At 39.3% G+C, this 144,179-nt stretch overlaps 5 protein-coding genes and 1 long non-coding RNA gene across 18 annotated transcripts in view; 3 read left to right on the plus strand and 3 right to left on the minus strand.

The window, feature by feature from the left end:
* Positions 1-6,177: 6,177 nt before the first annotated feature.
* On the minus strand, positions 6,178-27,663 carry LOC309513022 (cytosolic sulfotransferase 3-like). 2 transcript variants are annotated; one of them, XM_082188809.1, is made up of 8 exons: positions 27,525-27,663; positions 13,900-14,038; positions 13,587-13,715; positions 12,885-12,991; positions 7,246-7,372; positions 6,998-7,095; positions 6,744-6,918; positions 6,178-6,654 (listed from the first exon to the last, which is right to left on the minus strand). In XM_082188809.1, exons 1-8 carry the CDS (start codon positions 27,546-27,548, stop codon positions 6,542-6,544), a joined length of 912 nt encoding a protein of 303 aa, XP_082044935.1. In that variant the 5' UTR covers positions 27,549-27,663; the 3' UTR covers positions 6,178-6,541. The 2 variants fall into 2 exon arrangements, with proteins under 2 accessions (XP_082044935.1, XP_082044936.1); XM_082188810.1 differs by lacking the exon at positions 27,525-27,663 and adding an exon at positions 14,545-14,694.
* Positions 18,445-20,845, plus strand: LOC309513069. The gene is made up of 2 exons (XR_014211267.1): positions 18,445-18,823; positions 18,866-20,845. It is a non-coding gene; the product is annotated as an uncharacterized lncRNA (long non-coding RNA).
* Positions 23,960-27,664, minus strand: LOC309513021 (cytosolic sulfotransferase 3-like). The gene is made up of 8 exons (XM_082188808.1): positions 27,525-27,664; positions 26,931-27,069; positions 26,628-26,756; positions 25,485-25,591; positions 24,799-24,925; positions 24,551-24,648; positions 24,296-24,470; positions 23,960-24,206 (listed from the first exon to the last, which is right to left on the minus strand). Exons 1-8 carry the CDS (start codon positions 27,546-27,548, stop codon positions 24,094-24,096), a joined length of 912 nt encoding a protein of 303 aa, XP_082044934.1. The 5' UTR covers positions 27,549-27,664; the 3' UTR covers positions 23,960-24,093.
* Positions 27,665-33,976: 6,312 nt separating this feature from the next.
* gabrd (gamma-aminobutyric acid type A receptor subunit delta) lies at positions 33,977-53,635 on the minus strand. Its single transcript, XM_082188764.1, has 9 exons — positions 53,408-53,635; positions 50,853-50,968; positions 48,040-48,107; positions 46,307-46,527; positions 44,546-44,628; positions 38,708-38,845; positions 38,389-38,544; positions 36,951-37,159; positions 33,977-35,215 (listed from the first exon to the last, which is right to left on the minus strand). Exons 1-9 carry the CDS (start codon positions 53,473-53,475, stop codon positions 34,904-34,906), a joined length of 1,371 nt encoding a protein of 456 aa, XP_082044890.1. The 5' UTR covers positions 53,476-53,635; the 3' UTR covers positions 33,977-34,903.
* Positions 53,636-56,551: 2,916 nt separating this feature from the next.
* Positions 56,552-116,621, plus strand: cfap74 (cilia and flagella associated protein 74). Of its 12 annotated transcripts, none has more exons than XM_082188668.1 (39): positions 56,552-56,612; positions 57,632-57,740; positions 58,220-58,298; positions 60,370-60,507; positions 63,191-63,289; positions 63,361-63,465; positions 66,584-66,757; positions 68,612-68,722; positions 68,857-68,959; positions 70,381-70,538; positions 70,624-70,801; positions 72,375-72,575; positions 73,242-73,400; positions 73,903-74,021; positions 75,907-75,973; positions 77,338-77,427; positions 77,509-77,667; positions 78,480-78,582; positions 83,692-83,789; positions 84,254-84,376; positions 84,485-84,606; positions 85,877-86,005; positions 93,100-93,187; positions 96,941-97,114; positions 97,798-97,931; positions 99,057-99,276; positions 100,050-100,166; positions 100,254-100,360; positions 100,447-100,566; positions 101,358-101,461; positions 101,535-101,590; positions 102,230-102,349; positions 105,006-105,158; positions 106,332-106,422; positions 109,166-109,320; positions 111,109-111,238; positions 111,663-111,778; positions 114,527-114,661; positions 116,372-116,621. In XM_082188668.1, the coding sequence occupies exons 2-39, from the start codon at positions 57,668-57,670 to the stop codon at positions 116,477-116,479; spliced, it is 4,716 nt and encodes a 1,571-aa protein (XP_082044794.1). In that variant the 5' UTR covers positions 56,552-56,612; positions 57,632-57,667; the 3' UTR covers positions 116,480-116,621. The 12 variants fall into 12 exon arrangements, 7 of the variants coding, with proteins under 7 accessions (XP_082044794.1, XP_082044795.1, XP_082044796.1 ...); XM_082188671.1 differs by having other exon boundaries at positions 56,568-56,612; positions 57,649-57,740; XM_082188673.1 differs by having other exon boundaries at positions 56,573-56,616; positions 57,649-57,740.
* Positions 116,622-128,316: 11,695 nt separating this feature from the next.
* gnb1a (guanine nucleotide binding protein (G protein), beta polypeptide 1a) overlaps positions 128,317-144,179 on the plus strand; it is a 52,339-nt gene continuing 36,476 nt past the window's right edge. Inside the window, exon 1 of the mRNA XM_082188800.1 lies at positions 128,317-128,665. The gene's annotated coding sequence lies outside the window, so the exon portion shown is untranslated. The remainder of the gene's footprint in view (positions 128,666-144,179) is intronic.

The raw sequence follows: 144,179 nt of genomic DNA on the forward strand, positions 1-144,179 counted from the left end.
CGAACAAGGCATCAACAATAATAGACGTTGCGTTACTATGGATGCTCATGGGTTTGCGAAAATAAATCGGCATCCAAACACGGCGAATCCAACACGTTCGTGCAGCTCGCCATAACTTACATAGACGGATATTATAATCGAGCTGCTATTAGCTCGACTAGCTGCTATTTAAAAATGGTGGTCACAAGTTTCTCTTCAGTCTTGTTGGCCACGGTAACCCCGCCCCCAGCCTCTGACGCAAGCGGTTCTTTCTTGGCTCCGTTCTAGACCCTGCAATGATTTGGTGCTACTTAAGAACCACTTTTACTGGTTCGGAGCTGGTGCTTTGGCGGTGGAAAAACAAAGAACCGATTTGAAACTAGGCTCTGGCTCCGAACCAGCACCAGCTCTGCCTTGGTGGAAAAAGGGTAATAATGAAACCGAGGGTGAGAACAAAGGGAATTTTCTATCTATTATGGAGTTACTTGCTAAGCATGATAACACAGTCAAGAAGAAAATGACTAGTCAAAGAAATGCAACATACCTTGGCCATAGAACACAAAATGAAAGGATTGATTGCCTGGCTGAAATGGTGCGAACCTCAATAATTAGCGAAGTTACTCAAAGTGAGGCCTTCAGCATTATGGTTGATGAGACCAAAGACATCAGTAAGAAGGAACAGATGTCCTTTGTAATAAGATATTATTATAATGGCTCTATATTAGAAAGTTTTCTGTCATTTGAAGCTGCGGAACACCTGGACGCTGCAGCACTTTCTCAGAAAATCATACAGATAATGCAGAAGTATGGCCTTGACTACAGAAACAATTTAGTAGGGCAATCATATGATGGGGCCTCTGTCATGAGCGGAAAAAAACACAGGTGTGCAGGCACGTATTAAATTAGAGGCCCCGTTAGCTTTCTATATACACTGTAATGCACACTGCTTAAATTTGGTATTGGTTGACAGTGTGAAATGCCTTCCTGAAGCCAGCTGCTTCTTTTCTTTATTACAGAAACTGTATGTTTTTATGTCAGGGTCCTATGTACACCAAAGGTGGATAGAGGTGCGGAAAGACATGTATCAGGGGGTGACAAGAGAATTACAAAGGTTGATAGAGACACGGTGGGCGTGTAGGCATAATGCATGCAAAACAGTAAAGGATAGACTGCCAGCCATCATACATCTACTCAAACAAATCTCTGAAGAAAGCAATGCTGACAGAGCTGTTGAAGCAAGAGGTCTTTTAGCACAAATAGATCTCAAGTTCATTTGTCTCCTTATTACACTCACCAACATTTTTGGTGAGATCAAGCATCTGTCTGACATTTTACAGTCCTCACAGCTGAATTTGGGCTTAGCTGTTACCCTCGTTGATTCGCTTGTTGACACATTAAATGGATATCGAGAGAGGGCTCTGTCTTCAATGAAATTTGGGACAACACAATGACTCTCGCCGAGCAATGCAGTGTCAATGTTGTATCTTCAGGACGTCAGGTCACACCAAGCTCTAGGCTTGAAGGGTATTACATTTCCACACCAATAGCTCAGAGACAGGTCAGCACAGATAAGGAATCATTTAGGACAGGCTCCTTCATTCCAGTTGTTGATGTACTTCTCTCTGAGATTAAGAGAAGGTTTTCTAAAGAGAATTGTGTCATAATGGAAGGGATACAGGCATTGAATCCTGGAAGTCCCACGTTTTGTGAGAAAAATGTATTGTTTCCATTTGCCTCACAATACAACTGTAGCACTGAGGATCTAGAATATGAAATTCCCCAACTTAAACGAGTTCTTGAAAGGAAGCAAACCAGCGGTGAGGAAGTGCCATCCAATTTAGTAGACCTCACAGTCTTCCTTGAGCCATATAGGGAGATTTTCCATGAGATATTTAAACTTTGCAAAATTGCTCTTGCATTACCTGTGAGCACTGCAGCATGTGAGCGCAGTTTTTCTGTGCTAAAGTTGATCAAGACTGTCTTGAGAAATTCAATGAGTGAGGAACGATTGAGCAATTTGGGGGTGTTAAGTATAGAGTCAAGAAGGGCAAGGGCCATACATCTTGAGGATTTTCTAGATGTGTTTGCAAAAAGACACGGCAATAGGAAAATAAAGCTGTATTGATAAGATTGTGGCCTAATAAAACAGGGATATGAATTGGTTGTGAGTAGGCTCTGTTAAAATGTACATTGTCTATACAGTATATTAATGCATTTTGTTCATTTTTTCTTGTATTAATTTTAGACATGGCATATGCTATATTTGTGTATAATAAAGGGGAGTTGTAAACTAAATATTGTCATTTTATTTGGTCTGCACATATTTGCTGATGTAGAATTATTTTTAAGGACAAGAACTATACTATGTAAAAAATAATGAATTGCCAATTAAAGCTACAGTCTGTAAGTTTGACCTCTTTGTCTCCATCTCTGTCTGAACCCTGAAATTGCGGTTATTTGCAGAGTTATCTTCTTTACGTGGTTTGTGCATCGGCACGGCTCCTCAGCACAGAAGAATCTAGTGTTTTGAGGTGTACGTGTGGGTTGTCAATCAACACACCAGTTGTCAATGATGATTGTCGTTTTGAACTTGCTGGATTACAAACTGCCATCAAAATGGTATAATTACATTCCAGCTGCTGTAAGAAGAGGCTACAAATGATCCGCCATCTTCACATGCAACAAATTGGCTTTAAAGTCATATTGTTACATTAACCAGAAACAAACGTAAACAAGTATAACACACATTAGAGTTCTCAACGGGTCGGGTCGGCCCGACAAACCCGACGGGACCCGCGGGTTCGGGCCGGGTTCGGGTCGAAAATATAAACAAATGACTCGGGTCGGGTTGGACGTCGGGCTTAATCTTTTCCGCTCAGTGAAAAAAAACCAAAAAAACATTTATTAATCATCGCACCGTAAAGAAAGGCTGGCTACTGCGTGTAACGTGCATCATGGAGAGGGGCGGAGGCAGACCTGACGCCGCTGCGTGCACGCCTTTAGCCTGGCCTGGAGAAGAAGATGGAGTTGGTGAAAAGTAAATAAAAGTAAGCATACGATTATGTTTGTAGGCTAGGCCTATTTTGTTTAAAAATTCTTCAAAAATTGTGTGGTGTGAAAAGTAGCCCGCCCGCTGGCTGGGTACATGTTTGAGTTCTTTTTATTTATTATTGTGTGAAGATTTTTATTTAAGGCATATTTATATAGCCTATTAATATATTTAAAGTTTATTGTTTCAGTTGTTTGTATTGTTAAAGGGCGTGAACATTAAAGGTTGATTTGAATTCCCGTCTGCTGGTCATGATAATACGTGTATGAGAAAAGAAAAAAAATGCGTTGATCCGTTTATAACGGATATAACGCAGCGTCGGGCCGCGGGCCGGGTTCGGTCAGATAATTCATGTTGATGTGTCGGGTTACATCGGGTCCGGGCTTTAAAAGCCAGGGGCCGGGTCGGGTCGGGTTGTAATTTTCAGGCCCGTTGAGAACTCTAACACACATTACACTGATTTTTTTTTATTTTTTTTTATTTTGGTGCCACCCCAAGAATTTGCTGTGACCTCCTCTGGCCACCCCTATTAAAATGTTCTGGGGGCGCCACTGCCACCACCACCGGGATGGTCCCTTCCCCTCCATCCTCCCCACCTCTACCAAGATGGTCCCTTCCCCTCCACCCTCCCCATCACCACCATGATGGTCCCTTCCCCTCCATCCTCCCCACCTCCTTCCCCCCCATCCTCCCCCACCTCCACCAGGATGGTCCCTTCCCCTCCATCCTCCCCACCACCACCAGGGCCGGGTTTCCCGATAACGATGTATCTTAGCTCTTAAGAGCGCTTTCTACGTGCAAGGTTACGAACGCTCGCAGCAATTCCACGAGCGTTTCCCAAAAATGCACTTAACATGAACGCGCGAGAATGCGCTCTACGTGCTACTTAAGAGTCGCTGTCCATTCGTGAAGTGCTGAAACATAACCTTATATGGAACGTTTAACCTAATAATTGTCATCTGTTGTGGATTAGCAATCAAGACAAGTCTATATAAAGCACCTACAGGCGGAGGCACTGACAAAATAGCTAAAAAATAAAATAAAAAATAAAGATTCCTTTCAAAAAGATGAAATTAATGTCCTTTTAGAGGAGATAGAGTGAAACAAAGATGTAATTTTTAACAGATTAAAAGGATTTCTTTTATTTATTTTTTGTTCATTCTTTTAATTTTGATTAAAATTATTAGATTAAATTATTTCTATTTTTTGTTTTGTTTTCTGACCTTTTTAATTATTTAATTTATACATTAATTTAACCAACAACAAAAAAAGAGTAATAAAGTGTACAATAAAGTACAATCAAACCTTATATTATAATCACATTGCATTTGAATAAAGTTAAAGGTGTAATCTGTCGGTTGTCCTGCAGGTGTCCTCATAAATCTGTCTTCTTACGATGCACTTGGGGATGTACGATTACTCCAGAGCACTCGTAGATCTACGAAGATTTTCAAGTGCTACTTAAGCTACGATGCTTTTGGGAAACAGACCGTAATATTAAGATCAGTCGTACGATCGTTTTTACGATCAACTTAGGCTTACGATGCTTTTGGGAAACGCAGCCCAGGATGGTCCCTTCCCCTCCATCCTCCCCACCTCTACCAAGATGGTCCCTTCCCCTCCATCCTCCCCACCACCACTAGGATGGTCCCTTCCCCTCCATCCTCCCCACCTCTACCAAGATGGTCCCTTCCCCTCCATCCTCCCCACCTCTACCAAGATGGTCCCTTCCCCTCCATCCTCCCCACCTCTACCAATATGGTCCCTTCCCCTCCATCCTCCCCACCTCCACCAGGATGGTCCCTTCCCCTCCATCCTCCCCACCTCCACCAAGATGGTCCCTTCCCCTCCATCCTCCCCACCTCTACCAAGATGGTCCCTTCCCCTCCATCCTCCCCACCTCCACCAGGATGGTCCCTTCCCCTCCATCCTCCCCACCTCCACCAAGATGGTCCCTTCCCCTCCATCCTCCCCACCACCACCAAGATGGTCCCTTCCCCTCCATCCTCCCCACCACCACCAGGATGGTCCCTTCCCCTCCATCCTCCCCACCACCACCAGGATGGTCCCTTCCCCTCCATCCTCCCCACCTCTACCAAGATGGTCCCTTCCCCTCCATCCTCCCTTCCCCTCCATCCTCCCCACCTCTACCAAGATGGTCCCTTCCCCTCCATCCTCCCCACCTCTACCAAGATGGTCCCTTCCCCTCCATCCTCCCCACCTCCACCAGGATGGTCCCTTCCCCTCCATCCTCCCCACCTCTACCAAGATGGTCCCTTCCCCTCCATCCTCCCCACCTCCACCAGGATGGTCCCTTCCCCTCCATCCTCCCCACCTCCACCAAGATGGTCCCTTCCCCTCCATCCTCCCCACCACCACCAAGATGGTCCCTTCCCCTCCATCCTCCCCACCACCACCAGGATGGTCCCTTCCCCTCCATCCTCCCCACCTCTACCAAGATGGTCCCTTCCCCTCCATCCTCCCCACCTCCACCAGGAAGGTCCCCCAGTTGCTCTCCACCGACTGCGCTGATCAAAAGCACGATGGGAAACGACTTGCTGACGACACAGCTTAATGCTCATTGGTTTAAACAACCGTGATGTATTCTCTTTTAAAATGTTTGATTTTAAAACTCTGATATCATGTTTTATGTGTATACGTTATGTGTGAATATTCCCAAACTATCTGACAGTGCGATCTCTATGGGTTATGCAATGTAATTTTTATTTAAAAATAAACATGAAAAACACATATGTCTGTATTAAAGAAAAAATTATTGATAATGCATATGGTTAATATTTTGTCTTTACCATTGTTAGATCACATGATTTAAGAATTGCAACCTTGTGCGGGAACGGCAGGGGTAGAAACACAAAACTCACTCTTGCACTCACACACAATCTCTCTCTCACACGCACACACACACACACACACACACACACACACACACACACACACACACACACACACACACACACACACACACACACACACACACTTGAATATGTGGTTTACGGGGACTCTCCATAGGCGTAATGGTTTTTCTAATGTACAAACTGTATAATCTATCCCCCTACACTAACCATCAAATATGAGACTAATTTAAATTCTGTTGTAAAGCAGCTCTAAAAAGACATTATTCAGCTCAATTCAGTTCAGTCTTTATTCAGTTAAGCTCAATAACTGTAAAGTTCATTAGTTATGAAACATGTATGTGCACTATTGCTTATATTTTTAGTGGATTCAAATTAAGTAAGATCCCATTACTCATAAATATTTTTAATTTGATTTATTCAAAAAATGTTAGTGATTTAAACTCAATGGGTCTACTGAGTTTTATATGTCATCATAGTACCAAATAGATACTAAATAACTTTTAACTATACATTTACTCAATTCATAAGGTAGATTTAATTGATTTCACAGCTTTAAATCCTAACTTACGTTTTTACAATCTTAACATCTTTAATATCCTCTATGTGAAAACAGAAGAGCAGATCTAGAACTCAAATATTAAATCTCTGTGCGGAATCTGACTGTGGTTTTCTTCATCTTCTGTTTGTAGATCTCGTCAAACTGTTCATTTTGTGCCATTGTGAAGTGACATTTCCAGTCTCCGACTTTACCTTTTGGAACACAAATAACAAGAAGAGAAAAGCAAGTCAAAGGACAGAACTTAGAAGGAGATAATTAGAGGATTCAGTGGTTTATTAACCTTTCCGCATGAAGTGTGAGATCTTGAAGTCCATGAAAGGAACTGTGACATGGTTGGTCATGTTGTTCTGTTTCATGGCATCAAACTGAACACTTTTTGTTATTTTCTCCCTTTCTTCATCTGAGCTGGACAAACCCAAGAAGGAGCTCAAACGTTCCACCTCACGTCCAGTGTCCTGGAAAAGACCAAGAAAATACACACTTTAGACACATTTCTACACTTGATAAAATTGTCACTTTGTGAATTTAACTTACTTCAACCAAATCCTCATAGAACAAGTACAGTAGGTTAGAATATGTCTGTTTTTTCTCCCACCATCCGCTGACATGATCATACCAAGGACCAAACACATCTGGCGGGAAATTACTGATGTTAAAACAAAACCTCCAAGACAAAGTTCTTGATTGATAATGTAGGGGTTGTAATTAAGAAATTAAATATATTTACATTCTCAATTTGAAATCATGACATTAAAATTATAAATTGCACCCAATCTACTTACTTTTCCCTTTCATGAATTTCTGTATAAAGCTGTTCCAGTCTCCGGGTTCAGGCTGTACCATGTTCATTCGATCAAAATGAAAATAGGAAACGGCATTGTCTTTTGCATTACGTGCTACATACACAACCTGGAGTAAGTAAAAAAAAAAAATATATATTGTGACAATACAGGACATATATGTTGTATTATGCAATACTAATTAGAAAGTAACAATTTCATTACATTCATTTCAGAACTACTTTACTTTGATTAAAGCTGCAGTGAGTAATTTCTTTTCCACCAGTGGGACCAAACGTAATTCCTTGCATAATGACTATTTCCAAACAGGTTTCACAAACACCTGCCATTTGTCAATTTGTCTATAGAGTAGATAGTATTGAAAGTGGCCCACTGGTTAAGGATTTGTTGACAATCATCAAAACAGAGCAATATTTGATAGCCATACAGAGCAGCATTTACACTTCCCTTACGAAAAAGTATACTTCAAGTTAAGAAGTATACTAATATAATGTTCAGGTATATTTTTAAGTATACTTTATGTAGTAAGTATACTAATGTCAATTTACTAGTAGTAATTTCAATACTGCTTGGGACTAAACTGGCCATCTTTTAGTATATAAAAAGTATACGTTTAAGTATACTTTAAGTGTAACAGTAGTAAACTTTAAGTGCACAACTATTTCACAATTACGTTTCTCAATTGTACTGCATCTGTACTACATGAGAACTTAAAAATATACTAGTATACTAGTTTACTATTTTAATATTAGTTGTACTTTTTTTTATAAAAGTACACTTTGAAGGATGCTCTCAGTAAACAATTCGTTTAGTAGTTTTATACTGCATGTATACTTGTAAGTTTTCTTTAAGTGAATATAACATCATACTTATTGTTTACTATATATATATTATTTTTGCACTTTAAGTATACTACTGTTCGTATTTAGGTATTCATTTTTTATACTTGAAATATATCCTTAACTGCACTTTAACTAATTTTAAAAACATTTTATTCTATCTTCATGCATCCTTTTTTTACAAAGTAAAAACAAAAACAAAAAAAACAACACTTTAGACAAAAAGCTGAGATTATTGCATTTTTGTCAAAGACTTCCTCCGGAAGGGATTCAGAACGATGATCAAACACTTGTGGTCCAGGAGCGCCATCTTTTTTGGACTCCCTTATCTCCCAGGCCGGCCTCTTCGGCGACGCAGTGGAGAGCTTCGCCAAACCGAGCAGCAAACGCAAGCCCAAGCGACCCTAAGAGGGGCGACCCAAAGATGGATGAGATAGCTCTTTGGGAGATGGTGACCGCACCACTCCCTCCCCTGGAGGAGGACTGGGTGAGAAATGCTATGTTAATTTTTCTTTCTGTTCCGCGACTGGACCCACAGCCAGTGGTACCCAAAATTTAAACAAAAGAGCAATTTCCTATGTATTTGGGTCCCAAAGAGAGTGGTTGACGGTGTGCGACGCTATGCCTTGCCACCCTCGACCCCTCTGTTATTGCCAGTGGGCAGCAGCGTATGTCTCGAGGCCGCAGTGAAGAAGCCATCTCCCACACCCTCTGCCCAACCGTGGAACCAGGTAAGTGTTGCACCCATAGACTGTAAAAAATATGGACGACGTCCCTTCGCTCTCTTCCATTGGTGAGAAGTGAAGCCGCCAGTGTCCCGATATGGCGCTGACATCTTGGGGCTTGAGTCTGGGCAGTAGCGATCTGGGGAACCAGACCTGCTCAGTAGTGAGCAGGAAGTAAAACCGCGAAATCAAGGCCCCGCCCCCTCACTCTCGCAGAATCAATTGCAAGCACACGCTCCTGCACTTTTTTAACAACCCATTATGGCGGTGTGAAATAATTAATTATAGAAATGTAGATATTCAATTTAAAGCTCCAATCTCCTCAGTCCTCCGAAGATCCCGAAAAAAAGTCTGTTGGTGCTTCAGTGACTACTTCGCTCAGAGAACCTGTCAATCACAGCTGTCAATCATGACGTCACACCACCGTTTTTATAGCATCAAATAACTAACTAAAAACAAACTTATTTTAAAAACAAACACTTGAATTTACATCCGCGTGATAAAAACTACAGTAAATGACAGAAACCACCTTCGGAAAAAAGATATTTGAAGTGTAATTCAATTGTTTAGTTGGTCTCAAGTCCCGCTGAATAACACAGGGAGGCGGGGCTTATGACCTATACTAGGACCAGTCACCAGGGGGCGATCGATACGTTTTGGCTTCACTTTTCAGGGCTTGTGCGGCACGCTTGGTTGCACCACACACTCAGACCCCACTTCAGGCCGCTATGCTGTCCAAGTCGAGTCCCTGCATTCCACCTCGCTACCCCACTGCGGGTACGTCTGTGGTTCCCTTTGCTCCCGCTTGCACGGTGTCTGGGGGCCAGGCTAGTGTTATCACTTAGTGCTAGCACATCTCGCTGCTCATCCGCACCATCAGACTCGGCTATGTGGTATATGCATGTGCACGCCATCAGCGTTTTCACAGGTTTGCGTTTTTGAAGTTTGTGCAGAGATCTTTTTTTTTCAGGTTTGCACCTTGGAACCTATTTCAAGATATATTTGCGTTCTCGAGCCATCAGGCACTGTTGTTGTGCGAATGAGCGGGCCGGAGCGCAATAAGGGTTTTCTGTTAGAACGGTGTCGTGCAAGCGGCCCCTAAGTTAATAACTAATGATCTTTGCAATGGAAGTGAATCAATCAAAACTAGCTTTAGCTGGACAAGAGCTGCTGTAAAGCCAAAACAATCTCTGTTCCATTAATTTCCTATTATCACTGTAAAGCTGCTTTGAAACAATCTATATTGTTAAAAGCGCTATATAAATGAAGGTGACTTGACTATGCAATTCAGTTCGCCCAGCATCCCCCTAAGTTCAGGGGCATCTAGTTCAACTCCGTGCTGGCAGGCAATGCTCCTGTCTTACGGGTGGAGATCAAAGTCCTACTGGCGAAGGACACGATTGAGCCGGTCCCTCCAGCCGATATGAAGACAGGATTTTTCAGCCCTTACTTCATTGTACCCAAGAAAGGAGGTGGGTCATGGCCAATCTTGGACCTTAGAGTTTTGAATTGGGCCCTTCACAAGCTTCCATTCAAAGCGCATCTTAAGTAGCGCTGTAATGCAGCTCGGATTGCTTTATATGAGGCCGCAGTTGTCTCCATAGATGCCTCTTCCACCGGCTGGGTGGCCACATACAATGGGCATGCAGTTGCGGGGATCTGGACAGGCCCCCAACTGCATTGGCACATTAACTGCCTCGAGTTGTTAGCAGTATGCCTTGCGCTGGGCCGCCTCAAATCGCTGCTACTAGGCAAGCACATACTGGTCTGTACAGACAACACTGTGACCGTTGCGTACATCAACTGTCAGAGTGGTCTACGCTCATGTCGCATGTGGCAACTTGCCCGCCATCTCCTTCTATGGAGTCAGAAGCATCTGAGGTCGCTTTGTGCCATTCACATCTCAGGCCCGCTGAATCGTGAAGCCGACGAGCTCTCATGTCAGCCTGTGCTTCCGGGAGAGTGGCGACTCCATCCCCAGGCTGTCCAGCTGATATGGAGATGCTTCGGGACTGCATTGGTAGAAGAGTTTGCCACCCCGGACATGTCACATTGCCAGTTGTTTTATTCCCTGACCGAGGGGACACTCTGCACAGATACACTGGCACACAGCTGGCCCCGGGACATACGCAAGTATGCGTTTCCCCCAGTGAGCCTTCTTGCACGACACTGTGCAAAGTAAGGGAGGATGAGAAGCAGGTTTCGCTAATTGCCCGATATTGGCCCAACCGGACCTAGTTCCCAGAACTCATGCTCCTCACGACAGCCCCTCCCTGGCGCATTCCTCTGAGGAAGGACCTGCTTTCCCAGAGACGGGGCACCCTATGGTATCCATGCCCAGACCTCTGGAAACTCCACGTCTGTTCTCTAGAAGGGACATGGAGGACTTAGGTGAGGCGACTTTGAAGTGGAATCTGTTCGTCAAATGGTGTTCTTCTCACAGGGAAGACCTCGGGAGATGCCCGATGAGAGTTGTGCTTTCCTTTCTGCAAGATGGTTTGGAGCGAAGGCTGTCTCCCTCAACCCTAAAAGTGAATTTTGCTGCTAATGCCGCATATCACAATGCAGTTGATGGTAAATCTCTCGGTAAGCATGACCTGGTCATCAGGTTCCTCAGGGGTGAGAGAAGGTTAAATCCTCCTCGTTCTCACCCCATACCCTCTTGGGATCTCGCACAGGTGTTAACAGCAATTCAGAGTGCCCCATTTGAACTGCTACAGTCATCAGAGTTGAAAATCCTATCCATGAAGACAGCACTCCTGACTTTTGGCCCGGCTAACTCTCTCGTGATCCTGAGACCCCAGCCCGGATATGTGCTCAAGGTTCCCACCATCCCCTTCAGGGACCAAGTGGTGAACCTGCATGCACAGCTTTGCTCTGTCCCATCCGCGCTTTGCGCTTGTACGTGGACCGAATGCAGAGCTTTAGGACCTCAGACCCACTCTTCGTCTGTTTCAAAGGCCAGCTGAAAGGAAAGGCTGTCTCTAAGCAGAGGATGGCACACTGGATAGTGGATGCCATCGCCTTACCAAACACAAGGCGTCCCACTCGGGTTGAGAGCTCACTCAACCAGGGCTGTTGCCTCTTCCTGGGTGTTGGCACATCCGGTATCCTCCAGTGTACTCGCTTCCCATAGCCAGTAAAAATCGGAGACCCAGCTCAGTGTCGGCTTGCTGCGCGATTCCCCTCCTATGGACTGGTTACGTACGCTTATTTGCTCAAGTGAGTCACCGGTTTAGCAAACCCTTTTGAGCGCCCAACGCCAGGCCTAACACTCGTATGCACTTTCCCAGTGTTATTCAATAGTCTCACTGATTGGCAGTGATCGACACTCTCTGCGTAAGCCCTCTTCCATCTTCAGCCCGTAGTGTTGCCGGGGGATTATTAGGCTTATGCAGGGCACTGGAAGGGGCAGCAATGGTGGCATAACGTAAAGTCTCCGTTCCCTCTTTCAGGGAACGAGGGTTACACACGTAACCAAGACATTTTCTTTATAAATCAAAATTTTCAAACAATTTAAGTTTAAAAGACAGTATGTAAAACTATGTGAAAAAAGTATAGATTAAACACAACTACAAGATTATACTTTTAAGTATATCTCGATCAAAAGATAGGTAGAAGTAGGCCAAATATACTTAGACCTTTCTGTCAGTATAAATCAAGTATAGTTTAGTGCAATTTTAAGTATATTTCTAAGAAATACATAAATTGTATTTCTGAGAAGTATATATATATAAAAGTAGACAAAATACACTTTCTTATTTTTAGTTTAAAAGAAGTATTCTAATAGCACACTTGAATAAACTTTTTCGTAAGGGTTTTCAGAGAACTCAGGATTCAAATTAGTTGCTTGGAAATATAAGGGATTATTAGAAACCTCAAGATGTAAGCAAGCCTCTCATTGGTCACATGAATTGAAAAGGCAGTTTCAAAAGCTCATCTTTTAAATATAAATTATAAAACTATGAAGACAATATCCAAAGAGAATGTCAGATTTTGGCAGATATGATTACATTTATCATCTATTCTAGCAGTCAAAAGACCCGGAGTACTTTACCCTTGAGTTCTGCTCCCAGAAGGACTTGGGTACAAACTGAACAGGTAAGTGAGTTTTGATGAGACGAGGAGAGGTGGGAAGATCATCAGCCATTTCTGTCCCTGTAACTGATAATTAATTGTTGTTTAAAGTTTCATTATCATTGTGGTTATGCCAAAACCCATTTGAGGCTTTGGAACAGTTTTTAATTTACATTCCAACAATGTAGGAATAGATGAATAGGTGATATGTTTAAATAATTTGGGCTACACTTTATTTCCGATGGTCCACTTTAGACATGCACTACAACTTTGCAATGCACACTACCTCTCATTAGAGTACTAGTAGACTGTAGTATAAAAATAAAATGTTAGCAGATATTTAAGGACAATTCTGGCGCAAAATGAACCTAGGGGTTAATAACACATGGGTACCGGGTCGACCGTTCTCTGGGATGTGTTTTCATGCTAATCGAATGTACCCAATTTTAGCTCGAACCACTGATTAGCTTATTACGCTAGTATATAGGGCATAGAGTAAGTAAAAAGAAATAGCTAGTTAATACTACTAACAAGGCTCAAAATAGCCCCACACTATAACACTGTAACATAATGAGGGTTCATGATTTTACATTTATTTTTTCATCAAATAATCAAATAATTTCATAAATGTTTAAAATGTAGCAATAAAATGATTGACGTTACTGAATTGTAAGTCTCTGACCTGTTGAATACTCTGGAAAGCATGCTTCCAGGCATGGGATTCTGGAATAAATAGGCTTGGAAGTCTGACGCTCTTGATCATCATTACCAAAATACAGAAGGTCCAGTATATAAGAAACCCATGTGGTACCTGGCAATACAATGGAAAAGGAGTTTTAAAATAAGTGTTTTAAAGGTCAGTTTGGAAAGACAATACATGATCATGTCTATAGTGTTATCTAATGGTTAAGGTTAAGTTAACAGTAAGAAATTAAGGATCAAGTCAGCATGCTAGCCAAATTAAATTAAAGAAAAACTTCAAGCGTTACTCTCACCTGCTTTGGGATAAGTGGCGATGAGAATGTCATCAGGTCTTGCTTGAAAGTTTTGCAACTTTTCCCAGTTGTCAGTGAAAAAATTAGTCATAGAAATACCCTCAAAATCAAACATCTCTGGCCGACTCTGCATTTTCGGCTGCAGAATAGAAAAAGTTTTAGTTTAATGCTAAAGTTTTACTGCACTGACTGAGCAATAATTAGAGATTAATCACTGGTAGTATAAAAACAATTTAAAATCCTGTTCACAGCAAGATTTCAGATACATATGTACTACCAGTAGAGCATGTTTTTATTATTTCATCTACTGTATTCACTTTTAGGAATATTTTTTATTTTATTTAATGCAATACATATAATTTTGAATATTGGTAAGGGTATTCCACTGATAAGCCATGATAATTGGATAAATTAGCAAATTCTTGTGTGTCTACAGTGGTCTACTCTGTTACAGTGCCCCTGCTGTTGTGTATCGAGCCCTCATAATTATTCTTTTTAAAACTACAATATGCTAACGTATATGAATTCTAATTTATAACTTGCCAATTCTTGTTCCAAAATGTTCACATCTTTAACTGGTATTAAACAGACAATTTCATTTTTATACTATCATAAAATACTTCAAAGAGAATTATTCATACTCACTTCCACTTGTCTTCCACTCTCCTAGAATGTTTCTGACAGCTTTCTTCTGTTCCTCAAAATGCTCTTGAGGGTATCCCCACCCTTTTCTCTGTGCTTTGCACTCAGCCTTAAAAAAAAAAACATGTTACACATGTTCAAATTACCCTCCCCAAAGGAAAGAAACGTCCCTGAGAGAAAAAAAAAAAAAAAACTAGTAATGTTACATGTGTCTTCTTTAGCATTCCAGAAGAGATCTCAACATTACCTCAAACCCTGTTTGGTCATTTTGTTTAGTATTTTTTAACTAACTGTGGTTTGTCAGTGTGTCACTTTGTCTTTACTGAGGGAACATCTTGTACTGTATGCTGTGGTAACACTGTGTTTCTCTGACAGGGATGTCTAATCCTGCTGCTGGTGGGTCAATGTCCTGCAGAGTTTAGCTCCAACCTGCCAAAACACACTTGCCTGGAGGTTTCTAGCAAAGCCGCTTGAAGGTTAACCTGCAAGGTTAGCGAAAAAGCAAAAAAAAAAAAAAAAAAAAAAAAAAAGCATAATGCTCTGGTACACAGGTAAGGGAATCAGAAGCCTTTTTTTATTCATTTATTTATTTTATTTTATTGGAAATCAATTGAGGAGTGGCTTCAGTACGCTGAATACACGTCTCGGTTACACCTGTAGGCTTGGTTCCCTGAGAAGGGAATGAGATGCTGCATCTGAGGATGGCACTATGGCAGGGGTGTCATGGGCCACAGGGCCACTGTACTGTAAAGTTTAGCTCCAACTTGCCTCATCACACTTGCCTTGGATGTTTCTAGTATACCTAGTTAGACCTTGATTGGCTGGTTCAGGTGTGTATAATTGGGGATGCAACTGAACTCTGCAGGACAGTGGCCCTCCAGGAGCAGGGTTGAACAACCCTGCACTATGGGAATGCTGCTGTGTGATTGCGTGTGAAGCACGTGTTCAACAAACTCCCATAAATGTTATGGGTGCAACATCACCCCATGACACATGACGGCATACAGCGGAAGCTATAAAGGAGACCCGGAACACAACTGATTAGCTGAAGTTGCTCACAGACATGCCGAAGGTTAGGCGATGCAGCCTCTCGTTCCTTTCTCAGGGAACCAGGGTTACAGTTGTTACCGACATTATTCCCTTTTAAGGGGATTCCTTTTCTAAATCCTAATGTGAATCCCTCGGAGCACAGTTTAAGACATAAACACTTGAGACCCTGGTGTAGAGTCTAAATCCAGGCTATAGAATCAGATGAATGTGTGCGGAGAGGACCAGCCCGCCGCAGCACACACCTCTTGGAGAAAAACTCCTGACAGTCAAACCTTAGATGCTGCCATACTTCTAGAGTGGATCTTTACAACCAGAGGCTAAGAAAGGTCAGACACCTCTTATGCCACAGAGATAGTCTCAACATTTGCTTATTCTTTGCTTGGAAGCCGAGGAACACCACTTGGGTAAACCAAAGCATACCAGCAATTGCTCAGGCTTCTGCCACTGAGAACACCGGTGGATGTGACACTCAAGAGCCCTCACTGGGCAAAACGAGTTTAGTGTCTAGTGTCAACAGGAGAGAAGGATAAAAGTCCTGCAAGATTTCTGATTGTGCAATGTTAGTTGGAACTTTCAGCACATAGCCCGTCTAGGGTAAATAATTGCTTTAACCCCACCAGGAGCAAACTCTAGGCAGGAGGAGGCAAATGAAAGGGCCTGCAGATATCCCACCCCCTTGAGGAAAATAATAGCTAGCAAGAAAGCCATCTTGAGAGTGAGAAACTTCTCCGTAAACAGACTCAATGGGCTTGAAGGGTGCCAGGGACCATCTCTCCAGAACCACGGCCAAATCCCAGGCTGGAACTTTCGCATGTATAGCAGGCCTCGACCTCAAAGTGCAAGGAAACAAAGGAAAGGAAATAAGAGAGCCGTCCAGGAAAGACAACAGGTCTGAGAACCATACTCGGGCAGGCCAGAACAGGGCTACTTAGAGTAGACGAACCCTGTCCAGGTGAACTCTCTCTAGAACTGGAGCAGAGCGATGGGGGGATATGTATATAGACATAGCCTCGGCCACATCTGCAGCATGGCATTCAATCCCAGTGGAGCTGGATGCGTGAGGGAAAAGCAAAGTGGACATTGCGTCATCTTCTCTGATGCGAACAAGTCCACTTCCGCCTTGTTGAACTTCTTCCATATTAACTCCACAGTCTCTAGCCTCTCAGTGCTGCAACGAACCCAAGTACACACTTAAGCAATGAGCTTACTGGAAACCGCTGCACCCAAAAACACACGGGGATAGCAGACTGATTTCCTGAAGGCACTGCAGAGAAGCAGACTTTGGACTGGTGTGGACCACTTCCCCCCAGAGGGGTCTGCCATTATAGGCCTGAGCCTTCTGGCAGCTGGACCTCTTACCTGAAGCCTTCCTAGAGAGAATGATGGTCCTCAGATCCTTCTCCTCCTGATAAGGGTTAAGGGTTTGGGCGAGAGTGCTGTCTCAACCCCCAGTCTCTCGGAGGGGAAACTCGGTAAGGCAATACTCTCCTTTTGTTGGCACCCTGGCAGCAGCTCCTGGCTCTGGAAAGGGACGAACCTATGGAATGCCACTGCTTGCTTTTTGGCCACCTGGATCCTCTCAACGACAGTGTTCAAAAGGAAGGACTTGACTTTTTAGTTCTTTAATTCTAGATATGTTCAGCCAAACGTGTCTCTCCGTGGCCTCCAGTGCTGTCATGGATGGCAAAGGATGTCTCCTTGGTATAGTCCTAAAATGTCCTAAAATGGTTCAGGTCATACTTAGGAGGGAGAGGTTATTATGTAAGTATAGGAGACCACCAAAGACATTGTTCTGCAGGGCTTGATGGGCAATGTCCGGGGCCTTAAGGGACAAAACATCCTCAGGGGTGAGATTGCTCGCAAGCGTAGAGTTAGAGACCACAGGACTCAAGACACTAGAAACTATTTATATTTATAACTTTATGAATCTTATTATTCTTTTCTTTATGAATTCTAGTTTCAGTTTATGCCTTGTCACATGATTTTCCCTGTACATGTTATTAATTTCTTTGAGGTTATTTTCCTTCAGACTTGCATGATGTGCCATGGTATTAGAGTACGTCTGTTTTCACCTCTGCAGACATGAGATGATGCAAGATCTGCTATATTACAAGAACATTGTGAGCTAATCAGATCTGCTAGGTACATCTTGTCTTGAGTGCATCCTTAAATTATTGCAAAATAAGTTCCAAGAATTTTAATAAGTGCTTTCCCTAATTCCTTCCTGTTACATAAACACAGCATATACAATTTATAGTTTCAGTCTGTCTCTTTTCACTCTGCAGAAATATCTTCCCAGATAGCAAGTCAGGCAATCATTGAAACAATGTTGATGCGTCAACGCTAATTGCATTGAATTAACATTACAAAGTGATGTTGGTTCAATATCACTTTGGTACCCACAATAAATGTTGAAACAATGGTGAGATTTCAACAACAAAAAATCAATGATAATATAATTGAATCAACATTATGGAGTGACAATGGTTCAATATCACTTTGGTTCCCACAATTAATATTAAAACAATGGTGAGATTTAAAAAAAAACAAAAAAAACAAACAATGGTAATGCCATTGAATCTGCATTGTACTATGATTGATTCAACATCACTTCTGTTGAATCAACATTGAAACGATCAAAAATAATCAATGGTAATATTGTTGAGTCAACTTTACACTATGATTGATTCCACATCACAGATGATCAATATTAACAAAAATAATCAGTGGTAATATCATTTGATCAATGTGATGTTGATTCTAAATTACCTTTGTCGAAACATTGAAAATACAACTGAAATGTAGTCACCATAAAACAATGTTGCCATCTGATGTACCAAGTAAGTGTTTAACCAAAAAGTGAGGAGGAAGGAGACAAGTGGAACCTTTGAAAAGTCAAAGTATCAAAATGTTTATTTCTTGCAAGAAATTGGCATTCACATACAGAGAGCATCTGATATGAGAAGGCAAGGGGTTAGTCCCTTTGCCAAGGTTATATACCCTTAACACATCCTGGGTAGGCTGCATCTGTCTCAAAAGATCGCCTTGTTTACCTTAAAAGGAAACGTCTTTGTTCAAGATCTCTTGTCTAACATAAATTCTATCTAGACAGAACAATACCATGTCTGCAAAAGTTTCCTGTTCTTAGAAGCTGCTCGAATTCACACATTTTGCCCATCTCTTGTTCGATCAAAGCTGCGCACATATTTTTCACACTTGGAGTACACAATAGGTCACTTGGAGTACACAATAGGTCACTTGGAGTACACAATAGGTCACTTGGAGTACACATAGTCCCTTTGCTACTTGGTCTTCTATAACCTAGAACATTTTGTTCCTGCAAGCTTGTCTTAACTTAAGCATTTCTAAAAGCTTGGTTACATATCTTTAATAGGCTAATGTGCTTTAGCTTATATGATTATATTTCTTTAAAGGAGACATATCATGCTTTTAAATTGTTCCTTTTTACATATAAATCATACATTTGTAGTCTATATAAAGCGGAACTGCAATGCTTGGGTCTGAATTCCTCATTATTATAGCTCCACAGGCCCCTTTTCTACCCCTTTTCTAATGTGCTTCTGAAAGCAACTCGTTTTGGTGCGGTCTCTTTAAATAATATTGAGACACTTCATACCCCGCCCCCTCTCCAGGTTGTAGCGGTGACACTCGGTTCAACTCCACCCCGTTCGGCCATTTTTGTAGTCTGGTAGCAGAGATAGGATTATCTAGCGCACAGAAACTTTTATACACACGTTATTAACAAAATGTCAACAACGGAAGACTTGTCCAGCCAGCCTTACATGTTCGAGCCAGAGCCAGAGCCGGAGCGAGATGAAAATGAAGACGACGAACCTGCAGAACAACGTCTTCATATGGATGTATCGCAATGGTGTGTACTGTATTTACACATGAAACTTTGGTCTTCCGACCTTTTACCACCGTGTCGATTTATTTTGATTAATATGTCCGAGGGAGAGAGAGCAAGACAGCGTCTAGTTTGGAGACGGTGATGTCTTGTTTACACTTTCGCCTGGCTCTGAAGAGAGAGAGTGAGCGCGCGCGCGACCGGGTCTCTCTCTCTGCTCGTTCTTTCAGTTAAACATGCTCCTGTCACAAGCGCGGCAGTTCATCTAAATTAGACGGTGTAATGAAGCGTGTGGGTTACTACATCCAACAACCGAACATTTTAACTTACCCTCTCGTAACTTCTGCATCCTTTAGCTTGGACTACAAAATTGCAGCGAGAAATAATAATGGCGGATTGCTCGAAGTGTTGGGCCGGAAGTCAATGTCCTTATTTGGCAGTTCCGCTGCAAATACTGTGACGTGATAGTTCAAAAAACGTCATAGATAACAGAAAAATCTGAACCGGTTGAAAAATATGACCAAAACAGAATATAAAGATATCAACGAAGCACCTGAAGAGAATAATTTCATCTTTTCTGTACTTCTAAACACTCCAAATATACAACAAAATGCATTTAAGGGCTAAAAAAGTGCATTTAGCATGATATGTCCCCTTTAAATGCTTATGAGTAAAAATAAATGTTCAACGTTAATACAAGCTGTACACACTCAGAAATAAAAACACATCTAAAAGTAAAAGAATACATCTAAAAGTAAAAGAACACATCTAAAAGTAAAAATTCCATTACAGACATCACGGTTTACTCCAGAGCGGCTATATATATAAATGAACTAAATTAATAATGTTTTTACAACAAAAATGAACCATCACTGAATTTACTTAAGCTGGACTATAATGCTGTTTTCTTCTAGAAACAAACTATGTTGCATTATTATGCTATAAATAAAGGTGACTTGACTTGATTCTCTCTCACCGTTGCTCTGGTCTTCAAGAGCCGCTTGCACCCCCTGCTGGTGAGTTCGACTAACTGCTGAATCTATTGCTATTCCTGCAGTTCCCAGATGTGAAGTGTTGAATTTTCTTGTCGAATTTGAACCACTGAATTTGTAAAGCGAAATAAAGTTTGCCTGTCGAATATTATAGGTTGTATTTTTAAACAGAATTATTTTGGAAGTGAAATCTGAAAGCTGAATATGGATTATTGAATTTTTAATAATGAAAATGTGTGTGAAATGTTTTGAATTTAAATATTCACAGTTTAAATATTCAACCATGTTGAATTTCAGCCCCCCAAAATGCAAGCACGGTTAATGCAATGCATTTTTAATATATATATATATATATATATATATATATATATATATATATATATATATATATATATATATATATATATATATATTTATATAGTGCAATTCAACAACCTTTTTTGTTTAAAAAATGTTGGCATAATTTTACTTCAATAGAGCTATCAATGGTTTTAATTATATCCTTATTGTAACAAATGCTATGGTTAGACAATAACAAGAACTATGTTTTTCAGAAAGCCAAGTACAACTTAGAATCAAGAGTGTTAAAGTGTGGATCTTCTTGAATCATTGACTAAACAATTGGTTTCCCCCATGTGTAAAATGTGTTCTGCTAATAATGATAGATAGAAAAACAAATCTGGCTTTCAGATATTCCAAGAGATGACATCAAATTGACATTTTCATATAAGAACATTTTAAGTAGTTAGACTTCCCATGGCACTTAGATTTAGAAAATTCTGTCTGATAAGGTTTAAGGTGCATAAATTATAATGGCTTACATCATATCAATGTTACAAGTGACTATTCACTACTTGGCTATTACTTTATTGCAGTTATGTTATCAATGCAGGTGTGGATGATACTAAAAAATACTATTTTGTAAAAATAATAATTATAATAAATAAACAAATAAACATAAATAAACCTCATGAGGGGGTGTGGCTCTGAAATATTGGCTCTGTAATTATTATTCGAAAAAGAAAAATACTATTCAAATTTTACCACGTTGCTTTGCTGGCCGTAAATGCAGAGAATCCATGATAAATCCCAAACACTAACTCGCAGTTATAATTAAATGCACTGGGTGGCGCTGTAAGTGTATTGTATTTGATCACATGATGTCGTCTGCCTTGCGAAGTTTGGAATTAATTAGATGAAAACGATCTTACTAAATTATCATACGAAAAAGTATGAATTACTTTTGATCAAATGAAGTAATGAAACCGAGTTATAATATCACCACCACAATGAGAAATCACATGAAATCCAAACACTATTGGGCCCTATCTTGCACCCAGCGCAATTGACTTTGTACACCGACGCATGTATCATTTCTATTTTGCACCTGCGCAAAGCGGACTTTTCCCTCCACAGACGCACGTCGGTTAAAGGGATACTTTACCGTTTTTTCATATTAAACTATGTTATTCCCTTAACTAAGACGAGTTGATACATACCTCTCTCGTCTCAGTGCGTGCACTAAATCCCTCTGTCTTGCGGCGAAACTTTGTTAGCCCAGTTCATTTAATATGGGCCAAGCAGAGAAGCTACCAAACACCTCCACGTTTTCCCTATTTAAATACAGTTACTCGCGAAGTGTAACTCGACCTAGGACGGTGACACAAAACAAAACGTTGCGCTTTTCTAAGCGTGTAAAATGGATAACTATTTTGTATGGCGGAATACCATAGCAAGTGCTTGTAAGCACTTCGACTTGGCGCAGTAATATCTTCACTCGTGAAAAATCCTCTCACCGGCCCCCGCTCCCTCTAGTGAAGATATTACTGCGCCAAGTCGAAGTGCTTACAGGCACTTGCTATGGTATTCCGCCATACAATATAGTTATCCATTTTACACGCTTAGAAAAGCGCAACGTTTTGTTTTGTGTCACCGTCCTAGGTCGAGTTACACTTCGCGAGTAACTGTATTTAAATAGGGAAAACGTGGAGGTGTTTGGTAGCTTCTCTGCTTGGCCCATATTAAATGAACTGGGCTAACAAAGTTTCGCCGCAAGACAGAGGGATTTAGTGCACGCACTGAGACGAGAGAGGTATGTATCAACTCGTCTTAGTTAAGGGAATAACATAGTTTAATATGAAAAAACGGTAAAGTATCCCTTTAAGTTAGGAAATAGACTTGCGCTCCCGGGGGCGGTTCAGCGCAAAGAGGAGGCGTGTTCCGGCGCAAACGTTCCTTCTTGCTATTTTGCAGTTTTAGAAAACAATTGTGCCACTAACCAGGAAAAAATTGTTTAAAGTCAGTGGCGCGTTGCGCATGTTATTCATATGCTATTTTAAGGGCGCATGCTTGGCCATAATCAATGTAGCGTGTGCACAACGCGCACTTTGATTCTCTCATCTACACAGAAGCAGCAGTTCTCATTTTTGCAAATCATACATTATTACGATAGATAGATAGATAGATAGATAGATAGATAGATAGATAGATAGATAGATAGATAGATAGATAGATAGACAATTTATTATAAAAGCATACATCTAACTTACACATTTACCCAAATTATCAAACGCCTGTTTAACCGAAGTTAATTTGGGTGGGTTTCTCCATCCCCAAAGTCCCTGACGAGAACGTCGGTCTCCTCGGCTGTGAACCGCTCCTGGCGCACGCCTGGCAAATCCGCCGTTATAATAGGAATCCGCTTTAGAACAAGCGCGCCTGCTCTTAAAGGGAATGTGAGCTGACGCTCTGATTGGTTTATTTCACGTTACGCCCAAACCACACCTATGAATAATGAAGCTACTTCAGACCAACCCATTTTAGATTTGCGCCGGGCGCAAGAGGCATTTATCCCGCCGGGAAAATAGCAACAGCGCCGGAGATCCGCCCACAAAGTTACTTGCGCTTTGCGCTTGACACTTGCGTTTCAGATCGTTAAAATAGGGCCCATTGAATGCAAGCGCAGCTGCCGAGTGAGCAAAGATGATATCTTATCAGATAGCAAAATTATTTTGAAACATACGCTTCCTTTAAGTTTCGTTGAGGGAGACGGGTTCAAGAACAGAAGACACAAAGTGCTGTTAGAAACAACTTAGCACACTTGTGTCCGGAGTCCCTGCAGTGTCTCTGTCAGCGAAGGGTGTTTTCTCACCCGAGTCACGACTGTTTCCCGAAACCATAGTGTCGCAAATTGGTCGTTCAACCACGTTGGTTAATGATGTCATGTAGTGGTGGAGAAATAACTATTTTAATTAGTCTGATTGAGATCTAATTAATGAAAAATGTTTTACTATAAATTACGGACATGACATCTGAGGACTATTTCTCATTTTTCTCAGTTATTTTGCTCTATTTCCAGATTCAATCAGGCTCGTTCTTACTTAGCCTACTACAGCACGTTCACGCATGCGCACTCTTCAAAAACGGTGCTTTAAAGCTTTTAACAAACTAAAAGACGTAAATGACATTTGTATGTATTCTAAATAAAAGATATAGATTGTATTGAATGTTAGTTTGCTTATTTTGCACAAGATAAGGATTTATTGAGTCCCAATGTCTTGCAAACAAGAAACTGCTTGTTGAGGTTGAGAACCACTGCTAAAAAACAGATCTGATTCTGGTGCAAGATCTAGAACTGAAATATTAAATCTCTGTGCGGAATCTGACTGTGGTTTTCTTCATCTTCTGTTTGTAGATCTCGTCAAACTGTTCATTTTGTGCCACTGTGAAGTGACATTTCCAGTCTCCGACTTTGCCTTTTGGAACACAAATAACAAGAAGAGAAAAGCAAGTCAAAGGACAGAACTTAGAAGGAGATAATGAGAGGATTCAGTGGTTTATTAACCTTTCCGCATGAAGGGTGAGATCTTGAAGTCCATGCAAGGAACTGTGACATGGTTGGTCATGTTGTTCTGTTTCATGGCATCAAACTGAACACTTTTTGTTATTTTCTCCCTTTCTTCATCTGAGCTGGACAAACCCAAGAAGGAGCTCAAACGTTCCACCTCACGTCCAGTGTCCTGGAAAAGACCAGGAAAATTTAGACATTTAACACTGATTTTACACTTGATAATATTTTCACTTTGTGAATTTAACTTACTTCAACCAAATCCTCATAGAACAAGTACAGTAGGTTAGAATATGTCTGTTTTTTCTCCCACCATCCGCTGACATGATCATACCAAGGACCAAACACATCTGGCGGGAAATTACTGATGTTAAAACAAAACCTCCAAGACAAAGTTCTTGATTGATAATGTAGGGGTTGTAATTAAGAAATTAAATATATTTACATTCTCAATTTGAAATCATGACATTAAAGTTATAAACTGCACCCAATCTACTTACTTTTCCCTTTCATGAATTTCTGTATAAAGCTGTTCCAGTCTCCGGGTTCAGGCTGTACCATGTTCATTCGATCAAAATGAAAATAGGAAACGGCATTGTCTTTTGCATTACGTGCTACATACACAACCTGAATAAGTGAAAGAAAAAAAAATATTATGACATATCACAGGATTTGCTATGATACAGGACATATGTTGTATTATGCAAAACTATACAGAGAGTAACAATTTCATTACATTCATTTCAGAACTACTTCACTTTGATTAAAGCTGCAGTGAGTAATTTCTGTTCCACCAGTGGGACCAAACGTAATTCCTTGCATAATTACTATTTCCAAACAGGTTTCACAAACACCTGCCATTTGTCAATTTGTCTATAGAGTAGATAGTATTGAAAGTGGCCCACTGGTTAAGGCTTTGTTGACACGCAATATTTCGGTAGCCCTACAGAGCAACATTTACACTTTTCAGAGAACTCCAGTTTCAAGTTAGTTGCATGGAAATATTAGGGATTATTAGAAACCTCAAGACATAAGCAAGCCTCTCATTGGTCACATTTATTGAAAAGATAGTTTCAAAAGCTATTCTTTTAAATCTAAATGAAGACAATATCCAAATAGAATGTCAGATTTTGGCAGATTACATTTATCATCTATTCTAGCAGTCAAAAGACCCGGAGTACTTTACCCTTGAGTTCTGCTCCCAGAAGGACTTGGGTACAAACTGAACAGGTAAGTGAGTTTTGATGAGACGAGGAGAGGTGGGAAGATTATCAGCCATTTCTGTCCCTGTAACTGATCATTAGAAGTGTCATTATCATTGTGGTTATGCCAAAACCCATTTGAGGCCTTTTATAAACAATTTATAATTTACATTCCAACATTTTACATTCCAGCAATCTTGGAACAGATGAAAAGGTGCAAAGTTTAAAGAATCTGGATTACTTTTATTCCGATGGTATTCTACTAGATATTCTACTAACTATATTTAACTTTGCAACTACATGTCAACTAACTCCCATTAGTGTATGGACTGTAGTAGACTGTTAGACAGGCTTGGACAGTCTACTAATACTCTAATGATTGCTAGTTGACATGTAGGTGCAAAGTTACTTATATAATAATAATAAGTTACATTTATATAGCGCTTTTCTCTGCACTCAAAGCGCTTTACATGGAAGGGAGGAAAATCCTCAACCACCACCAATGTGCAGCACCACCTGGATGATGCGACGGCAGCCATATTGCACCAGAACACACACACACACCAGCTTACTGGAGAATAGGAGACAGAGTTATGAAGCCAATGAGTATATATGGGGCCAATATAAGAGGCCAATGGGCAAATTTGGCCAGGATGACGGAGTTAAACCCCTACTCTTTTTTTCGAGGAAATCCTTGGATTTTTAATGACCACAGAGAGTCAGGACCTCAGTTTCACGTCTTATCCAGAGGACGGTGCTTGTTACAGTATAAGGGGTATACAGTATATTGTATACAGTATACAGCTCGTTACAAACAACTTTTGTACACTAACACACCAGCCCAACAGGAAGTCAGCTATTATGGATTGTTTGAAAAACGATTGTCACTTTCAAAATGCTTTTGTTTTTATATATATATATATATATATATATATATATATATATATATATATATATATATATATATAAACCTTGTGGTTCACAGTCATGTTGGCATCAGTTGGCTGCAGTAAATCGGGATAGTGTAACCGGGCTGGGGATGGGACCCGTCATCGCTGCTTGCAGCTATATTTTCATTTGTTTAAAATGTAGTTAAATAAGAATAAGATTATTGACTTTGCTCTGACCTGTTGAAAACTCTGGAAAGCAAGACTCCAGGAATGGGATTCTCATATAGATAGGCTGGGAAGTCTGACGCTCTAGATCATCATTACCAAAATACAGAAGGTCCAGTATATAAGAAACCCATGTGGTACCTGGCAATACAATGGAAAATGAGTTTTAAAATAAGTGTTTTAAAGGTTAGTTTGGAAAGACAATACATGATCATGTCTTATTATCTAATGGTTAAGTTAACAGTAAGCTATTAAGAGTCAAGTCAGCATGCTAGCCAAATTATAATAAAGAAAAACTTCAAGCGTTACTCTCACCTGCTTTGGGATAAGTGGCGATTAGAATGTCATCAGGTCTTGCTTGAAAGTTTTGCAACTTTTCCCAGTTGTCAGTGAAAAAGTGAGTCATAGAAATACCCTCAAAATCAAACATCTCTGGCCGACTCTGCAGTTTCAGCTGCAGAATAGAAAAAGTTTTAGTTTAATGCTAAAGTTTCATTGAACTGAGCAATCACTAGAGATTCATCACTGGCAGTAAACAAACAATGTTAAATCCTGTTCACAGCAAGATTTCAGATACATTTGCATTACCAGTAGAGTATGTTTTTATTTTCATCTACTGTATTCACTTTTAGGAATATATACATTTTATAACATATTATGTTGAATATTGGTATGTCAAGAAATGTGGATACATTTGCAAATACTTGTGTGTGGTCTACTACTGTATGTTACAGTGCACCTGCAAGTGTGTATCAAACCCTCAAAATTGTTCTTTAAAAACTACAATATGCTAATGTTTATGAGTTCTAATTTAAAACTGTTCACATCTATAATATCTAACTGGTATTAAACAGACATATTAATTTCTTATACTATCGCAAAACACTTGAAAGAGAATTATTTACTCACTGAAGCCATATCAGGGATTTCCATTATGGGGAAAAAGTGTTTTAATTTTCTTAATTCTTAATCCTGTCTTGTCTTCCACTCTCCTAGAATGTTTCTGACAGCTTTCTTGTGTTCCTCAAAATGCGAACAGGACTTCTACTCAATGCTATTCAGTGCTGTATTTGATATTCTGTTCACCCTCTTCCCTGTGCTTTGCACTCAGCCATAAAACAACACGTTACGTAAGTTTAAACAGCCCTCCCCACAGGAACGTTCTACTAACATCTACTAACTAACCTGTTCTGATATCATGAATGTGGGATTTCTAGCCTAGTCTATAGCATTTCACAAATAAGCAATTTATGATGGATAAATTCCTGTGAAATTATAGTCAATATGTTCTATTATGCAGGTTAAATAACACACCATGCAAGGTAAGATTAACTTATCATGCATTCTGTTGTACATTTACTCAGCAGTCTGGTTAAAATTTAGAGGAGATAGAGTACAGTTGGGACAGGTTTTTTTTTTTTAGGTTTTTTTGCTTTTTTGCTTTATACATTACCACACAACTCGTCCGACTCGTCATTCTTGTTTTGGGATGGTTAAGGGGGCTTATAAATCTCTTTCTAGAGCTCCTCTGGGAACATCTGACCATAATGTTGTTTATTTAGTCCCGATGTATAAATCGGTCCTAAAGAGGCACAAGGCGGAACGAAGATTGGTTCCAGTATGGACAGAAAATTCTGTTAATTGTCTTCAGGACTGTTTCTCTGTCACTGATTGGGATGTGTTTAAAAATGCTCGTCCGGATTTAGATGAATTGACAGAAACGGTGTCTGCCTATATATCTTTTTGTGAGGAAATGATCATCTCTCAAAAATCTATCCTCATTTATCCTAATAATAAACCCTGGGTCTCTAAATCAGTTAAAGCATAATTAATCAGAGGAACATTAGTTTTAATCAGGGGGATATGATACAGCACAGGGTACTATCTAAACAGTTGAAGAGGGAACTCAAGCTTGGCAAGCGCGTATATAAAGACAAAGTAGAAAACTTGCTGCGTACTGGAAATTCACGTCCTGCATGGGAGGGCATGAAAACCATAATGGAGTTGCAGTCTAAAACGCTTTGCGTTACTCAGAATGGAAAAACAGACCTGGACTTTTCCAATGAACTGAACAGATTTTATAATCGTTTTAATGTTCATGATTTTAGTGAGGAGACGTCTGTTTTTAAAAATGTTGTTCCGGTGAATAATAATACTGTGCCCATTGATAAATTCATGGTCTTGAAACTCTTTCGTGGTGTAAAAGAAAGGAAAAGTCCAGGTCCCGATGGGATCGGGGGTCGTGTTGTGAAGAACTGTGCTGTCCAGTTGGCAGACATCTTCTGCTTTATTTTTCAGTTGTCCCTACGGCTGTATAGGGTCCCCTGTATTTAGAAGGACTCAATAATTTTTCTGTGCCTAAGATTCAAACTCCTAAGACCCTCAATGACTTCAGACCAGTAGCCCTTACATCTCTTGTCATGAAAGCTTTTGAAAGGCTAGTGAAGGATGCACTTTTGGACACTGTACAGGATAAGTTAGACCCTCTCCAGTTTGCCTATAGATCGGGCAGAGGTGTGGACGACGCAATATGGTTTTTAAACATCTTGAGGGGGTCAAGTCCCTTGCCCATCTACTATTTATTGACTTCTCCTCCGCATTTAACTGTATCCAGCCCCATGTTTTAGCAGATAGGTTGAAGAATACTTATAACATTGATACTGGACTGATCTGCTGGCTAATGGATTTTTTAACAGTGAGGTCACAAAGGGTGAGAGTGAACAGTGTCTTATCAGATGTACTTTTTTCTTCTACTGGGTCCCCCCAGGGCTGTGTCCTCTCCCCTCTCTTATTTGTTTTATACACAAATGAATGCCAAAGCCATCATGAACGGCGCCATATTATTAAATTTGCGGATGATTCCGTCATTGTGTCCCTCCTCAGTAGTGATGACCCCGAACACGGTCTTGTAGTGCAGGATTTAATGGATTGGTGCAAATCCTCCTTTTTAAACATTAATGTTGAAAAAACGAAAGAAATGTGCATCGACTTTAGAAGAAATCACACTGTTATTTCCCCTGTTTTGATGGACAACCAGCCAGTTGAACTAGTGCAGCAGTATAAATATCTTGGGATTATAATTGACAGTAAACTGTGCTTTGAGTCCTAGGCTGATGCTGTGTGTAAAAAAGCACATCAGCGTATGCACTTTCTTCGCAGTTTTAATGTTGATACTGTTTTTATGGAAATGTTTTATTCTTGCTTTATTGAATCAGTTGTCACTTTTTCTTTTATCTGTTGGCACGGGTCACTGTCTATTAAACAGAAAAATCGCATGCAAGGTATCGTAAAGGTATGCAGCAAAATTGTTGGCACACCCTTAAATGACCTACATGACCTGTATAAGGTCAGATCTCTGAAGAAAGCGAGAGCCATTCTGGCTGACCATAGTCATCCCTTGTGGGATGAATTCATGCTGCTGCCATCCGGGCACAGATATAGTTTGCCGCGATGCAGAACAAACAGATTAAAAAGGTCATTTATCCCGACTGCCATCACCATTGTTAACAATATTCTGTAAATTCAAATTTAAATTATGTTCTTTGTTGGTTATGTTCATTGTTGTTGTTTGATTGTTATACTGTTACTGCTGGCTGCAATCTAAATTGCCCTTCGGGGATAAAGTTACCTTGAACCTTGAACACAAAGCATGTACCTTTTTTTCAAGTGATATTTATTTGTCTACTAAAGAAATTATGATCAATAATACCTTGAAATTGTTCATATTTTCCACAGACAACAACTACTTTTGTCCCAGTTGTACCCATGTCAGGGACAGTAGAACCATGGTACAGTTGAAACACTCATCTTTAATGCTCTAAAGTGGCCTAACCAAATAATTTTGAATGTTAAAATGTCTTAAAAGGTATAATTCAACAAAAATAATTATATTTTTTGAATATCAGAATATTTTGCTATTCATTGGCAGAACATTTGAGTGTTAAATAGCCCACAGTTCATCATTAAATCACTAAACAATTAAGATTAGGAATTCATATTAGGAATTGTTAATGGTAACACTTTATTTTGATGGTCCACTTTAGACATTCTACTAACCATAATTGCAACTACATGCCAACTAACTCTCATTAGAGTATTAGTAGACTCTGCTTAATATCTGCTTACACTTTATTTTGATGCTCCCCAACAGACATTCTGGCTATAAGCAACTTTGCAACTACATGTCAACTAATTGTACTAACCCTAACAGTCTACTAATACTCTAATGAGAGTTATTTGACATGTAGTTGTAAAGTTACTTATAGTTAGTAGAATGTCTAAAGCGGACCATCGAAATAAAGTGTAACTTTGTTAATATCTAAAATGCACAATTAAAAAGCAGCTGACAAAACACCCTCAATTGGTACATGTTCAACAGCAATTGTCCCTACATACACCTTAAGATTAGCAGGGTGTAAGGATGTCTACTGATGGCAAGCTTGTAGAACCCAAGTGCAGTTTATTTCCCAAACATAAAACAAAGACTTGACTAAGCGTAACTTGACTTGACAAACTCTCATCAAACAGTGGGTACAGGTAACAATACTTGACAAAATTACAAGACAAACATGAGGGCTTAAATACACACAAGACTAATGACAAGGCAAGGGACACCTCTGAACAATGAAACAATGAACCAATAACAACATGACAACACAGAACACATGGCAGGATCACATGAAACCTGAGGTCTGGTGATCAGGAACTTTTGTCTTTCCCCAGATCACGATTAAAGAATAGAGGAGACAGAGCCTTTGCGATTGCTGGCCATAGGCTGTGGAACAGCCTTCCATTCTACATCAGAGCGGCTCAATCTCTAACTGTTTTTAAATCCTCTCTTAAAACCTACTTTTTTTTCTTTAGCTTTTAATACATTGTGAGCTTTAGTCATGAATATGTGGTTATGTCCTTGTTTTGTATCTTGTGTATTGTTCAGCACTTTGGTCAGCCCTGTTTGCTGTTTTTAAATGTGCTATATAAATAAATACAAACTTGAAACATGACTAGAACAGGGGATCACATGACAGACATGAAACAAGTAAATGAAACATAAACAAACGTGACACAGGGGAATCGTCTGCAGAAAATTGCTTCTGAAGAAACTCCAGTACTGAACCAACAGGACAGAGAACTGGACTCAAGTTGCATGTCCTGCACCAGGACGCAAACAGCTGGCACTTAAAAAGCACACAGTCTCTTCATAGAGCGAGCTCTCACACTCAGGATGGTGTCTGTAACCTCTGATGAGATACCAGAATCCATCAGATAGCCCTGCTCAAAGGCCATACCTAGAGTTTCTATTGATAGGACTGCCGGGAGAGGCTTATCAGTGTTTTTACACGCCAACGATATGCTTAAAACGGAGACGTTTTTCCTTTGAGTTTTTCCGCGAATAGACGACACCATTTTCAACACGATCCCCATTCACACGGATCTAAACTGGTTACCTAATTCACAGGCCAGTAGATGGCGAAGAAACACCAGACTGAACACGTAATACGCATGTGCATGACGTCATCGTCTTCAGAGATTCACGTTTTTGTTGTATACACGGAGACCGTTTTCAAAAGCTTGCACTTTGAAACCCGTTTTCAAAACTTTTTCAGGCACCCAAAACACTGCTGTAAACAAACAGCCAAAACGCATAAAAAGTTTTACGTTTTTTGTTGAAAACGGTGTCGTGTGAACTGCCCCTTCGATTCTATGTAAGGCCCTGTTTACACGAGAACGCTTGCGGGTGAAAACGTAAAAATATTTTATCAGATGTGCCTTTCGTTTAGACGGCGACGGCGTTTTTGGGGCTTAAAAACGCAAAAAAGTGAAACCACCCTCCAGAGTGGAAATCTTAAAAACGCTCCACCGTCGCGTTTCCGTCTAAACGGTAAAAACGCAAAAGTCTGCTAGACAGTGAAGGCACCGATCAGTGCTTCACATTGCCACCTAGCCGCCTGGAGTGCATACTACATCGAATTTCATACATTTTTGCGTCACCACATGCACGCAGATTTCCCCCCCATAACGCTCGTCTAAACGCAGAATAAAAAGTGATCACTTTTGCGTTTTCTCTTTAGATCGTTTCCGTGTAAACGTAGCCTGTGTTTTTGTTCATGTTTCTGTGTTTCCTGTCACAGATCCTCTTCTTAATATTATTCATTCATCATTGTCATTAGGATATGTACCAAAAATATTTAAGCTGGATGAAATTAAACCTCTCATTAAAAGATCACAACTTTATCTTCTCCCTTATCTGTCAAAAGGACTAGAAAAGGCAGTAAATATGTTCCTTCTTATAAAAAAATGCTATGTGAGGATTTCCAGTCAGGATTTAGACCGTACCATAGTACAGAAACTGCTCTTATTAGTTACAAATGATTTGCTCTTATCATTTGATCACTGTTGCATCTCTCTGTTAGTGTTACTTGATCTTAGGGCTGCATTGGGTACTATTGACCACAACATTCTTTTGAATAGACTCGAAAATTATGTTGGCATTAGTGGAATTGCATTAGTATGGTTTAAATCACAATTATCTGACCGTTATCAGTTTGTAGCTGTAAATGAAGAGATCATATCGATCAAAAGTTCAGTATGGCGTACCACAAGGCTCAGTACTAGGACCATTGCTGTTCACTCTGTACATGCTACCTTTGGGAGATATCATTAGGAAACCTAGCATTAGTTTTCACTGTTACGCTGATGATACTCAGCTCTATATTTCTCTGCAGCCGGACAAAATATACCAATTCACAAAATGAATGCAATGCATAGCTGATATAAAAACATTGGATGACTAATAATTTGATGAGAACAACTTAGCTGGATGATGACATCACTGTTTTCTACAGAGCTAGAATAATTGAATTGTTCATCACTGTAAAGCTGCTTTGAAACAATTTTGGTATACTATAGTACTAGTGTAGTAGGGCATTGATTTTAAAAGACCAAATTCAATATGCAACACTTATTGATGAGGCAAGCAGATAAACCCAAAATATAAACGCAACGCAGTGTCTCGTTTAGCAAAGAAAACCATTATAAAGAAAACGCTTAACCGGTTAAACTGCAAAGTGCAATGTGACGTAATAAGTCATGCCGGCTTTAAGCATTTTAGATTATTTTTTATTGTTTGAAATACTGCAGCAATAAATATTCATGCCTTGAAACAGATGTAAAATTGGCAGGTGTCCTGCAGATGTTTTGCCCTACAGGTCTCTGAGCCAGTCATGTGACTGAAAACTATGAATACTGCACTCTTATTGGAGTTACAAGCAGCAAAGCTGTTAGTGTGCTCATTAAAATATTGCAGAATTTTCCAGTAAAATATGTGCATTTCTTAAAACAATCTCAAGACATTTGGTGGCAAGAACAGTTTTATTGATCAACTTTGTCCCAAAGGACATTAATCATGTCATTTCCCTATGGTACGGAGGCCTTGGTAATGCCATATAGTAGTGGCATTAATGCATTTACAAAGAAATTAAAATGTCAGGAAACCAAAAAATCGCATGCTTTATAGTTATGTGTTTGTTTTCATGCACAAAAACAATGTGTGCTGATTGTCATGACAATGGCGTGATTTCAGAAGAAAACCCTCTGACAAAAGAAAAGGCAAAATAAAGAGAAAAGTTTCAAAAGAGGGATAAATTGCCAGAATGACATCACTACCTTCATCAGCGATACAAACTCTCATGCATAACAACATTACTTGTGGGTTTCCATGAATCAGGTCATATTTTTCAACAACACAAAGTAGTATTTGCTCATATTTAATCCCTTATGCTGGGAGAATGATAAACACAATGTAAGAGAATGCATACTGAATATAATTACTGTTCATTTAGGATGCTCGGTTTTATTTGAGCACAACATCAGTCATTTTTAATAGTAATGTCTTCCACTGCAACAACAACATAAAAAAAAAAAAAAAAAAAAAAAATTGAAGCCAGGAAAGATTTAAAGATGGAGAAGGTAAGATGAGTCCTTCAATAAAGTTGTGCTTTAGTTCCTTCATGCTAGAAGGCTATTCTGGTGCAAATATTATGATAAAGCAAATAATGCAATGAGGAAATGTCATTGTAAAGCATTAAAGAGAGGTATGTATCAGTGTTTTTAAAATGCTTCCTTCTGAATTTCATTCAACATAATGCATTTAGCATATTCTAAAAGCTATCGTTATATTGATAAATATTGATTCAAATGATTCTTATCCAGATATTCTAATAATCTTATAGTTATGTTGATTGGTTTATTGATTTAAATACATGCAGAACTCAAACTTTCATGAAGTATTACATTGTGTATGCCACCCAGTAGATGACATTGACCACAGCGAAGGTGAAAGGGAAGACAGCGCGAGCGTAGATGTCGATGGTGTCGGCGTCGATGGGTTTGCACTTGCAGCATTTCTTCTCTTCCCTGCTTTCCTTCTGAGCCCGACGGGATTGAGATCCTCGAACCTCGGTCTCTTCGTGCGGTTCTCCGGGAGGGTCAGTGGTCCGCTGGGTCCTGCTTTGCCTGTTCGAGATCAGGAGGCCCTGGTTCATGCCAGCCACAGACAGCGAAAAGAGAACCATGGCCTGCTTTCCATTTTTCACCATGGACTACAAAAGGAGATGAGGGGAAAAGTCATTATATGCGTTCATAAAAAGTCATAGATAGGAATTAAAGGAATAGTTCACTTAAAAAGTGTAAATTCTGTCATCATTTAGTCACCCTCAAGTTGTTTCAAACCTGTATGACTTTCTCTCTTCTGCTGAACACAAAAGAAGATATTTTGAAGAATGATATCTTCAAAATATCATTCATAAGTTCATCCAAAGTTGATGAATCCCATTGACTTCCATAGTATTTTTTCTTCCTACCATGGAAGTCAATGGGATTCATCAACTGTTTGGTTACTGACATTCTTCTAAATATCTTCTTTTGTGTTCAGCAGAAGAAAGAAGTTCATAAAGGTTTGAAATAACTTGAGGGTGAGTAAATGATGACAGAATTAAAACAATTTAAGTGACCTATTCCTTTAATGTTGAACTCTATTCCACTCTAAACTTGTAAACTTGAATATGGCTTTAGTCAATATTGTGGCCTTTCACCTTGACTTGGAAACTATTAAAATTAGGGCTGTCGATTTAACACGTTAGTTCAATTAATAAGTTATGAAAAAATAACAAAAATAAACTGATTTAACACATTTATGACCCTGTATGAGGTTTTGTCTCATATTTATATCATTTGAGTCACACAAGTACCGTTTTTTTGGCACGAGTGGAAATGTGATGTTGATTTTAAACAACAGGTCAATAAATAAGAAGTTAATACTGTGTTTCTGCTCAATTTTGCCAATTAAAACGTTCAAGCAGAACTGTTGTATGTCTCAGAGCAACACAAAGCTCTCTGAATGAATCCTTGTTTTGAGCGAATCAATCGCGTGAACCAATGATTCAATGACTCATTCATAAAGAGAGCCATTTACTTCATTCCTGAATGAATCAGCTGTTTGAACAAATCGAATGAATGACTCATTGACTCACTCATTTAGACATTTACCGTCACCTACTGGCAGTTTTAGTTTCTTATATAGAGTATAATTTCATTAGAAACATTTCATATTTCCATATTAATAAAAACACATTAAAGGGATAGTGCACCCAAAAATGAAAAATATGTTATTTACTCACCCTAATGGGCATTTAAGCCTAAAAGTTAATGTGTAATAAAATGTTGAATCAAACAAAAAAAAAATTTTTCTAAAGCTACTTTTTGTAATGTCTATTTGATGCTTTTCTCATTTAACACAATAATGACTTTGAATAATGAATTTGATCATGTAATTAATTAGATTAAACATTTTAATCGCTTGACAGGCCTAAATAAAATACTTGAGATTTAGGAAATATAAGATGCTGGAGACTTGGGGCCAGATTCACTAAACAAGTCAAATTAGAGTGAGACTGCAATCCCATTAAAGCACCAATAGGAAGTGGAAAGATTTGCGGGTTAAAACATTAAATAATTGCTCAAATACCAGTAAACTGACAAGCGCAAACCCTAGTAAATCATGTTGCATGATTCATTAAAATACTCTCCTCCCTTAAATTTAGCATCTTAAAGGGAAACTCCTACAAGTACATATGCGATAAGGTCAGCTGCAAAAATAACCCTGTCCACGTCTTTTCATCGCTACTTTTTCACTTCTTGTCTTTGGTAAATCTTGACAGTTGTTTTTTAACGCCAAAAGAGGGTTGTTGGTAAATCTGGCCCGTGGTGTTCTGAGATGGGTCAATCATAGCGTACAGTTAGTACAGAGTTTCACACTTTTAATGTATCTGATTGTACCTCTGAGCTCTTATTCGTCTTGACTTTGGCTTTCTCCTTCTTGCTGTAGTCTGCATTATAGTGAGCAAAAGCGTATTCGATCAAGGCAGCGAAGACGAAGACGTAGCAGATCCAGAAATACACGTCCAGAGCTTTAATGGCAGAAGCGCGGGGCAGTGATGAACGAGCACTGACCATCAGTGTAGTCATGGTGAGCACCGTCGTGATTCCTAAGACACACGGGAACACCAGTATTCATTTAACTCATCAGGTTTATCTGTGTGTGTGATTGTGTTAAAGGTTCTCATTCAACTTGACTGATTTAAAAAAAAATACTTTAGTGAAGTTTACATTTTATAAACTGTAATATTCCCAGCAAACAAAAATGTGTTGTAAGAACGTTTTGCTAACATTTACATTTTACATTTACATTTAGTCATTTAGCAGACGCTTTTGTCCAAAGCGACTTACAAATTGGGACTAAATTAAGCAAGTCATCGTGAAGAGGCAAAAAAAAAAAAAAAAGAGGAATGCTAACATTCCCATTAAGTTCTGAAAATGTTATTTCTGCATGTTCTCTGAACGTTTACAACGTCCACTTTTTAAAAATGTTTTAAGAATGTTTTTTCTTGGTTATGCGAACGTTAAGGAAAAAATCAATTTTGACATTCTTTGAACATTTTCGGATCGTTACTTTTGAATGTTCTTTGAACAAGTGGTAACATTTAAAAAATGTTAGATGAACATCCAACTAAAACGATTTAAAAAACGTATAAATAATATTTTTGTGCCAATGTTTTAAGAACATTATTATGGAAGCTTGTTTCAGCCACATCAAAAAAACATTTTAAAAGATAATTGATAATTGATATTTTTATCTTTTTAAGTTTACATCTCGCAATTCAGACACTTTTTTCTTGCAATTGTGAGTTTATTTCTCACAATTCTGACTTTAAAACACGCAATTCTGACTTTATATCTCGCAATTCTTTAAAACATACAATTCTGACTTTATTTCTTGCAATTCTGACTTTATTTCTCGCAATACTGACTTTATTTCTCTCAATTCTGACATCTTTTCTCAGAATTGTGAGATATAAAGACTGACTTTTTTCATATAAACTCGCAATTCAGACTTTTTTTCTCGCAATTGCGACTTTATATCATGCAATTCTGAGAAGAGAGTTTATATCTCACAATTCTGACTTTATAACTCGCAATTGCAACTTTATATCACGCAATTCTGATGTAAACTCGCAATTGTGAGAAAAAAAGTCACAATTACCTTTTTTATTTTTTATTCTGTGGCGGAAACAAGCTTCCCGATATTGTCATTGAATGAACATTTTATTAATGTTACAGGAAAAACGTCTGTTTAACGTTAAGAGAATCTTTCCAGAATGATAGCTAACGTATTGAGAACGGTCCCTGTTAGCCGAGTTAACACTGAAACACTGACCTAAAGACACTCTTGCCGGCACCGCTGATTGGCTGATCCAGAATGAAACCCATGACATGGCAACCAGTAGGATGGAGGGCATGTAGGACTGGATGATGTAAACTCCTCGGTTTCGTCTTAGTTCGAATCGTAAGCTGAGACGTGGAAATCTCCCCGCTGTTTCAAGAATGACAATACTTTTAAAATGTTGCTTTTGAGTGAACAAAACTGATTAAAACCATTGAAGTGACAACAACTGTTGCCACAGCATTAGCAACCAATGTTTTGGTAGAGTTCAGTTAAATCAGAAATATCAGATCATGTTGATGAAAAGCCTCACCGGATTTAAAGTTCAACAGCTCCGTGACAAAGCGATAATCAGTGATGGTGAACTGGGACAGCTCCAGTTTGTCCAGTCCATGGATGAGTGTTTGACTGTCTGACCAGTGATACACGATGTCTTCTGAAGAGTAGCCGTCTGCAAACCCCAACAAGAGGAGAACAAACACATCTTAGTTTTTAGCAGCTGCACAAACTTGTTGTTCTTATTAGGTTATGTTCATATGAGAACAGGAAAGAAAGGAATATGCAATAAATCACTAGAAAACAACATTCTAGTTAGTCAAAAGCATGACTATCTTGTTTTGTTTTTTTGCGCAGGGATATGTTGTGCAGTTGTGGACACTTGTATGATCATTTAGCTCATGTTTCATGAAGTCAAAATGTAATGTAACGTGTGGGACGAGATAAGGCAGGTGGAGATGAGGATCTAAGTGCAGATAAAGGCACACTATGTAATATTTCGCCACTAGAGGTCGTTTATTCAAAACAAAGGCGTTGCTTGATGACGCCAGAGACTGTCTAATAAGGGGAGAACTTCCACTCTCAGTAAACTTCCGGCTTCTGAACTGGCTGCAGTTCCACTCTGGCTCCACATGAGGGCGCTCACAGGACGAGTGCAGAATGAATGGAGGTCTATACCCCTCAAAATCCACTTTTCTCAGGATATAATTTTTTGTCTAGTAATTTGAATGTTGTATTCGAAAGGAGATGCAAAGAAATTACACATTGCTGGGTGTTAGATTTTTTAGAGTCACTTATTTGTTTTAAAAAGTCTTTTAAAATGTCAATGACGTCATACACATCGTACGACCAGAGATACTGCTTCACGGCAATCCTTCAGTCACTTTGGTGCTTTCGCGCTCTGCACTTTCTTTTCTCTCGAGGCATCGACAACACAGCTGACACAGGTAAACACACAACACAGCTGACACAGGTAAACACACAACACAGCTGACACAGGTAAACACACAACACAGCTGACACAGGTAAACGCACAACACAGCTGACACAGGTAAACACAACCACAGGTAAACACACAACACAGCTGACACAGGTAAACACACAACACAGCTGACACAGGTAAACACACAACACAGCGGACACAGGTAAACACACAACACAGCTGACACAGGTAAACACACAACACAGCCGACGCAGCTAAACACACAACACAGCTGACACAGGTAAACACAACCACAGGTAAACACACAACACAGCTGACACAGGTAAACACACAACACAGCTGACACAGGTAAACACACAACACAGCTGACACAGGTAAACACACAACACAGCCGACGCAGGTAAACACACAACACAGCCGACGCAGCTAAACACACAACACAGCTGACACAGGTAAACACAACCACAGGTAAACACACAACACAGCTGACACAGGTAAACACACAACACAGCTGACACAGGTAAACACACAACACAGCCGACGCAGGTAAACACACAACACAGCCGACGCAGCTAAACACACAACACAGCTGACACAGGTAAACACAACCACAGGTAAACACACAACACAGCTGACACAGGTAAACACACAACACAGCTGACACAGGTAAACACACAACACAGCTGACACAGGTAAACACACAACACAGCTGACACAGGTAAACACAACCACAGGTAAACACACAACACAGCTGACACAGGTAAACACACAACACAGCGGACACAGGTAAACACACAAACACAGCGGACACAGGTAAACACACAACACAGCTGACACAGGTAAACACACAACACAGCTGACACAGGTAAACGCACAACACAGCTGACACAGGTAAACACAACCACAGGTAAACACACAACACAGTTGACACAGGTAAACACACAACACAGCTGACACAGGTAAACACACAACACAGCGGACACAGGTAAACACACAACACAGCTGACACAGGTAAACACACAACACAGCTGACACAGGTAAACACACAACACAGCTGACACAGGTAAACACACAACACAGCTGACACTGGCAAATACACAACACAGCTGACACAGGTAAATACACAACACAGCTGACACAGGTAACTACACACAACACAGCCGACACAGGTAAACACACAACACAGCTGACACAGGTAAATACACAACACAGCTGACACAGGTAAATACACAACACAGCTGACACAGGTAAATACACAACACAGCTGACACAGGTAAACACAACACAGCTGACACAGGTAAACACACAACACAGCTGACACAGGTAAACACAACCACAGGTAAACACACAACACAGCTGACACAGGTAAACACACAACACAGCTGACACAGGTAAACACAACACAGCTGACACAGGTAAACACAACACAGCTGACACAGGTAAACAAACAACACAGCTGACACAGGTAACTACACAACACAGCTGACACAGGTAAATACACAACACAGCTGACACAGGTAAACACACAACACAGCCGACACAGGTAAATACACAACACAGCTGACACAGGTAAACACACAACACAGCTGACACAGGTAACTACACAACACAGCTGACACAGGTAAACACACAACACAGCTGACACAGGTAACTACACAACACAGCTGACACAGGTAAACACACAACACAGCTGACACAGGTAACTACACAACACAGCTGACACAGGTAAACACACAACACAGCCGACACAGGTAAACACACAACACAGCCGACACAGGTAAACACACAACACAGCCGACACAGGTAAACACACAACACAGCTGACACAGGTAAACACACAACACAGCTGACACAGGCAAACACATAACACAGCTGACACAGGTAAATACACGTGCTAGAAGAGATTTTGTTTTGTTGTTTTAAAAGACCATCAAGCGGTATCTCTGGTCGTAATCAGTCCTTCACTGACCAATCAGCGTTCATTAGCAGAATACTAGCGTGTTATGGGCAACAAAAACTCAACCTGTAAGAAATCGAAAGGACATAAGTACTCGTTCATTCAACTGTCGACCTATAACCCATGTTGAACTTGCAAAACCTACAATCAAATCTGAGATTTCTCAACGGCAATCGGGTGAAAGAGACAAATTTAGCCGTCTAGCGCCATAGACTCCCATTCATTTTGCACTCATGGGCGATCGCCCCCAGTGGAACTCTGGTGGAACTACAACCAAAATTCGGTACAATAGGACGTAATAGGGAGTGGCCAAGCCCTCCGTAGAAGGGCTCTGATGACGCCTTGATTTCGCTGAATCATGGGAGTTGTTGTCTTCGGACTCGGCAGAAATCATCTTCATGGATGACCGGTAATGTATTAAAGATTTATTAACGTTACGAAAGCCGTTGGAGCGAAACGAGGCCGCTGGAGCGATTGCTAACGAGAGACGAGTGCGACACGTGGCTCGACAGCAGTGGAGCTTTTATTATCCCACAGACGCTTCTGCGTCTTCCGGTCACGTGTGTGGGGGGAAACACAGCGCTGTTTTATCATATTAGATACTTTTGAGTGTGATGAAAGTTGTTATAATGCTACTCTGTGCATTCGCTCGGCGGCGACTGTGAACACTTGTTGCACACTGCAGGGAGATCGATATTAGGCATGGTAAAATATGGTACTCACGGTAAATCAAGAAAACACTGTATGATTAGTTTCTGTTGATGAATGTTTCCAAACAGTTGCTCACCTCTCTAATAAAACACATAGGGCCCTATTTTAACGATCTGAAACGAAAGTATCAAGCGCAAAACGCAAGTAACTTTGTGGGCGGGTCTTGGGCGCTGTTGCTATTATACCGGCGGGATAAATGACTCTTGCGCCCGACGCAAATCTAAAATGTGTTGGTCTGAAGTAGCTTCATTATTCATAGGTGTGGTTTGGGCGTAATGTGAAATAAACCAATCAGAGCGTCATCTCACATTCCCTTTAAGAGCAGGCAGGCTTGTTCCATGGCGGATTCCTATTATAACGGTGGATTTGCCAGGCTCACGCCAGCAGCGGTTCACAGCCGAGGAGACCGACGTTCTCGTCAGGGACGTTGGGGATGGAGAAACGCATCCAAATTAACTTCGGTCAAACAGGCGTATGATAATTTGGGTAAATGTGTAAGCTAAATCGCTTTTATAATAAACTGTATATCTATCTATCTATCTATCTATCGTAATAATGTATGATTTGCAAAAATGATAACTGCTGCGTCTGTGTGTAGATGAGAGAATAAAAGTGTATGCGCGTTGTGCACACGCTACATTGATTATGGCCCTTAAAATAGCATATGAATAACATGCGCAACGCGCCACTGACTTTAAACTGTTTTTTTTCGGTCATTGGCGGAATTGTTTTCTAAACCTGCAAAATAGCATGAAGGAACGTTTGTGCCGGAACACGCCTCCTCTTTGCGCTGAACCGCCCCCGGGAGCGCAAGTGTATTTCTTAGTTAACCGACGTGCTTCTGTGGAGGGAAAAATCCGCTGTGCGCGGGTGCAAAATAGGAATGATACATGCGTCGCTGTACAAAGTAAATTGCGCTGGGTGCAAGATAGGGCCCATAATATATTAAAGCGTCTTTGGTGTTTCCATGGTTTCTACTAAATAAAACCTTAAATTGAGGGTTACGCGGGTATGATGTCATTGGTAGGCGATAAAACTGCTTATTTCTCTGGATTTAAACATTCTTAGAAAATTTTGGAATAATGCAAGAACACAAATCAACAAAATATATAACATCGTTCCAGTGGTTTTGGGATATTTTGATCCAAAAATCTTACACAGTGTGCCTTTAATTTTTAATAAAAAGAACAAAACAATACCAGTAACACAATGAGTATGGCAAAAGCACACGCAAACAAGAAACCATTACATACACTAATCAACTACAGCGCACAAGAGGTAATGAGAATAACAAGACACACCTGGGAACAATTAGTAATAAAACTACAAGGGAACTACAAAACAGTGAACGGGAAAAGGGAACAACTTCAACATAAGAGTCCGGGGAACATATAACATATATTTGTATGTATAATATTTTTGTATTATTTGCTCTATGTATCATTGGTGTTATATTTAATTTCTTTGGCCAACTATTGTTGTATTAAATTGTGCTTTATAAAGAAAGAAAGAAGAAGCAAGAAAGTAGACCAAGGAGCATGTCTCAGTAACCCTGTGCAGAAACTAGTGGCTGACGCTGTATAGGATTCTCCTAGATGTGACATGCTCATGGACCAGGCTCGTGGACCAGGCTCATGGACCAGGCTCATGGACCAGGCTCATGCCAGCCCGTATCGTGGCACAGACGCTGGAGTTTTGAGTTTCTTGTGCTGGGACCTAATGCCATGTCCAAATTCCTGCCATCCTTGCATCACCCACACACAGTAATCGAACACGTCAGACCTGTCAACTTCAGGCTGTGCTAAACCGGCGGGATTTTATCGTTGCTTTATACCAGGCTTTATGATTTAGGGACTATGTTGAAGTGATGAAAAATCCATTACATTTCCTATATAATTTCTTTTATAGTATTTTTAATGTGTGGCGGGTATTTGAATAGTGAATATACATGTCCTTTTGAAAACTGTCCTGGTTCTCTTTCAATCGTCACTTATTTTATAGTATGTTTGTAAGTTGTAATGGCTGGGACTTTCAGGTTTCGATTATGTTCTGAATGAACCCTTTGTTAGACGTATACATTTCTTTATAGTCATAAAAGCAATTACTAAAGGCTTAAATAGTTTTGCGATTGAGCTTCATAATTATGATAAATAAACATGTTTTGAAAGCAGATGTGAATTGTTATGACTATAAAGAAATGTATACGTCAGACAATAAACAAACAGTAAATTAAGATGAGAGATGCCAGATTTCCCCTTACTCACAGCTTTCCAAGTCTAGCATGCATTCCTGTTCATCCATGGGGTATTTGGTGAGGTCCATGTCACACGCAACTGTAGATGTAATTCTGAAAGGAAAAACATCATGATACACATTTCAAATATGGAGCAGGTGAATAAAACACTCAGTGATCATCTGTTAAGAAGCTTGTAAAATGTATGCAATTGAACATTCGCAAAGACCCGCCCCCTTTAGTTACTGTTGCTATGTCCGACAAACCACGCCTCTCTCACGCCACACCATGTTCTCACACAGTGAAGTACACATTGCAGAGCAGAGAGGACACTGACAACACACTGAGAGAGGACAGACCAGGGTACTTCTGATATGAAACAAAGTCTCAACTTTCAAATTAGGTCATTTTTTTAAGAAATGTAAACAATAAATAGCGTTTTGTGGCTCTTTAATGTGTCTGACAGATCACTCAGCTAAGGCGTCTCGTGAACTGATCTTCCTTCTAGTTCATTTATAGCATCAAATAAACATGAATGAACATCAGAAGGAATGTTGTTTTAACCACGGAAAGACGTCAGTACACAGCGTTTCTCAAGTTCAAATCCTCCAACGTTAATCTACTAACTCTCCTGATTGCTTTGTCGGACAAAAATGGCGGATTCGGCGGATGGCGGATTATGATTGGTCAGATCGCCTGTCAATCAAACTCCCTGCAAAGGGTCAATTAGTTCAGTGGTGGCCTTTATGTAATTATATATTAAGCAGTTATGTGGATAGGCAGACTTATTTTGAATAAAATAATGAACAGACTTCTTTACTGTTGTAATTAGGGTTGGGAATCGAAAGGTCAGGAATCGGATACTTTCGATTTTTGAATCCTCTTATGGATTCCTTTGTTAGCATTTTAAAATGACTTTAAACCATTCAAACGTGAGACGACTAGCACACTGTTTTCTGTGCTGTACACACATCCAAAGCACTCACAGAAAGGGATTTTAATGTGATTTTAAATCGCACGTGTATCAGTATATTGGATCAGTGCAGCTCTTAAAGTGACAGCAGCCTAATATTCCTGCTGCCGTCTCTATAATAATAACACTATTCCTGCTGCGTCTCTATAATAACACTAATCTAACAACAAAAGACAAAGAGAAAATTCACTCGTTCTTGACTGAATAACTTTTGAAACTATATTTGTAATGTATATTTTATTTATAAAGAGTATATATTTTACATTTGATTACAGATTCTGTACCTGAATACCTGAAAATCTTTAAAAAAAAGTTTATTTCAATTGTATTTTTGTTCAGTTGTATCTATTTTTAGCGATTGCTAATTTTTTATTTGTTCTTTTTTAATTACTGAGTGTTTACTTGTCTTTAATAATACTTTACATTTATATTAGCCAGGCTAGTTGTTTTTCTATGGTGTTTTTAAACCACAGGCAAATGTTCCTTATGTAAGTGTTCTTTAGCCTGTTGATTTTTGTTCATGATATTCAGATACAATTAAATGTTTTGCAATAAGACTAAATCCGAATGATATATACGTAAAAAAAAAAAAAAAATTATTATTGGAATCAAAATTAGGAATCGACAAGCAGAATCGGAATCATTAAAATCCAAACGATACCCAACCCTAGTTATAATTACAAACATTAGAGTAATTTGATCTCTTCCCCTTTACTGTAATCTGTCAACGTTCTAGCTTTACTGTTTCACCTAAAGTCCTTTTACATAATTGCCAATACAAAAGCCCGGATTCATTTGTAAGAGGTTTAAAACCCGTACCGACTGCTGTAGAGAATGACTCCATCAGGCTGCAGGCGAATGAGTTTGTTCTCCACAGTAACGTCGTGAAACCAGGCTGATTTGGCGTTCACAATGAACGTGTCTGGTACCCAGAGTTTGTCTACGAAGCGGCTGTCCAAGCCCAGAGTTTTGTTTGTGTGGTTGTAGGACAAGCGGTCGTCTTTCCAACTCTGCCGCAGAAATATTGTCATAGTGTATTCCTGTAGACACAAATGCACACAAACAAAACATCCACGGTTTTATGATGTTGAGAGTTATCTGGGACTTATTGTTGTGTATTGTCCTTATTTAAAGACAGGTTTAGTTTAAATCACTATTTACAATGATTTTAACATGAGTATGGTGTGATCTTGTTCTTCATAAAAACCCCTTAAAAGTGGTCAAATTATTAATTGATATAGATGATAATTATAATTATTTTTATAGCAAATATCAGGGCCAAGCAAACCAACTGCAGAAATAACCAATTAAAGAAATCTGGAGATGATTTGGGGCAAAATGGTTGAAAAATCCATAACTTTTGCTGGCATGGTCTGAAGATGGATTGACTAATCAACTTGATTTCCATTTCTTTTTAACAGCATGATTTTAAGTTTGTGTTTTGTTTCGTAGACCTTTAATTTGGGACAGGTTCACATTTAAATCACGGGTGAACACATTTCTGTTTCAGTGATCACAGTGACTTGTGTGTCAGGGGTAACTGTACTTGTCAGCTAGAAATAATGGGTAACTCTTTAGTTTAGGGTCCAATTCTCACTATTAACTAGTTGCTTATTAGCATGCATATTACTATGATATTGGCTGTTTATTAGTACTTATAAAGCACATATTAATGCCTTATTCTGCATGACCATATTCTACATCTTTTAATCCTAAACTTAAAGTCCCCCTGTAGTCAATAATTGTATCCGTTAAAACTCATCTTTGATCACCAAAATTACATATTTAAATGTTTTTTCCTTGAAAAAAACTTCTTAATGCCTTAAAATATCTTGAATGTAAATTGACACCCTTGCCTCATTTAGTATGCGCGGTTCTATGAATATGCAAATGAGCCCCGCCTCCACTCACTCACTCAGCTCAGAGATCCACTGGTTGACGATCACACGTTGATCTTATTGGTTACAAGGTAGTTTGTGACGTCAGAAACACCAGCGATTTAAAAGCGTGTGTTTGAGACTGTCTTTGGTTCACTGCAGTTTTAAGGAGGAAATACTCAGCAATGCTGTCGACTTATGAACTTACACATGGTTTGTCTTAAAGCAGATTAAAAACACCACATAGACACATAAACAACGTTAAAAGCTGGATTTTCACCACAGGGGGACTTTAACTACCTTATTAACTATTAATAAGCAGTAATTAGGAGTTTGAGGTAAAAGTCGTAGTTAATAGTGAGAATAGGACCCTAAACTAAAGTGTGACCAAATAATGCACTTAATAAGAGGTGATCAAATTTAGAATAATATAATGCACTGGACTCAATCCTACTGTTTATTTTATTTATTATTCTGGAACTGAATCCACTCTATTTGGAAAAGTTAGGAAAAGTCAGAAAAATATATATTCAAAGGATACTTTTAACAAATGCAAAACTGCAGATTAGTTACATTAATGGCAAATATATATATATATATATATATATATATATTTACAATACAATAATCATACAAATCCAATACATGTGAAATAGTGTGATTTTGAAACATTACCATGTTGGCTTCTGAGATATGGTCAATACTGGCTACTTCAATAGCCATGGCGACATTCACTGGAGGTCCTGTGAAGAGAAGAGTGAGAAAATAAAATAAATTATCAATCTACTCCTCATCTAAATCAGTGATTCTGCTCATGCAGTGCAATGCAACACAACAAACCCCCGACAGTAAACCGATTCACCATCCACCGTATTTATAGCATACTGTTCGTCTGACACAGAGGACAAGTGGATCTGCAATGGTCGCTTTATCACGTCCAGTGTAGACCACTTATATAAATATATGGGCATTTAATTACATATTAATATTTCAGATTTATTGTTCTGGTTTGACTGATGAGCTCTTGCAATAATAAGCTACAGTTCATGAATGATATTGCATAGAGTTTGAATGATATTGCATAGGTTTTCTATTAAGTGCACTGTTAGATGACAATTCTAATTACATAGTTTCATAAATAGCGAACAAAATCAAGGCTAACAGGCCATGTTGAGTCTCATGGGTAACAGTTGAGTATGTTATGAAGAGTCTGTCTGCTTTATAGACTACTACAAAGCACAGCCTAACAAGTTACCCCAGACAGCTTTTGTTTTAACTTAAAAAAGTAAGTGTTTGTGCATCCTTAAAATTTTAAGTTTAGTCAACTCAAAAATCCAAGTTGTCACTTAGTACAACTTCACATTTCAAGTTGACTAAACTTAACATAGTAAGGCAGCACAAACTTACTTTTTTAATTTACTTTTTTTTTTTCTTTTTTTTTTTTACAGTGTATGCAATACATCATACATACAAACCTCTTGTATGGTAAATATACACTGAACAAAATTATAAGCGCAAAACTTTTGTTTGTGCCCCCATTTTTCATGAGCTGAACTCAAAGATCTAAGACTTTTTTTATGTACACAAAAGGCCTTGCCTTTGCCGAGATAATCCATCCACCTCAAAGGTGTGGCATATCAAGATGCTGATTAGACAGCATGATTATTGCACAGGTGTGCCTTAGGCTGGCCACAATAAGAGGCCACTCTAAAATAGGGGGAGGGGGTTCCAAAAAAAGAAAAGTTGATCTTTGAGTTCAGCTCATGAAAAATGGGGGCAAAAACAAAAGTATTGCATTTATAATTTTGTTCAGTGTAGTTACAAAACCTACCCCAACCCTAATCCTAACCATTCCCCTTCAATAAAATTACAAATTACTGTATACACTTTAAAAAAAATAAAGGTTACAAAAGGGTGTTTTCACCGCAATGCAATCAAATTAATTTTGGTTCCCCAAAGCATCTTTCAGAGCACACATTTTTATCTTCATTTGAAGAACATTTTCATAATCTAAAGAACTTTTGTCCACTATAAATAACCTTTTTTCATGGATGTTAAAGGTTCTTCATGGAAGATGCCAATAAAGAACCCTTATTTTTACACTTTTTGGATTCAAATTAGACCAATCTACCTTTTTATATAACTGACTTTAATGACCAGTCTTGAAGACTATAGACTAACTTATAGGACTAGTCTAAGCAGTTTATGCAAACGGCCACATGAGTTCTGCCACGTGTAATCTATTGCTCTGGTTCTCGACTACAGTCTCTCCCAAAGATCTGGATCAGGTGTGTAAAGAGCGTTGGGTCACAGCTGAGAACCACTGATCTATTTAATGCCACCAGTATGCCTTCTCACTAAAAATAGACTGTAGGAAGTAGGGCGCTGTTTTGGCAGGAACGCTTAGTGTGAGGTTTTGTTCTGCAGAGAAAAAAAAGGCTTAAAGTCCCCCTGTAGTCAGCCATTTTATCCCTTAAAATTCATCTTTGATCACCAAAATGACAAATTTAAACGTGGGGTGATCTGGGGTGCGTTTCCCCAAAGCATCATTAACCGACTATGTTCTCAAGTTCATTCGTTATCATCATAGTTCAACGAGTCGGTGTTTCCCGAAACTATAGTTCCAAGGAATATTCGCAAACAACATCTCAAAGTGTGTGTTTGGAGCGACAGCATCGACCTGAAACTCATCGACCAGAGTTTCTAGTTTACATGACATGTGGACTTAATAAATCCTTATCTTGAGCCAAATAAGCAAGCTGACATTCTGTACAATCTATATATTTTATTTAGAATATATACAAATTACATTTACATCTTTTAGTTTGTCAAGAGATTTAAAGCGTAGTTTCTGAAGAGTGCGCATGTGTGAACGAGCTTTAGTACGCAAGTACGAGCCAATGATTGAATCTGGAAATAAAGCAAAATAACTGAGAAAAATTTGAAATAGTCCTCAGATGCCATGCCTGTAATTTATAGCAAAACATCTAGCATTAATTCGATCTTCGAACAACCGAACAACCGTCGTTCAACCATGTTGAACACTGTGTGACATCATTAACCAACATGGTTGAACGACCAATTTGCGACAGTACGGTTTCGGGAAACAGTCGTGACTATCTAGTTGATTTCTTCTACAATGCATCGTACTATGATAGTTCAGCAGTGAGTTAGGGTGTTGTATGGGAAACACACCCCTGATTGGTTACAAGGTAGTTTGTGACGTCAGAAACACCAGCGATTTCAAAGCGTGTGTTTGAGACTGTCTTTGGTTCACTGCAGTTTTAAGGAGGAAATACTCAGCAATGGTGTCGACTTATGAATTTACACATGGTTTGTCATAAAGCATATTAAAAACACCACATAGACACATAAACAACATTAAAGGCTGGATTTTCACCACAGGGGGACTTTAAATATTGATGCTAAGAATGGGTTGAGCTAGTGTAGTGCAATCCAACATGATGATCTGTAGACGTCAAACCCACCTCCGATCCCTGGGCGAAAGTTGCGAGCGTAACCCTTCATTAAATCATCCAGATTAGGCAACCAGGATATTTCAATGTCTGTGCCGACATATTCACCAATATCACTCAGCATGGCCCTACGGGACAAAACACACATCCTCACTTATCCTTGAAAACATCGTGTACATTTTTTTTTTTTTTTTTTCAGGATTCTTTGATGAACAAAGTTGAACAAAGAACAGCATTTATCTGAAATAGAAAGCTTTTGCAATATTACAGATGTCTTTACAGTCACTTTTGACCAATTGAATACGTCCTTGCTGAATAAAAGTATTAATTTCTATAATTCTATAATTCTCAATGAAAAACAAGATATTATATAATTAAACACAGAATATCATGTCCAACACTATGTAAAGTATGCATTACTCTAAATATATATAGAGCTAAGCTACAAAATACTCAATATTGAAGATTTAATACCTGTCAAAAGTTTGGAAACATTTCTATTGTGAATGTTTTTTTAAAAGAAATGTCATTATTTGATCAGAAATACAGGGGGAAAAAACAGTAATATTGTAAAATATTATTATAATTTAAAATAATGTTTTCTATGTGAATATACAGTAAAGTGTAATTTATTCCTGTGATCAAAGCTGAATGTTCAGCATCATTACTCCAGTCTTCAGTGTCACATGATCCTTCACAAATCACTCTAATATGATGATCTGATGCTCTAGAAACATTTATGATTATCAATGTTGAAATGAGTTCTGCTGCTTCATATTTTTTTATAACCTGTGATACTTTTTCAGAATTCTTTGATGAATAAAAAGATTAAAAAAGAACAGCAGTTATTTAAAATAAAAACATAAATTTTTTTAACAATATACACTACCGTTCAAAGGTTTGGGGTCAGTCTTTAATTTTATCTTTCATTTTATGAAAGATACTTTCATAAAACGAAAGTATTTATAATACTTTTATTCAGCAAGGATGTGTTAAATTGATCAAAAGTGATAAGAAAGATTTATATTGTCAGAAAAAGTAACAAAAAAGACAAAGAAGCATGTTATACTCCAAGCTGCATGGAAAAGGTATTTACATTTTTATTGTGCAAAGCATGAAAAATATGCTGTCATTTGTTAAAATATCCTAAAAATATCTATTACAAATTCAATTATATTATTATTATTGTGTAAGTCTTATTGTGTGTTTTTATTATTATTTATTGGATGAAACAGCAATGTATATATAAGAGATTATAATAATTACCAGCAATTGCAGCAATATTTGCACTTATTAGCAGCATATTCATTTAACCATTCACTTCAAAAAAGATGTACAAATACATGTGAAACCCTGTGAAGTGAAACAAAGAGGCTCTCTAAGCCTTTAGTTATTCATAGAAAAGCATTAACTTAATTTATCCCCATTATTTAATGAACATTTAATGTTAAATTTTTGGTGTATTTTATGGTATTTTTTGAGTCACGGCATATTGATAAAAAATGCTTTTTGTGTCTCTCTGCAAATTAAATTAAAAGGGAAAAAAGTGTATTGCCATTTTTACATTTTAAGTAACGCTTCATTCAAATCCCACGGACACAACAGACTCCATCAGGGTGAACATCAGTGTTTTGATGACAGCATATTGTGATTTATATTAAAAATACAAATATAGGCTAACGTGAAAAACAAAAAAACAAAAACAATCTGTCTTATATACATACACGGATTAAAAATGTAAACATAATCTTAAAAATAGCCTACAACATGTTTGTTGGGATGATCCTATAATAACATTATGTCAGTGTATTATTTTTAAATTTAAGATGTGAACTACAGTCATGTATTGTGACTATGTAATGTGTTGTGTCTCCACGTGATATGAACATTATAATAACATTATGTCAGTGAAATGAACTGTGAACTGCACCCAAAAGCTGAGACGGTGTATGTGCATAATACAAATAAATGCATGCACATTTTAATCTGTGAGAAAAAGAGCAATGTTTATGATAGCATATTATTTATATCTAACTATACACAAATACCATACATAACCACGACGATCTATATAAAGCAAAAGACGCGCACGTGAAAAAATGCCCAATTTCCAAGCAACAACGAGAATATTGAGGTATAGTAATTAAGTACTGTATTATGAATATATAATGATAAGCAAGCGCTCTACAGATACCTATCCTATTACTCCATATTGTTATGATAGCCTATCCACGAGAATGATGACTTTCACCTTAAATTGTTTTCCATGTTTAACATTAAGCTTGTCATTTAACTATATTTGTTCATTTCTGTTTCATGTTGCAGGCGTAGGCTATATATAAGATGAAGCTTAAAGCCTCACTGGAAATATCAACTTAATCCATTACTGAAAAGATGGATGTTCACATGATGCGTTTATTCACTGTAAAGCCATTTGATAAAGATGAGCAATATTTTTGAGAATCAATGAAACTGCGCTCTGTACTCAGATATGTATATGTATGAATATGTGTGCATCCTCATCATCCTCATCTTCATCCTGAGGTGAATGACACGCGTATTCTCACCTGCTCATTCTGTTCTCACCGATGAGCACAAACCAGAAGATCGTCACGGAGAAACTCAGCGCATCCATTCTGCGCAAACACGGTTCGGACTGATTCAAATATCCCGGTTTTCACAGATTCTGTGAGGAATCGCAGGAAAATTGCTAAAATGATCCATATTTTAGCCCGTGCCTTATCCCGACTGCGGAGAAACCATCGCCAGGTCCGTTAAACCGTTTCTCGAATGAATCGTTCTTATGAGTCGGTTCGTTCGAACGATTCTGTCGAATTGACCAACCGATTCGACGGCAAGCGTTCGTGAATTCCTCGACTTTCTAATAACAAACTTTTTATTGAACAAATCTCATAGTCTTCAATCAAAATAACTTCCCTTACTATATATTGACATCTCATCTCTTATCTTGTCCTAATACAATTATGGCAAGCTGTTTTAACTTTTATTAATTTCCAGGATATAAATTCTTGATATCAACAATTCAATTTTCACTAGTAACAATGGCCATTTTTGATATCAGGAATTAGCCTACATTTCCACTAGTAGGCTAACAATGCTAATTCTTGATGTCAACAATTACATTTTTAACTAGTGAAAATGTAATTGTTGATATCAAGAATTCATATCTGAATAAAAGACAAAACGGCTTGCCATATGACAATAACCTCTCCACTAGCAATACCTGTCACACGAGATCGAAGCAATAGCAAACCCTAAATAATCAAACCCTGTTCGTTTATTTCAAATACAATCGATATACAATAGTTAGGCTATATCAAAAATATTGCACATAAAATACACGACAAAGGCAAATGTCAGTGTACCACTACCAGCAAAAGATTGGACATAAAATAAGTGAGAACAGTTTTGATCGTTGACTTGAAAGAATCGGTTCAGCAAAACTAACTGTTCGAACGAACCGATTCATTTGAATGAACGGATCCCTCCTCTTCGTTCACATCAGATTAAAATCCTCCGCTCGTGACGTGGAGGATACAAGCACTCGCACGATAAAACAATGTTCTTATGTAACATCAACCCTGCTTTACTGTCATCTCTATCACCCTGTCTACTGAATGCTTCTTATGAAGAGGGTTATGAGGCATCAACACACATCCAAGTTCTTTGTTCAATCATTTGCACTATTCTTAGTGTCAGACTATTGTTTGCTTTGGTTGTATCCTGTCTGATGTTTTTTATGTTGTTGTCTGACATATATAAAGGCCATGAGCTTAAATGATGTAATAGTGCGTTCAGTGACATTGATTGCATAAGCTCTTGTTGACTTATACTGAACATTGAAAGGGTTTTAAGAAACCCTTCATGCTATTGACAATGTTAAAGCAAGAGTTTAAGCTGTTGTTCTGGGAGTTTGTAGAGAGAAGAGAGAAAGAGAAGACAATAGAATAGAGAGATGGATAGAGATGTGTTATAAGAGGTGGACCCCGAGGATTTACACCACTACAGAATACAGGACAGAAATGCTGAGCTGATTATTTAGTTTTCATAACTTATAAAACAGCCCTAGTGTGACACACACTCACACACGCGCGCGCACACACACACACACACACACTCACACACACACACACACACACACACACACACACACACACACACACACACACACACACACACACACACACACACACCACACACACACACACACACACACACACACACACACACACACACACACACACACACACACACAAACACACACACAGATAGAGAAAGAGAGAGAGAGAGAGAGAAGGTAAAGGCATGTACACACCTTGTACACACACACACACACACATTAAGACCACCACAAGTTATTATTTGCAGGGCCATAATAACCATATACCCATATATAATATAATATAATATAATATAATATAATATAATATAATATAATATAATATAATATAATATAATATATATAAAAAAACAACAACTTTGGAAACAAATTTTCTAAAATATAAAAATACGATTAGCATAAGTCACCATGAAATCAAAAGGGACACTTCTTATTTTCTATGGAATATTGCAGTATTTATTATAAATTCATTTTCAAATTGGTTGCCGCTCCCTCGCACCGGTAAACACGTCATCAGAGAAGAGAAGATTTCTAATTATGATTTTGAATAAATGCTGCAATATTCTTAAAAAAAACAAGAATTGTCCATTTTGATTTCGTGGAGACTTTAAGGAAACAGCTCTTTGACTCTTTACAGTTTTTTCCAATTGCTAACACACAATTTTGCAAACTAGGCTTTATCAAAATACTGAACACAATTCATAAAACCACACACCCAAACTGCTGAATACCACATATATCCTGCAGAATGAAGCACTGCAACCAAAACTACATATAGCATTAACATAATCATTCTTTTGCACAAAATGGCACACACTTCATTCATATTACCAGAGTTGTGTCTCACCAACACTGCTGGGCGTAATGAAAAGCACTCTCATCTTCAGTATGCTTTGCCATAATACTAAAATAGTTCAAATTGTAGAAAATTCTTCAGATTGTTCACATGCACAGAAATATTTGCAGAGACACACACATGCTCTTGAAACATTTATTTTTTTATTTTTCACCAAACAAGTCAGTGCAACATGTGCACAGCAGATATATTTACACTGGACTGAACAAAAATATGCTCACAAAAACCAGTAAACTGAAAAAGATTGAAGTGTTAACAATGAACCATTGAGGTGTTGTGTCATGTACTGGCCAATCAGCTCATGGAGTGTCATTTTGAATGGCAGTGTTTTGAAAAGGCAATCATGTGACTTTATGTCAGATTGTTGTGTCTTATGTAGAGAACCGTGTTCAGTGTGTTTAAAAAGTGCCATTTTGAATTGCAAAATGTGTGTAAAGCAGAAAATGTGTTTAGACTTTAAGAGACTTGAGAAGAGGTTTTGCTCTCTGTGTGTCAGTGTAAATAACTGTGCTGTGCGTGTCAGTTTAGTGTGTTAGCAACTGGAGAAAACTGTAAAGGTATTTAATGTGTGAATCGGACAACACAACACAACACAACACAACACAACACAACACAACACAACACAACACAACACAACACAACACAACACAACACAACACAACACAACACAACACAGGCATTACAGCCACTACATTTCCCAATGTACCTCGCGAATCTGTTGCCATGGAAGCACACCAACAGAAGCTGCTGCGACTCCAGAAGTTGACAGGAAAAAGTAGGTAATAAATATACAAATGCTGTCATACGAATAGCTTTTTAGGCGTTTCCTTTTATACGTTCCCTTTTGATCTAATACTTTATTATAAGACAGCGAGTATTGCCAGACAAACAATCGAGATCGTTAGGCTGCTTTTAAACAATACTAATACAGCCTGTTTTGATATTTCTGATCTGTAAATGGCGATTGATTATTATTCCCGGTTAACAGAGAACATTCTGGCAAGGTTCTCTCAAAGTTATGAACAAACGTTTTTTTCAGTAATGTTTATAGAACGTTCTTTTGGACGTTATCGGGTCTTTAATAATGTTCTTAAAACATAAGCACATAGGCTATATATATAATATATAACGTTATATATATATTATACGTTTTTCCTAAAATGTTTTAGCTGGACGTTCATCTAATGTTTTTATTTATTAATATTTTATTTATTTATTTATTTTTATATATTTTTTTTTATGTTATACTTTATACTTTTGAATGTTCTTTGAATGTTCTTTAAATATTCTGAAACGTTCCCATGAACTTAAGGGGCAGTTCACCCAAAACTGAAATTTCTGAAATTCTTCCATAGTATTTTTATTTTAGTTTGGTTTGGTTACCAACATCCTTCAAAATATCTTCTTTTGTGTTCAGCACAAGAAAGAAATTAATATAACGTTAGTTTTGTGTTATGTGGGAGTGTTCTAATCTGTGTTTCATTACAGTTTCCCTGTATAGCTCACCTGCAATCAACTGGTTAATGGTGTCACCTGAAGGAAGCCACTTTAACTCTCTCTCTCTCTCTCTCTCTCTCTCTCTCTCTCAGTCCCCTTTTTCTTTTAATATTAAATAAACTTTATTTTGATTGGCCGACTGTTTTTGTGTCCTTTATGTTGCATCCCTAGAGCCAGGGTTGTAACAGTTTGGAACAACATTAAGAGTGACTGAATGATGACAGAATTTTCATTTTTGGGTGAACTATCCCTTTAATGGAAGGTTAGCAAAACATTCTTAGAAGATGTTCTTGTTAGCTGGTTTACTCCTGCAGGTCACGTGGAGACGAGGATATGGCGAACAGTGCTGATCTCTCAACACCTGCAACTGAACATGAGCCTCATAGTATTGGCACACGCACAGAAGGTAAAGACACACACACGCACACACACACACACACACACACACACACACACACACACACACACACACACACACACACACACACACACACACACACACACACACACACACACACATTAAGACCACCACAAGTTATTCCTAGCAGGGCCATAATTTGCAGGGATATGTGATATTCTCTATGCTGCTCTTCTCCACTCCGTCACACTCCTCTCTGTCTGATGTTAGGATGACCACAAGTTTTAAAAGTTATATTCATATGCTCTGCCTCAGTGGTCTAACAGCGCTCGTCAATGTCAAAATGATTGCGATAGCCAATCAAATCAAAGGAGGCGGAGCTTACTGTTCACAGAAGATGAACGCTTTAGTTTTAATGGTGAAAGAGTGGCTAAATGTATAATATTTGTTCACGGTCTTGATTATTACTAGTATTATAATAACTCAGATGTTTAATGTATTTGATGCCTCATGTTATATTTCTTTAGAGGAAGGCACTCTGGATGACATGTTCATGTTTGAGGAGGACTTCCCTGATTGGTCCACAGGGTTTGACAGCTCTGAGTGGTAGGTGTTAAAATTCATGTTCATTATTTTCTTTCTCTTCATGTTTTTCATAGATGTGGAGACATACATGAATGGTTAAAAGAATGAATTGTAAAAAAAATATTTCTTTTTTTTACTTTTATATTAATATGATTAATATTGATTCTTAAAAACATTTAATCACAAGTTACTTTTCACCACAAAGATGACAATAATTGAACAAGTGAATAATTGCAATTTCAGGTTAATATCATGTATATAACTAATGTTTCAGAGAAGATATATATAAGCAGAGTTTACAGTGTTGTGTGAGACCCTTCACTCTAAATGGCTGGGTTTAGAAGAGCCCACAGGTAACCCAGTGCTGGGTCAATACTGGACTGAACACGTGTCACGGGTGACTGCTAACCGGAGCTCACGATGAGGGAGAGTTCAGGAATAAATCCACACAGGAGAAATGTAGGAACAGGCAAAAGCATCCACATAAAATAGACGAAACCAGACAAAGCCATTGTCAAAACGATCCTCATTCACACGGATCCGCGTAAACGGCTAAACACGCTGTATTCTGGTGTCAGGCCATTAGATGAAACACTATAGACTGAACATGTACAGTACGCATGACGCCATCGTCTTCAGAGATTCACGGTTTTGTTGTTTACACCTGCACTTTGAAACCCGTTTTCAAAAGTTTTACGTTTTTAGTTGAAAGCGGTGTCGTGTAAACAGCCCCTAAGATGGAGAACTAATAAGATAATTAACTCAATTAGAGAATTGAGATGTGCTTCAAGATGGCTGAGCTCGATCAGTTCCCGGGTCACAGGAGGGAGGACGGAGGAGTGAGGAGACGAGGATTGATATTGGGAAGCACCCAAGTCTGTCAGTAACGCTCTGTTTAGTTCCTGTCTCTATGAAGCCCCTCCTTCTGAAAAGCACACTGTGCTCTGATTGGTCGGCTGGAGCAGTGTGTTGTGATTGGTGAAGCGCTTCCGCTTCCTTGGCTAAAAAGTCTGTGATCGCTAGTTTGACGTGTTCACCGACAGCCGATTAATGAGCGTTGCGATCAGATTTGACCTCTGATGAGTATCAGAAGGTTTGACTCTCAGTCCTGCAGTGATTCTCTTACGACCACCGGCACATTGTCTTCGTTTTTCAAGACAAGCCATGACCAAAATTAACATTAGATATTTCTTTGTAGTCACCATTTCAATCCCGCGTGTAATGAAGCTCACTGTGAACATACCATAGACAGTATATAAACTGGACACAGCGACCCCATTGGATTCAATGGAGACAAAGTGAAGTCAATTAGAAGCTCTTCTTCCTGATGGCTGAGCGTACTGAAGCTCTTCTTCCTGATGGCTGAGCGTACTGCGCAGACTCAAACTGAGCTTGACGACGTAGATGTGACGTGAGCGACCCGTCTGTCTTCTAGTAGCTGTGCCGAGAGAAATCTGAATCATTCCCTTCTGAAACTTGCAGAGACGGAGAGTGTGAGTAGGAGGTGTCCATGAGCTAGGAGCAGGAGAAACTTTTGCTAAGTATTCTGATAAATTATTTTCTCATTTTGCCTCCACGTCCCCCCGATTGCCCGTGAGCTTCTCCTCCTGTCCATACGGTAATCTCTCTACTGTGCGACAGAGAGTCGTGTGGTTATGACGCAATCGTTAGCCTATTTTTACAAAAACTGCTTCTACGGGGCCATAACGTAAGATACAAGGTAATGGAGCCTTTTATACATTTTCGTGTTTCTTTAGAAATAAATAATGGACAAATGGAGTCTTTAAACGCCTCAGATGTAAAGTTATTCGCTGTCAAAGTGACGCCAAAATGAATGGGAGTCAATGGGATGCTAACAGCAGGTGGGGGTCCGCTAGCCAATGGCGGCGCCCGGGGAAGCTTCGATATTATAATATATAAGAAAGATGAACATGGAAAAAAGCATAATAGGACCCATTAATGCTATTTCCATTCAATTTAAAGCATCTTTGCTATATAAAATAATTTATTTTGTTCAGAAAAAAGCTCACTTTTATTAGATGCACTACAGTTCAGATGTTTGTATTTCTGGCTCTTGTCTACCTTCTCTAAGGGAAATGAGTGATGGTGAAGATGACACAGGCGGGGAGAAGCAATACATCGACATGAAACGAATGTTCAAGCTTAAAAAGTCTCTGGCCCAACTGGACTCCTTTTACCAGCAGAAGAAACTGAATTTGCTACAAGCCAGGTCTGTATATCCTCGTTCACTGTAATAACATGGCCCTTCTCATTACAGTTCACTGATAAATCTGCCTCAGCCTCTCAGGGTGGGAAGGTTTTTCGACTCTGTGAATCTCTGCCTCCCACTGTGTTTTCTGATGTACATCATGGTGTGAGCACATGCCATAGGAAAGCTGTCAGGAGCTGTAGGTGGACTGAGCTGGAGACACAGGCCTTCTCCATGGACAAGCGTTTAGGAAAATCTCAGAAAAACTGAATGAAATGTTGGGGTCATATTTCACCCAAAACAAAAATAAACCAATCAGTAATTCGTTTTTGTATAAAGAATGAAATTGTAAATCCTTCACCAAATTCTTATTACTGTAATGAAAAAAGATCTCATTCTCATTACCTTAAAAATACAATTGTAAGTGCACTTCATGGTAGTGTTTGCTGTACTTTGCTGATTTTAGTGATGTATTACAGTAATGAGAAGGAGATTTTCTTTTCAAAAACAGGGATGCAAACAGCTCACACACATCAGAAGTGCTGACTGCATGTGACTGGTGCAGATCTGATATGGTGTGCGAACACACAACACATTAATTATGTCTAATCTCAACAGTTTGCCAGTCATGTGACTGACGACAGCACATGCACAGGGATTCTGCACCTATGCTGAAGTGGTCCTACTGATTCTCTTAGTAGTGCTGTAAGGAAGGAAGCACAATGCAAATATGGACAGTATTTTAAGTCAAGACCTATCTAAACATCTGAAAAAAGAAGATATATTCACTAAATGTATAGCAACATTTTTAAGATAATAGGTTTTAAGGTAAAAGTAATTTTTTTTTTTTTTACTCCACTGGGAAATACTTTTTTTATTTATTTGTTTTAAGCACAAAATTCACTGAAAAGAAAAAAAAAATCACTCATGGGGTGAGAAAATTAGATTTAACTCAAAATATATTATCTGTATTTTTTATATATATTGTTTTAAGTATTACAGGCCAAAAGTTTGGACACATTAATGTTTTTGAAAGAAGTTTCTTCTGCTCATCAAGCCTGCATTTATTTGATCAAAAAATTATAAAAAAAAATGTAATATTGTGATATATTATTACAATTTAAAATAATTGGTTTTCAATTTCCTATTTCCCAATTTTCTATTTCCTTTTCAGTTAAGCTTTCCTGTAGCTCAGTGGTAAGAGCATTGCGTTAACAACGCAAGGTTGTGGGTTCGACCCCAGGGGATTGCACATACCTGTGTATAAATGTATAGGATAATGCAATGTAAGTCGCTTTGGATAAAAGTGTCTGCCAAATGCATAAAATGTAAATTTATTATACTTTAAATTATAATTTATTTCTGTGATGCAAAGCTGAATTTTCAGCATCATTACTCCAGTCTATCACATGATCCTTTAGAAATCATTCTAATATTCTGATTTATTATGAGTGTTGGACACAGTTCTGCTGCCTAATATATTTGATGAATAAAAGGTTAAAAAGAACTGCATTTATTCAAAATAAAAAAATATTTTCTAATAATATAAATCATCTTTACTATCACTTTTTTTTAATCAATTTAACACATCCTTGCTGAATAAAAGTATGGATTTATTTTAAAAAAAGAAAGAAAAAAATTACTGACTCCAAATGACTGACCAGTAGTGTATATTGTTGTTACATAAGATTTCTATTTTTAAAACATTTTATTCATCAAAGTATCCTAAAAAGGTATCACAGGTTATTAAAAAATATTAAGCAGCAGAACTGTTTCCAACTTTGATAATGAATCATCATATTAGAATGATTTCTAAAGGATCATGTGATAGACTGGAGTAATGATCCGGAAAATTCAGCTTTGCATCACAGAAATAAATGATCATTTAAAGTAAATGAATTGAAAACCAGTTATTTTAAATTGTAATAATATATCACAATATTTAAAAAAAAATCTGTATTTTTGATCAAATAAATGCAGGCTTGATGAGCAGAAGAAACTTCTTTCAAAAACATTAAAAATAATAATGTTTCCAAACTTTTGGCCTGTACTGTATGTTTGGATATTGTCCTTTAAAAACAAGACAATCAAAAAAAAAAAAAACAGTGCTTATTATAAAACAATTGTGGATTTTTTTCAACCTAGTTTCATAAGTCGTCATGAGATTCATGAGATTTTGAAATCATAAATTGGGCTGTGCAAAATCAAATGAGCTAAATATCAAATTAAGCATAAAGCCCTAATCTCAATTATAAAAAAGACTATAAACATGCATTTTCATTCAGTCAGGTATGATGCGACATGATTTTGCCCTCTTGTGAGTGTGTTGACTAGTTTAAATGGTGACCTAAATTCATTCCACGCCGACAGTCACCAGATTACGTCACTCAGACAATCTAACTCTGTTTCAGCGTGTTCAATCTGCGAAAACAAGCTCCGTCAGACTCCGACAGGAGACACACTGATCCGACAAACCCAGATGAAGTGTGTGTTGCCGTCTGTCGGCGCGGTGTGAACCGGCCCCTATAAGGGATCTTCACAGTTTAATCATTAATCTCAGCATTCCCTATAATGGGAAATCTGTTATTTTCTTGTTACAAAATACAACATTTTCAGTGACTTGTTAAATGAATATTTTTAGCTTCTGAATAACACAAAAATGTATTTGTGACTCTGAGTTTGTACAAAATGTACTTTCTTCAAGGGAGGAACTAAAAGCATTTCACCTCCATGTGACTGAGCTGGAGGAGAACAGAGAGCAGATCGAGCTGGATATTGAAAGAGAGAAACAAGCTGAGAACAGGTAAAACACTTTTATTGCGAACGAAGTCCCCTGAAGAAGAGAAGTGTCTAACTCTGCTTCCTTCTGTGCAGCGTGGCGGTGCTCCGGCTCCGAGCTCAACACAAGCGTGTGTGTGCCGAGCTGCTGGTGGAGGAGGATCTGGGGGATCATTTAGCCATGATCCTCAAAGAGCATGAGTGAGTTTCAGATCTACAGTAATCTCACACTTAATACCTGTTGATTTTAGTGGATTTATTCTCCCTATTTTGATACTGTAACTTGCATTCTTGTTCTAACGATGCGGTCGAAACATAGGAGGAAGCAGGATCCACGTGCAACAGTAGTGTTTTATTAGACTAGGGAACAGGACAACCAATATACAACATCAAGAACTTACAAAGACTGAACAAGACACAGGGTTTAACCCTCTGGGGTCGGCAAACGCGCCGGCGCGTTTTGCTGGATTTTCTTCACATAGTAGCACAATAAACTTAAATGACTGTCATTTATGGTCATACAGAAAAAAGAAATATGAAAAAAGAATCTGTGATATGTCTACTTTTTTATGTGTCCACTTACAATCAAAGAAAATAAACAGGGTGTGCTTTCTGCCTCTTCGTCTCGGTGAACTTTTTTTTTTTCTTGAGCACGTCTATAAACTGAAACAAAACTCAGCAAATACTCGTCACAAATTTATGAGCCATATATCTTTATAAACATTTAAGTGTGTACTTTTAAATGATCGGATTCAAAATGAAAACAAATATTCTCTGTTTAAGTAATCTGTATAAAACCAACAAGATGTCCAGTTTCTCAAACACTTCCTCATTAGTTTTAATGTGACCACGCCCTCACGCGCAAAAGAGATTGACATGCAAATCTCCACGTTAAATACACGGGCAAACAAGCTTAACAAGATAACAAGGGGGCGTGGCTAATCAGAAACACCTGGGAAGACTAATAAACAAGAAAAACTACAAAGGACTACAAAACATGGCACTGGACAGGAAATGACAAAAGTCCACACAAGACGAGGGGAACACAAGACGGGTATCATGACACTTGTCTTGATATTTGTTTTTATTGTGATATTTAAACTTTAAACTTAAACGGCTTTAAACTTCTGGAAATATAGTGGTTGTTTTGCTCATCAATGAAAAAAGCAATGGAGGAAATTCACCTGTTTATTCTGTAATTTCTAAACTGTTTAAAAATTCTGTTAAAGCGCCTTTTTATTATGCTATTTTAAATGCTCCTTGTTTTGTTTTGGAGGTCCACAATAGGTTTACATGCATCCAAGGTCAAAAAACATTTAAATTTTCTCATAATATGTGACCCTGGATCACAAAACAGTCACATGTTACACGGGTATATCTGTGGCAATAGCCAACAATACATTGTATGGGTCAAACATAATTTTTTTTCTTTTATGCCAAAAATCATTAGGATATTAAGTAAAGATCATGTTCCATGAAGATATGTTGTACATTTCCTACCGTAAATATATAAAAAATATATTTTTGTGAGTGAATGCAGAAAATCGCGAACATAAATGAACAACTTTAAAGGAGATTTTCTCAATGTTTCGATTTTTTTGCACCCTCAGATTCCAGATTTGCAATAGTTTACATTTACATTTACATTTAGTCATTTAGCAGACGCTTTTATCCAAAGCGACTTACAAATTAGGACTAATTTAAGCGAGTCATCATAAAGAGGCAAAAAACAACAACAACACAAGAAGTGCTCAAAATACGAAGTTCAGGTATTATTCAGAGTAGCATAAGCCTGATAAGTGATGTTTCAAAGGGAAAAACATCGTTTATTTTTTTTGATTTTTTTTTTTTTTGAGGTTAAGTGCTCACGGAAGAGATGGGTTTTCAGCTGTCTTTTGAATGTTGTCAGGGATTCTGCATTCCGGATGAGGGTGGGGAGAGCGTTCCACCAGCATGGAACTGTGAATGAGAATGTTCTGGAAAGTGATTTTGTGGCTCTCTGTGATGGAACCACGAGACGTCGCTCGTTGACCGATCGTAGGTGTCTGGTAGGGATGTAGACTCGTAGGAGTGAGTGAAAGTAGGAGGGAGCTGAGCCTGTGATAGTTCTGTAAGCAAGCGTCAGTGCCTTCCTGATGTTGTGCAGTGCAAACCTGCAAGATCGAGCTGTCTTTGAAATGTGGTCTGTGAAGGTCAGCTGGTCATCAAACGTTAGTTGTATCTCAGCCAAATATTGTCCTATCATAACAAACCATACATCAATGGAAAGCTTATTTATTCATGTGATATATTATAAATCTCAATTTGTGTGACTGGTTTTGTGGTCCAGGGTCACATATACAGAGTCTGTTTGTTCGAAGATTCGCTTTTTCTAAACCCCTCCTTTCTGAGAGCTGCTCTGCTCTGATTGGTCAGATTGCCCAAAATCAGATTGTGATTGGTCGACCGTTTACAGCGTGTGTCGGAAGTGAAACGGCCATTAGCATAACTGAATTTCAGCTCTGGATCTTCCTCAGCACTGGATATATAGTGATACGAACAGTACGATTTTTACCGTGTCAATTCCAGCGTGAGTCTCATCCTTATGAAGTGCATCAAAGTGGATTTGCTTTGGCAGCAGAAAACAGCGTCTTCTCGACATGAACAACACGAACCAAGCTCAGTGTTTGAGGGTCAAAGGTGGTGTTGGTGATCAGCCAGTGAAGGCTACAGGCCACATTATGCAAATTTGTAACAACCCTACAGAAAGTGAGACTTGAATTGCTGATCGTTTCAGGCAGTTCAGCATCGATTATTTCTTTTAGGAGAAAATAACTTGTAGTGAACTTTGGTCTTTAAAACTTTGCAGAGCTTTTACATTCACAAACAGCTTTATTACACACTACATGAATGGCCATAAAGGGGTATTTAAAGGGTCACACTCTACACTAGTGAATCTCAAACTAAGGTTCACGATGTGGATAATTTCATTTCGCTATAAAAATAACATTTAAAAATGAGTTTTGTTATAAAGGGACAGAATCGACTGATTGAATTGCGGGACAAACAAAAAAATGTCAAACATCCTTTTGAACATTGGTCTTATGTCATTATAAATTTTTTTTTGTGCAGTTTTATCTTAGCATCTGTTCTGGATGGATTGGGGATGAAGTGTTGAGTTGTGTATTTTTACTGTAGTTCATCAAACTCTCTTATTTCATTCAAACAAGAAAAATCCAGTTTTACACAGCATGATGTAATCTACAAACCAGGGTTGCCTAACAGAAAGCCTTTGATATGCTGTTGTTGGGGATGTAGAGTGTAATTGTGTTATTTCCAGGCTGGAGCTGTGTCAGGTGGAGGTCGAACTGGGTCGCTTCTTGGCTCTGCGTGAGGAGCTTGAGCTGGAGGAGAAGAACGTCCAATCTCAGGACAAGAAGAAACAGAAGCTCAGACTCCAGCGAGAGAAGAGCGTTATCAAACAACGCAGACACAAAGCACAACATGACAAAATGTAAGAGTTGAATGTGAAATGTGTCACACAATTGCACAACGCTTTTATCACATCCACTCCAGTATGCAAGACATCTAACCTGAGCCATTTAAGGAGCAGGAAGCGCTTTCTGAGAAATGCTGTTGAAAATGGAAATCAACATCCAAACACACAATTTTGTGGACATTTGTTAGGGTGTGTTCACTCTTGGCATGTTTGGTTGGATTAAAACGAGCTCTGGGACGATTGCTCTGTTAGTGCGGTTCATTTGAATAAGTGTGACCGCTGCCATCCGAACCCTGGTGCCACCAAACAAACAGACCGAGACGCTGAAAAGATGAGCCTCGATCCGCTTCCAAACCATCTCTGGTGCGGCCGACTGATATATGAACACAACATGGACCAAAAACAGGACGTGATGTCACAAGATGCGACCCTGAAAAGGACAGTTATTTTTTCTCATCATAGTCGTGATGTTGCTCATCACAGTTGAGTACAGGTGTCAGAAACGCGTCTCCTCGCTGCAGATCTGTGTGTGTGTGTGTGTGTGTGTGTGTGACAGAGGGATTCCTGTCACTGTTTTGACTCCTTTACACATTTTATAAGCTCTAAACGAGTTCTCAATTGGTCAAAATCCCATCATAATGTAGACTATGCACACACAGCGTGGACGTTCGGGAAGTTCTGTCTTGAAATATACAGAATAAAAGCCAACCAATCAGGTTGTGGACATATCCCTTCCCTATGCCTTTAGGTTCAGTGCTAAAAATGCCAGTGTGAACACTAAGCAGACCAAGACTAAACGTTTCTTCTTCTTTTTTTGCCCTGAGTAAACGAAACAAAGCAAATCGAACTACAAGTGTGAACATACCCTTAGATGTCTGTTCTGTGTGTGTGTGTGTGTGTGTGTGTGTGTGTGTGTGTGTGTGTGTGTGTGTGTGTGTGTGTGTGTGTGTGTGTGTGTGTGTGTGTGTGTGTGTGTGTGTGTGCTGAAAACAATTTTTTTTGCACATAGTCCTGGCTGTGTAAATATTAGAAAAAAACTAAATGGATTGGTCCGATCCATAGAGCACCAGAACACTCTTGTAGCCAATCAGCAGTCAGTATCCGATCGAGATGTTATAGGAGAGAGAGCAAGAGGGACATCTGCAGAAAGACTGATGACTGAGATATTATCAAAGAGTAAATGGTCACATGAATATAATTGGATAAAGAAGGGTTATGATTAGTGTTAGGAGTCACGTTAATATTGAAACAGCTTTCCAGCGCTGGAGAGAGTGTAGAGAGCAGGAAGGCCTGAAGGTCTTGCTCTCTTTCTGCTCGATACGTGAGTTAACTTTGGTATTTGCTATGTTTCATAGAAGCAAGATATGTTGTTGTTGAATCACAGCTGATTCATCCATATTTGCACTGGCTGTTATTGGATGCTTGAGTTACAGAGTTTGTCTTCTATTGGGGGCGGAGCAATGAAAAGAGGGGGGTGTTTGTGTGGGTGTCGATTTCAACTATCAGCATTGTTTCTCAGTAATCACATGCACCTTTAACAGTCTAAATCAATGCAACACATTTGAACATATTTTAAATTTAGTTGAATCTTGAATCTATTTTTCCTTGCCAAAAGAACAATTTTAAGTAAAAATTGGCTCATCGACTTAAAAATTATTTAAAAAACAAAGTAAAGAGTCTTTAATCTATAACCATCAGAGAGAATGGCCTCTGGTTTTCTAGTCAATTTGTAGAAAAGCCTAGAAACCCTGTAGTACCGCCACAGACCCCGGCATCAGGGCGGCGAGTTGTAAGTGTGCAAGCACCACTTGAAAATGTTTGTTTTAATTTTTCCGATTACAGTGTTATTTGTATAATCTCCTGTGACAGTGAACGTGACAGGGTTTTACAAGAGCAGGCAGAAGTCCTCAGGAAACAACAGGAACAGGCTCTTGCTGGCCGTCTCAAAGCATCTGTCTACCTCAAGCAGACTCTACAGAGGTGAGACATGCACATGCACAGTCTGGATAACGTGTATAAAGCCAATTCTCTGCTTTCATATTAGTGGCCAGTCTAATAAAGTGTGTTTAAAAGAAGATAGTATAAAACTTATTCTAAGTGCTCTTGTTTTGTAGGATGAAACAGAAAGAGGCTGAGGCTAAAGAGAGGAGGAATGAGCTCATGAAGAAGAGGCAGACCGCAGTGATGACGCTTAAAGCCAGTTTCGCTGCCAGTCAGGTACAGTCAATCAGTCGTAAGGGTTATGAGTTGAGTTGGGAGTTGGGACGTGTCTGTGAAAAGAGAACTAGAATTGTGCAGTATGAATAAATCATAATATGTGTGCACCTGACTTAAGCACCTACTCTGACTGCATAAAATGCCTAAGAATTATAGTTACCTGAGCGCATCTAACCTCACCTAAGAGTCTCACACTGAGTCGAACGACGCCTCGTTCCTCTTGAACACCATCACTTGTGAATAAGGTCTCTAGTGTTCGACTAACCTGGTGCGCAGCAATAACTAGACAATCCAGACAATGCCTTCGGATATGCTTTAATCACGGCCGGAGGATCTCGGACCAGTTTCAGAGAGAATCCCACCAGCAAAAAGAGTACAACAGTTTTTATAGAATAGGAGCATGGCAAAGGTGACATGATTCATTACATAATTTTCCTACAATATGATTGGTTCTACAGCAAATATAATCCAGCAAACCCTTCTGGTACTAGGTAGATGCAGTTTCTTGATTTACTTCACTTTGTTTCTCAAAGTCATCGGTATATTTAAACATCTGTCTTTTGTTATATTCGGAGATGATTCACTGACTGACTGACTTTGACCAAAGTGTTTGGAAACATTTAGGGTTCAAAAGCATATGAATGTTATTCCTGCAAGGAAAATAAATGTTAGTTTTGATTAATTTAAAAATCCATCACAACAACTAACAGCAACTATAGTCCCTTGCGGACAGGAGCTTGGTTGCAGAAACAAAGTTTTGCAATATTTTCTAAATGTCAATAAAAAAACTAATGCAAAATGACGGCGTTTCCATTATGCGAGTAAAACGTATTTATTTGCTCTTGCGATCTTATTCCAAAAATCATGGCAACAGATGTTAGTAGGTTTACATATATCTCAGCCACCGCACTAGCCATTATTATTAATGGAAGGAGACGTAGACGTGTTTTCACAACATTAATGTCAAGGAAAGCCCCTTATACTGGAGCGGCTCATATGAGTGTTTCTCACTCCTTCTGCTTCAAGATCTTGAGGAATTGTGGCATTTCGTTGTTGTTTAGAATCCAGTATTCCTGTGATACCATCTTTTATGAGTTTAATAAAGAACTCTATCTCATCTTCTGTCCAAACACTCCACATCATCTTTAAAGAATGATCGACTTTTATGTACACCAGTTTTGCGAAATATTCCTTTTTCGAATTGCCTGAAAAACCACCTCATGTGAACGTAAAAACTTTTTTGTGAAATATACGTGTTTCCATTGGCCGTATTTTCAATTCTCAATTTCAATTTGCGCAATTTGAAGGGCAATGGAAACGCAGTTTAATATGTGTATCCGCAGAACCACTGGACAGGTATTGCTGGGCGAGTGTTTGCGTCTGCATAAGCCATTGATAGATCTTCTCTCCATGTACTTTAGGAAACTATGTGTGCTAGAAAACTACAACAGAAAGCCTATGAACAGAAACAGAGAGAGCAAGAGCAACATTTGAAAGAGTCACTGGAGGCCAAAGGATTGAACAGCATTGAACACATCCACCGACTGAGAGTGCAGGAGCGCTTCAGGAAGAAAAATGCGTGAGAATTTCCCATAAACATTTGATGTGAATCTTTAAGGCTTGAGGACAGCTATTTTTCATATCTTTAATCTTTTTTATTGAAGGGAATTTGAAGATAAACGGAGAGTGGGGAAGATGGAGATCGTGGCTAAATTGGTCTCGGAAAGGAACGTGAAGGAGAGGCGTAGAAAATCTCCTGTGCTGACTCTGAGCTATGAGAAAAAACGTGATGAGAAACTCCTGCAGAACATTCTGCCTCCATCTGCACATACAAGGAGAGAGGTACCAGTGATAGTGAGCGTGACACTCACTATATATGTTTATCAGTAAAAAAGTGAATGAAACGATTGTATGTTCTGCGCTCCACGAAGAGAAAGTAAAGTAAGCTTAGGAATGATGCAAGTTTGTCTGCAGAAGTAGAGATCACATTGCATAGTGCCATTATAAACCAACATATGTCTAAACCATCGCCCAAGAATAGACTAGTCATCAATTAGATAACAACTGTTGTAATCACTGTTGACTTTTCTTACATGATGGAATATCACACATCTCGCAAGTTATTTTGTCAAAAACGACATGTAACCAAATTCAAGGTTATTTTGTCTAGAAGTGTGTTACTCATAGCCGGACTATATCGGGTCTATAGTTAACCTAGACGGTGAAATGATGGCTATTGCTTGCTGGGATGAGTCTGCAGTATATTAAAAGAATCTTATCATGAAGCATCACTATTTCAATTAAATTGAATTACGCTTATTTGTACAGTGATTTTCACAATACAGATAGTTTCAAAGCATGTTGAGCATCGTTCAAAAGAGTGTTTCAGTGATACAATGTCATTTGGCTCTAATGAACAGGGAATCTAGTATGAAATCAAGATATTTCCTTTATTCTCTCTGAGCCCCATTGAGCAGCGACTGGGAACTGTGTGGTGAGGTGTTGGAGATAAAACCTTGAAAGGAACCAGACTCGTCTGAGGCCACAAGATAAATATCATGTAACAATAATAATGCATTATTGGGGTGGTAAATACAGCTTGTGATTATGATTGTGAAAAAAATGATTATAATGATTGCGATAAAAGGATAATAATATGCAGCTGGTTAAGTCTCTAGTTTCCTCAGGATGAGCATCTCTAGATAGAAAACGCACCGTTTTGTGTCTGTTCCTTTAAATGCAAATGAGCTGCTGCTCCCGGCACAGGGGGCGGAGGTACAACAGCTTGTGTCTTGAAAATTAAAAAAACTTTTAGTCTTTTATGTTCAAACCGGAGTCAGACAAAGATGGAGAGACTAGAAGTGACAACATGTAGACAAGCTTTCTGAATGGTTAGTTGACAAATTTATGTAGCTTATGTGTAGTTATCTTCTAGTCATTGATTAGCATATTCTGTCTTGATAATCTATAAATCGTGTTCAGGGGGCGGAGTTTATGTACATTTTAGGGTTGGTGATGTCACTAACCCGAGAGGAATGTGGTGTAGTCTCTACCAGCCGTTTGTTGTAGTCCTTAAAAAGCAGTTTCTTTATAAGAAAATATCTCCCTTTGCTTTGAACTTTGAGCGTCGTAACGTTGCAGATCAGAAGTTGTCGTCAGTTTCTCTGTGACGTCCTATTTTGTGTACATCATGACAGTGTCCACATGCAGCTGGTTAAATAAAGTTCCACAATTCTACAATATTTGAAGTTTTGACAGCCATCCTCAACAAACACTAGTTCTGTGTGCATAACATCATGGAATCACCCAGTCATAGAGTCATATTGTATATAACTAAATGTACTTCTGATCCCAAATCAAAGATGTTGATGGAAGCAACACTAACAATCACTTTTTCCGCTCGTGTTTAATTCAGGAAAAGCATGTAATGTCCAGTCCCAGAGCACCTCGTGTCAGGGCGTACAGTGACAGCAACAGTGATGTCAGTTCCTCTTCAGACTCTGCAGAGCTGAAGTTTGGAGAGTGTGTAGAAATGGAGGATGAAGATAACAGAGAGATGAGCCTGGCCCAGCCTGAGTTCACCGGCCTTTGGGAACACAAACACAAAGATGATATGGTAACAATTTCAATAAAATACATAAGCATGTGACGCTTCACACAGAGCACGTTTTTGCATTCCTTTACACTGCTTTCCATTGTTTTTCTATGCTGGATGGACGTGTTTGACCATCATGCTTGAGTCTTTTGCATGACTAAAACACGTTTACATTTTTTCATTCCCCTGACCTGCATCTCGTGTTTTTAACATGTTCTTTGTGCCCCTCCTTTTCTTCGTATTTTATTTACTTATTGGATATTTAATTAAGACTAATGTTTGTTGTTTTTTAGTGCACAAAAATCATCTATCCCAATAATCAGAGATTTAATTTAATCAAAAGTGTGAGCTGTTTTGTTGAAACATCGTGACCAGTACTGTGTTTCCCGAAAGCATTTCAAGCCTAAGTAGATCATTGAGACCATCGGCACCAATAGTCTCAGTGCTTTTACATTTAGTCTTTTTTTTGGGGGGGGACTTTTGGGAAACACAGTCTATATCATCACACAATGGACATACTCTTAACAAATGGCTATGATTATGCAACTGGCCCCTAGTATTACTACATTCTTTTTTTATTTACTCTTTCCTCAATGCTGCTTTTATAACACTATAATAGAATAAATGTCATTCTTTCATTTACAGCTACAAAATTATTGTTTTTTTTTGTCATATCTGTCCTCTTAGGCCACACCAGATGAAAACATTCATCTTGAAACATCTTACACCACCATGAAGACTGACACGAACAAGGGTTTGCTTTCAAAGGAAGCAAAAAAGACTATAAAGGGTAGAGAATCAAAAGGACCATCCTTCATCAGCAAACCAGAGATTATTCTGTTTAAGGTACGAATGCAGACTGTTTCATCATAGTAGCTGTGTTCAAAACTTAGTGAGCTCCCTACCTAGACATCATTCTTGGGAATTACAGGTCCAATGAACAGAATGTGTCAAAATATAGTATGCCTGATAAAGTAATTATTTGCATATTCTTCACTAATAATACAGTACCATAATGCATTGCAATAAGGGCAACAAAGAATTTCTATTCAAGGTGGATGATAATGCTGAGGGAAGTATTTATCATATTGTATATTAAATATGCAGTTTGCGTTTGCTCTCAATTCAGTCACTTAACCTATGGAGGAAATGTGGTGGTGGAAAAAATATATTTCTAAACTTTTGGCGTTTGAGCTCACTTAACTTTTAGACACAGCCATCATCCGAGACCTCAAAAACTTGCCTCTAAAGTACAAAACTTAATACATTATTATATTACATCTAATGTATTTAAATCTGAAGAACTGTAAAAATGAATAAATTGCATGTTTCTGAACTGTATTTGCAGGATTGCGATGTTGGGAAGGTCTATAAGAAGAAAGTCACACTCACGAATGTCACATACGGGACTAATTACTGCAAGCTGTTGGGAGTGTCACAGAATCTTAAAGATCATGTGTCAGTCAGGTAAGCTGCTCTTTTAGCACATCACATAAACATCTTACCTTTGAGGGTTTACTTATCAGTCTCATTTTGATAGAAGGGATGCTCTGTTAAAGCCAGAGTAGTTTGGCACGTGGTACTGGCATCTTCTGCTGAATCTCTCTGTTTGTCTTGAGAAGAAAACTCTGTCATCGTTTCCAAACCTGTGTGCTCTGTAAAGAGTTCAGCTCTCTTACTTAGAAAAATTTAGTTAACCCATTGCCTTAAATTTATTAAGTAAATAAACTTTATGCTTTGGTGAAAAAATTAAGTTATGTGAACTTGACACTTCCACATTACTTAATTTTTTCGATTAATCATGATGTTTATTTAGTTAATAATTTAACTAAACGGGTTTCCTCAATTTTTGTAAGTTAAGTCACCTGATCACGTTTTACGTGAAAAATGTCTCTCTTTTTTTCTTTTCAATCAGATCCAATGTTTTTTGGACTTCAAAATAATTTATTCTGTGTTCCACAGAAAATGAGTGAGTAAATGATGACAGAATTTTCATTTTTGGCCAAATTATTCCCGAGTATGACTGTGGGAGTGTGTTTTCTTTTGCCTAAGCCAGATTTGAGCCAGATTCATACAAATAATTTAAATATAAGCACCCTCAAATGAAAGCAAAAGCACCATCATTTAATACTGTAATAATATCATATTGGACAAAACAGATTTTGGCAAATGCTCCAGTGTGTATTTGTGTTTGCGCTCTGGAGAACGTCAAAGGTTTCTATTTACAATGTGTTTTTGCAGTGAGAAATGTAGCCAATCACAGACAAGTCTGTTGATCTTTTGAACACAATGGCCAATCAAAGGTGTTTAATTTAGTCAAATTCTACTTAATTTTACTCGCGAACCCTCTCATTAACAAACAGAGAAACGATGCAAGTAAAAGATTCATTATGCAGAGTGTGTTGACAACTTTATTGATTTTATTGGAAAGTTGTGAGATCGTGAACTGGGATGAGTGACAGATTTATAGTGATTGTAAAAGGCGATATAGTTATTATCCATTTAATAAATGTGTTGTTTTTAAGAGGAATGATGGGCAATTACACACTGAAAGTTTCGGACTGACATCGACACATAAATGCAGGATTTACTCTTGAAATTGAGATATATAACATGCACACGGGACAAAAATATAACAAATCAAAATAGATTCTCACAATGTAAATGCAGACTAATAGATTAATAGAAAATATTCTTATCAATACATTTTTGATATTCCATTCCAATTATTTGTAAAAGTAATGACTCACTGTACATTGCTGTTGCTTACACATTACATCTGCTCTTTACTAGAGAATCTGCACTAATTTCAGATAATCAGTGATTTGATTCTTAATTGTCCATCTCACAGTAAAATTAAAATGTGAAGGTTTAATAAACTCGATGCTAAAGTTCAGGTTAATGTTTAATTGTCCTTCTGACTCGTAAAATTAAAATGTACGACTCTGCAAATCCATTAAAACTAACTGTGAACAACTAATGAATTGTGATTGCTATCGCAACATGCGTGTTTGTTATGATGCATAAATCTCAATTTTAACAATGAAAAGTAATACAGACAATGATGCATGTGCAACAACAATAACGTGCATAGTTCTGATCTTAACATAATTATAATGTGTCGTATGCAACATTCACAAACTAGGAATATATTAAACAGTCTTTAATGATAATAGGAAGAAAAAAACACACATTACATACACTACAGACAATAACCGACAGAGGACTGAACAGAGAGTATATGCAAGAGATTTCAGTGAGACGCACCTGTACATCTTCAGTACAATTTAAAATGAGTCACTATCAAGGTGTTTGCTTTTATTTACTAAGTGTGTGTTGTCTTCTCTTGCAGTTTCGAGCCGCCAGGGCCCATGTCTGCTGGCATGGCTTGTGAACTGGAGGCTATATTTAGACCTTTGGTAAGGTTTCTCCCCACTCCACATCTGGTGTTTGTCACGGGAATAATGTATCTTTGCTTCACTCTCTAGGTCCCATGAGATGATTTGCCAGACACAATTAGATAGAATTTTGTTTTAACATTCTGTTTTTATTATATCACTGCATGTGGGTGGAGATGAATCATAGAGAACAGTGAAATTACTCACAGTAACATGGGATGGATTACGTGAGCTGAGTAGTTGCTTTGTCACAGTCTAGTTACATTTTATTTCTAAGGCAAGGCTTATTTATCACATTTCATAAACAATGATAAGTCAAAGTGCTTTACATAAAAAAGGAGTTAAAATAAACATAAATTAAAATATCATGCATAAAATATCCAGAAATAAAAATAATCATCTAAAGGCTAAAATGCTGTTCCTCACAGCCTAAATCACTAAATTCAGGAAAAGTGTCTCGCACTTTTCACTGTAAACATCTTTTCAGAAAATCATACTATTATATCTATAGTGCCTGATCAGTCACTTCATAATGAATCCCGCTCATGTGTCACTGCTAATTTGCATAAAGTAAAACTTTATTGAGTGCCATGGAAACCCTAGTGAAAAATAAATATACTAAAATGTATTTGAAATATACTTATTATATGCTAAGTATACTACATTTACATATTTATGTACTTAATATAAATACCCTGCAATTGTACTGTTAGTGTACTAAACTGATATACTCAAACTGGAACAACTCATTTTGCACTTAATGTACTTGAAGTTCAACTAAAGATATACTGAAGTATATTTGATTGTGCTAACGTGCAACTATTGCAAGTATACTTTAGATACACTTTAAATACTTTGTGTTTAAAGACTGATAATATACAGAGATCATACTATCCTTACTAATATTAAAACACATTTTATGCTTAATATTAAGAAATTTGCATTGTGCAATAAAGAAGTACTCTAAATAAAGTTTAATTATAATATATCAGTAAGTCTCAAGCGATATGTCAGTAAATATGTTAATGGATTTGTAGTATACTTAGTATGAAATAAACATATTTAAATACGTTTTGGTATAGGTTTTACACTAGGGAACGCCCACAATGCATTGCCTTCAGTCACCAGAAATCACCAACTCTCACTGACAATGATTGGCTGTCATATTAAGACTTTCTTATGATAGAAATTAAGTGCAGAATTGTCATAAATGAGATCTGGGCAAGACAAGTGATAGTTGACTTCCTTTACAGGACAAATTTTTACATCTTGTAAACCAAGAAATGAAGTAGATGATCATTATCTCCTGTTCCCCCCTTACTCTAAATATGATGAAATTGATCAGGGAAAGCTCCACAGTAATAAATGTTCTATATCTGTTGTAGCTCGATGTGGATTTGGATGGTGTGATTCACTTTCAGTCGGCTACTGGCCCTTTTTCTGTGGCTATCCAGTGCTCCAAGAAAAAGTGTGAGGTAGGAGTTTCTGAATGGTAAATTACTCTTTTTGTTTAGATTTTGGTGAGTTGTTAGTCCCATTATTTCCTTTTTTTCCAGGTGGTTGTTGATCACTGTCTTGTGGACTTTGGCACTCATGTGGTCGGACAGACGGTTTCACGAGTAATCACCATGACCAACAGAGGGGCTCTCGGCACTCGTTACACCCTGACCCCCGTCTCCACCGGTCCCCTTCAGCAAACCTTCACCAGCTCACTGGTGAATCACACTGACACGACTGACTGACTCCTCCAGTAGTGCCTGTTGGGTCATAAGTGAACTGAGTGAGGGAGATAGTCCTGTGATTTGGTATCCAGTTATTCTGGTTATGTTAGAGTGAATCTGACAAAAATATGTTCAGGTAGGGTTGCCAACACAACAGAAAGTGGAATAATGTGGCAGTGCACTTTCATTGTGATTTCAGCTTAAATCTAATGGATCCCATGATGCGTGATATGAGGTTTTGTGAAGTCCCCCTGTAGTCAATAATTGTCCCTTAACTCATCTTTGATCACTAAAATTACATATTTAAAAGTTTTTTCCTTAAAAAAAATATGTCATGCCTTAAAATAAACTTGATTGTAACTCGACACCCTTGCCTCATTTACTATGCGCGGTTCTATGAATATGCAAATGAGCCCCGCCTCCACTCACTCACTCACTCAGCTCAGAGATCCACTGGTTGACGATCACACGTTGATCTGATTGGTTACAAGGTAGTTTGTGACGTCAGAAACACCAGCGATTTCAAAGCGTGTGTTTGAGACTGTCTTTGGTTCACTGCAGTTTTAAGGAGGAAATACTCAGCAATGGTGTCGACTTATGAATATACACATGGTTTGTCTGTTTACACTGTTGTTTATTTAGTTCTCTTGTTATCTCTGTATATTTAAGTCAGAATATTTGTATAATATTTACACATGGTTTGTCTTAAAGCATATTAAAAACACCACATAGACACATAAACAACATTAAAAACTGGATTTTCACCACAGGGGGACTTTAATATTTTGGTCAATCTTTCTGCCCAGGATTCTGGTAAAAGCGGTAGTTTAGAGATGGCCAGTCTGAACCCAGAGAACACAGCAGAAATCCCATCAGGCATAGAGAAGACTCACATTGACCTCGGACCAGGTAACACAATGCTTTTCTCCTGTGGCACAGTGCTTTTCCAGTAATACATTTGAAATTTGTAATGTTAGTTGCAAGCATGTAAAAACAATGACTTCAGTGATGACATGACTATTTCATTTCAAATAGGACCTGGGTTCTCTTACGAGAGGTCTCTCGTACTGCGTAAGATATCTTACGCTAGGGGAAAATCCTTTTCCGCGAGATATTGAAGCCAAAAATTATCCTTAATTTTGTAATAATGCAAAACGCGTTGCAGCAGCAATGCAGACATAGGCGAGACAGCTCGCGCGCCTATTGGCTGCTCTGCGGCAACTGCAGCAGCCTATCGAGCGAGGCCTGGCGTGACGTCAGACCCAATCAGGGCACTTCGCGCCCGCTGTGTCACGTCCCGCCGAAATGGGCGTGGTCTAGGCCTATAAATATCGCTCGCAGGCAGCTATTATCTGATTTTTCATCCTTCAAGCGATGCACACGCATCGCTGGAGCTGGATAAGAAGCCGCGCCGTCTGAAAGAGAGCACCTTCAGCGGGACGAGTCACTGAAGTCGCTGGCCGCGCCGCCTTCCTTGCCTTCCTGCTGCGCTTTCCGGCATTATATCCTTTCTCTGCTACTGTGTTTATGTATGTGTGTGTGCTCGCCGCCGCGACACACACTCCCATTGCACTAAAAGAGCTGGGCGTCTTTTTCAAGACGCCCCTTTTCCTGATCACGCAGCTCTCGCACTCGCTGACGGCGACTGCCCTCACTGCGAGTTAGGTACTGCCTATGGTGACTCTGAGGACTCACCTGGCATCCTTCTCCGAGACTGCTCCTCCGCCCCCCCCCCCCAACCCGCAAAGCTTGCCGGTTCGCCCGCTTGCCTTGCCTGCTTGGGGGACGATACCTGTTCTCCCTCTGTTCGAGCCGCGCACACCGCGCCGCTCACAGAGGATGTCAGGAGCGGGCGGTCACGGGGCTAGCTTTCTCTCTCCCTCTGTTCAAGCCGCGCAAACTGCGCCGCTCACAAGGAAGGCTGGAAGCGGACGGTCGGGGTTAGTTTTTCTTTACGTTATAAGAAAGCTACCCTGCCTTCTGCGCCCCATTCATGCGTCACTCACCGGCGAAAGGAGAATGGTGTGTTTTTAGTCCCTCCGAGGATGGACTGACCTTCAATTTCTCATACATATTCCCAGTTCCCTGATCATGCGACTGGAAATATCAATATTGCAGCAGGCGAGCCTGTTTTAATACAACCGCGCCTGCAAGCATACGCCGAAGAAAGCATGTGACGCTCTTATATGCTCGTGCATTCGAGCCGAAGTGACGAAACTATTGAGCAAAGGGGCCATAGAGCCTCTCTCTCAAGTTCAGAGCGAAGGAGGGCTATACAGCAGATACTTCCTGGTACCGAAAAAAGACGGGGGTCTCAGACCCATACTAGATCTAAGGCAACTGAACAAAGTGCTTGTGAAGCGACAGTTCAGGATGCTCACGACCAGGCAAATCCTTGTGCAGATTCGCCAAGGAGATTGGTTTGTGTCAATAGATCTGAAAGACGCGTATTTTCAAATACAGATAGCGTCACGTCACAGGCGATATTTGAGATTCGCCTTCGAGGGCCAGGCATATCAGTACACAGTCCTGCCGTTCGGTTTGTCCCTAGCACCCCGTACATTTACGAAGTGCATGGATGCGGCGCTCGCACCCCTCAGAATGAGAGGCATGCGAGTGCTGAACTATTTGGACGATTGACTGATTCTAGCGCAATCTCGCGCAGTGCTCATAGAACACACAACCATTTTACTCGATCACCTCGAGGATTTGGGTCTGAGTGTCAATTGGGCGAAGAGCTCCCTGTCACCCAGTCAGAAAATATCTTTCCTGGGCACAGAACTGGACTCACTATCCATGATAGCGCGACTATCACAACAGCGCGCGGTAGACATTCGACGCACAGTGAACTCTTTTCGCTGCGGCGCGTCTGTCCCGCTCAAGAGATTTCAGAAGATGCTAGGTCTCATGGCCTCAGCATCGTCAGTGCTCCAGCTGGGTCTGCTCCGCATGCGCCCGCTGCAGTTTTGGCTGAAAGCGCGAGTCCCACGCGAAGCGTGGGCACCCGGTTTGCTTCGCCTCAGGGTCAATCAGAAATGCGTTACAGCTCTGAAACCCTGGAAAGCGAACGACTGGTACCAATCAGGTGTAAGCCTGGGGACTTCCTCGAGGGTGAAAGTGGTGTCCACGGACGCGTCCACCTCGGGATGGGGAGCGCTGCTCGAGGGCAGACCGTTCTTCGGCCAGTGGTCAGAACGGGAGAAGCTCCTGCACATAAACTGCCTCGAAATGCTGGCAGTAGACAACGCGCTGACGCGTTTTTGTCCCCAAATAAAAGGTCACCACGTCTTGGTCCGTTCGGACAACATGTCTGTGGTGTCCTACATAAATCGCCAGGGCGGCATCAGATCCGAGAAACTGTACAGGCTGGCAGAACGCCTCCTGGTATGGGCTCAGTGCAACCTGCGCTCGCTCAGAGCAGCGCACGTGCCAGGGATCTTGAATATAGGACCGGACAGACTGTCCAGGAACAATGTTCCGGCAGGCGAGTGGTCTCTACACCCACAGACAGTCCAACTGCTGTGGAAGAAATTCGGCAGAGCGGAAGTGGACCTGTTTGCGTCTCGAGAAAACGCTCACTGTCAAGAATTTTTCTCCAAGAGCAAGAGCGCGCTGGCCCATGTGTGGCCCCGCCGCCCGCTCTATGCTTTTCCCCCCGTCTCTCTCCTGCCTCAGGTGATAGAACGGATCAGGGAAGAAGGATGCTCAGTACTGCTGGTAGCACCGTTCTGGAAAAACCAACCTTGGTTCCCAGCCGTGATGCAGTTAGCAAGTACTGCCCCGTGGCCAGTACCAGTGAGGAGAGATCTCCTCTCACAGGCCCGCGGCTCGATCTGGCATCCTCGCCCGGAACTATGGTCCCTTCATGTCTGGGCCATCAACGGGTACATGTTGGACTCCCTAAAGGAGTATTAAACACGATCACGCAGGCTAGAGCTCCGTCTACAAGACGACTCTATTCTTCGAAATGGTCAGTGTTTTCGGGCTGGTGCACAGCCCGTGGTGTGTCACCCACAAACTGTGATGTGACAGAGGTGTTTTCCTTCCTACAAGAGCTGTTGGATGGGGGCAGGGCCCCCTCCACGCTCAAAGTTTATGTGGCGGCTATAGCAGCGTTCTCAGAAACAACGCTTGGTCAGTCAATAGGAAGGAACGATTTAGTCATCCGCTTCCTTAGAGGAGCTAAGAGACTGAATCCTCCCAGACCTCCCTCAGTCCCCGTATGGGACCTTTCTACGGTTCTGGAAGCCATGAAAGGTGCGCCATTTGAGCCTTTACAGTCAATCGATTTGAAACACCTGTCTTTCAAAACGGTGTTTTTGCTGGCTCTCGCTTCAGTGAAGCGCATAGGGGATCTGCACGCGCTCTCTGTGAGCGCGGCGTGCATGGAGTTTGGGCCCAATGACTCAAAAGTTATACTCAAACCTAAGCACGGTTATGTTCCAAAATCCCTCAACACACCGTTTAGGGCGCAGGTTATCTCCCTGTCAGCCCTACCGGTCCCTGATGAGGAAAGAGACGCGAGCCTCCTTTGCCCAGTCAGGGCATTACGAGCTTATGTGTCTCGCTCGTCTGTTTTCAGACAGACGGAACAGCTCTTTGTTTCGTTTAGCGGACGTTCTAAGGGACTAGCCGCGTCGAAACAGAGCCTATCCAGATGGATAGTTGATGCTATAGCGCTGGCATACGCCTCCAAGGGCATGCAGTGCCCTTTGGGTGTCAGAGCGCACTCCACGAGAGGCATGGCCTCTTCGTGGGCCTGGTCAAGTGGGATTGCCTTGCAAGATATTTGTATGGCGGCAGGCTGGGCCTCCCCGTCTACATTTATAAGGTTTTATAACCTAGAGGTTCCCGCCCTGCAGGCCAGGCTGCTGTCGGTCTAAACTACCAGTATTATCTGACCTGATGCGATCAGCTCAGAATGCTGCGTTTGCTGAGCACAGCTCAATGTTCGACAGTATAAAGCTGGGCAAACTGTGTAAGACCCACATTTTTCCCCATCAGTTCAGGCCGTACCCCGCCCTGTCTGTATGATGAAATTCGCGTCCCATCGACGCTACTTTATGTGGAAAAGTGAGGCTGCACCCCTCCCTCTTCCCGGACTCCCTGTGAGTTCACTGAGTGATTGTGCACTATATGTACCCCGGGCTTTCGCCCTTGGGTCTTTGGTGTCGGATCTCAGCATGCACGGCGTTTTACATTGGGTCCCCTAGCGTAAGATATCTTACGCAGTACGAGAGACCTCTCGTAAGAGAACGTACTCGGTTACTAACGTAACCTCGGTTCTCTCTAGAAGAGGGAACGAGTACTGCGTATCTTGCCGTGCATGCACACGCTCTGGTTGCTTCGATGATGAAAAACCAGATAATAGCTGCCTGCGAGCGATATTTATAGGCCTAGACCACGCCCATTTCGGCGGGACGTGACGCAGCGGGCGCGAAGTGCCCTGATTGGGTCTGACGTCACGCCAGGCCTCGCTCGATAGGCTGCTGCAGTTGCCGCAGAGCAGCCAATAGGCGCCCGAGCTGTCTCGCCTATGTCTGCATTGCTGCTGCAACGCGTTTTGCATTATTACAAAATTAAGGATAATTTTTGGCTTCAATATCTCGCGGAAAAGGATTTTCCCTTAGCGTAAGATATCTTACGCAGTACTCGTTCCCTCTTCTAGAGAGAACCGAGGTTACGTTAGTAACCGAGTACGTTTTTTACTAGGCTCTTTGAATAATGACTTAATCCCTTCTACATCCGGCATCCAAAACATAGTCAGCATAATTACACCGCCTTTTAAGACACCGTTTTGACAGAGAAGTCGATAGAAATGGCAAATCTAATACATATTTATATTTTATAACATTTGAAATAGTTTAGTTTAATGAAAAATAAAGATATACCACTTTTTCAGGCTTCTTAGCTTTGACAATGACTGTGACAAATGTATGTGACATGTACGTATGTGTATGTAACACTTACATGTATACACTTTGTACTTATTTTTTAATAGTAAATTCTGTTTAATAGTGTCTCCTGTCAGCAGTCACAGTCCTGGTGAGGTTTTGACAGCTGATCCAGGATCAGTGGATAGTAAAGTGGAGCCTACTGAGATTAGCATTGAGGAGGTATGGACACACTGACCTGTTTACACACATTTAAGAAAGCAAATCAAGAAAGGCATAAATCGAGTCTGGTTCTCAAAGTTTGAATTTAATTTAATTTGCAGACACATTATCTAAGGATAGAATATCTAAGTGAACTGAAACTGAAACAGCTTTGCTAGTGTAACGATCTCTGTCTGTTTAGTATTGATTGTGGTTTGGTTTTGTTTTGACTGTTCCCTGTCCCGATTAGACTGAGTTCTGTTTGCTAATTAGTTTCCTTAGTTACTGATTATGTTTACCTGTTGTTCATTTAGTTCTCTTGTTATCTCTGTATATTTAAGTCAGAATATTTGTATAATATTTACACATGGTTTGTCGTAAAGCATATTAAAAACACCTCATAGACACATAAACAACATTAAAAGCTGGATTTTCACCACAGGGACTTTAAATGGCAGTGTAACATACAGGTGTTCTCTTTACAGCCGTATGAAGGTGATGTTGGCCCATTTATGAGTGTCAGAATACCCATCATCTTCACACCAACCATTCCAGGAGAGGCAAAACTGGATTTCCAAATCCTATTTTCTCAACCTGGTTGTGAACCGGTAGAGTTTTCACATAATTATAAAAAATATATATATTTACATACTTTATATTTGCTTTAACAGCTCAAAATATGAACTTGATTTTCTCCTTGTTTTCTGAATGCATAGATTGTGGTTTCAGTTTGCGGGGTGGCCGAGAGCGCTCCTGTGTGGGTGACCAAGCCAAATATTGACCTGAAAATCTGCATGTATGATCGTCTTTATCAGGACAGCATCGAAGTTCAAAGCAAGTGAGTTGCACCAGTTCGATTTTTATCAAGACAAGATTCACATTTGCCATTGAATTCTATTGCTGGTGGACTTCTAAAGCAGGGAGTCACAGAGCAGCTGTATTCTGTAGAGATCCCCAACCTGACCTTGACTTAAGAAGACCTGTTGTGCTGCCTATCCGTGGGAGGACATGAATTTGTAGGACATAATGCCTGCAAAGTAGGGGTGTAACAATATATCCTGTCACAATATATATCAATACAAAAATTCAACAATATGTATTGTGGATAGTTCACCCAAAATAAAAATTACTGTATGAAAAATAAAAAATTAAAATTAAACTGTTATATATAATGTTGAATATAATGTATAATAATGAAATGGGGGAATATTTGTGTGTCCTGATAATGCCAAATGTCTGATGTTACCAGTAAAAAGTGGCCTACATTATTTTAAATATATCTAGTCAGAGTGCAATCATATTTGTCTAAAATAATTCTGTATTTTCATCTTCAGAATCATGAATATTGTTATTCTGGTGTCTCTATTGTCCTGTGCATTGGGTTTCCAGCACCAAGTCCAAGTCTATTCATTTACACACACAATGTAACACCAAATTTAGCATTTTAATCAACTGTACATTTTAATCAACCTTTTATCATATGTCTTGGAGTATCGCAATAATACTGTATGGTGAGTTTAGTATCGTGATATGTATCGAATCGTGACATGAGGATATCGTTACACCTCTACTGTAAAGCAATCGTTACTACAGATACCAGTTAAAGAATGTGAATATTTGGTGGTGTTTTTTTTTTTTTTTCAGGCCCTTTATTTCACACTCTGCATAGTCTGATTATTTAAAGAATTCCCAGGATGATCTTCCATTATATCTGCTGTTCTGGAAGCTTCTTGCTGCTGGCAACATTGGGGAAAAATGGGTCATCTATTCTAGATCCATATGGATAGTGGGGTACTGCATATTTCACAGACCAGCTGATGTGGATCTGAATGAGTGGCACACACAGATCTCGTTTGCTTCTCATATTTAATATTTTTTCTGGTTGTGCTTTAATGCTCTGTGTTGCTGAGAGTGTTTGGTTGGGATTACACACACATACATACATGGAGATTACATTGTACAATGCAGTGTAATTGTGTTTGACTTTAAATTGAGAATGAGTCCTCTTTAATATATGAATATATTGGTTCTCTATATGTCTTCTCTTTCAGTCTGTTTTCCTGACTTTTGAGAATATGAATATTTGGTGGTGTTTTTTCTTTTTTCAGGGCCAGCTCAGCTCTCAGATTGACATTCAAGGTGTGTAAAGAGATGAGGAACCACATGTCTATCCTACCTAAAACAGGATTCATCCAGGCCAAATCCAGCTTCAGTGCTCAGTTGAAATTTCTGCCCAGGTAGACCTTGATAACAACACTTAATTAGATAAATAATACTAGACTTAAAGTCTCCCTGTAGTAAATCACCTTTGATCACCAAAATTACATATTTTAACATTTTTTCCTTGAAAAAAAAAACTTCTTGCCTTAAAATATCTTGAATGTAACTCAACACCCTTGCCTCATTTAGTATGCATGGTTCTATGAATATGCAAATGAGCCCCGCCTCCACTCACTCACTCAGCTCAGAGATCCACTGGTTGATTTTTTATCTGTTGATATTTGAATCCATGATGCCATGTGTCTGAATAAGAAGTCCAGGACCTCCAGCAGGAAAATATGCCCACATCATTAAAGATACGGTATATTAAATTGTACACATTGGGTACTTTTTATCCTTGTGTGCACCGAACCCATCTGGCGTGTTTGCTGCCAAAAGCTCTTTGTCTAGTTTGATCTGACCACAGATCCCTGTGCCGTCGTGTCTGACAACTGGATTTGCTGGAGTTTGTTTTTGGAGGATTTTTCTTGAAACCCTCCCAAACAACATGTGGGGATGTAGGAGTTGTTTGAGTTTTGTTTTAATAGGCTTCTGACCCTAAGACTCAACTAATCACTGCAGTTCTACCAGAAAGACTCGGGAGAATTAATACTGTAACAATAACATTTATTTAGAAGCTCAGCAAGCAATCAGGTTCTTTGGCGTAGGCCCCGTTCGTAACTCGCATTCGGAGGGTACGGAATCTGCGAGTCCCGCCTGAAGACGAAGGCGGGGGCGCCGCTCACCCCCGGCGGAGTAAGGAAAGGGGCCATCTGGTGGTGGTGGGGTGGATGGAGGAAAAGAACATTCTGAAGTCTTCAGGATGGAAGGGATTGCCTGACTGATGGTGTAGAGGTTGATAGAGGGAGGACCCAGCTTGGTGGAGTAGAGGAGTTGGAGGAAAGATCCCATCTTGGTGGAGGCGGGGAGGATGGAGGTACTGGAGCGACAACATCTGCGAACTCAAGACATGTGTAAGCGCTGCCCTTTTAAGCTACAGTAAATTATATGATTGGATAGATGAGGAGGTAATTAATGACTCGAACGATTGAGTCTTCCTGGCAGAACTTGCGCTAGCTTTATTTCTCCATCTGTGATCCTTGGAGAGTCTTTGGCCACTCGAACTCTCCTCCTCTCCGTGCATGAAGACAATATAGACACACGTCCTCTTCCAGGCGGATTCGTAACATTTCCTGATGATTAGAACTTTTTAATTATTGCCCTGATGGTGGAAATGGGAATTTTCAATGGTTTAGCCATTTTCTTACAACACTTTCTATTTTGTGAAGGTCAACAATCTTTTGCTGCACATCAGAACTATATTCTTTAGTTTTACTCATTGTGACGGATGATTCAGGGAATTTGGCCTGTGAACTGTGAAACAAGAAGTCATAGCTGGACAATTTCATGTTCCTAGTCACCGTGGTGTGCTAAACAAAGGTAAATATTAATGGGTAAAATATCTTCAGAGAAAAAATTCTAGGGGTGCCAATAATTGTGGCCAACGTGTTTTGGAGAAAAACATTTATTTCATAATATGATCCCCCCCCCCCCCCCCAACCCCCCCAAACCCCCCCAATTCAATTCTTTGATTAGATTGTTAGATTTTTGCAAATTGTTTGAATGAAAGATTAATAGGATAAACAATGCAGATTTATATTTACAGCCATTTTTTATCATATTTACGACGGATGCCAATAATTCTGACCACAACTGTATATTTAAATTGTCGATAAGAAAATTAAACCTCATTACCTATTTGACATGAACCATTCCCATCCTTGAAAAATGTAACTTGTATCATAAGAGCATATCGCAACATAAAACCCTCGAACCATCAAGAGAATCTCCCGAGAGAAGCATGTGGACATTTAGGAGGAGCTGAATATGAATGAGGATGCTGAGATATTTTTAAACCTGAACTGTAACACGCTGTGCTGCAGTGCTGTCGGATCCTGAGAGCGAGGCTGAGAAGCGTGTGTGTGTGTGTGTGTGTGTGTGTGTGGTGCCCTTCTCCTCGCCCACATTTTTCATCTGACAGAGCCGAATATTGATAGCTAAGCTGATTTGAGGTCAGATGAAGCCGCATTACATGATAAAAGTAAAGGAACATTTTGAGGGCCTGACGTGCTGCAGTGGATGAAGTGAAACCGCTTTAATCTGCTTATAGTGCTTAAAATGCAGATTAAAACTGCATTAATAGCATCCGCACCATTTCACTCATCTCTCTCTCTCTCTCTCACTCCTGCGATCCAAACCCACAGATCTGTCTTGACTCCTGCTTATGTAATGCTCTTCACATGGCTCATTCTCACTGGAGCCTTTTCTGGGCCGTTTTTTTGGGGGATATTATTGCACGGCTGTCTGGGATACTTGATTGTGATTGATTTGCTGGATCCTGTGGTCTAATAAATAAGGGATAACATGCTAATTAAAACACTGACAGAGTGTTTGGGATCTTTGATCTCTCTGAAGAGGTTTTTGTTAATATCTGGATGATTGTATACACTATATCATTCTACATTATTTCATGAGACTGCAATTACATCCATCCATTATCAAAGGTTTTATGCTCAGTATATTAAAATTAATAATGTCTTTTGATGCCTATTTTTATTACAGTCATTTGCAATAGTAAAGTCAACAATGGCTACTTTTACATGCACAAAATGTTTTTTTTCAATCGGACTGAATTCATTCCAAATGAATGAATCTGAATGCAGTGTTTACATGAACGCTAAACATGTGATCGGGTTGATGTGCGCGTTTATATGTCACAAGCTTCAAACCGGAATAGATTTTTTGACATGCACACACTGCACAAATATACAGAGTTTTCCGCTGTTTGCAGGAATTCTCCTACATTGGTTCTTTATTTGTTTTAAACAGCAGACTTAATATTTATCAATTTCTGGTCATAATGTGGAGACAATGAGCATATGAACCGCTGTGCCGCTGCTTATATTTATCACGCAGTAAAAATGCCCAAAACCAGTCGTCTGTGGATGAGAGTCTGAATCAAGGACTGGTGGGATGTTGTTCTGCTCCACTTCACAGACGCAATGAAAGGAAAATTTTAAAATGACGGGACACTCATTTATATGACACTTTATTCAACAGGAAGAACAGCTCGTTCTGCGCGTCATTCACATGTGCTTCATTGATTCATCCCATTCACCTGTACCTTGTTTATTATCTCGTTAGCTCCTTTCTTTGCCCTTATACTTAAGCCCTCAGTGCCTGCCAGTTCTTGGTCCTGGATTGTTTAACATCAGTGTGTATGTGGTTCTGTTTCTCTGTTACTCTCCTGTTTATTGTTTTGATTCTTGGATTAAAGATCTATTTTAGTATCTTCATCATCGTGTGCTTTCGTTACTGCCACCCACTGTGACAGAATCCAGGACCTAAAACAAAGATTCAATAATGGACTTGCCAGCAGTGCAACTACTCTGCCTGGAACAGCAAGGAAGAACCCTCTGGGACCACACAAGGGATTTTTTTACAACTGGCATGCCTGACTTAATTTCCTGACTGCTCATTTATAGTATTCTACCACACCAGCCTTAATGAGCAGACTTCGTAGAGTGGGTGCTGGCCACCTATGAATCCTCGTGTCCTGAGTCCATTCCAGTGAGTAATGTTACTGAGTCTGTTCCAGTGAGTAATGTTACTGAGTGCGTTCCTGGGTGTTAAATTTCAGAGTCTTTTCCAGTGAGAGGAATTCCCAAGTCTTTTCCAGTGAGAGGAATTCCCGAGTCTGTTCCAGTTAGAGAAATTTCAGAGTCCATTACAGTGAGTAAAGTTTCCGAGCCTGCTCTCGAGAGGAAAATTCCAGAGTTCAGCCCAGAGAGTGTCCATAATGGCTCTGGCATTGTGTGTCTGGGCCACACACACATCTACTCCAGCCCCTCAGTCCAGTGTCGGCTCCCTGCCGCTGAGTCCGCTCCAGTGTCGGTCCAGCCCCTGAGACCGCTCCAGTGTCGGGTCCAGCCCCTGAGACCGCTCCAGTGTCGGCTCCTGCCCCTGAGTCCGCTCCAGTGTCGGCTCCTGCCCCTGAGTCCGCTCCAGTGTCGGCTCCAGCCCCTGAGTCCGCTCCAGTGTCGGCTCCAGCCCCTGAGTCCGCTCCAGTGTCGGCTCCAGCCCCTGAGTCCGCTCCAGTGTCGGCTCCTGCCCCTGAGTCCGCTCCAGTGTCGGCTCCTGCCCCTGAGTCCGCTCCAGTGTCGGCTCCTGCCCCTGAGTCCGCTCCAGTGTCGGCTCCTGCCCCTGAGTCCGCTCCAGTGTCGGCTCCTGCCCCTGAGTCCGCTCCAGTGTCGGCTCCTGCCCCTGAGTCCGCTCCAGTGTCGGCTCCTGCCCCTGAGTCCAAAGCCATGGAGGCCTATCTTCCCTGGTCTCCTGTACTACTGGTACCGTTCACCTGCCTATCACCTGCCACGACTCCAAGCCAAGACCCCCCCCCAAAGTCCTTTTTGGCGTGAGGTCTTTCGGGGAGGAAGGAGTAATGTCAGGGTTCTTGTGCGCTTTTATTACAGCCACCCAGTCCATGTCCATGGAGTCCATGGGCACATTAAATGTAACTTAATATAACTTAAAATAATCAGTGCATTTACCTCAAAATGTGTAATTCTCATTCTTAATGGTAATAAAATAAGCTTTATGATATTTCAGTGTTTAACAGAGCCACAGTTTTAACTGACTATATATATATTAAAAGCAGTGTGACATTATAATTATTCTAAACTTTTTTACATGCATTTCCCCAAAATTAAACTTAAACTTAAAACTTAAAGAGTGAGATAAAGCCGATTTTCAACACGCTTTGTATTGTTTACGATGTCGGTAGTGTATGTAAATGAACAATGTTTACTCTTTCTCCGTGTTTCCCGGAACAAGTAATTCATGTAAATTTTCATGACGCAAAACCCATCGGCAGTCTTTTGACAGATGCTTTCAAGTACAGATTGTACTTGCTCATTTTTGATCCCCGCTGATGGACCGTCGGATCGACAGAGGGTTATTAACAAAACAGTTATTGTAAGAGTATGTCTATCACTGAATATTGTATCGTGCTTTGTCTACTCTTTAAACTGCATTTATTTAAAGCCTGAAAGTCAATCATGTCTATCATTCAATATAGCTTTTTGTGTAATGGTATAAATACTTGTAATTTACTTGGTGGGAAAGGTTTATAGTAACTTATTTCTCTTTTTTTATTTGATGTGTAATAATGATCAACCCAATTTTCTACATAAATGTGCCTATTATTTTATTATTTAGTGCAGATTGATCTATTTCTTGTTCATCTAATTGCAATTTGCAATATTACATTTTTGCAAATTCACCTGTGGATGGAGGTACAAGCTTCAGGATCAGTGAAGACAGTGAAGTCCTGTGGCTGATCTTGGCAATGACAAGAACACAGAGTAATGAGGTTCACAGCGCTGACAGTGTTGCAGAGTGCAAAGTGCGCTTTAGTGACATTTACCAGTGAAACGTGGTCTATTCTTTACTATGCACAAGGGATAATGGTGAAATCAGTGCTGAACAACAGTGCGATAGAGTCCTTGGGTGTCAGAGAGTAAGATGAAGGATTGTTAATGAGGAAGATGTCATGTTATTGTTATTGTTTTAAATGCATGTTCCTGGTAATGTTGAATCAGAATCTTCCTCTCGCAGCATCTCTTCTCTGATGATGTGGGCGGGGCTATAACCTGTCACTCACATGAGATCAGCCAATAGCAAACCACAACCATCCAATCAATTCCCCACAGACACAATCAAGCCCCGCCCACATTTGTTCTTGTTCTAGAAGCGTTTCACTCGAATATACGGCACAATAGAGGAGAAAAGACTAGTGAAACTTCCGTTTCATGCCGACTTTAATATGTAATTACATTAAGAATCAAGTACCTTTGTACTTTTAAAATTGAAAAGTAGACTTTTACTGGAGTTATATATCATTTGGGCATCTGTGCTTTTACTCAAGCACTTGATTTGAGTACTTCGTCTACCACTGTGTGTAGAAGTGTGTTTTAGTTTGGCTTAAGTCAGCTAAAAATAGCTGTTTAGAGCAGAGGATGTGTCAGGATGTGTTCACAAGCAGGATCCAATCAGATTCCCGTCAGTGTGTTTGTTCCGTCGACAGATGGCCCGTGTGGCGTCCCACAAAGCTGTTCCACAATACTGTGCCAAAACTGTTCAAGAGCACCGCTCCCACTGATTCCATTAACTCGGGAAGGAGCCATTCCTGAAACTCTGCTGGAATCAGATTAAACAATCTTAATTGCATAGATCAGAACATTTACACTGAGAAAGAAATGCCCTTAAATATGAATCCATCTGATTTTATTATAACCACATCACATTAATCTCATATATAAATGAATAAATGTCATTATGCAATTAAGAATACAGTATTTATTTACTTTAAAGCGTCAGTGTTATCAGGTGTTGGTGTTCAAGGCCATTGAAAGCATGTTAAATCCCCATGGTAAACACAGTATCATCTTACTATTGCGATTGCAATCCTTGTCATAAGTCACTGCCACAGATTATTCTCCTTTTTCCTAATATGATCACTCAGATCATCAGGATCAAGTCAGTTAGAAATAGCCAGGGAACACTCTTATTATTAAGGGTTATTTTTATTACTGTTTTAATACATTTTAAATCGATTTTAATTAATGTTAAAGTGCTTTTTTCACAACATTTTGTTTGTCCGATTTTTTTTTAGTGTTAAGCAGTTTTATAAATTTTTCTTCTGATGAGGCTTTTGTTCTTCATAAGGACGGGTGTATCACTCTGAAATATCAAAATAAATGTTAATGTAAAATCAAAAAATATACTCATAGAAGAGTTGTACTCAGGTCACTGTGTGTGTGAAATGCATTTTAATGTAAATACATTTTAAATAAATTAATAGATTAGAAAAAAAAATTGTTGCTCGTCCATAATGCATCAGTGTATGTGCACTTAGAAAATGATTCTGTTTAATAAATAGCCTCCTAAATATTTGAAGTCTTGAAAAGACCATGACATTATATATTTAATATTTGTTTTTTGCATGTGTTTATAGACCGAGCTTGTATGCGGATGCCAAACGCTTCTTCAATAAGGACACAGGAGTTCTGGAGGTTCCTCTGACTGTACAGGTCCCAGATCAGGTAGAAAGTCTCTTTCTCAAAGCAAGGGTTCAGATCCACACTTTTCTTTGTCCAGTGGCTCATTTTCAGTCTACATTCTTTATGCTTGTATTCCCATGGAAGCTGAATGCACATGTAATAACTCTCACTCTTCAAAAGGCCTTTTTTTCTTGTGCAAAAGTTGTATATATACAGTACTATATATATATATATATATATATATAGAGAGAGAGAGAGAGAGAGTATAAACCCGATTTTGTGTATTTGGATTTTGTTTACACTTTAATCCTCACTATTAACCAGTTGCTTATGATCATGCATATTACTATGATATTGGCTCTTTATTAGAACTTATAAAGCACATATTAATGTCTTAATCTGCATGATCATATTCTACAACCCTTAAACCTAAACTTAACAAATACCTTAGTAACTATTTATATGCATTAATTAGGAATTTATTGAGGCAAAACTCGTAGTTAATAGTTAATGAGATTCAGGCCCTAGTGTGATCAGATTTATGATAAAAATGTAAGTTGCATAAATGCATAAATCACTGCCATAATGCAAAGGTGGGTCGCTTGTGTTGATAAAAAAGATATGTCTCAGTTAATGAAACCTATACTCATCAGCTGGTCATTTACAATGTTTCATTGTTTGAATTTTCTTTCTTTACGAACCCTTCAGTAAAGGATGTTAATAGGAAATAGAAGTGAAAAGGGGAGATGGTGTTTTATAGGGGGATCAGGTGAAGTAATTCCCCAAGTTATCGGATATTGTAGATTATCTAGAGCTAGGCCAGTGTTTCTCAAACTTTTTCAGCCCAAGGACCACTTTATCTTCCAATTTTTTTCTGAGGACCACCTAACAGAATCCCACTCTAACACGCCACCAAAAAACAACAGAATCGGAAGGATAAGCTAAATTTAAGTTTAATATGCAACTGTTTCAAGTCAAAAACGAATTATTCAAACACAAATGCAATGATATGATCAGAAATTATTATATGAATTTTATTTCATTTGAAAAAGTAAATGTGAAATGAGCTGCAGCTTAATATGAACAACAAACTGCACATGTGAAAAAAAAAAACCCCTGCAATTAAACATACTGTAACAGCCTAGGTCCCACTTAATGTCATTCCAAAGAGCCATTAGTTTAAAACTGAGGTGGTGGGTATAGGAAGTCTATGGTTGTAACTATGGTAACAATAAAATGCTGAAAAAAATACATACCTATACCAAAAAACTAGTTAAGGATAAATTCGTTAAAATTGGGCAATTCCAGCGTTATGGACGTGTCATTTGCAGTCAAAACTTGAAAATATTAATTCTCAGAAAATGCATATAATACCAATATATTGAGACGTCTGTTTATATATCCATAGGCTACTCCCTTAATAAAGGAGTCAAGACAAATATCAGTCTACACATGCATTCTATATTTAATATGAGGGAAATACACATGTGACGTGACACAAAAAATCTTTAACTTTTAGGTGGCAAAATATTTTTTAGTAATTCTATGAATTACACTGCGTAAACCAAAGGTAATATACCCACCGGATGAAGAAGGGTTGGCCTCCACAGAACATAACATCTTCTTTTTATTTAATTTTTCATGTTCGCATTTATGAGGAAAAAAACAATGTTACGGACGTGACAGTTCTCCATTACATGACCGCTCTGAAAGCGACTTTAAAACTTTCACAGAGACCTCAAACAGAAAGCACAAAGCCTTTCTTTAAAGTGAATTTCGTTTTTTATTAATTGTATCTTAATTTTAATCAATGTTTCATCAACCAATTTCCTGGATTTAATAAATAAGAAGTAAATATAGTAGAAAATAGATAATCATGACACGGAGGCGCCAGCGAGTGAACTGGACTCTCGTCTCATAAACGAACCGAAACTCAGCGTAAGGTATCCTACTTGCCTCACAGACCTGAGAAATATATAGAAAGCTTGAAATGTGTACTTTTAAACAGAACAATTCAAAACGAAAGAAAACAGACTGCTCTCTGCTTATGTAATCCGTATGAAATCTCTGGCGCGTTCACTACTGCGAAGATCGCGAGTCAGCATCGTTCTTCATCTTTGCAGTCGACACAGAAAACACTTGTTTATTAATAAACAATTAAAATGTCTCCTTGCTATAGGCCTATTTGACATATTCATATCATTACTTTTGTCGGTTCTTTGTGACAGCTTTTAGATGCTTTATTGGCAGCGCCACCCACATGTTGAACGCGTCACACCGCATCAGCACCGAAAACATGATTTTTTTTTTTTCTTCAAATCTAAAATAAAAAATCGTGATACGAACCGAATCGTAGGTTTGGTCTATCTATCGTTACAGCCCTAGTAAGATGAGAAAGCAGGAGTTTATGGTTGTAAAAAAACAATGGCTATCTGAACATCTTTGCCAAGCGCAAACCAGAAGTAATCAATAAATTATCGGGGAGGGTCATGCCTTTTTTCACAATCATTTTGGAGGGTTATAGAAAAATGTATTGCTGGCGAAGGGAGGGTCATGTAACTCACAAAACTCCTCCGGTAGCCCCTTAAATAAAAAATTAACAGTCCCTTAAATAAGTGACGATTTTATAAACACTAGCCTAGTTTAGGTCATCAAACACTTACCTAGTTTAGGACCACACTTTAAGAATTACTGAGCTAGGCTATATCAAGAGCACTGTGCTGTCGTGCTGTGTCTGTCGTCTTTTTTACATTGTGAGAGCAGAATAAAACCAAAAAGGCATGAACTCACAATGCTGTCCTCAAACGACTCTCTCTGTCAATGTGACAAATATGATCATTTGCAGCATAAACGTGATCCTATCACCAAAAGCTCGTGTAAATGAGGCCTGTGATATTCTGGTCTTTAGATTTGGCTCGGTCTCGCCTTAAACGCATGTGTGTAGGATTTATTTCACCCATTTTATATCAGCCACTCGGTGAAAATCTGTGCTGTTTGAAAGATGTTTAACTGTGAACACAAGCTTACATCACGTCTGCCGTTTGCTTTGCTGAATACCAGAGCTGTGTGATGACACACTGATCAAACGCTCATAATCCTCTGGTCTGGACACTGGTTATCTTCCCTGAGAAGAGATCTCATCTCTTCCTCTCTTCCTCTCGTCCTCTTCCTCAGCCAGACTCTTCATTCACGCCAGGACTCTCACTGATCTCAAACCTGTGCCGGAGCTGGCACATCACTTCACTATCATGCTTCAAATAACTTTAGTCATACATGTAACTAATTATAATCATTGCATGCAAATCAACATGTAGAATTTCTGAGGAAAATGGCGATCAATCGGCTCTATTATTCATTTCTTATTCATTCATCTCCTTGATTCAGAAAGGTTCACCTAAGTGTTCAGACTAGGTCTCACTTTGTAACAAATCTTTCCCTCGCGGGTCACAATGACCCGAAGCCCTAAAATTATACTTTTTTTTTTTTTTTTTTCTTATTTCATTTAATTTTTTATAAGATTTTTTCTATTTTTTAATGCAATTTTTTTAAATAGATTTTTTTTTTTTTTTTTTTTTTTTTTTTACCTTTATATTACTAGATTTGATCAATAAATAATAAATAAATAGTAATTTAAGCACATTATTTACATTCTTTCAACTTAAATTCAAAATAACTCACAATTTCATGCATAACCCTTTTAATTCACCTTAAAATGTCATGACATGAAAATGCCAGCCTGATGTTAGAATGGCGACCCGAGTGAGCTGAGTGCACTGCTAACTGTGCTTTACCCAGGTGAAGCCTGTGGTGTTCACGGCTCATGCTGTGGTGACCGGCTCAGACCTGCTGTTCGACCGCACAGAGCTGGACTTCGGACACTGCTCCGTTCACGGGTCCACTCGGAGTTCAGTGCGTCTCACTAACTGTTCCCTGTTGCCTCAGGAGTTCGGCTTTGTGGGTATTCCCAAGGTGAGCACAACATCCAGTGCACAGTATTCACTACTTCCTGCATTCAATTATTACATTGTTTAAATGAATACATTTGTAGCTAACTGTGATTTTGTATATGAGCATTTCTGAAATACATAACTCAGACAGATCCTCTGATAACAGATCTCTCTAACCTGTAATGTGGACTCATGCATTTTCTGTAAAGATGCTTTGAAATGATGTGTGTGTGAAAAGCGCTTTACAAATAAATGTGAATTGAACTGAATTGCACACACTTCTCAAAACTCACGCCAGAGAGATGTCACATGACCTCTTTTGGTTCAGTGCATCCGCATTAAACTCTGCAACAGCGCTGAACCATATTCAAAACAATACAAACACACAGCTGAGTGTGTTTTACCCGACCAACAAATACATGCGTTTAGGCTTATGCTTACATGTGGTGTGTATTTGATGTTTCATTGTACCAATGTCAGATTAATCAAAATGATGCATGCAAAACGCATTTTCAATCAGAAATGAGTTTTGAGCTAATCTGGTCTGTGACACACGGCTCACATTCAGAGGAAATGTGTAGAAATGATTTAAACTCAAAGTTGCTCAGTTACTGAGACAGAAAAGGAACATTTTTGATTATGAGATCCAGAGGTCTTGAAGATATAAACATACATGTACAAATATATCTTTTCCTTTCTCTCTAGTTTATTGATGTCCAGCCTAATGACGGTTTTGGCACTTTGCTGCCTTCTCAAAGCATGGACATTCACTTGATCTTCAGCGCGTCTAAGGCCGGGGAACACAGCTTCACTCTCACCTGCAAAACCAGCATTAACAGGTGAGAAGACGAGAAGCAGTTCACGGAGGATCTGCTCAGATAGCATACTGTTATGCAGCATTATTCTTCATTAAGAATATTCAGACATTAAACAATGTCACATTTAACACGTGCAGATGTCTATAAGAGCACAAAAGCTGGCAGTAGGATATGTAATTCGGTTAAATGAGAGTCCAGTGCTGACTGTGCCTGAACACAAGGCTTTAACTCATCCGGCCCCATCTAGTGGCCAACAGTGCAAACTGATAGAGTTCTGGCCAATAGCATGCTTCCTCTATGTTACATGTATAAATAAAATCTGGAGTTTTTTAAGACCGGTGCGTCGCGCAGGTGTTGCTCATCATCAATCACGCCACCGGCCTCACGCCGTTCTCTCACGGCCCTCGACCCTGCCCTGCTCACCACATTTATTTTAATATGAATTTACACATGGTTTGTCTTAAAGCATAAGTCAACACCATTGCTGCAGCTTAATGTAGATGTTTACTGTTTGATGAGCTCTTATTGTATATTTATGTGGCCAGAAGCCGGGTCACATATATCTTTCCTGACACTATCAGCTGTTGCCAGGCCTGATGCTGTTGAGAAACATGTATAATTAAAGCAGTCTCTTGTATTAAAGAGGACATATTATGCTCCATGTTCATCTGTGTTTAGTGTGTGATGTTGCTGTTTGATCATGAAGAAGCTCCAGTTCTTCTCTATATCAGTGTCAGTGTTTCTGAACTCCTGAAACGCCTCCATTGTAGTCTTGAGTTTCTTCCGGGAACACGTCACAATATTCCTCATTATAATAATTAATGCGCAGAATAAAGGGGCGGGGCCTGGTTGAGTTGGTCAGTAGTGTGTTAAACTGGCGGTTATGGTAAGGGGCGGGACATTTCCCAAACACACTCGAAGCGCTCGACCAATCACAACACACTGCTCCAGCCGACCAATCAGAGCACAGTGTGCTTTTCAGAAGGAGGGGCTTCATAGAGACAGGAAGTAAACAGAGCGTTACTGAAAGACTGGGAAGAGAGGAGCCGCAACAATGGAGAATATGAGGAAAATAATCAACATTCAAGCAGGAAAACCTGTTCTAGTTGCTCTTCTAACTCGTATGCCTCTCTTTTCTTGACTCAGAGACTTCGTGTTGTCTTGTCACGCGATTGGCGTCCAGCCTTCTCTGAAACTCTCTGGTAGTTTGGTTGAGTTTGGCGGGACGGCTCTGGGTGACCGGACCACTGCAGTTCTGTATGTGGAGAACCGTCTCAGCGCCGGGCCGAGGCTCTTCTCCTTCTCTGTTCCTGAAGACTCAGACATCTCCATCACACCCTCTTCAGGACGTGTCCTGCCGGGACAGGTGCGGCTCACCCCTGAAACAGTTCACAATCACTCACATTTTTTCTGCTTTATTATCTCGTTTCATTACTACATTTTTGTTTTTGTCCACATTCAGGTTGTTCATGCCTTTGATTCATCAATAAGGGGAGATCGGGGCTAGTTGTCACATTTTATTACAGTGAATATTTCTCATAATAGGTTTATTTTTGATAGTCAAATTATTTTCCTTAATAACTGAATACAAGGAGACATTTACAAGCAGATTGATTTAATTTATTAGAATACATGAAGTACACTAGGGTTTAACCAAAATATCAATAATAACCAGAGAAAACTTTATGCATAATTTGGGACTTTTAATTATAAACAATCCTGAAATACACTGGGTCTCTGATTTGTCTAAGTTTTATGCGCTTTCTTTATTCGCACACATGAATTATCCTGAATTCATTCGCACACATCTATTTTTAATTGTGACTGTTTTTCCAACCTGACATTTATGGAAAAATACCCAAGAACACAAGTTAACTTTATATGGTGAATACAGTGTTTTTCTTCTTAATGTGTGTCAGAGTGGTTTTATCATGCTCACTTGAATTGTAGTTTGACAGATAAAGCATCTTAATTTACTAAATGTTTGAAACAACTAATTTGACTCAAATACTTCCTTAGTGAGATTTAGGTCTCGTGACAACCTGCTCATCTCACTTATTTGTTTGCCCTGAAGTTTTTGTGTGAAAGCAGTCTCAGGTCTGTTTGTTTCAGTGTGTGTGTGTGTGTGTGTGTCCTCAGAGGTGTCTGATCCAGGTGACGTTCAGCCCAACACTGTCTGATGATGTCATCAAAGCAGAGGTTCTTCGCCGGAGGAACGAGACCATCGACTGCCAACACACACCACCTGACACCAAAGTAAGGTTCACACACACCACATCACTTCTCACACTCACAGCACGTCCAGCTGTTGTAACTTCCCAGCTGTCTTTCTTCATTTCACAGAGCAAAATGGAAACTCATTTGCTTTTGGTAAAAGATCAAGGCAGTAAAGTGACGCCTGCAAACGGCAGTCCCTTCCACTCGCCGAACCCAGCTGACCTTCAAGCAGGGTAAAACCAGTCTGTGTTTTATAACGTTGGCATAATTGTCAGGGGACAATTGAAAATATAATTATATATATATCATTTCTTCACAGCTCTTTTGAATATGTGTCTGCGAAGGCCTCGCTCCTGCGCTCCTTCACTGAGCGCCGCGTTCGCCATGTCATCTCTTGCTTCACTTCTACACCAGACACATCAGAGGAGCCCAGACTCAGGTGATGATGGGAGAACGAGGGAAATGTTTCCTTCAAAAAGTCATTAAAAGTTATTCAAGTTTAACGTTCACCACAGGTAACTCTGTGTTAACATGAACAATACTTCTACAGCATTGATTAATCTTAGATAATGTTAAAGTCCCCCTGTAGTCAATAATTGTATCCGTTAAAACTCATCTTATATCACCAAAATTATATATTTAAACTTTTTTTCCTTGAAAAATAATGTCTTCATGCCTTAAAATATCTTGACTGTAACTCGACACCCTTGCCTCATTTATTATACGCGGTTCTATGAATATGCAAATGAGCCCCGCCTCCACTCACTCACTCAGCTCAGAGATCCACTGGTTGACGATCACACGTTGATCTGATTGGTTACAAGGTAGTTTGTGACGTCAGAAACACCAGCGATTTCAAAGCGTGTTTTTGAGACTGTCTTTGGTTCACTGCAGTTTTAAGGAGGAAATACTCAGTAATGCTGTCGACTTATGAATATACACATGGTTTGTCTAAAAGCATATTAAAAACACTTGATGTTCACCACAGGGGACTTTAAATTCAGCATTTACTAATACATTATTCAAATCAAAGTTGTATTTCTTAACATTAGTTAATGCTTGTGAACTAACATGAACAAACAATGAACTGTAAATGTTTTTATTATCTAACATTAACAAAGATGAAGAAATACTGTAACAAATGTATTGCTCATGGTTAGTTCATGTTAGTTTATACATTAACTAATGTTAACAAATGAGACCTTATCATGAAGTGTCACCGTTGTTTAGCCCTCATGAGACGCTGTATCTGGAGTTACACTGTCCCGCTGTCAGACCGGCTCTGCTTCTCGTCTCTGACCGACACACACTCCACTTCAGTCAGGTGGCAGTCGGTGAGACACGTTTCATCATCACCTTTACTGCTTGCTTTTTACCTGTTCACTTGTAATGGTTTCATCCTTGTAGGTCAGAAGGTGTTGAAAAAGGTGAAAATCCAGAACATTTCCTCAGAGTTTGTGAAGGTATCTTTTTCAATCATTTCTTAATTAGTCAGTGTAAAGAAATATTATATAATGTGTGTTGTGTAACTTACACTACTGGTTTGGAATAAACGTTTTTTTTTTTTTTGAAAGAAGTCTGTTCTGCTCACAGAGGCTGCATTTACTTGATCAGAAATACTGTGAAAATTGTGAAATATTATTAGAATTTAAAACAGCTGTTTTCTATGTGAATATATGTTAAAGTGTCATGTATTCCTGTGATCAAAGCATCATTACTCCAGTCTTCAGTGTCACATGATCCTTCAGAAATCACTCTAATATGATGATTTGATGCTCAAGAAACACTTCCATCAGTAACACACTGACCTACAAAAATAATCCCATTTCAAAAACGACAATTCAAACCAATTTACATCTCAAATGACACAATTAATTAAAGCACTCATGTTAACTAAAATACAAGCATCACATTTCTGCTGTTAACACATAGAATTCCAATGTAAGTATATATTTTTTTAAAAACGTGTCTGTCGATAGTACTGTACTGAAGCTTAAATATGTCTTTAATGTTGTTAATGGTAAAATTAAGTTCTTGTGGGAGAAAATGCTGCTGTTCTTTCGTGTTGTGTTTGATATCAGCCTTAACCTGCTGACTTTCAGCTGACATCATCTGTGCTGGATGTGAACGGGCCGTTTTCTGTGCTGAACGCCATGCGATCCATCGGTCCTGAAGACACACACACACTCCTGATCGCATTTACTCTCTCTGTGGCCAAGAAGGTGAGCGCCGCCGCCACTCATACACACATCATAGCAAAAAGTGTTTCATATCATCGTCAGTATCTGGTCTTGGGTCCGTGCGACACCAGCTGATTGTAAAATAGATATAACTAAATGTAGATGCTCGATAGATGCTTTAATATTAAAGTGTATTTATAGCTACAGAGAATTAGATTTAAATAGAGTGATTAAAGTGCCCCTGTTATGCTATTTTAAAGGCTCCCCAATTTTCTCCTAAAATAGGTTTACATGGATCCAAAAAACACTTTATTTTTCTCATAATTTTCAGTGCAGCATCAGCTCTTTTCTCTCAGTGTCTGAAACGCTTCCATCAAGGATTCAGCCTCTCTAAGCCCCGCCTCGCTGAGAGCTGCTCTGCTCTGATTGGTCAGAAACCAAACGCTCATTATCATATCTGAATCTCAGCTCTTGATCACAGTGATACGAACAGTAATGATGGTGTGGGTTTTACCCTATCAATCTCAGAAAACAGCGTCTTCTCGACATGAACAACACGAACCAAACTCTTCCAGTCTCAGATACACTACAGTGTTTGAGGACGGAGCTAAGAGACGCTGATCAGCCAATCAAGACCAGAGGCTGGAATTATGCAAATTAGTTACAAACCTACATAGATTCATCAAGAACTGAGACTGGTACTGATGACGACTCGTTTCAGGCAGACTTTATCATTTATTTTAGGAGACAATAACTTGTAGTGCACTTTGATCTTGAAAACTCTGCAGACCTTTTACATTCACAAATAGATTTATTACACACTACATTACGGGTCATATTCAAAAGAACATAATAGAGCTCTTTAAAGGCTCCTGGAAATCAAAATGTAAGTTTTTTAGCTTTTAGTATTCTAAGCTCTCTCGCACTCTTTAGTTATATCTCATATATTTATTTATACCATGTCCACACAGACGCGTTTCAGCCTAAGCCATCATCAGTGCGCTGGTGTGTTTCCAAAACAATGACAAAATTCGCATTTAGGAGATATAAGCATTCAAAACTCACAGTCTCTCACCTTCTAATGCGTTTCAAATTGACAATCTTTGAAAAATCAAGTAATCAAAACTTCCAATATCCAAAAAAGTTATAAAAATGTTGTAAAACAAATCCATTTGAATCGAGCAGTTTAGTCCAAGGCCCTAAGATGTGTTTTGGTCGATCGGATCACGAGTGGACGACTCTAAATACAGGAGTAAACGGGTCTAAAACGCTTTGAGCTCGTCCAGTTTCCTCCACTTCCAGAGTTAGTAGAAAACACATTCGATCGGATTGCTTTCGTAGTGTAAACGCTCATGTGACTGAATGTGTTCAAACAGCCTCTAAAGACCGTCTTCTCTCCGTCTACTGGTCTAATGCGGGAACATTATGGGAAGAGCGACAGCCAGACGGGATTTAAACTGTCGGCTGAAGACTCAAGTTTGGTTTGAAGATGAAAAATGTACGAAGCTCAATGTTCTCTCATCATTCCTGATTTCTAACACACACTCACAGCGTTCGGCTTTCCGTGCTCTCCGTGTTTCTCCGTCGTCTCCAGTAGTGTTCATATGTTAATAGCGTGAGCTTATTTCATCCATTAGATCGTAAGATCTGAAAAACCCATACCTTTACTCACCCATAGACCCTCCCCTCGAAGACATCAGGACAGAAGTGTTTGAAAGTGGACAGAAGAGACGGATTAAAACACCAGGTGTAAACGGGAGTGTGTTTCCCTCGTCTACTTGTGATCCGATCGATTAAAGCGCATCTTTATACCAGCTGTAAACAAACTCAGTCCTGTGAAAAGATACAATTTCTCTATTTGATGAACTTATTCATATAGGCAATTAATTTAGGCTTTTATATACATATGATCAACAAATATTTAGCTTGTACTTTTTCTCACTCAGACTTCTGTGCTCAACATACCTTAGATGTTAATGATGACCGAATTTCACTTTCCCCCAAAAAATCGTATCATAGTAATGCAAAAACATTTCTCGTTACTCATTATTCTCATTACTGTAATGTCTTTATTGTTGGTGAAATATGACCAGGTTTGGCCAGATTCACTGTATTAGAAGAGCATTCACCCAGTTCTGCCCCTGAATCTGCTGGTGTTCATGATGTGAGATGTGTGTTGTGTTGTGTTGTGTTGTGTTGTGTTGTCAGTACTGTGAGACTCTGGAGGTGATGTGTGTTGTGTTGTGTTGTGTTGTGTTGTGTTGTGTTGTGTTGTGTTGTGTTGTGTTGTGTTGTGTTGTCAGTACTGTGAGAGTCTGGAGGTGATGTGTGTTGTGTTGTGTTGTGTTGTGTTGTGTTGTGTTGTGTTGTGTTGTGTTGTGTTGTCAGTACTGTGAGAGTCTGGAGGTGATGTGTGTTGTGTTGTGTTGTGTTGTGTTGTGTTGTGTTGTGTTGTGTTGTGTTGTGTTGTGTTGTGTTGTGTTGTGTTGTGTTGTCAGTACTGTGAGAGTCTGGAGGTGATGTGTGTTGTGTTGTGTTGTGTTGTGTTGTGTTGTGTTGTGTTGTGTTGTGTTGTGTTGTGTTGTGTTGTGTTGTGTTGTCAGTACTGTGAGACTCTGGAGGTGATGTGTGTTGTGTTGTGTTGTGTTGTCAGTACTGTGAGACTCTGGAGGTGATGTGTGTTGTGTTGTGTTGTCAGTACTGTGAGACTCTGGAGGTGAGCTGCCGTCAGATGACACTGGAGATCTCACTGTGTGCTGAAGCGGTCAGTCCCGTCCTCTCCTGCTCACATGAAGGACACATTCACTTCGACTGCGTTCCTGCAAACGAGAGCGCCTCGCAAGTGTTCAGGGTATCAACTCTACATTTCTCTTTGGCTTTTAATGTTGTTTATGACAAACCATGTGTAAATTCATAAGTCGACAGCATTGCTGAGTGTTTCCTCCTTAAAACTGCAGTGAACCAAAGACAGTCTCAAACACACGCTTTGAAATCGCTGGTGTTTCTGACATCACAAACTACCTTGTAACCAATCAGATCAACGTGTGAATTGACAAAAAAAAAATTTTGCTTCAAACAAGAAAAAATATCTGCCGATGGAGTAAGAAAAATAAACTTAATTCAAAGAAAAATGAAATAGTTTTTCTGACCCCAGTGACTGATTTTTTTTTTTCTTGTTTTAAGCAAAAACACACATAATTTTCAGTATCTTCATTCTTCAGTATCAAGAAGCATTCTGCTTCTTCAGTAAATGTATCTTGATTTAAGAATTTTTAGATGCTTGTAATGAAAAATAAGACAAAAATACTAAATAAGAAAATAATTTTTTTCAGGGTGCATAATGTACACACCTGTTAACTGAAGAAACATGTACAGTTATCAAATTATACTTCAAGTTATACTAAGTTGACAAAAAACATTACCTTTAAGTGTACAAAAGCTTGTCACTGTATCTTAAAACTGACATCTTTGTACCTTATTTACCCCTAAAAGTCTGATAGTAGTGCCTTTAAGGTATATATTACTACACTAAGGTACTAATATACACCTTTTTGGGGGTAGATCTGGTTCAAAATTGGGCCTTTAAAGGTACTACCCTGCTAAAGGGACTATTTTTTTTTATATTTTCTGACTGTATGGGATAAATAATGTCATGTTCCTGCTGCAGTTCAACACTAGAGGTCACTGTCACCTTAGGATCAGTTCTGTCCACTGTGTTTCTGTGCAGTTTCACATGCTGTTTCTTGTTTTGTAATGTGTTCCTTGTTTTATTCTACCTGGAGAATAAGAGATCAGGCGTGTAAAATCCCCAGTCACCACTGTAACCTCCAGCAAAACTGTACTCTACTGTAAGAGCGATCAGAGCGAGTGAGATAACCTGTCTAGCTGATGCAAAGCTGTTCTTATTGCTGTACACTACTGTTCAAAAGAAAAGAATAGCTAAGCTGAATTCTCAGCATCATTACTGTACATTACTCATTTATATAATGTGATATAAATGAGCTGATGTGTTGTGTGTGTTCAGCTGCAGAACGCCTCCTCGCTGGACGTGCGCTTCAGTGTGACGTTAGAAAGCGAGAGGATTCTGTTGCTCATGGACTCCACTGAACGTCTGGGTGAGTTACACACACATCTGGGTGATTACACACACGTCTGGGTGAGTTACACACACGTCTGGGTGAGTTACACGCACGTCTGGGTGAGTTACACGCACGTCTGGGTGAGTTACACGCACATCTGGGTGATTACACGCACGTCTGGGTGAGTTACACGCGCGTCTGGGTGAGTTACACGCGCGTCTGGGTGAGTTACACGCGCGTCTGGGTGAGTTACACGTGCGTCTTGGTGAGTTACACGCGCTTCTGGTTGAGTTACACGCACGTCTGGGTGAGTTACACGCGCTTCTGGTTGAGTTACACGCACGTCTGGGTGAGTTACACGCACGTATGGGTGAGTTACACGCACGTCTGGGTGAGTTACACGCACGTCTGGGTGAGTTGCACGCGTGTCTGGGTGAGTAACGCGTGTCTGGGTGAGTTACACGCGCTTCTGGTTGAGTTACACGCACGTCTGGGTGAGTTACACGCGCTTCTGTTTGAGTTACACGCACGTCTGGGTGAGTAACACGCGCGTCTGGGTGAGTTACACGCGCGTCTGGTTGAGTTACACGCGCGTCTGGGTGAGTTACACGCGCTTCTGGTTGAGTTACACGCACGTCTGAGTGAGTTACACGCGCTTCTGGTTGAGTTACACGCACGTCTGGGTGAGTTACACGCGCGTCTGGGTGAGTTACACGCGCTTCTGGTTGAGTTACACGCACGTCTGGGTGATTACACGCACGTCTGGGTGATTACACGCACGTCTGGGTGAGTAACACGCGTGTCTGGGTGAGTTACACGCGCTTCTGGTTGAGTTACACGCACGTCTGGGTGAGTTACACGCGCGTCTGGGTGAGTTGCACGCACGTCTGGGTGAGTTACACGCGCGTCTGGGTGAGTTACACGCACGTCTGGGTGAGTTACACGCACGTCTGGGTGAGTTACACGCGCGTCTGGGTGAGTTACACGCGCGTCTGGGTGAGTTACACGCGCGTCTGGGTGAGTTACACGCACGTCTGGGTGAGTTGCACGCATGTCTGGGTGAGTTACACGCGCGTCTGGGTGAGTTACACGCGCGTCTGGGTGAGTTACACGCACGTCTGGGTGAGTTACACGCACGTCTGGGTGAGTTACACGCGCGTCTGGGTGAGTTGCACGCGCGTCTGGGTGAGTTGCACGCACGTCTGGGTGAGTTACACGCGCGTCTGGTTGAGTTACACACACGTCTGGGTGACTTACACACACTTCACAAGCATGTGACTGCACATTCTGCCCAGAATACACACGTCTTTTAGAGGAAGGTTCACCTAAAAACTGACATCAATCATTCAATCAACCTGTTCAACTTTCTGTCTTCTGTGCAGCACAAAAGGGAATGTCTGGCAGAATTTTGACTCTTCTCTATTTAATTCAAGCCAAAGATTAGGAAAGTCAAGCTCCCAAAAAAAAAAACTTCAAGTCTCTTCCCAGCTAATGGAACATTCTCCAAAAGTTATGAACAAACACTCTTCCAGTAACATTAATAGAATGTTTGCTCAGAGTTATCTGCTCTTTATCAATGTTCTCAGAATGCTAATAACATTTGCAGAATGATAAAATGGAATGTTCCCTTAACATTCATATAGCTGAGGAAAAACATTTTTAAAACATAATGACAAAATGTTCATGGAACATTTTCATAACTTGATGGCAACGTTAGCAAAATGTTCTTAGAATATATTTTTGTTAGCTGGATAACAGTTGTCCGTATGACTCATGCCTTGTATTATGTATTATATGTGTATATATACAGCTGTATTTTTATTAACAAACATTCACAAAGATGAACAAATATATTGCTCATGGTTAGTTCATGCTAGATAATACATGAACTAATGTTAACTAATGAACCTTATTGTAAAGTGTTACCAGGACTCTTATCAACTTTAACATGAACTGCTCATTTACTGGCGGATACTGTACCTGTCAACAGTTTGGAAACATTGCAAATATTTAGTCCAAAATACAGCGAAAACTGTGAAATATTATTACAATGTAAAATAGGATCATGTGACACTGAAGACTGGAGTAATGATGCTGAAAATTCAGCTTTGATCACAGGAATAAATTACACTTTACTGTATATTCACATAGAAAACAGATGATTTACACTGTAATAATATTTAACAATATTGCTGTTTTTACTGCATTTTTGGTCAAATAAATACAGCCTTGGTGAGCAGAAGAGACTTCTTTTAAAAACAATTTATTTTTAATGTTTTCACATTTTTGACAGGTGTTGTACAGTGATGTCATCTTCACCCTTTATTTAAATATTGTAAGCATATTTCATAGTTGAACTTGGAGTCAATTGTTTTATTTGTAAAAATGCTAAGAAACATGCCAGATTGTGCAGACAAGCTGAAATTATGAACACAAAACAAGAAAGAAATATGAATAACTGATTATGTTGTTGTCAATGAATGCTTTTTCCTGTGAGATTTTTTTTTTTCTGTGCTTTTTTTTTTTTTTTTTTTTTTTTTGCATAGTAAAATAAAACCTGTAATAAAAAAGCTGTAGTTTGCCTTTTTTCGACTAATAATTGTGTCAATTGTATCTTTCAACACATTTAAAATATTTTAAAAAATATTAAATATTTTCCTCATATTTTGATGGTTTGATCGAACGTGCAGGCTCATTAAAAAAAAGATGAAATATCTTCTACTTTTGGCCACTACTGTACATGACGTTAATGTCCTCATGTGTCCGTTGTTCCTCTCAGGTCCTCAGAACCACAGCGGCTTGAGTGTGTTCAGTGTGTGTCCATCAGGTGGCGCTGTTCCTCCTGCTGCTGCTGCTGACATTACTGTGACCTTTCACCCCGATCACCAGAGTCTGCATTACAGAGACCTTCTCACAGTCCAACTCATCAACAAAGTTAGACATCTTCATCTCCACACCAATGCAATACACTACAGTCAGGATAGCACACTTTATTGAATGCAAAAAGTTTTATATTATATATATGTGTGTATATATATATATATTCTACATTAGTTAAATATTTTTACTGGGAAACTATCACATGCATAAAACAAGATAAATTTGCCACTTGAAATTATTTTACTTACTCTATTGGCAATTTTTAATGGCTTAAAGCTAAAACCCCTTTTGTTAGATTAATGCAAGAAATGTTGCTAATATGCATATTAAAATATGCAGTAACACTTTACAATAAGGTCTCATTTGTTGACATTAGTTAATGCATTACCTGACATGAACTAACAATATATTCTCCCAGCCCTTATTTATCTTTGTTAATGTTAGTTATAGATCTAATTCATTGTTCATAGTTTGTTCATGTTATTTCACAGTGCATTACAGTTGTTGACACATGCAACTTTGGATTTAAAAAATGTATTAGTAAATGTTCAAATTACCACTGACCAAGATGAATAAATGCTTAAATGAAAAGGTATTTTTCATTGTTAGTTCTTGTTCACTAGCTGATATTAATAAATGAAACCTTATTGCAGAGTGTTACCAAATATGCACATTTGGCTAGTGGTGGATGTTCATTTCCCTCCCTGTTGACAATATAATTATGGAATATGATTTTTAACCCTCGGATGTTGTTTTGTCATTTTACACCAATTTCTTTTATTTTTTAAAATTGCTACTTCATCGGAACGGTACAAAACTGTTACTTGTTTAGTGGCAGTCGCTATGTGACCAAAAAAAATTAATAAATCGTGGACTTGATTAGAAAAACTAAATAGTCACAAAAAAAGTTACACTTGTGTTGTTCGCGGTCAGAAGTGACTGCCATAGAAAATACAAAAAACATGCAAAAAGTCATCAATTTTTGGGAGTACAATCTACAAATCAGCCACGATGCAGAAAAAAGCACACATCAGTGAAGGGTGACAGTGTAAAATACACACACTCCACACAATACACCAATACTGAGTCAGGATGAAAACAGATCACACACAGATTGATTACGAGAAAGAATTCCTCTTTTTATTGAATTTTGATGTATGTAACAAATCTCTGTTCAGGTTTGACTAGTAAAATGAATGGAAAAACTGACACTTCAAATCAACATTTCAAACAATTAATGTCTAAACCTTGACAAAATGTAGTCTTTAAAAATGTCTAAATGTACATCCACAGCCAGCTTCTGTGCTCTCCTCAGCTGTGGGTCGCTTCGGATAAAAGCGTCTGCGAAATGATTAAATGTAAATGTAAAAGTAAGGATTTGCAAGCCTCTTTATATAGAGCTATATAGGAATCTAGTGGTTACACCACAACATTACACAAGATTTTTTTTTTTTTTACTTACAATCTGCCTTCAAAAATGGGATTTTAAAGGCATTGTCTCTATTTTAACATGAAATAGAGCTTTAATTGAAAATGAATGATAAAAAAATGTATTGTGTTATTTTCAAGGGGGAAAATGATTATAAATATTGCATTAATATTCATTAGTAACATACAATTCTCTCAAAATACAAAATAAAAAAAATTATTGAACAAAAATATATTATTGATATATTGATTTTACTGAAAATAAAAATGTCAGGAGTTCGGTGACTCTTGACCGTGAACAACACTAACTCGCTCCCAGATGAACAGCACCAGAGGGTTAAAGCCTGTGTCGTTCATACACAGCAGTTCTGATGTCTGGACAGAAATAATGTGTGTTTGTGAATGTGCTGATAGCAAACGGTGTGTGTGCTGGAGCTCAGAGGCTCTTCATGTACAGACTACATGTTTGTCAGTGGAGGGGATCCAGTAGACATCTGTTCTGAAGCACTCGTCCCATCACATATATACTCATCAGGACATCGAGGTACTGCGCTCTGTCTTACTGTAGTCATGCTCAGGCTGTGTTTCCTTCTGCAACCCTTCTAACTCCATTTAACATGTTGAACTTGTGTAAAACCTACTTGTGTACTTTCTGCATAGTGTTATGTATTCAGACTTTTGAGTCTGGTCCGCATTCCTGCTTTACATACCTGTCAGAAATCAATTTGTATCAAAATTAAGGCCAAAAAAGTCTTAAATATCTTAATTGGTATAAGAGAAGTCTTAATTATTAATCATTAGAAGTCTCAGGTTTCCCAAACACTCTCCTCTTCTCTCATTGGTTAGACATTCAGCTGATCCTTGCCCAAACTCACACCATTGGTCGAAACACAAAAAGCACTTTTTTGAGCTGTTATCCCTGATTTCCGTGTCTTTGTCATTCTTCCACAAACCTACACGTTGTGTAGACAGCAAGAGTTTGCTGCTGACTTTTGTGAGTGACTATGAAGAGGGCAGAGCGATCGCAGTCACACGCAAACTCCACGTGGGATGTGTCGTCGGCTCCAAACCGCCCGCTAAAAAAGTAAGTGAACAGTTCATCTGAAGACATAAGGTGCGTCCCAGATCACACACTTGTTCACTATTCTACGCCATTTTGTAGTATAAATAGTGCATGTGATCACACTGAAAATTCCCAAAAGAAAAAGTGCACTTTAAATACCTGGATGATGATGCTCTTATTTAATGTGTAAAGTGTAGAACTTTGGACTTCATGCACTCGACTGTCACCGCTTTAAAGGGTTAGTTCACCCAAACATGAAACTTCTGTCTGTAATCACTCGCCCTCATGTTGTTCCAACCCCGTAAGACCTTTGTTCATCTTCAGAACACAAATTAAGATATTTTTTATGAAATCTGAGAGCTGGCTCACTCCTCCATTGGCTTCTCTGTTATTGAAACTTGCCGGGCCAGAAAGTTAGTAAAGACATCGTTAAAATAGTCCAAGTGACTACAGTGGCTCAACCTTAAGTTCACGTAGTGTAACAGCGCAGCGCTTCTGGGTTGTATGTCATAACGTAGGCTCACTATTGGCCAGCATCACACACATGACCAGCGTCGGCCAATAGTGAGCCTCCGTTCTGACATACAACCCAGAATTGTATTTTTTGGGTGAACTAACCCTTTAAAGGGATAGTTCACTTTGAAATTAAATTTTGGTATGTTTTAGCTTACCTCAAGGGCATCCAAGATGTAGGTGTCTTTTTTTCCGCAGTAGTTTCAATTTTGATATTTTTAGGTCAAACCGTTCTTGTCTGTCAGTCATATAATGCAGGTCTATGGTCACTGTCTCAAAGAGCATGCACAGAGTCCAAATTAAAACAATTCCCCATCGTCCAAATTAAACAATTCCCCATCGTAAGTACACATTGATGGCCTAAGACACGAAACGAGCGGTTTGTGTGAGAAAACGAACAGTATTTATATTGTTTTTACCTGCGAAACCGTAGCCAATGCGACATCTAGTGTATATATCTATACCCGCCCGCGCTCTCAGATCATTTGGACGCAGCTGTGTTCAAGAGGTAAAAACTATATAAATACTGTTCGTTTTCTCACACAAACCGCTCGTTTCGTGTCTTAGGCCATCAATGTGTACTTACGATGGGGAATTGTTTAATTTGGACGACGGGGAATTGTTTAATTTGGACTCTGTGCATGCTGTTTGAGATAGTGACCATAGACCTGCATTATATGACTGACAGGTTTGACCTAAAAATATAAAAATTGAAACTACTGCGGAAAAAAAGACACCTACATCTTGGATGCCCTTGAGGTAAGCTAAAACATACAAGTGTGTAGTGCGCAGTGTATAGTGTGTAGTGCGCAGTGTGTAGTGCGTAGTGTTTAGGGCGCAGTGTATAGTGTGTAGTGCGCAGTGTGTAGTGCGTAGTGTATAGGGCGCAGTGTATAGTGCGCAGTGTATAGTGCGCAGTGTGTAGTGCGCAGTGTGTAGTGCGCAGTGTGTAGTGCGCAGTGTGTAGTGCGTAGTGTGTAGTGCGCAGTGTGTAGTGCGCAGTGTGTAGTGCGCAGTGTGTAGTGCGCAGTGTGTAGTGCGTAGTGTATAGGGCGTAGTGCGCAGTGTGTAGTGCGTAGTGTGTAGTGCGCAGTGTGTAGTGCGCAGTGTGTAGTGCGCAGTGTGTAGTGCGCAGTGTGTAGTGCGCAGTGTGTAGTGCGCAGTGTATAGTGCGCAGTGTATAGTGCGCAGTGTGTAGTGCGCAGTGTGTAGTGCGCAGTGTGTAGTGCGCAGTGTGTAGTGTGCAGTGTGTAGTGCGCAGTGTGTAGTGCGTAGTGTGTAGTGCGCAGTGTGTAGTGCGCAGTGTGTAGTGAGTAGTGTGTAGTGCGCAGTGTGTAGTGTGAAGTGCGCAGTGTGTAGTGCGCAGTGTGTAGTGCGTAGTGTATAGGGCGCAGTGTGTAGTGCGCAGTGTGTAGTGCGTAGTGTATAGTGCGCAGTGTATAGTGCGCAGTGTGTAGTGCGCAGTGTATAGTGTGTAGTGCGCAGTGTGTAGTGCGTAGTGTATAGTGCGCAGTGTGTAGTGCGCAGTGTGTAGTGCGTAGTGTATAGGGCGCAGTGTATAGTGCGCAGTGTGTAGTGCGCAGTGTATAGTGTGTAGTGCGCAGTGTGTAGTGCGTAGTGTATAGGGCGCAGTGTATAGTGTGTAGTGCGCAGTGTGTAGTGCGTAGTGTATAGGGCGCAGTGTATAGTGCGCAGTGTATAGTGCGCAGTGTGTAGTGCGCAGTGTATAGTGTGTAGTGCGCAGTGTGTAGTGCGCAGTGTATAGTGTGTAGTGCGCAGTGTGTAGTGTATAGTGCGCAGTGTGTAGTGCGCAGTGTATAGTGTGTAGTGCGCAGTGTGTAGTGCGTAGTGTATAGGGCGCAGTGTATAGTGCGTAGTGCGCAGTGTGTAGTGCGCAGTGTATAGTGCGTAGTGTATAGGGCGCAGTGTATAGTGTGTAGTGCGTAGTGTATAGGGCGCAGTGTATAGTGCGCAGTGTATAGTGTATAGTGTGTAGTGCGCAGTGTGTAGTGCGTAGTGTATAGGGCGCAGTGTATAGTGCGTAGTGTATAGGGCGCAGTGTGTAGTGCGTAGTGTATAGGGCGCAGTGTATAGTGCGTAGTGTATAGTGCGTAGTGTATAGTGCGTAGTGTATAGTGCGTAGTGTATAGTGCGTAGTGTATAGTGTGTGATCTGGGACACAGCTGTATTCCCCTGATCAGTCAGTGATCATGTCTGAAGTGGTTCCTGCTGATATCTCCTGTGTTCTGCTGTCAGACGCTGGAGTTCCTCTGGGAGAATCTCTCCGCGGTCGAGCAGCAGGGCTTCAGCGTGACGCCGGCGCAGGGAAGTGTGGATGCAGGACACCGGCGTCCCATCAGCCTCACCTGGGTGCCGTCGGCTGGTCTCGCTGTGAGTGCTGAAATCAGAAACATTCAGATAATATGAGATGATATTGTGTGTAATGTGTGCTGTCGTGTCCACTGTGGCTCTGCAGAAACAACGGCACAGCTATGGGTTTGATTCTCAGGGAATGCATGAACTGATTGATGAACTGTGTACCTTATGTATGGAAGCTTGTTTCCCGCCACAGAATAAAACATTTTAAAAGATAATTGCGACTTTTTATCTCACAATTGCGAGTTAACATCTCACAATTCTGACGTTATTTCTCAGAATGGCAAGTTATAAAGTCAGAATTGCGTGATATAATGTTAAATAAATAACACAATTCTGATATAAACTCGCAATTCTGACTTTTTTTCTCGCATTTGCGAGTTTATATCTCACAATTCTGACTTTATAACACGCAATTGCAACTTTATATTACGCAATTCTGAAATAAAAAGAATTGCGAGATGTAAACTCGCAATTGTGAGAAAAAAAGTCTGAATTGCAAGAGATCAAAAGTCACAATTACCTTTTTTATTTTTTATACTGTGGCGGAAACAAGCTTCCATACCTATGTGCAATGTACAGTTAGTCGCTTTGGATTAAAGCATCTGCCAAATGCATAAATGTAAATGCCGAATGCCTCTGACTAACCCTGGAACTACTGGCTACTTGTTACCCAAGTTTTTGGAACCGTAAGTTGAGGTTATATATTTACTCTTAAGTAAACTTACCCGGATAAGTCGCTTGACCTGCTTTCTAGAACACGCCCCAGTTTATCAATGTACTTTTTACATGAAGGCCCAGATAAACTTATGGCGAAGTTCTTTTTTATACTTCGCTTAGCGGTAAAAAGACGTTCGTAACACTTTTGCAGTGATTTACTGTTAGCGAACATCCCGACGCCGTCCACATTGCTGAGTGCGACGTTTAGATGAATATGTGAATATGTGCTGCGCTTTCCTCTCACAATACACACACAACTAACAGGCCAGCGGTGAGAAAACAGCCGTTCAGAAAGCATCTGATCATAGAGACGTGGATGTGAGATTCAGCACTCCGGTAAAGTCACGGCCCGTTTATTTATAAAGCACTTTATACAGTAGATTGCTTTAAAGCAGCAGCTTTACAGTATTAAACATGGAAAAACAGTATCAGCGTCTCTTTCAAATACAGTTACAGCTTCAGTTTCTGCTATAAAGCGGCTCTCGGTGTGTTCATGTCTTCACTCGCGTCTGTCCTCGACGGACTGAACAGAAGAAATTAATCTGAGAAGATTTACACCTCAAAGAAGGCGGAGCCTCAGAGCCACGCCCACCTATTACATCATCACCACACCGACCAATGGGTGTGTTTGAAGGTGTTTAACAGCCGGAGTGAACTTTTCCAGTAAGTTTGCTTTAGCAAGCTGTTTCAAACTCCAGAAAACTTTCATTTAGCCCTGATTTTGTTCGAAATGACGTCACACCAGTTTGTTCTTCGATTTGACTCCAGATTCCTCTAGAGTTCATCTTTGTCTGTCCTCTGACAGCAACTTTTGTGAGCTCCAGGTTTTACGTCTGATGTGTCATATTTTGTGTGAATATGTCATTAAGTAATCAAGAGTCATATGGTAATAAAGTAAGCTGTATTCCCAGAACTGGACTTGCCCTGTAGGTTACAGGATCACTGGTGTAGTTTGTGTGTTTTACCTCGATCAGTCAGAAGTGTGTGTGTGTTTGTGTGTTCCAGCCGAACGCAGTGGTTGAAGCGTGTGCTTTGCTGACCGTCAGGGGAGACGAGACCACAGTTTACCGTGTCAATCTCATGGCCCATACAGACACGAGTACAGCCACCTAGAAATGCAGTCATTATTATAATTCACTGTTACTGAACCCTGATATTTGAATCTAGTTGATCATTATTGAGTTGATATGAGTTCATGGTCTTTATATGCTGTGTGTGTGGTTCTGTGCAACAATAAATAATGATGTACAAAACATTTACACGGATGCCTTTTTTGTCAAAGGAAGAGAGTCTAAACATATCTGGCATATCCCATTACAGAAAGAGCCGATAATAATCCCTCTTTATCCACATTAGAGCACCAGTAACAGACTGAAGGAGGTCTGCAGCACATATGATGTCTGTGAGGAACACGCTCACGTTTCACTGAAGATCTTCTCACAAATCTCATTCACACTTCATCACACATCAGTTTAAACGGGTCTTTGATTATGATTTCACTGTAGTTAGTGTGTAATGTTGCTGTTTGAACACAAACAACATCTGCAAAGTTACGACGCTCAAAGTTCAAAGCAAAGGGAGATATTTGCTTTTAAAGAAATTGCTTTTTAAGGACTACAACAAACGGCTGATTGGGACTACACCACATTCCTCCCGGGTTAGTGACATCACTAACCCTAAAATCTACATAAACCCCGCCCCCGGAACACGATTTATAGATTATCAAGACAGAATATGCTAATCAGTGATTAGAAGATAGTTAACTCCACATCAGCTACATAAATTTAAACATAAACAAAAAAGTTTTTGAAATGTTCAGGACACAAGTTCTTGAAGCTCCGCCCCCTGCGCCGGGAGCAGCAGCTCATTTGCATTTAAAGGGACAGACACAAAAACTGTGCATTTTTGCTCACCCTGAAAAAGTGACAATTTTAACATGTTATATAAAAATATCTGTGGGGTATTTTGAGCTAAAACTTCACACACACACTCTGGGGACATCAGAGACTTATTTTACATCTTGTGAAAAGGGCATTATACCTCCCCTTTAAGGACTGAGTAATATTAATTAACTACACATACTTACTCAGGTTAGGGTAGGATTAGGATTAGTTGCATATAATAATTCATAATTTACTGTTAGGCCTAAGCACACGTAACATGTAACAAGGACACTGTAAAACAGTGTTACCAAAATATCTTCATTTGTGTTTAAATGAACAGAAATCCTATATGACTTTCTATCCTACTATCACTTTAACCGTTTCACGGTGTGTTACTTATGACACGCTTCAACACCAGTAGTTGAAGAACACTGTAAATGCAGGGTAAATACGTCTAGATCTTAAACCTGTGCAGTATGGGACTGTGGATGTATAGCTGGGACATTGCCTTGAGACTGATCTAATACTGAATGTCAGTATGACATGGTCCAGTTTCCAGCACACACGAGTAATGATGCGGCTCAGCCAATAGGAGCAGCCGGTTCGAGAGGCATACGGTCAGCATTTATGCCAGATTTGAGCAGATTACTCCAAATCAGATTACTGCATCCCAACCCTGCTATAAAAAGCAAGGTTATTAAAAGCTTAGCTGCATATAATGCCATTCTCTTTTATGAAATGCAGAATGTTAGATTTGTAGTTCTGGTATTTCACGTCCCTTTTAAAGCACTAATCTGATCTCTACCCTGATCGTTCTTAAATGCCGAATGATACCACTACTCAAACACATCCATGTGGATAATCGGGTGAAATGTAAGTAACTTGCTGTGTCTCTGTTGGAGGAGATAATAAATGCGAGAAATAAATCGCATGATATCTTATGTGACATATTTGTGATTACTGAGAATAAAGTTTATAACTATTGTCTATATGAACCCATTGAAGATTCATTATTAGAAACTAGTTTTAATAAATGAACATAAATGGCCCTGCCATGCATTAATGATTTCAAACACTGGATATGTGGCTGTACTTCTTCAAGTCAATTCAATTCACATTTATTTGTATAGCGCTTTTCACACACACATCGTCTCAAAGCAGCTTTACTGAAAATGCATGAGTCCACATTACAGGTTAGAGAGATCTGTTATCAGAGGATCTGTCTAAGTTATGTATTTCAGAAAGGCACATCACAGTTTGCTAAGTCATGCAATACAGCTTCATTGCTTTCAGGGAAATAACCAGCAGTGCTGAGTCGACGCTGTGATGCTAATAACTGGTAAAAGTGATGCAGTGCAACATCTCTCTCGGGACGGTTTATGTTTGGTCGTACACACACTGTACAGAACGTCTCCAGGACGACTGATTCTCTGAAGGATGGACGTTCACACCTGCTCCACCTGAGCCACATCATCACAACACTGAGTGCGCATCACAGAGCTGGCATCGCCCTCCGCCAATCAGGTCAAGTGCATTAGAGTTTGCCTAGCAGTATTTTTACAATCTATATATAAAGCATTGTGTTTCTTCATCTACAAATATAGCCTATAGACTGAACATGAATAGATGCACTATTGTTCTTACAGAAAAAAAAACAGATTATATACTTGAATTTGAGTTTTTGACACTTAAGTCCTGGAAATCTGGAGTTATTAAGAGTTTTTGAAAGACAAAATCTGTGAAATTAGTGTTTAATTTTATTGATAAAACATCTTTTCACGCAAAATAAACACTGCAGTCCGTCTGATGTAGATATAGAGCCATTTCACATGGCTATGAGCGTGATATTGCTCATATAAATATCCAAGTATATGATACCGCTTTCATTCTTCAGGAGAAAAATGTATAATATATTCATGAGAAAAAAAATCAGTTTGAATAAGGAAAGCGATATCTTTGTCATAGTATCCTTTAAATGCTTAAAGTTACCGCAGTTATAGCATGTGCTGCACTTTATTTGTACTGTTTTGTTTTATTCGTTTATTTTTATCTATTTACCTTTTTTAGAATTTGAAGGATAATAAAGATACTGTTAAATAAGTGAGATCTCTGATTGTAGTCCTAGAATAACAAAAAAATAATGCTTGAAAAGTCCTTGAAAGTCCTGGAATTAAATTTGACAGAATCTGTACGAACCCTCAAAGAAATACAGTGAGCTTAATTTACCCAAACAAATGAAATGTACATTTTAGACCCAACAGCCCTTTTCTGCTAAATTAGCAAGGCCACGCTGCTACTGGAATCTGTTCTGTGCCTTTAACACACACTGACAATCAATCTGCATAATAACACTAAAGGTAAAAAGAAAACCACATGATGAATTTCACAAGCCGAGGGAAATACTGATATATTAAAGATGCACCGTCATGGTAACATGCGTGACAGTAAAATAATAAAACACTCATTTAACAACATAAGATGCAACATAAAACCCTAATGTACATAACTGATAACAAACAAAACACTAAGAAGAAACAATTATTCAAATTAAATTTGACTAAACAGACATTTAACAGTATTTTACTGTAAAATAACATGAAAGATCTATTACAGATCTATAATTACTGTTGACCAATCAACAGGTTTCTACTGTAGCATTTTACAGTTCAAATTACACACATTGTTCTTACAGTGTGTGAATGAACCTGTAGGATTTGCCCAACTCTTATATTTGCCATCATGTTGATATTAATTATGGGCTTATTATTATCTGTCCTTGACTAAAACAACACCGTAAAGCTGAAGCTGAACTCCTCAAATGCACACTTTAAAATAAAGGTTAGGTTTTCACAGTTGTGCAATTGAGGAACCACTGATTTAAAGTCCCCCTGTGGAGAAAATCCAGCTTTTAATGTTGTTTATGTGTCTATGTGGTGTTTTTAATATGCTTTAAGACAAACCATGTGTAAGTTCATAAGTCGACAGCATTGCTGAGTATTTCCTCCTTAAAACTGCAGTGAACCAAAGACAGTCTCAAACACACGCTTTGAAATCGCTGGTGTTTCTGACGTCACAAACTACCTTGTAACCAATCAGATCAACGTGTGATCGTCAACCAGTGGATCTCTGAGCTGAGTGAGTGAGTGGAGGTGGGGTGAATTTGCATATTCATAGAACCGCGCATACTAAATGAGGCAAGGGTGTCGAGTTACAGTCAAGATATTTTAAGGCATGAAGACAATATTTTCAAGGATTTTTTTTTTTAAATATGTCATTTTGGTGATCAAAGATGAGCTTTAAGGGATGAAATGATCGCCTACAGGGAGACATTTACAAATCTAAAGAACATTTTTCCCACTAAGAACCTTTTGAGCAATGAAGTTTTTCTTGAGCCATACATGCAGATAAAAACATTTATGTTTTATGTTTTGGAACTGAATCTCCAGGGCTGGTACAGGACTTGTTTTTGGGATGTTACACCTCCTCCTAGAGACGGATCTGCCGAGGCCACGGTCTCCCTGGTAAAGCTTGAGTTAGAGATGCAGGGGCCAATGAAGCCTGTGGGTAATTGATCAGGGTATATTGTGTTCTAGTCTCTAAGTAACAGTGAATCTCCACGGAGGAACATCTCAGTCAAGCTGCCGGTGATAATGAGCTGTGGGTTTGAGATCCTCCCTTTACTCCTCCTTTAGACAGTTTCTCGGTCCCTCGTCGACTTGCCTTTCATTTGTTCCCCCTTTTTTCTTTGTGACAGGCCTCGCATGTCGCCCTGCTAAACTCAGTCCAGAGGGATTTGCTCTCGGTGAGTGTTGTTGAGAGATGTAGTAAACCAAAACAAGTGTATGATGCAACTAACATGCCGAGCGATCTGGTTTTGATGTCATTGCTTTTAGCAGACTTCAATATTCAACTCAAAGATTTTCAAGAGTAATTTCTCTGGTGCACAAAATAAACATTATGCCTAGAAATCATTGGAAAAACAAATATTGTAGTTCATCCCAGCCATTTTGTGTTTGTCTTGGAAACTTTTTACCATGCTTTCATCTTTTATTTTTGCTACTTTTAATGTTTTAGCCCAAACTTTTAATCTTAAATCATAAAACCCACCATAAAAATATTAGTTATTAAATGTCCAAAAGTATTTAATCTAGATTAATAATGAAATAATCACAAACCAGTTCAATATTTATTGTAAATACTGTATATATTAGTTGTTTAGTGGCAATTATGTATTTATTTTGATCAGAAATGCCCCGCAGATGTGGCCCCATCTCCACCACACCGAACAATTCAGGTTTCTGTGAAGTTAATGTGTTTTACCAATGAGAAAACTCTATTAGTGAAGAAACTGAGATGATATGTGAGACATAATAAGTAAATAAAAAAATAAAGGTAAATGTCAATCATGAACAGAATCTAATCAAGCTGAAATTTGGTCAAATTTTCAAAAAGTGTGAAACTATTTAATTGTAATTTCACACACTGATATTAAAAACAACCGATATCGTTTGAAAAGCGGTGATTAGATTTTTCACTATACCGCCAGGAAAAAGAAAATGAGTTCTCCCGTGATTTATCTAGTGTTAGTGGACACATTAGTAATAGAGTAGTGTGTTAATGTCCAATTATGGAATTGTTAAATAGTGATGTGTATCACTATTAAAAATGCTAAATAATAAGATATAAAGAATGAGGCTTCAGTTTTCATAAGTGAATCTGAATGGATTAATGGGAAGTAATGGTGTGAATAAAGGAGGAGAGCTGGAGTTCTGTGATGATGAGAAACAGGTAAATCTGGTGTGGGTTCTGGTATAGGCGTCCACCACATGAGTCTTTCCCATCAAACAAGGCGGTGTTTAACAGTCACTCTCTGTGAGGAACATCCTTAATGTTTTGAGGTCAATGCTCACCTTTACGCTATAGCTTCATCCCTGGTTGGGCCACTTGTGCTTCAGGTAAGGACTCAAAATGATGTTTATGGATGTTTTCTCCATGCAAACCTGAAAGGAGTATATGGTGTATGCGAGTAGCCATTACTGGTGTTAAGAGCCTGTGTGTGCATGTGATAGAGACCCGAGCGGTCACAAGGAGAATCACACCAGGCGTCCGTTTAAAGGCCGTTCCAAAATGAAGTTTAATGCTTTAAAGGCAAGGAAGCGCTAAAGGTCCATACAACAGTGGATAAGATAAAAACTACGGTTACACAAAAAACAGTCTAAAAACGAGCACCAGCTTCTCTCACTAACTGTAGGAGACCGCAGCATTCACAACCCAAACACTGGCGGAGCTAGGGGGTGGCCAGGGGTTGCCGACCGTGGCCACCCTTGGTCTAAGCTTGGTCACCCCTTTCGACACCCCTCTCACAACTGCTGTTTCTGTCTCTTTTTTTATTGACAAAAATTGCGTTTTTTAAAACCACAAAAAACGTGAGACTTTTCAGAGACTTCACCTCAGCGCCAGGCGCAAGTCAAACGAGTGCAGAAATGTGCAACATCAGCAGAACATCACACAGTGATATGCACATAGTACATATAGAGTGGGTTATAACTGGTGGGTTGCAAGACCGGTTTGAGTAAGTCGAATAGTGTGCAGTCAACAACAAACGTAATTCTCTTTTTTTTTTTGTCTGATGCGTTTTTATTTTAGAAGATGTGTGTGAAAGCTTGTGACACTTCTGTCAGATGCTGAGAAAAGGGCGTTGTCCTTATTCAGTTGGCTATCTTCGGTAAGATGAGATATTGTCAGTCCACAAATGTCAGTTAAACTAACTAACTTTCCTGTCATACGGCTGACAGCTGTTGTACTATACTAGCGGTACACACATCACGCGCAGATGCGGCGCACTATAGCCGTAGTTCTGTCGTCAATTAACTCAAGAATCAAAAAGGCGATTAAAGCTGTCAAAACTGCATGCATGTATTTGTTATATACGTCACATGTGTCTGGATTAATATATTCTGCTATGTGAGATCACAATATAAGGCACAAACTGGTATGTAATGTTTTAATGTCCAAATAGGCCTAAATGTGAGCACTGTGCATTTGTACTAGAAGATAGTCATTCATTTTGCGTTAATTTGTAAAGGACAAACAAAAATGAATAATTTTTAAATCCATAAAATAACTAATTTTACATTCTGGCAACATTACATTATGAAAAACATAACATTTTACATTGTGTGCTGTTGACTTCCGCCTTGTTCACATTCTTGCACATGGGGATTCAAAAGAAAACTTTTGTTTTCCTTTTTAATTTAGGTATGATAGAACTGTTGCAATTATATATTTTGACAACTACTATAGAAAGGTAAAAAAATTTTTTTGACAAACTCAGAATTGGTTGAAGAGTTCATTGATTATATAAAACGCATTGAAGGTTGAATAATCTTTGGACTACAGTATTTATCTGCATGTTATCTCATCCATGAAGATGCAACAATGTAGAACAATTATTGGAGATTTTGAGAACCAGAACCAATCTAACTGAGCAAGATGAACTTTAGCTATAGTGTGTGCCCTTTTATTACTATTTAATTCATTTTAATATGAGGTGGTGGGTAATAATACAAAAAATATATAAAATTCACTCAGTATTCCATGATTCCTAATTCACTACTATCTCAATTACAATTATGTACAAATTAACTTTATTAAGTTGTGTAGGCACTAAAACAGTCCCTTAAAAAATTAAGATTTCTATGCCACCCCAGACTGGTTGCTGGCCCTTGCCTGGCCACCCCTATGAAAAAATCCTGGCTCCGCCACTGAACCCAAACCACCCTCCGTTCCCCTGCCTCGCTTCTGATCACCCTTAAATGCGGACATTGTCATTGTCCTGCCTTTAGTTAACTGGAACAAACCATTTGCTGTAAGACTAACTCTAGTCTCTCTATATACATTTCAGCAAGTTCAATGATAGTTAAGACAAAGAGTTAAAAAACAATCAATCAATAAAACATACAGGCAAGAAAAAACAAATATGTGACCCTGGACCACAGAACCAGTCTCGAGTCGCACGGGTTTATCTGTGGCAATAGCCAACAATACACTGTATGGGTCAAAATTATACATTTTTCTTTTATGCCAAAAATCATTAGGATATTAAGTAAAGATCATGATCCATGAAGATATTTAGTAAATTTCATACTGTAAATATATATATATATGAAGAGTTCAGATGCAAAAGCCTCTAAATGCCATCTGAAATTTTCTTATAGAATGATCATTTTTATCAAGCTTGTATATTTAAGTTCAGTAATTTCACTTAAATGACAATTAATAGGTAATCTTCATTGCGATTTAAGTGAAATTATTGAATTTAAATATACAAGCTTGATAAAAATGATCATTCTATAAGAAATTTCAGATGGCATTTAGAGGCTTTTGCATCTGAACTCTTCATATATATATATATAAAAATTGTGAGTGGATGCAGCAAAATCGAGAACATAAATGCACAACTTTAAAGGAGATTTTCTCAATGTTTCGATTTTTTTGCACCCTCAAGATTCCAGATTATCAACAGTTGTATCTCGGCCAAATATTGTCCTATCCTTACAAACCATACACCAATGGAAAGCTTATTTATTCAGCTCTCAGATTATGTATAAATCTCAATTTCAGAAAATTGACCCATGTGACTGGTTTTGTGGTCCAGGGTCACATTATTGTCATTTGCACAACTGATATTTCCTAAATTAGTTCAGATGAGCATTTCCCCGGGGTGTGCACACAGAGGTTAGGCCCACTCCTCCAACTACAGGAGGAAATAAAACAGCAAAACCCACATGAACTATTATTACATGCATGATACAAAACACAGTAAGGACACAATTTTGAGGGATGGAGAAGCAGCACTGGCTCTCATTCACACTGTCAATTCACTGGGTCTTACCTAGAAGATCTATAAGCTCATCTTATAGGGTAACAGAAGAGAGAGGAAGATGTCAACTTCACCCTCACTCCCACAGCCACTGTTTTAGTTGTATTAGATTAATTGTATTAATTCACTGTATTAGAAACACCGGCTGTGCTTGAAATCTCTTGGTACGTATTTTGAATAAGTAATTTCTTCACGACCGCTAAAAAAGTATGTTCTATAGTCTGAGTGTGTGTAGGATGAATGTAATCTGGACGTACTTTATCCGCCATGTTGTCATTATCATGTGATCTACCAGCGTCGCTTCACTGTCATTCATAAATCCTCTCCCGTGGCCTCATGGGATAGTAAAGTGTCCATCAAATACACACTTCTGAATCTCACCGGAAGTAGTAGATCACCCTAAAAGAAGAAACTGGATGAGAAAATAATTGATATTACAAAAAATAAAACAACGCGGATATTACAAAATGTGACATTAAAAAGTATAAAACTGACTCATTTTTATAAAGTAACCCTGTCCAACACATCACCCGCAGGTAAAGTCTGCATTGACTGAAACACACACACTAAAGCGTGTGGTGAGTTTGATGGGGGTAATTGAGGATGAATGGGGGAAATCACGAGAGAGGAGGCAATACCTCCATCACGATATGATCGGTTATGATTGGATATGATTGGTCGTGATAAATCCTGCCTCTTGTTTTCGTGCATGTTCTCTTCAGCCTGAATGAAGACATGGGATTAATGGGAAGACTAATAATGGGAATGACGTTTACTGGGAATGACGTCACTATAGGCCAACCGGCACAGTTCGCATCACACTGGTTTCCTCGACAAAAAACAGAAAGGATTTTCCCATAGGCTTTTGGATTATCGCTAAAAACAAGCTCTGTGATCAGGTTTATGATACTTGCACGTTTTGTCCATCAAGATAATTATCACAGATGAACACAACTTTTATGAATTTTGAAGCTAGGCTATGAACGAACTTCACCACAGTCCCACGAATTTAACAAGTCTTTCAGTTTTAATCTAAAAACATTTTCCCAGAACGTTTGAGTTAGAATATAGTTTATAAAAACACAATTATAAGCATAACGAGGCTGTAAAAGCGGACTGAGTTTAGCTGATCGACGTGATAATGTTTCATCTCCTCAGCATCTGTAGTCCCATTTAGCTACACTGAAGAAAAAAGATTTTTGCTGCTTGTTCAAATTGCTTAATGAAAGTGAGCTTAAGCAACACAATTGCTATACATTTTGCACTAACCTAATTTGATTGTGTTCAGTCTGCTTAAAATATATGTAAAATTTAAGTTTATGTTGTGTTGGATTACATGTGTTGGTGTCGGATTACATGAATGATTTTTGTTGCATTAACTGAAACTGGGCGGTGCTTGTTAGTTCCCAGCATGCTTTGCATATGGCTGAGTTAAGAGAGAATAAATGTTGAAATTAAGTGTACTGTATTATTTTATGTGTTTTTGAGAAAATTAGAAAAGGGGAGGACTTGACAGTGTGTAATTGTGTTTAATGTTTAATTACATTGGAATTATTAGAACCATTTAAATTACAGTGGGTTACCATTGTGGAGAAGAGTGGAGCATATAGTCTGTGGACTGAGTCTGTAATTATAAAACTTCTGACTGATGGAGTATGCAAATGTTAGCAGTTAAGATGCTAATAGAAATGATTTCTAGCTAATAGCAAACTATAATCTGTCAATTTTATTGTGTTACGGTAAAATGAATGAAGTCTTAATGATTGGATGAATATGTAAATTTGAATATATGAATCATATCAGGGAGCCTTTAAAAAATCACTCTTGGGACTACTTAATTGGGTCATTTAAAATGTCTTCATTCCATGATATTGAAGTTACAAGAACAAATGATGTTTGTTTGTTTAACTTAATTGATTCACGTGGAACTGATGTACACTATTAAATCATGTAAATCCAACACACAATTTTTTTCAGTGATACTTGTCAGCAACCCTCTTATTTATGGAAGCTTGTTTCCGCCACTGAATAACAAATAAATAATAATAATTGCGACTTTTTATCTCACAATTCGGACTTTTTTTCCTCACAATTGCGATATAACAAGTCCGAATTGTGACTTTTTTTCTCAGAATTGCGAGATATAAAGTCGCAATTCTGAGAAATAAAGTCGCAATTGGGAGATATAAAGTCAGAATTGGGAGATATTAAGTCAGAATTGGGAGATATAAAGTCAGAATTGGGAGATATTAAGTCAGAATTGGGAGATATAAAGTCAGAATTGGGAGATATAAAGTCAGAATTGCATGATATAAAGTCGCAATTGCGTGTTATAAAGTCAGAATTGTGAGATTTAAACTATGCTGAGGTATATTAAAAAAAAGTCTGTCTTTTTTCCCTTAGAATTGGACTTTTATTTCTCACAATTCTGAGAATAGATGTCATGTGTTATAAAGTCAGAATTGCGTGATATAAAGTCGCAATTGCGAGAAAAAAAGTCTGAATTCTGACTTTATAACACGCAATTGCGACTTTATTTCACGCAATTCTAACTTTATATCTCGCAATTGTGAGATAAAAAGTCGCAATTATCTTTTAAAATGTTTTATTCTGTGGCGGAAACAAGCTTCCATACTTATTCAAGACATGTAACAGCTTAAAAAAAATCTTGAGTGGGGTACATTGAAAAAAGTGTGTTGGATTTACATGATTTAATAGTGTACATCGGTCCTACATGAATCAATTCAGTTAAACAAACATAATTTGTTCATGTAACTTCAATATCATGGAATGAAGTCATTTTAAGTGACCCAATTAAGTAATCTCAAAGTGATTTTTAAAAGGCTCCCTGACATGATTCAGGTCTTCAAATTCATATATTCATTCAACCAAAACAATTGCATATATTTTAGTGTCTGGAAAGGCAGATATCCATTACCTAGCAGCCTATGAAGGAGTGAGACAGCTCTCAGATTTCATAAAAAATATCTTAATATGGTGTTCCGAATATGAACGAAAGTATTACGGGGTTGGAACAACATGAGGGCGAGTGATTACTTACAGATTTTTCATTTTTTGGGTGAACTAACTCTTTAAAATATCCCAAACGTGATTTCGCGCCAAAACAGTCGAACGCGTTGCGTGGTGACGCAGGCGCAGCGTGGGGTTTCCCAGCCCTGAGAGCAGGGTCACTCACCGCGCCCATCTCTGCTGTCTGATGGCCGGAGCGAGAGCCTGACACACGGAACGCAGAAGAACCACTCCAGCACCGGAGAACGACGCGCGTGGGACGTACAGAAAGGCTAGATTTGGACCGAGCGTTTGTTGGTCACGTTTACCACGAGGCGTTTGCGTGAAGCTTGCGTTATTTGGGCAAGAATCGGCGCGGTTGCAGCTGTCGCGGCTGCGGGTTCGGGGAGTGCCGCTCTCCGCTGACTGACTGACGGACTGTCTGCGGGTCGGGCAGCTGTGGAGCCCTCTTCGCTGTTTACAGTCAATGATACACACACAACGAACTGTTCCGACGAAACACAGGTCAGTGTTGATCATCTGTTTAACGGTCGCCTGATTGCCTGTATTCGGCTGTTGTGGGGTTCGGTTGGGGTGGGGGCCGCTGCTGCTGCTGGACTCACACAAACACATTTAACAGTCCCTGTGGCTTTATTTGTCAATATGTGCTGCTAATATCAAATTACTAGGCCACATAAGTGGTTTAGTATGTGTTAACTTCCTCAAATCACGGTCATGTGGCAGAGATGTGCTGTTAGCTGACTAGCAGCGCTCATAATCGGGCTCCATATTCACGGTAAATACAGTCAGGTGATTCTGCCATCGGGCACTCGCGTTTCCGTTACAACGGTGTTGTAATTTGTATATGTAAACCCTGGTTTGCTGAGTATTTTAATCCTGCATTGGTGCAGATGATGATGATGATGAAATGGACAGTGAAGATGGAGGATAAAGCCAAACTACCTCCCCCACTTCACTTCATCATGGAGTCGCACTGTTTGTGCGTTTAAATATCATCGTTCTCCATGATAAATCCTCGATGAAGCCCTCAAACACCGGACTCTCGCGGATGTGTGTGTGTGTGTGTGTGTGTGTGTGTGAGAGATCGAAGTGCTTCTTTGATTGGTTTTTAACCCTGAGCCTGTGCTTTTAACGACCTTAAACGGGAGTTAATGGGATTTTCTCGATCTGTTTAACGTGTGTGTGTGTGTTGTGTACGAGTGATTTATGGTTGTGTTCGTGGCGGAAATGTCAATGAGGAAGAGCAGCATCAGTGTGTTTCATCACAGTTCGTAATCATATTGCTGTGATTGTATGTAATAATGCCGGTGTCCGTTTAAAGCGCATCTACTGTCCTGCTGAAACATGTACGCGGGCGCGCGCGTGTGTGTGTGTCAGCACTAGTGTGTTTATGTGCTCAGTGAGTGTGTGTGTGTGTGTGTTCACGGCCTACAGCTGCTGCAGCCAACAAGATGGCGACTGATGAAGACACAGCCCTGCCTCACACACACACTCACACATCACGCATGCTCTCATACACTGCTAAAAAACATTACATATACGCTCAAATAGCCTCGGTTCTTATACAGCTGACACTCTACAAAACACACTTACCACACGCTACACACACGTACTGTTATACATCTGAAACATTAATGCTCTCGTATATTTTCTGTAAATCACAGTCACAGGGTTACCGTCCTGTATTTTCAGGAATCTTGACGATATAATTGGCTGGTTTCAGTTTCGTTGAGTTTGGAGCTGAGCTCTGCAGGGTGTTCATGAATCACACTTCACACACCTGATTCTTAGTCACTATGAAATCAAAATGGACTGGTTTTTATGGAATATTGCAGTGTTTATTATATAAATGATTTATCCATGCACATCTTTTTATTTATTTATTATTTCATGTTCCTGGTAATGTTGAATCAGAATCTGCAGCAACATCTCTTCTCTACTCTGATGATGTGGGCGGGGCAACCTGTCACTCACATGAGATCAGCCAATAGCAAACCACAACCATCCAATCAAAATCCCCACAGATAAAATCAAGCCCCGCCCTACATTTGTTCTTGTTCCAGAAGCGTTTCACTCGGATATACACAACAGAGAAGAAAAGACGAGCGCAACTTCTGTTTCATGTCGACTTGAACACACAATCAATATGGTCATGGAAATTAATTAGGCCTATATTTCCAAATCCGTTGGGAAAAACAAAACAAAGGTGATCTTGCAGGGTTGGAGGATGCATTCAAACTGTCTAAAATATCTTTAATCTGATCAATGTACAAGATGCACCATGAAAGACACATGTACTGTAAGTTGTTATTTATTCCCATAATTAAGCTCAGTGTGTGTGAGCAGATACACGGAAAACAAAGCTGTATAGATGCAGTAAACTCACAGAATCTGCTGCTCAGTTCAATTTGACATCATTCACAAAATTTGACATGACAATATTTTGGCTAATTAGATGGTTTTCAGCTACCAAATTAGCTGTGTTTAATACATTTTAAACAGCAATTTTTGCAAAACAGTGTCTGAACATTTGATGGACCTGCACCATCCATCATAGTTGGAGGGATTTGAGCTGTAAGGTGGGCTGCGCTTTGTGTCTTATGTAACAAAACGTCAGCGTCAGAATGAAATAAAAGCCCTGCAAACATTTACAGGACTCATGAAAGAGAGCAAACAAAGTCTCAGAAGAAAACCTTTTCCTTTATAACTCTCACACCGTCTTAAATCCCCCCAGGGCGCTTGAGTCACGTCACCGGTCCACAGAAAGTGTAAAGTATGGCAAGTTACTGCACTGTAAAAAGTTAAAAAGATTATTAAAGAACATTTTAGAAGAGAACTCTATTTCAGTCTTAAATTTACTAGCAATTTCTGAGTGAAAATCGTTTCTACACCAAATTTTGCGGCCGCAGAAAAGAATCTTGTCTCGTAACCCAGTGCCGCGTTCTCAGGGGGTTTAGCGGGAACCTTGGTGCAAATGTTGTCTTTTATGGTTGATTTTTCTCTTTTAGGTCAGCCTCTGTCATGGTGAAACGGCAGTCTAAAGTGAATCTTGCTGAGCAACTTGCCTGGATCAGGTTTAATATCAGCGGCAATTGAATATAATCATTGACTTGTTACTGCAAGACCAGCGCAAGAGCGTTCATCTGTATCTTCAACCGGACCACATTGTGCCATGTGCTTGCATACTTAAAGTATCTTTTCTACCCTTAAAGTCAAGTCATTTGAAGCAGCTCAAGTGAATGAGACATTGTGCTTGACGTTGAGCTGTTGCCAATGTTATCCCTTTAAAACTCATCTTTGATCATCAAAATGACATATTTAAAGGTATAGCGGTGGATCTTTCCAAATTTTAGATAAGACCCGCCCTCTCCACTTTTTGAAAAGTTTGATTGATTCACCAGAATGATTGACAATTAGGAGGACCAATAGTTTAGACTACCCACCAGGAAGTAAAACATCCTCCGCCATACCTTTAAGCATTTTTCCCTTAAAAAAAAACGTCATGCCTTAAAATAGCTTGAATGTAACTCGACACCCTTGCCTCATTTAGTATACGCGGTTCTATGAATATTCAAATTCACCCCGCCTCCACTCACTCACTCAGCTCAGAGATCCACTGGTTGACGATCACACGTTGATCTGATTGGTTACAAGGTAGTTTGTGACGTCAGAAACACCAGCGATTTCAAAGCGTGTGTTTGAGACTGTCTTTGGTTCACTGCAGTTTTAAGGAGGAAATACTCAGCAATGCTGTCGACTTATGAATTTACACATGGTTTGTCTTAAAGCATATTAAAAACACCACATAGACACATAAACAACATTAAAAGCTGGATTTTCACCACAGGGGGACTTTAAAAATGTTCAAATTGGCATCATTATAATATGCAAGAAGATGCAAAACGCACGTAAAGCTCGTGGATATCTGTTGCTTTTGTTGTAATGCGTTTTTTCCCCCTGATCTCTTTTTATCCCACTTCATGTTTTCAGCCGCGGCTCTGAATAGGATTAAATTGTTCCCGTCTGTAGATGGCGGCTTTCGGGATTATGGGTTTGGTCAGTGATAGTGCTGATTTGGCTCGTGTCTGTTTTACCCAGCTGTCTCCACAGTTGACATGCCCTTTCAGCATATTTGATCTTTTTTAATCCTTAAGTAAAGTTCATGCCACTGCGTGCTGTCATTTACTCTCATGGCATATTTTTGTTTGTGTCAGTATTTGTAGAGCGTCACGTAATCTAATCTGTATGAATGACGAGGTTGTAGCGCATCAGCTCATGTTTGCCTTCTGATGGGAGTAAAATCAATCCAGTCAGCTCACATTTCAGAGTTTAGCTCCACACACACACCTGGACCACCAATCAGTGTTTCAGGGCTATAAGGGCATGTGAATACTGGACATCAGAAACACAAGCTCATGCTAAAAAGTATTTTCACTGCATTGCAAAGTTCAATTTTGACACACTTGGACCTGCAAATTCGTATTACGTGAAAACACATGACCAATAAGTTAGTAGGCCTATATTGAACATCAGTGCATCATATCTTAATTAAAAAAGCAAAAAATCCCGAAACTCTAAATCTGCTGCATTACAGTGGAATAGATCGTATATTTGTACATTTGTTTTATGTTGAATTTATGATTTTTAAAATGGCATCACAGAGCTTGACACATCTCGTTCATTACAATGTCCAAAGAAATGTTGCGTGCTAAAGTCTAGGGCGATCGCCCCTTTATACTTGAAACATGCAGAGGGGTGTGTTGAAGCAGGATTGGACCTGGAACTGAACTCAAAATTGTAGTTTGAAACTTACTTTGCAATCATTAAAAAAGTCCTTTCTGTATAGTATGAATGTGTTTAGTTTAGGGTTGTCATGGTACCAATACTAGTGAAGTTTCACGGTTCTCTGTACCAATTTTGGTACATAAGACGCACTGAGAGTGGATTCTGACTAACTTGAACACCTCTCGTTGTCCGTTGCGTTCATGCGCTCAATAGATATGTCTGTGATTGGCTATCAAGCTTAACTCTTCAAAAACACACAGGAGTGTTTGAAATAGCCGCTTTTCATATACTTTTTGTGCGCAAAACAACAAAAGACTCTCAGATTTCATCCAATATCTTGATTTGTGTTCTGAAGATGAACGAAGGTCTTGCGGGTTTGGAACGACATGAGGGAGAGTAATTACTGACAGCATTTTAATTTCTGTGTGAACGAACCCTTTAAGTGTTTGACAGTGCGGAGTGACCGTGTGATGAGCGGCTCGATCGGGTCAGTCAATGCTACTTCAGTTCTGCAAGTGCAAGTTTGATTCACTACTGATGTGCATTTAATAAGCAAAACGTTACGTTTTTACTCAAATCACTTCATAAAGTCAGTCGAGTGTTTGAAATAACTTTGATTTTGGATCTGAAGTGGCTTCTCATCACAGAATGAGGCAGAAAATATAATTTTAAAAAATATATTCTTTACTGTAATTAATGCTATATCGATTAGCATTGCATTATAAAAAGGCCTATACTTTAGTCTTGTGAAAATACCCGAGAGTACAGATAAACCATATATTGTCGCAGTCGTGTGTTTATCGTCTTCATGTTTAATAAGTCAAAGCATTTCTATCTTCTTTATGTTCAGCTACAGCGATAGCTGGATGCCTTTGTCCATATTAGGGATTTGCTGGAACATCATAAGTTATTACATCTGTGAGGCATGGACAAAAGTTGTGGAGTTTTGTTTTAGGTTAAAAATCTATAGTGTCAAGTCAAACTAAATCAAATTTCATACAGAGTTGTAAATGTGAGTTTGCTGTTTGAATTGAAGGCGGTGTAAAACAGTGTAGTGTGAAACACATCTTTCTGTTGAGTCGTCCATACAGTGCGAGCAGTGTTGTCTGATTCACTAACAAATGACTCTCTTTAAAGAGTCTAAAAGAGTTAGTGGTTTAGTCTTCCTCTGAATGAACTGGCTGACTCCGAGCCGTTGCTGAGCTAACACCCAACTCACTTAATGAACTGTAAGTTATCCTCCCAGTCTGTGCTGGGCATCATGTGTGAGTGCGATGGCACGTCGTGTGGAGTGATGCTCACGCTGGCTGACCCGAGCTGTCACACTGTTTTCCTCGCAGGTCGTTTGAATACGCGTCTGTTATCGGGCCGTCATGTGCTGCTTTGAATAAGCAAAGCGTCCTGCAGGAGTGTAATACCGTAAGCCGCTGGTTCTACACTGGTATGCTTTTGCATGTGAAAACGCACCATTTGCATTTTGAATAAAGGCTTGAACTAGCGTTGAACTGAACGGCGGCAGAAATGTGTCCGGTCCTGATGGAAAGCCGAGCAGCTGTCATGATTTCAGCAGTCTTCAACCAGGTCCTTGACCTTGAGGTCAAACTAAGCCAGCTCCAGATGAATCGCAACATAACACACTGTCTATTGAAGCAATATATATGAAGATACAAAACCATGAACTTCAGTTTGAGCACATGGACTACTCGTCCTAATGAATCAAAAACTCAAAATGACATTATGAACAGTTTTTTGATTTATATTACCAAATATTCATCTATACAAATGAGCAGAAGTAGTTTAATGGTGTTGTGGAGCACTATATTAGATCTGCATAAACTCCTCATAAACCTGCTGTTGTCTGTCATCTCTCTGCTCTTGACTGAATAACTTTTGTAACTTTAATTGTAAGCATTAATATGCATTTCATTTTAACAATTAAAACTATCCAGTGTGGTTTTACATTTGATTAGCCGACATTAATTTCTGTAGTATTTCTGACTCAAGCACTGTTTATTTAGTCTCTTTATTCTATTGTATTTATTTGTGCTATTTGTTGCCTTGGCTTTTAGCTTGCCTAGTTGGGGACATTTAATATTCAACAATATTATTGATCTGCCTTACTTAAGGTGGACGATGACGCATATTACATTATGATTGTAATAAAGCCTCAGTGTGCTGTGTGTAAGCTATTGCAACCAAATCATCATAAAATAATGAGATAACATGATCTCTCTGGAGGTTTATATGGCAGGTTTGCCCGTGGTATCGAACATCGCTATTTTTTCAATGTACCGTATCGAAGTTGGAAATTCCAGTATGGTAAAACACTTGCACTGAGTTCACAGTACATGTGTTTTCAGAGGTTATACTGTATGGAGGAAATGCTTTGAGCCGTGTAAAGATGTCGGATGTGTGTGCCGTCGAACTGCTGTGTATTTCATGTGTGACAGAGTTGAGCATCCAGAGGAACCGGTTTGGTCGGAGGCAGATGCCGGCGCTGGTTTGCCGGAAGGATCTGAGTTTGATGAGATCAAGTGTTAAATGTGTGGCATTCTGGCCTACAGTTGTCCAGTGGTAAACATGAGGAGTGAGCTTTGTTCAAAACCTGCTATGTGCTTTCTACATGAGCTACTACCTGCTAAGACGGATAGGTTTGAGCTCTGTGGATTCAGTGAATTTTAAACATACATTTATAATGGACATTTTTGTCATCTGCCATCTTGAATTAACGTTTTCCCTGAGCTTGACATGGTGCATTCTGGGATTGCATTCTCCCTGAACAATACTTGTGATGCTGTCTTAGAGCAACAGAAGCGCGATCATGTAATCATGCTGCTAACCTTTTGAAATGCTGTTTGCTCACCCATGATGCCTGAACTGCCTATAGGAAGACAGCTCACAGAATTTTGGATCGGAGCCACAGTCACATGACCTTTCTTGCTTTGTATTAACTCTTTCCCTGCCAGTGTTTTCTTAAAAGAAGTTGCCAGCCCGCACCAAACTTTCAAACAACTTTCACGGCCCCAAAAATGTTTGTTGTTTTGACAGTGTGTTTCCCACAGACTTACACACTATTTGCTTACTCCTACACTTACCCACTATTTATATATTCTAATGCCCTTTCGTAAGGGAAGGCCTCTGGTTGTGGTGGATTTATGGAGATCCTCAGACATGAAGAGAGGTGTCCCACTTTAAGCTGGTTTCTGAGGTGTGTTTTACCTAAAGATAAAACAGAAACAAACTAAAATACCACAGCGTAATGTAAAGGAAATGTGTAATTATATGTTGTGCTTTTCAAAGGGATGCAGTTACCTTGTTCATGGTTGAGGAATCACATTCAGACTTAACAGTGGAAACCGGGATAACGAGTGCAATGCTCACGAGAAGGACCAGGAAGGGGAAGAGAGTTCGGATAAAGTGCTTGAAATACTTGAATTTCACTTTTTGAAACTTAAGTTTGGGAAAACCATTGAAAACAGGCATATTTATCAAAAGGTACTTGAAAAATGCATGAATTATTGAAAGACAAAATATGTGAAATTAATCTTTTCACGCAAAATTAACACTTCAGCCCGTCTGATATAGAGCCAGTTCGCATACTTTTCATATACTTGAATAGCCATATGACTGTAATATTGCTCATATAAATATTCAAGTATATGATACAGCTTTCAATCTTCAGGTCAATCATATATTCGTGAGGAAAAAAAATCTGTTTGAATAAGGAAAGCGATATCTTTGTCATAGTATCCTTTCAATGGTTAAAATAAGCACAGTTATAGCATGTGCTACACTTTATTTGTACCTTTTTTAAATTCGTTTATTTTGATCTATTTGCCTTTTTTAGAATTTGAAAGATAATAAAGATATTGTTTGATAAGTGAGACCTCTGATTGTAATCCTAGAAAACCAAAGAAGTAGTGCTTAAAGTGTTTGAAAGTCCTAGAATTTAATTTTACAATATCTGTAGGAACCCTGCAACCCTCTCCGCACACCTTGGCTATAGAATCACCATTGGCTAGTACATTGTTTTGGTTACTCGCCAGACTGATATACTATTTTTCCTTCAAATCAGCTTATCTTTGTAATATGGCACAGCTTTTTTAAATATCTAAATCTACACTCTTAAAATCAGTCAATCAAGCATTATATTATGATATTATGATAATCAAGTATTATTTAATGATTGAACTCTAGTAATTAGAACTAAAACTTAATCATGCATGAATGCATATTTGTCATTTTAACTTAATTTTATTTCATTTATTTATTTTGAATTTAGGACTGACGGTGGAGCTTAAGATATTGTTGGTCATTCACTGTTCCTGTAAAAATAAATATGGAATTAAAAGATAATAATTATACTACTACTAATTCTACTACTAATTCGGTTGTTAAGTCGTGACGTAACCACTCTCTGATAATACTCTTTCCGGGTCCAAAGTCCAGGTCCTCTCTACCTACCTACCGCTTTCGCTAGTGTTTTGGTTATTATTGAGTGTTTTTACAATGCCGCAGTGCTGTGTCCCGTGTCCTGAGCTAACTCACTTCAACCTCGTAAATCTTCTTTTTCATTGATGCCTGGACTCTACCCTTAATTATGCCACCTGAGTGATGAGCTACACTAACCACTCTGTTGGTGTTAAAGGAATTTAAACCCTTTTTGACCGCCAAGGGTGCCTCACTAAGAAGGACGTGATCGTAAATAAATTTACAGGTTCCACCATTGTTATTTCTGGACGAGAGGAGCGCTTGGACCCGGAAAAGGCTAAACGTCACGCGTGACGTCAGACTTAACAATCGGATAATGACAATATACAACACATGAGCTGCTGAGTTCATGAGTGTTAATCACGTTGTCAGCGTTTGCTCGAACTGATTTGCTGAAATTAAAACAGGAATGAGTGCCAGCCAATGAGATTTAGCCGTTTGCGCATTAGTTCCGCCCACTCCCGGAGAACCCGGCAGATCTTCTGCTTGTACTTAAAGCTGAATATTTCCAGATGAACTCCGTTATTTTGACAGGAAAATAGAAACAAGAATATCGTTTACATGTTCGACGACACGCTGATTTTGCGTGGTTATCGTATCCATCAATCTGGCCCATTGCTCCTCCTCTGGCACTTCTCTGACATCTTGCCCTCTCCTCTTCCTCTCCTCCTCCTCTCCTCCTCCTCTCCTCTTCCTCTCCTCCTCCTCTCCTCCTCGTGCTGTATGTTGAAGACCACATGTTCTTGGGGATCATTGAGGTCCTGATGAAGACGAGACAGGAATGATCCAGCGAGTGAAGGCTGTCCACCTCTTTGATGCTCCTCAGAATCTGAATTGTAACAGGAACCTACATTTAAAAAACAAAGCGTCGCTGCTGTTCAGTATTGGTCAGACATGCAAACTATCCTCATTTCAGTGCATCACATCAATCAGATCTTAATATATCTTAATAAATAGATACATTTAGCATTTAGCTCCTTCATATGTAGAAAGTTGAAAGATTGTGGACAGGCGTACGAGGTGTGCAAACATGGGCCTGAAGGTGAACATCTGCCACACATCTGGACGTCTCCTCATCTCTGCCTCCTGATGAGGCGTTATGAAGAGAGAAGATCACTGTTAGGGTGTCAGATAGAATGATTACCACAATTGTATTAAATTACTGCTACCTTTATTTCAAGTCCCTGACACCCGTGCCGAGTGTTGCTGTACGGTTTCTGAAATATAAATCAAGTTCTTGAAGGTGGTCCCTGTGTTTTACATTATGAGTCCGTGCAGGACAAGCCACAGACACCATCTTTGGGAAGCTGCTTTGCAAACGCATTCACACGGCCTGGATCTAAATACAATTGTTTAGAGACAAACATGAGACACGACAAAAAACAGTGTCACATGGGCAAAATATTATACTTTTTTTGTGATTTTTAAAATCTTAGCACAGTAGGATCATATATAATAATAATAATATTGGTAATGGTAATAAAGGGAAATAGAAAGAAAGAAAAATAGAAAAGAAAGAAATAAAAACATAATTCCTGAATATTTATTCATGATGGCACAAATTATGCAGTTATTAAATTGACCATGCTGTGTGTCTAAACGAGGCATATCAGCCACTCTGAATGAGACCCAGTGGCTCTGTGCGTCGGGCTCGCTGGTGTCGTGTCTACAAGGCATATGGACATTTCTGAAATATAGAAATGAGTCTCCTTTTCCTGAGAAACAAGCGTTCCTGACCTGTCCTTCTTGCCCATCTCCCCTGCTGCGTCTCTCTCTCTCTCTCTCTCTCTCTCTGGTCCCGACCCGGATTCAGCCTGGAAACTAGCAAATCAAATCAACCGGATAGCCAGCTTCCCCGTCGTGGAAGTTTCTCACTCTGTTTTGCTAAGACCTCGGTGTGTGACTCTTCTGGACATGTGGAAAATCTTTCAATATTCATCAGGATTGAAGGAGATTCTGCATCAGAGTTAAAGTTAACAATACAGTCGATATCGGTTAGCGTTAGCCTTTGTACAACCTGCTAGCATCGACCACCCGGCTGTATCTAACGTCAAGCTTAGCCGTCCTTAGTTGCCCTTAATTACGTGCTTGCAGAAAGCGTGCTAGAAGAGTTAGGTGTCCGCGTTCAGAACACACTCTTATCAGAGTTAGCTTTAGCGCAGGGGTTTTGGACAGATTTGTGCAGGTGAGTGTGTTCGTGATGCGTACCGTTGGTCAGTCGTCTTCTCCGTCAGTGAGAGATGCTCAGCCAGTCTTCTGTACACAAGATCTCACGCATTTTAAAATGTATTAGTGGCGCTCAGACTGGATATTGCGGCGGGTCGCTAGACTCGCTACAAATAAATGAATGTATGGGAAACATTGTATGGGTATAAGAATATCTCGTATATCAAAAGAAAGAACAGAACATCTGCTTTTAAACAAAACACCTTTTTCATTCATTCTTTATCGACGCGTATCAGCAAGAGTTTTAACAAAAAGCTGAGAAAATCAAGTTTTTGTCCAAGACTTTGTGTGGATCAGATTGAGAACTATGATCGAAACACAGATGGAGTAGATTGAGTCGTGTCCTCTTCACGGGTTCCACGTTTGTTTCAGATGACGATTCATAACGTGTTTCATGATCACGTTAGCATACTTGTGTGTAACCTCTGGTGTCTCCGATCCCTCTGGTTTACACAGATCTTATTTGCTTGGTTTTGTAGGACCCTATGAAATCTGTTGTATTTTTTCCAAAATTCTATACATTTTTTTCCAAAATTCTGCTTTCTTGGATTCCATAAAATGTTAGTAATCAAAAAACATGTCTAATCAATTGAATTCAAAAACAATGGTTGTAGTCACATTAATTCATGAAGCTCTAACAATTTAAAAGTATGATTAAATGAATATATAACTATACCGTTAGCACAAAATATTGCATTTTTATTTAATAAGGTGCTGCACAAAAGTTACTGTATAAATTAAAACATGTATGAAAACAATCTTATGATGTGATATTCCTTAATATAGTTATTTTTTTTTACAGTACATTGAGTCGCCCATTATATTTCTGTCTTCATTTCTTCAAGTTAAACCAAACTTTTATTTTGGCGTTTTGTTGTGAAGACCTTCGAGTTTCTTGTGTGCATTTGTCAGTAGATTGTACGCTGGTGAAGTGACTCGTGAAGTTCATCCATTATGAACCGTGTAAAATAAATGTTCTAAACCCTTTCCCATAATTTATGAGTTTTATATTTATTTATTTCCCATAATTTAAAGGCGTTTATGAATTGTTAGTTGTCATAGTCTTGCATAGCTTTAAGCTTCTAGGTTTTGATAAAATAAATAAAACATTTTGAACGTTTTAAAATAATTTGTCTCACAGAAAAAATAACTTTCATTGAAAAATATAATGCACATAATGCAAATAAGTTTGTTAAAAAAAAAAAAAAGTGAAAGTATGTGCAGAATCTGAAGGATACTGGCCCGACCGGACCGTCAGCATGCAGTGATGTAAAGCAGAACCTGAGGCTACTCTAGTGCAGTTTTATCATGGCATTATGTGTGTGTTGTGTTGTGTTATTGTGGTCACCATGATGGCTTAAAATAGACGAGGCTCGTGTCAGTGGTCTGTAATGGCCCGTTAATGGACGCGCCGGCAGAACGGTTCTCCTCCTCATGTCATTATGCTCAATCACCAGAAATCTCTTTCAGTATGTCATGTGACCTACATACTTTTACATGCGCACTTCCCTCAAAACCAGAGCAAATATTAGTCACAGATGTTCACTCCTCCTGCAGTTTTGTAGGTTTACATTGTGAATGTCACTGTCCACACAACCACACTAATCACTACGTTGACAGGAAGCTGTGACGGTTAAAGTAAATACATGTGCTTGTGAATGTATTAAACCCACAGTATTGGCACCCATGTTCAGGGGACACTATCATTTACCTTTGAGTAGAAGAGGAAGTGGATGCTGTGCGATCAGGCCGTCTTGAGTTCAGTGCTGCCCTAGAAAGTGTGTGGTAACCAGTGTTGGGTAATGCGTATGAATCCGTTTTTTTAGCTGTTTGTCATGTCTTGATATTCAGGCTTTTGCGCTGAATTAATATGGTAAAAATGATTGGATGATGTTTTTTTTTATGTCTTGGAGAGCCGGGTGACCAATATCACACTATTTACTTTAAATATAGTAAATAGCACACGCATAACTTTCTGAGATGACATGTATAGTTACTAGAATTAGAAATAAATAATTAGAAAATTAAAAAACAGATTCATACTTTAGATAGCGTCTTAATTCTGTGAGCAATCAGATGCTGTGTAGGTTTGTGAACACTAGGACTCAAAGACCATATAATTAGGGGTTAATTAAATCTGCCGATTTTTTGCATTTTTTAACATAATCGGCATCGGCCAATATCCAGTATATCAAGCCGATTATTAGGCGGGCGCATCTGTGGGCAGCCTAGTGTTGTTGTTGTGGAACACGTGTTCGTCGCACACTGCGCCTAGAGTGATTCTCCAGCAGAGTGAGCAGACCTCATCCAGTGCCTAAGGAAGGAGCTAAGTTCCTTGGAGAAAACTCCTTTATATTTAATTAAAACCTATATGTTACTGCCAACTTCGAGAAAAAATATGATTAGGCGACATGACGTTCGGCTACTTTGGATATTGATAGCGTAGTTGAGGTTGCATTATCACAGCAGAAGGGTTGCTATCATGTCACAATAAGTAAGCAAGAATTTTGCAATTACAGACAGAGAATCTGATACTTTTATTTGTTCTGTTTTGTGTGTCTTATATTTGAGAGGGTTGTCACTCAATGCAGAGAAATAAGTAATAAAAGTGACCAACGCACTATAGATTAGTGAAGGACTGGCTTTGCTTTGCTAGCGTCGTCGCTAGGGTTGGGTAGCTACAGACAGACCCGGTGCTAATACGGCACTGGTGCCTTAACGACCGTTATTTACCGGACCGAATATCAATGCGGATTTCTGTGCTTCATTTCGGTGCTACTGTTATGCCTGTGCTTCTCTTGGATGCTCTGAAAACGGACGTTAGAATCGTGACGCTAGACAGCAGTTAACTTTAGCATACTGTTAGCTAGTAGCTGGATTAAACACGGTTAAAATGCTGGCCAAACAGTGTAATATGTGACTATTTCACTGTAGACTAGGGGTGGAACGGTACATGTATTCGTATTGAACCGAAACGGTACGGGCGTCACGGTTCGGTGTATAAATTTACACAGAGAATACACGGTATAAAAATTAATAAAACTCGCGTGCAAATTAATTCATGTAATGCGGAACTACTGTTAGATACGCAGGTTCTTTGGGGACACCTAATCTGTAGCTCCGCCTTAGCTCTGAAGCAGGCTGCGATGTAAAGATTGCAATGCTGGAATATGGTGTGTGTGTGTGAGAGAGAGAGGGAGAGGGAGAGAGAGAGAGAGGGGCGCGGGCGCGATCGAAAAGTCGCGTGTGTTTAAAGTCGCAAAGTGTTTACTTATATTTGTGTGTGTGTGTGTGTGTGTGTGTGTGTGTGTGTGTGAGGCGCGGATGCGATCGAACAGTGGAAACATAAAAACATACTCCGTCATTTTGTTTACACAAGACATCATTCAAACTGCAAAGTGTTTAAGTTACTGTTAATTAAAATTAAGGAAAACAAATATATTAATCTGAAATGTAGCAAATACATTTTCAGTTCATTCAGGCACAATTACCAAACATATCTCAAGGTCACAACAAGTGCAGATTGGTCAAGTGTTCAATAAATGTTTTTGTTGAGAAATCTTGTCTATCTTAAGTAATTATTTGTGTTACATTTTATCTTTCAAATAGAGGTAAAAAACAAGCACATAATCGGCCAAATTAAATCGACAGCATTAATCGGCCATCGGCCGACCCGGATTTCAAAAGATCGGCATCGGCCTGAAAAAAACCATATCGGTCGACCTCTACATATAATGTTAATTTTGCATACAGTACGCAGTGAATGTTATGAATATGATATAGCAGCAAACTGGATATAGCGCCACATAGTTTGAAATCAAGCATGTACAGTGACAGCCGAACTCTCCTGTCCACACACACATCATGCACAGAACACATGCGTTTTTATGCATTAAAATATCAATGTGACATATTCAAAGACTCAATTAAATGATATAAATGCATATTTGCCGACAATATATGAGAGAAGCATTACGGCGTCTGTCTATTATCAGACAGAACTGTTAAAGGATGATGCTTTTTAATGTTTTCCTTTAGTGTGTTTGTGTATATGATCAGGAAAGTTATAAAGCATATAGTCTCCCACAAAGGGATTTATTCAATGTAACACAGATTGCCTAAAACGCCTTCATCAGAGTCCAGATATTACTTCCTCAAACGTCCACGGCACAATGTGAAATATTAGCATAATGCCGTAATTTCAGTGAATTAAAACGATCTGCTCATGTCGTGCTGGATAACCGACGACATTATTATTAATTGTGTTTAAAAATGCTTTATAAGCTTTGGATGCTGAAGCTCGTGATTATGGAAAGTGGGTCGTTATATTTCTGAAACGCACTTAAGGTGTTTGGCCAATCACAACGCATCCGGTCTGCTGGCCAATCAGAGCTCTCTGAGCTTTTCAGAAGGAGGGACGTTGTAGAAATCAGCGCATTTCAGACGGACTGGGAGTAGAGGAACTACAATAATGTACAGTATGTGAAAAATGTGTTTTTTAAACATTAAAGCATGT

The sequence above is a fragment of the Leuciscus leuciscus genome (genome assembly GCF_965113295.1).
Source record: "Leuciscus leuciscus genome assembly, chromosome: 13".
Taxonomy (NCBI): domain Eukaryota; kingdom Metazoa; phylum Chordata; class Actinopteri; order Cypriniformes; family Leuciscidae; genus Leuciscus; species Leuciscus leuciscus.

What these genes read in the sequence shown, in the direction of transcription:
- LOC309513022 (XM_082188809.1), bottom strand. Translation starts at nt 27,548, where the DNA reads ATGGAAATCCCTGATATGGCTTCA. An exon ending in CTTTCCAGAGTATTCAACAG is followed by an intron (nt 12,992 to 13,586) that starts GTCAGAGACTTA and finishes ATTAATTATCAG; the next exon opens with TTACAGGGACAGAAATGGCT. An exon ending in TCTATGAGGATTTGGTTGAA is followed by an intron (nt 6,919 to 6,997) that starts GTAAGTTAAATT and finishes GGTCTTTTCCAG; the next exon opens with GACACTGGACGTGAGGTGGA.
- LOC309513021 (XM_082188808.1), bottom strand. Translation starts at nt 27,548, where the DNA reads ATGGAAATCCCTGATATGGCTTCA. An exon ending in CGCCACTTATCCCAAAGCAG is followed by an intron (nt 26,757 to 26,930) that starts GTGAGAGTAACG and finishes TTGTATTGCCAG; the next exon opens with GTACCACATGGGTTTCTTAT. An exon ending in CTCACCCTTCATGCGGAAAG is followed by an intron (nt 24,207 to 24,295) that starts GTTAATAAACCA and finishes GTGTTCCAAAAG; the next exon opens with GCAAAGTCGGAGACTGGAAA.
- gabrd (XM_082188764.1), bottom strand. Translation starts at nt 53,475, where the DNA reads ATGGATGCGCTGAGTTTCTCCGTGACGATCTTCTGGTTTGTGCTCATC. An exon ending in ATATCTCAGAAGCCAACATG is followed by an intron (nt 46,528 to 48,039) that starts GTAATGTTTCAA and finishes TTGTGTCTACAG; the next exon opens with GAATACACTATGACAATATT. An exon ending in AGACGAATAAGAGCTCAGAG is followed by an intron (nt 35,216 to 36,950) that starts GTACAATCAGAT and finishes CTCCTTTTGTAG; the next exon opens with TCCATGGTGAAAAATGGAAA.
- cfap74 (XM_082188668.1), top strand. Translation starts at nt 57,668, where the DNA reads ATGGCGAACAGTGCTGATCTCTCAACACCTGCAACTGAACATGAGCCT. An exon ending in GAGAAACAAGCTGAGAACAG is followed by an intron (nt 63,290 to 63,360) that starts GTAAAACACTTT and finishes CCTTCTGTGCAG; the next exon opens with CGTGGCGGTGCTCCGGCTCC. An exon ending in AGCATCGAAGTTCAAAGCAA is followed by an intron (nt 84,607 to 85,876) that starts GTGAGTTGCACC and finishes TTCTTTTTTCAG; the next exon opens with GGCCAGCTCAGCTCTCAGAT.